Source organism: Phyllostomus discolor, chromosome 8, assembly GCF_004126475.2.
Source record: "Phyllostomus discolor isolate MPI-MPIP mPhyDis1 chromosome 8, mPhyDis1.pri.v3, whole genome shotgun sequence".
In the NCBI taxonomy this organism is placed as follows: Eukaryota; Metazoa; Chordata; class Mammalia; order Chiroptera; family Phyllostomidae; genus Phyllostomus; species Phyllostomus discolor.
The window spans coordinates 59639113-59783291 of record NC_040910.2 but is presented as its reverse complement, the minus strand read 5'-3'; the positions used below and the strand labels follow the sequence as shown (position 1 = coordinate 59783291).

Sequence of the window (144179 nt, the reverse complement as noted above, 5' to 3'; positions counted from 1 at the left end):
CAGGTGCAGAGAAGATCATGGCCATTAGAGAGAGAGCCACACAGCTTTAGCTGAGTGAAGACTCCCGCAGCCCTGAGAGAGGGAGAACCACGTGGCCTTGACAGAGTGGGGACTCCCATGGCCCTGGGAAAGAAGACCACGTGCCTGTGCCAGAGTGGGGACCCCCACAGCTTTAGAAGGGGGAACCACCACCTGGTTTTAGCAGAGATCCCGGCGACTCAGCTGAGGGTGCCAGAAACCCAAGGAGGTCTCCCAGTCGAGATGGAGTACTAACTGGGAAGAACCAGAGGACTGCCTAAGCCATGGACTTCTATTTCCTTTCCTGAGATACGGTACTCTGGACTGGGCAAAGGGGGAAGGAAGGAAGGACTGTGTGTTTGTGGGTGTTTTTAGGGACTTTAGGATTTTTTTGATAAAGACATTAGGTCACTACTTGAAGTTGGTATAGCATTAAATAAACATTTCCTTTCCTTTTCACGAATCTCTGGCATTGAGAGACATCTTTCCTAGGGCAGCGGACATAACGGACCCGGGGCCTTCTTTCAATAATAGTATATCATCCCAGGCCCCCCTTGTTGTGTTCTGTAACAATAGAATAGGAAACCCCAAGACACTGCAGCTCTCATCAATCAGCATCCTGATTTCCAAGAAATGCCTTGTGACACCTAATAATAATTAGCACTGTGGTTTCCTCCCTGAGTTAGCAATCATGGAGGATTGTGGGAAATCACATGTGTAGAAGCTTAAGTAAAAACTTTATAAAGCCTGTAACCCTTCAATAGAAGGGAGCCATTTCCTGGCCAGAGATGGCCTGCTTCCATGTCTTGGGAAGTATACTTTCCTTATTAAATTTCCCACTAGCTTTGCTTTCCAATATCTGTGTAGTCAGTTCAATTCTTTGTTCACAACCACCAAGAACCTGGACCCTGTCTCCATCTGCAACAATGGGGGTCTGGTATTCAGGGGTTCAGGCCCCTCCACCTCACATGCAGCTCTGTCACTAAGATGACTACAGTTGTGAAAGTTAAAGGTGGAGGAGGCACACCAGGTCTTAGCTGCTTCAGTCTGAAAGTGCCATGAATTGTGGACACTGGAAGGACTTCCTCCACACTCCCAGGTGGGGTGATCACAACAGGCCTACAGAAAGGTCTGAAGGGTTGGAAGCAGAGCAGGCCCTGTAATCGCTCAATGCATTATTTACTTATTTAGAGAGTAAACTCTCAGTGTCCTATTCAGGTCCTGATGAAAACCATTTTTGTTCATTTTGAAAGTTCTGGGACAATTTGCTGATATTAAGAAATTACTACTACATGTGAAGTATTAAATAATGATATTGTCATTGACTTCTAATATTTTATTAACACACTGAAATATGTTTGGATGAAATTACATGATGTCTAAGGTTAATGGGATGAATGTCCCAATTGTTTGGGAGGGAAAGGGGGTGAAGGAAGAGATGAGAGAGAACTGGCATGTGTTGATCACTGTTGAAACTGGGTGCTGGGTACCTAAAGGCTCATTACTAGCTTTAATTTTTTATATGTTTGAAACTTTAATAATAAAAGGCTTATCTATGGAAATGTTGCACAACAAAATATATATAGAGAAAAAAGGCTGAAAGGTCATAAATCAAAATGCTAGCTATACACTTAAACTTACATAATATTATATGTCAATTATATCTCAATAAAAATAATTTTTAGAAAATATTAGCCAAAAATAATTCTGGCAGATGAGATTATAGGTAAGTTTTCTTTTCAAATTGCTCAACATCTTCTAAAATTTCTACAAAGAACACATAGCATGTTACAAATTTAGGAAAGAAAAATTAAGCTAAAGTAACCCATCCTTCCTATGGGCAAAGGTTTCTCTCAGGCTCCTCATGTGCACAGGTAATTTGGCACACCCAGAGCAGGAAGCTATTTGGCTGCACAAATCGTGGCCCTTACAGGCAAATGTAATTCACTTGGCCACACTTCTCTTCTGGGAATCATGCCCAAGAAGTCATCTAACACCTGAAATGACAACGAAGCTTCCTGCTCAAGGATGTTCTAGTTACGAGAGTAAAAACTTGGAGTCAGGGGCTGTGTCCAACAGCAAGGGATTATCTTGGTGAAGAATGACACATTAGAACAATTGACTGGTAAGCAGCCATCAAAGCAGTGATTATTGCAGAGAACACCTAAGGCTTAATATGTGTGAACCAAGACTGCATGTCTGACATGATTTCAGTTGCAAACACGTAGGAAATGAATGGAACCCAATAACCAACCTCAAGGGGCACCCATTAATATATTATTTTGTTTTGTTTTTTGTTTATCTAGAATTTTTATTAAGCTTTTTATTGTTTATACTATTACAAAAGTCCTCCATTTTCAGCTCCTCTGCCCCCTCCACGCAGTCCCCACCCTCCCCCTGGCCTTCACCACATTGTTGTCTGTGTCCATGGGCTATGCATATATGCATATATGTTCTTTGCTAATCTCTTCCAGTCCTCCCACCCCCTCCTTTCTGAGATCTGTCAGTCTATTCCATGTATCCATGTTTCTGGTTTTCTTGTTTGTCATTTATTTTATTCATTAGACTTCTCATATGAGTGAGATCATATGGTATTTGTTTTTCTCTGACTTATTTCGCTTAGCATTAATACTCTCCAGATCCATCCATACTGTTGAAAAGGGTTAATGTTACTTCTTCTTTATGGCTTCATAATATTCCATTGTGCACATGCACCATATCATTTTTATCTGCTATCTGGGCTGTTTCTACATACTGGCTGTTGTAAATAATGCTGCAGTGAACATAAGGGTGCATATATTTTTTCTGATGGGTGTTTTGGGATTCTTAGAATATATTCCCAGAGTGGGTTTGTTGGTTCAAATAGAAATTCAATTTTTAGGTTTTTGAGCAAACTCCACAGTGCTTTACACAGTGGCTGCACCAAACTCTATTCCCACAAACAGTGCACTAGGGTTCCCTTTTCTCCACATCCTTGCCAGCACTTGTTTCTTGATTTATTAATGGTAGACATTCTGGCAGGTGTGAAGTGATATTTCATTGGGGTTTGCATCTTTCTGATGATTAGTGATATTGAGCACTTTTTCATTTGTCTACTGGACATTTGTATGTCACATTTGGAGAAGTGTCTATTCAAGTCCTTTGCCCATTTTTTAATTGGATTGCTTGTCTTCCTGGTGTTCAGTTGTATAAGTCCTTTATATATTTTGGATATTAACCCCTTATCAGATGTATCATTGGCGACTTACATTTAAATCTTTTATCCATTTTGAGTTTATTCTTGTATAGGTGTAACTTGGTGGTTGAGTTTCATTTTTTTTATGTACCAGTCCAATTTTCCCAACATCATTTACTGAAGAGGTGGTTTCTATTCTATTGCATACTATTGCCTCCTTTGTCAAATATTAATTGAACCTAAAGGTGTGGGTTGATTTCTGGACTCTGTTCTGTTCCATTGATCTATCCACTGCCTATTGTGCCAGTACCAGACTGTTTTAATTACAATGTCTTTGTAGTATTGTTTGCTATCAGTATTGTAATCCCTCCACCTTTCCTTTTCTTTCTCAAGATTGTTGGGGCTTTTCAGGTTATTTTCAGAATATTCAGGTTATATTCAGAATATTTTGTTCCATATTAATGCTTGGAATATTTGTTCTAGATCTCTGAAATATACGATTGTTATTTTAATAGGAATTGCATTGAATCTATAGATTGCTTTGGGTAATATGGACATTTTAAAATGCTAATTCTTCCAATCCATGAACATGGTATATGCTTCCACTTGTTTGTTTCCTCTTCGATTTCTTTCTTCAGTGTCCTGTAATTATCTGAGTCTATGTCTTTTACCTTCCTTATTTAAGTTTATTCCTGGGTACCTAATTTTTTTTTTTTTTTTGCAATTGTAAATGGGATTATTTTCTTAGTTTCTCTCTCTAAGAGTTCAATATCATGTATGAAAGTACCACCAATTTCTGGATATTAATTTTGTGTCCTGCTACATTTCTGAATTCATTTGTTAAAACTAGTAGGTTTTTGGTGTGCAATATCATGTCATCTGTGAATAATAGCAGTTTACTTCCTCCTTTTCTTTAGGATGCCTTTTATTTCTTCTTCTTGTCTGACTGCTGTAGCTAGGACTTCCAGTACTATATGGAATTAGAAAAGTGAAAGCACACATCCCTGTCTTGCTACAGATCTTAAGGGAAATGTGTAGTTTTTGCCCATTGAGGATGATGTTGGCTATGGGTTTTACATATGTGGCTTTTATTCTGTTGAGGTAAGATCCCTCTATTCCCACTTTGCTGAGAATTTTTATCATAAATGGGTACTGAATTTTATCAAATGCTTTTTCTTCATCTATTTATATGATCATGTGATTTTATCATTCAATTTGTTTATGTGATGCATCACATTTATTGATTTGCAAATTGTACCAGCCATGCATTCCCCAGACTAAATCCCACTTGGTCATGGTAAATGATTTGTTCAATGTATTGCTGTATTCAGTTTGCTAATATTTTGTTGAGGGCCTTAGCATCTATGTTCATGAGGGATATTGGCTTATAATTTTCTTTCTTTATAGTGTCTTTATCTGATTTTGGGATTACAATAATGCTGGCTTCATAAAAAGAGTTTGAGAAGGACAGATGTTTTTTTTTTTTTTTTCTTTCTTAGAATGTTTGGAAAAAAATCACCTGTGAAACCATCCCATCCAGGACTTTCTGTTGGGAGTTTTTTTATTACTGCTTTAATTTTATTAGTTATTATCAATCTATTCAGGTATTCTGATTCTTCCTGATTGAGTATGGAAAGACTGTACAATTGGAGGAATTTGTCCATTTCACCCAGGTTGTCCAATTTCTTGTCATATAGTTAGTTGTTCATGTTATTTTCCTAAAACCCTTTGTATTTCTTCAAAGTCAGTGGTTATTTCTCATCTGTCATTTCTTTTTAAAAATTTTCTTGCTTTTTTAGAGACTATTTATTTATTTTTAGACAAACAGGAAGGGACGGAGAAAGAGAGGGAGATTATAAACATCAGTGTGTGGTTGCCTCTCACATGCCCCCTACTGGGGGCCTGGCCCAGAACCCAGGACTATGTGCTGACTGGGAATCAAACCAGACACTTTGGTTCAGAGGCCAGCACTCAATCGACTGATACACACCACCAGGGCTTTTTGCCTTTTTACTTGTTGTGCAATTACAATTGTCCCTGTTTTCCCACCATTGTCTCCCCCAAACTACCCACCCCCACCTCCCACATTCATCCTCTCCCCCACCATTGTCTTTGTCCATGGGTCTTCATACATGTTCCTTGATGAACCTCCCCTTTATTGCCCCATTACATTTCTGATTCTATTTATTTGGGTCCTCTCTCTGTTTTTAAATTGCTTGCTGTTGTTGCAGTAAAGCTGTCTGCATTTATGCCCCACCACTCCCCACCCACCCTAGCCATCCTCACCTCCCTCCCCTGCTTCCACCCTGCCTTGGTTTTGTCCATGTGTCCTTTATAGTTGTTCCTGAAAACTCTTCCCCCTCCCCCCCCATTATCTCCTCCCACCTCCCTGCTTGTTACTGTCAGATTGTTCTTAATTTCAATGTCTCTAGTTATATTTTGCTTGCTTTTTTGTTTTGTTGATTACGTTCCACTTCAAGGTGAGATCAAATGGTATTTGTCCCTCACCGCCTGGCTTATTTCACTTAGCATAATGCTCTCCAGTTCCATCCATGCTGTCGCAAAGGGTAGGAGGTTCTTCTTTCTCTCCACTGCATAGTATTCCATTGTGTAAATGTACCACAGTTTTTTGATCCATTCATTTACTGATGGGCACTGAGGTTGCTTCCAGCACTTGGCTATTGTAAATCATGCTGCTATGAACATTGGGGTACATAGGTTCTTCTGGATTGGTGTTTCAGAGTTCTTAGGATATAATCCCAGCAGTGGAATTGCCAGGTCAAAAGGCAGTTCCATTTTTAGTTTTCTGAGGAAACTCCATACTGTTTTCCACAGTGGTTGTACCAGTCTGCAATCCCGCCAACAGTGCACTACAGTTCCCTTTTCTCTACATCCTCTCCAACACTTGTTGTTTGTTGATTTGTTTATGATGGCCATTCTCACCAGTGTGAAGTGGTATTTCATTGTGGTTTTAATTTGCATCTCTCTGATGGCTAGTGATGCTGAGTGATTACTGTTTCATATGTTTCTGGGCACTCTGTATGTCCTCCTTGGAGAAGTGTCTGTTTAGGTCTTTTGCCCATTTTTTAATTGGGTAATTTGTCTTCCTGGAGTGGACTCGTGTGAGTCCTTTATACATTTTGGAGATCAAACCCTTGTCTGAGGTATCATTGGCAAATATGTTTTCCCATACTGTTGGTTCTCTTTTCATTTTAATGCTGTTTTCTTTAGCTGTGCAGAAGCTTTTTAATTTGATGAGGTCCCATTTGTTCATTCTTTCCTTTATGTCCCTTGCTCTAGGAGACATGTCAGTGAAAATATTGCTGCATGGGATATCTGAGATTTTCCTGCCTATGTTTTCTTCTAGGACTTTTATGGTGTCACAACTTATATTTAAGTCTTTTATCCACCTTGAATTTATTTTTGTGTATGGTGTAAGTTGGTGATCGAGTTTCTTTTTTCTTTTTTTTTTTGCATGTAGCTGTCCAGGTCTCCAAACACCATTTGTTCAAGAGGCTATTTTTGCTCCATTTTATGCTTCTTCCCCATTTGTTAAATACTAATTGACCATAGAGACTTGGATTTATTTCTGGGCTCTCTGTTCTGTTCCAGTGGTCCATGTGCCTGTTTTTATGCCAGTACCAGGCTGTTTTGATCACAGTGGCCTTGTAATACAGTTTGACATCAGGTATTGTGATCCCTCCTATTTTGTTCTTCTTTCTCAAAATTGCTGCAGCTATTTGGGGTCATTTCTGGTTCCATATAAATTTTTGAAATGTCTGTCCTATATCTGTGAAAATTTCATGGGTACTTTAATAGGTATTGCATTGAATCTATAAATCGCTTTGGGTAGTATGGCCATTTTGATGATGTTATTTCTTCCAATCCATGAACATGGTACATGCTTCCATTTGTTTGTGTCTTTCTTAATTTCTTTCTTCAGTATTGTACAGTTTTCTGAGCACAGGTCTTTTACCTCCTTGGTTAGGTTTATTCCTAGGTACTTTATTTTTCTTGTTGCTATTGCAATTGGGATTTTTTTTTCCTGATTTCTGTTTCTGATAGTTCATTGTTGGCATACAAAAATGCCTTTGGCCTCTGAGTATTGACTTTGCATCCCACCATTTTGCCAAACTCATTTACTAGGTCAAGTAGTTTTTTGGTGGGATCTATAGGATTTTCTATGTACACTATCATGTCATCTGCAAGTAGTGACATTTTGTTTCCTCCTTTCCAATTTGGATGCCTTTTATTTATTTTTCTTGTCTTATTGCTGTGGCTAGGACTTCCAGTACTATGCTGAATAGGAGTGGTAAAAGTGGAGAATCTTGTCTTATTCCTGATCTTAGTGGGAAAGCTATAAGTTTTGTCCATTGAGTATGAGGTTGGCTGTAGGTCTCTCGTGTATAGCCTTTATTATGTTGAGGAATGCTCCCTTTATCCCCACTTTGCTGAGTGGTTGTTTTTTTTTTTATCATAAATGGGTGCTGTACCTTATTAAATGCTCTTTCTGCATCTATTGATATGATCATGTGAATTTTGTCCTTCATTTTGTTTATGTGATGTGTCATGCTTATTGATTTGTGAATATTGTACCATCCTTGCATCCCTAGGATGAATCCATTTGATCATTGTGTATGATCTTTCTAACATGTTGCTGGATGTGGTTTGCCAGTATTTTGTTGAGGATTTAGCATCTACGTTCATCAGCGATACTGGCCTGAAGTTTCCTTCCTTTGTTATGGCTTTATCTGGTTTGGGGATTAGGATGATGCTGGCTTCATAAAAAGAGTTTGGGAGTCTTCCATCTTCTTGAATTTCTTGATATAACCTGTGGAGGATGGGGGTCAGCTCATCCTTAAGTGCTTTGTAGAATTCTCCTGTGAAGCAGTCTGGTCCAGGGCTTTTGTGTGTTGGAAACTTTTTAATTACTGTTTCAATTTCATTAGGTGTTATTGGTCTGTTCAGGCTTTCTGCTTCTTCTTCATTGAGTTTTGGAAGATTATATTTTTGTAGAAATTTGTCCATTCCACCTAGGTTTTCAAATTTCTTGGCATATAGTTTTCATAGTAATTTCTTATAATCCCTTGTATTTCTGTGGTATCAGTTGTAATCTCTCCTCTTTCATTTCTCATTGTGTTTGTTTGGGTCCTCTTGCTTTTTTTTTTTTTTTTTTCTCGATGAGCCTGCTTAAAGGCTTCTTGATTTTGTTTATCTTCAAACAAAAAGAACCAGCTCCTGGATTTATTGATCCTTAGAATTGTGCTCTTAGCCTCTATGTCATTTAATTCTGCTCTGATCTTGGTTATTTCCTTCTTTCTTTTTGCTCTGGTCTGTCTTTGTTGTTGTTCCTCCAGTTCTTGTAGGTGTAGGGTTAGGTTGTTTATCTGAAATGTTTCTATCTCTTTTAGGTAGGCCTGTATCACTATGAACCTCCCTCTCAGGACTGCCTTCACTGTGTCCCATAAGTTTTGGATTGTTGTGAATTCATTTTTGTTTGTTTCCTGAAACTTTTTGATTTCTTCCCTCATCTCAGTCTTGACCCATTCATTGTTTGATAGCATGCTACTCCATCTCCATGATTTTGAGTATTTTGGGCTTTTTGTTATTTTCACTTTTTAAGAACATCATCAAAAATGTCATTGAAGAGGGATTGGACTGATACCATTCTCTCCTGGAATGATCTGAAAGGTGTCAACCATTTGTTCCTTAGTGTCCTCAGTTAGGGAAGATAAAACTTTGTGATTTATTAGCTTGCTGTAAATGGCTCAAATTATTTGGCCTTTTTAAATTATTTTGTCTCAGTTTCCTTTATTCTGCCTCTCAAGGAATCTCTGTAGCTTCTTACTATCCTGCCTCAAGATCTGCCTTTGGATGATATTGTAAAATTTAATTTAAGGGAAGTATTTATTAGAATTGAGTATGTTAAAAGTCTCAGAAATGTGGAAACTAATTCCAATGCTTTTCAAGCTCATATCATCTATGATTAATTGCTAGTCAATAAAAGCTGTGTTTTGTGAATGAGGCCGACTCCGAGCAGAAATGCTTCCAGCCCCTCAAAATGGGTACCCTCTTAATAAAAACCTATTTCCTTCCCCACAAGTTTTTGTGTTATGCTTGTACTGGGCAGCGACAAGCAGCTACCCCAGGCTGCCTGTTTATATGAAGATGGATGTAGACCTTGCCCTCCTTCTGCTAGTGACTGGTACCAAGGCCTGGAAGACAGGGACCAATTTAAGATTACAAGAGGGAGTCCAGCTTTTGTGGGAAATGTCAAGGGAAGGCTTCTAAAGGAAAGTTGCCCTTGATCTAAGCCCGGAAACATGTATAAAAATTGGAAAGATATAAGAAGAGAGACATTTTACTTAGAGGGAGAATCTTACTCAGAGATCTGAAAGTTAAATGCAAATATTACTTCATAGGAAGCATTCAGGTGAAGTTGACAGAAATCTCAAACTATAGTAGCTTGAATAATAAGGACAATGAAGTATGCAAAATGAAGAAAAGTTAAGAGGCAGCTAGTTCCACACATCAATGGAACCCCAGGCTTTTTACATCCTGTTTTTCCCCCTTCAGTGTGGCTTTTGTTCTTAGGCTTATTGCCTTCTTGTTGCAAGATGGCTGCCTCAGCTCCAGCCATCACGCCATTTTACTACCACCTTCAAAGGCTGGAGTCAATATAAGTGTATCAGAAGGATCATCTTTCCAAGTCTTCTCTTATGTCTCACTGCTCAGAAGAATGGCAGTGGAAAATGGAATTCTATGACTGGGTTAGACCAGTTGGGATTCATCCTCTGGAGCTGAGCTGTTTAAGAGAATTTCTGTGATGATGGACATGTCTAGATCTGTGCTGCCCCTTTGGTGCCCACTAGCCACATGTGGCTAATGGGCACTTGAACTGTATGTAGCTAATGGGACTGGGAAATTTAATTTTTATTAAATTTAATTTTAGTTAATTTACACTTAAATAGCTGCATGTGGCTAGAAACTACACTAATGGACAGCACAGCTCTAGAGGCTAGGCACTTTGCCTTTGTTGAATAAGGTCTTAGTTTGGTTATTTGGGGAGAAGGCAGATGGTTGCTGAGAGGGCAACCAACTGGCCTATTCAGTGTGTGTTAGAAATCATGTGTGTGTGGGAGTGAGTGGGTTGGGAAAGAGGCATTAGAGAAGGGTGTGTGACCTCAAACACTTTTGGCTCTTTCCCCAAGGTTGAAGAGAACTCACCCCAGGAGTGGAACTGTGTGCTGGATTCACTGCCTGCAGACTTTCAGCCCTCCCTGAGCTCTGTGAAAAGACCAGCTTCTTCTGCAGCATTTCTGAAGCTTTGATTTCCTGCCTCTGCTAAAAGTTTTCCAGCTGAGGGCCTTTTTCCAGAGAATGAAGGAATAGACACAAAGCACAATTCCAAATGTCATTTACCCTCTCCTAAATCACACTCTTAACCTACCTCTGGCCCCTCAGACCAGAGTGTGAGACTGGAGGAGTTAATCGTAGGTGCATTTTGTGGAAATATGCATGTGAACCTTCAGAGAGGTGCACCTCTAGCCTGTTTCACAGGTGAGAAAGGTGAGGGTGTCCCACTGGACTGGAAGGTGGGACATGCGTCTGTCCTGGCTCACCTAGAGCAGCAGGGTCTCTGCTATGAGGCCTCTGGAGCCAGAGCTGGCAGCAGCCACAGCTATAACTCAGGGAAAGTCAATGGAAATGTTGTTTGGGTATATTTTTAACCTTGCTGGCTGTGAGTTAAGTTTGGCTATTCATTCATTTATTCATCTACCCAATACATACCCACTGGCTACACTGTAAGCAGACTCTGTTGAACACGATCTGCTTCAGTGGAGTTGGTCTATTAGGGTTAAAAGACAACTGAGAAACAAATAATCATAATTAGAGTCATAGGCAGTGTTCCTGTAGAGGAATGAGGGCCGGGGAGGCTTTTCCAGCATTTGGCTACACTAACAGGAAGCCTCTCAGAGGAGATGACATAAAGGCGGGCTTGAATAACGAGAAGCAGCCAGCCATGCAGGGCACTGGGGCAGAGGTAGGTACAAGGGGACTGTGGTGAGGCACAAACAAAGTCTATTGGAGGAGTGGAGAGAGACCAGGGTGGCTAGAGAGAGTGGGCCACTAGACTGTCCAGGCAGACAGGGCCACCAGGCTTGGCTGGAGGTTGGGGGTTCAGCAGCAGGGCTGTGTGTCCCTGCCAGAGGAAGCCCTCGTGCTCCCTCTCCAATTGCTGACTTGACTGGCCCTGGCCCTGGCCCTCCAGTTTTTGTGGGGTCAGCAGGAGACTCAGGCCTTTATGGAAACCCAGCTAGTGTGTCACAGACTGCTCATTCTCAGTAGTCCTGAGGTTGGGGAAATTTTCTTCCCATCCTATCCTGTAGTTCAGGGTCACCATGTGCACCCAGAGTGGTGACAGGACTTGCCCAAGACCACAGGACTGGTGAGGGGCAAAGTTGAGATGAACCCAGATCTGAAAATCTCTGAGGTTGGTGGTGTCTCCTCCTTGACACCAGTGGTTGTTAAATGAATTCATTTTGTCAACCTTTTCTCCTAAGATTCATCTTATAAAGTACATAAACCTAAATACAGCTTGATTTATGTTTACATGTGTCCACGCATGTGGCTAACTACCCAGCTCGGGAAACAGTGCTGCCAGCCCAGCCCCTCCACAGGCAGCATCATCTGGACCAATGTCACCAAGAATCATTTGGCCTGTCTTTGAGCTCCATGTCTGTAGCACCATGCAGTGCATGCTCCCTCACACATGGCTTCCCTCATTGAGGGCCCTGTCTGTGCAGCTCATCTGGAGGAAGCCTGTGTTGGCCTCTTGCTCTTGCTCTTGCTTCAGCTGTGCTGTACTCCATAGCACAAACATACATGGTTTGTTTTTCCTTGCCCCTCTTGATGGCTTGCTTTGATTTATGGCTATTCTGAATAAAGCTGCAAGAACACTGTATCTTCTGATGGACATATGTCTTCATTTCCATTGCATTCACACCCAGGAGTGAACTTGCTTGGTCTTAGGCTTTATTTGTCTGCAGTAGATACTGCAAGACTGCTTTCCAAAATGGTTGTCCTAATTACACTCTTGCCTCCACTGTATGGAAGTTAACCGTATGAAATGGGGGTAAGAAAAACCAGGGCCCATGAGCCCTGATATATACAACAAGTGAGAAGCTAGATACCAGATTCAAGACAGAGAGGGAGCCTGCACCCTCCCCTCTCCCACCCTATGCCCCAGTAGATCCTAGGGTTCTCTGGAACCCAGTTTGAAAATCCTTGATCCAGCCCAGCCAATTCCAGCCCTGGATGTGTACAGTAGTAATGGGCATGGGCAAAGGGCAAGGCTTGTTAAAATATATATTCTGCAGCTCCATCCCTATAGAGTTTGATGAGAAGTCTAAAGTGGAGGCCCATTATCCACATTTTTTACACCCCCTACCCCGTGGGCCTCACCCAGTGACTCAGACCCACTACTGGGCTTGAGATGCCTCAGAAATGCATTTTCCTGGAGAAGTGTAGCCAGATGGTGCCTGGGTTTTATTTCCTTCTAACTTGCTTCAATTCAGGTCCAGGCAAATCCACACATCATCAAGTACTACTGGGACCCAGACCTTTGTGGGGCTGGAGGTTGGGGTTGGGGAGCATGGCCTCTGTACTCCAAAGGTTCCCATGCTGGCAGGAGGAGTGGTGCTGAATGGGTTATTTTAGGGCAGAGCTTGGGGAGATGGCTGGAATCAGGGGACAGTAAACAAGGCCCAGTCCCCCCAAATTAAATTGTCTGGGACGTGATGGTTGCACACAAGTTGGCTATGCTCTCTAGTAAGGAAAGAGAAAAGGGTGTACCCAGTAGAAAGATCAGCAAATTCCAAAGCCATGGCAGGTGCAGAATGCCGAATTTCCCCTGGGGCTGCAGGCACACAGGGGAAGCCCCACTGGCCAGCAGGAGGCCAAGCAAGCTGTGAGTCCCCCTCATTATCTCCCTTTTGTTACCATTCAGAGCAGAGTCAGATAAAGGAGACACCCCTTCCTCATGCCCCTCAAAATAGGTTGGCCCTTCTAATCTCTTTGGCAGGGGCCAGGCTTCCCACTTGACTAATGAGCAGCCAGTGCAAAACTGTCAGGAGCAATTTGAAGGCCCCCTTGGCCTAAGCTTTATCTGTAACAATACATTTTTATTAATGATGCTTTTAATAATGCAACCCTAACTCCCAGCAGAAACGGTCATGGCCACCTATCTGCTGTGTGCACACTTTCCATTCACTGCTGCTGCATCCCTTGATTTCCTCCTTGCAGATGGGGATGAGGCCCATCAATACCTCAGTCTCCTCACCTGTAAAATGGGGATATGGTGTGTATCAATTTGCTACTGAACTACTACAAACATCCCTGAAATTCAGGGATACAAAACAATAACAATGTTATTTACCTCACAATTCTGAGTTGGCAGTTTGGGTTGGGTTCAGCTCTTCTCGATTGGGTTTGCTCACTGTCTGCAACCTCACCTGGGATGGCTGGGCCTCATTCTCCCAGAGGCTGTCTCACTCCCCAGCAGGCCAGACAGGTCAGTCCATGCAGCAGCAGCCAGGTCTGCAGCATGATAGTGGAAGCTACAAGGCCTCTGAACATGGAGCTTCAAATCTGGCCCAGCACCACCTCTGCCTTATCCTATTAGCATTGTAAGTCTCAGTATTTGCACCCGTTCCAGGCCAACTGGCTTTGGCCTGACAATTCAGTAGATGAGACATTCCCAGGTTAGGCTGTGATGCTCAGGTCCCAACACAAAGGTGTTGTGCAGGTATGCTTCAGGAGGCAGGAGGATGCAGGCTCAGGCACAGAGGCTAGGACAGACCTGTGTGGAGCCTCCAGAATATAGTGAGAGGGTCTCTAGGAGGCATGGCGTGGGGCCCCCCTCCAGGCCCTACTCTGGGAGCAATCTGCTCCCCAGGCCCTGGTCTGCCTGCTTTGCCAGCTCTCTGGCTGTCTTACAGTCTTTCTTTCCTTTCTCATGTGTTTGTTTTGTGTCAGTCAGGCAAGGGGCGATACCCCCAGCAACTGCTCCTTGTCACCTGGGGAGGAAACTTCAGTGTGAGGAGAACCATAGAGCTTGGTGTTTCCCAAGCTGGGACTTACACCAGGGGTGCCTCGGCCTCTGGCTGGTGTCTCCTGGGTGGCAGGGCCACAATAGCAGCAGCTGCAGCAGCAGCACTGTTTGCTATGCACTCCCTTGGGCTCACCTCACCCCCTTTTGTTCTCATGATAGCACCCTGGGGTAGGTCTTATTAAGCCTGGTTTTTAGGTGAGGAAACTGAGACACAGAAAGGTGAGTGGCTTGCCCAAGGTCACACAGTGAGTCAAGGTGTGGCCCTGGGAAGTAATCACTGCTCAGCTGACAGGCCTCGGGAGCCCAGGGGTCAGGACCAGGAGGTTCTAGCCAGCTTCCTTGTCTGTGTCATGGTGCAAAACATTTCCAGCCACTTCTGATGTGGGGCTGCTGTCACCTGCCACCATGAAGATGGGGAAAGTGTGGCCCACAGAGGGCGTACAAACCCACCCCAGGTCATGTAGATGGCACAGGGCAGGGCCGAGAATCACTCCTAAGCAGTTGGGACTCTAAAGAATCCTGAATCTTGGCTGCCCTGTGGGAAGGTTTCAGGCTCCAAGGGATCAGTGAGGCTGTCTTTCCCTCTCAGGGATGTCTATTCCTCAAATCTTTGCTTTCTGGAATTTCCTCTGACCTGGGCATAGGGAAGAGAAACCCTATGACAGGGAGCTTTGGCTAATGGGCAGCTGTGGGCAAGAACAAGGAGCCTGGCCTGGCTCCAGATCCATCTGCTCTGAGGGCCTGGCTGTCTGACCCCTGTGACTCAGGCAGGTTCTCTAGGCAAGGAGGGTCTCAGAGACCCCTCAATTTATAGCAACAGCAGCAACAATAATAATATAGCTCTCATTTCTTGAGCACTTCCTGCGTGCCAGATGCTGTCCCAGAGCTTTGTGCACTTCACCTCACTTCCTCCTGGAGCAGAGCTGTGACTGCATTGCTGCCCCCCATCCCCAAAATGAAAAGCAGAAAGAAGTGCAGAGAGGGTGAAGAACTTACTTCCCTGGGTAGCTGAGGAAGGGGCTTAGGGTTGCCCTAAGATCTTGCTCTCTTCATCTCAGACCTATCACTGATGGGTAAACTGAGGCCTGGGGAGAGGAGAAGTCTCACCTTGGTCTCTAGTATTTGAAAGAAGAGCTAGGACCCAAAACTCCAGGTGCCAATGATAATGAAGGGATGAGGGGCAAGAGGCCCCTTCACCTGCCCTGGCCTCAGTGTCCCCATCTATAAAGTGAGATGTTAGCAGCACCTGCCTCAGAGGAGCCATTTGAGAGTAAAGTGAGCTAATACCCATAGAGCAGCCCCTGTGAACACTGGCTGTCACAGCCACATGAGTGGTTGGCATGGATGGGGTGCCAGGACTGAGTTCTCTCTGCAGCCTGACAAGGTGGCTGGCATGCCCTCCCATGTACAGACCAGCTCACAGAGGCACAGAGATAAGGAGATGGCCTGAAGGCCTGAGCAGGAACGTAGGTCATGGGTGCAAGTGGCGGTGCCCTGCAGAGCTCCACAAGGACACGGCCCACTCACCCCCAGCCCTGCCACAGGGGACAGCTGGGACTGAGCATCTGGTGGATCCCCTGCTGGGATCCACACTGAGCTCCCCAGCCTCAGCCAGGGCCAGCTGGCCTGGTGGGGACTGGATATTTGCCTCACACACCTCAGGGTGCCTGCTGGTGGCCAGGGGCGCTGCCCAGAAGTGACTTTCTTGATCAATGAGAGGCCTATTCATGTTCTGCTGACCAAAAATTAACAATAGTGATAAATGCTCAGGTGGCCCTCTCGTTGTGCCAGGCTTATTCTGAATACTGTGCACACTCACCTTAATCTCCTCACAATCACCTGGGGCAGGAAATAGTGTCAGCCCATCCTGCAGATGGGAACGCTGAGCTGGCAGGCAGTTTCACAGCTGGTGAGCAGCAGGGTTAGGCTTTAAACCTGGGCAGTGGGCCTAGAGGCCTCACCTTAACCCCACTTTGGGGGGCAGGTATTTTATTATTTTATTATGTGTTTCTTATTGGGGAAACCAAGGCACTGAGGGGTGTGTGTATGTGTGTTTCCCCCAAGTCCACCTAGCCATGAAGGAATGAAGCTCAGATCTGAACACAGGCTCTCCAGTTGCAGAGGCTGTGAAAGTCACCAGGCCACCATTGGTCCCACCATGGCCTCCACCTAGCCCCTCACTAATTAGTCCACTGAACCCCTTTTATCAGCTTTTCTAGCCATTTCACACCTTTACCTCAGGCCCAGGCCCGCATGTGTGAGCTCTGGTGGAGGGTGGCCTCCATACCTTCATGTGCCCTTCTGAGAAACAGCCTCACAGCCCCTCTCTAGAGGGCCACCCAGGGCTTGGGGAGGACGAGCATCGCCCAGGGGGCTCATATGACACTCCAGGCTCCTGGACCCCTCCCTATGCTCTAGGCTCAATTTTGGAAGTCTTCATGGGGTTGCCAGGGCTCTGTCGAGACCCCTGCACAGCCTCGCCCCCTGGACTCGGAAACTCACTTGGCCTGTATGGGATGTAGTGAGAGGCCCTTTCCATCTTCCAACATCCTTGACTCCAGAATCTGCTCCCCACATCAGGCCCTTCTCTTCCCTTTGAACCATCTGTCTTGCTGTGGAAGAAGCTATTCATAGCCATGTTGATGCAAAATTTATAAAGTGTGGCTGGTAGGGCCAAATCCATTCTGGCACAGGCTGCACCCCCCTACGGGCAGCTCTTCCTGTGTGTGTGCCTATGCCTGCGGGCATGCACACAAGCATGCATGTGGGAGAGGGCTGGATCCCTCCCCCACCCTTTCCCTCCGTGTCCTCTCCCCCTTGCCTGCCTGCCTGAGTTTCTAGTCCTAGGGTACCCAGACTTAGCAAACTCAGTCTGTTTAGGATGGAGGGGACATGGCTTGCGGCATCAACTCTCTCCCTTTTTCATGTTTCACCTGCACTCATGCCTCCATTTATTTACCTAAAGAAGGGCTTGTTGTTGCCATAGGAATGAGACACTCTGAGAGCCCACACCATGGACCCAGGCACTGCTCTAATGGACTCATTCAGTCCTTATAAGACCCTACAAAGAAGCTGCAGTTATATGCCTGTTATGTGTGGGTAGAGTGAGGCACAGATAGAGCAACCAGGGTCCGAAGGAGGGAGGACTGGGAAGTGGAGGAGCTGGGATTTGAACCCTCACCTGTCATTTACTCACCACTGCTGACCCAATGTGTGACCCTGTCTCCCTTGCCATCATGTTGATAGACTGATTGCCTACCCTTGAAGAACCCATAAGCAGGAAATTTCTGGGCTGGAAGCTTTGTAAAAGACTGATATCCATCTCTTTCCCAGATGGGTGGGTAGGGCCCAGGGAAGAGATATGAACTGACCAAAGACACAAAGAGATGGCTGCTCTGGATCAGCTCTCAGCCACTGGTGGGGGGACCTCTAGCCCTAGATGTGGTCTGGGACAGCTTGGGAGCCTCACCTACCCTGGGCTGCCAGCCTGACCACCTAGACCTCATGCAGATGCTGTGGCCCCTGCTGGCAGGGGCTCCCAGGCTCTCCAAGAGGAGACTGACACCACGAGGCATCTCGTGGTGCCTCAAGAGGCACTCTGCTCCTGGCACACTCACCCACTCCCTCTCTCAGTCCTGTAGTGGCCCTGCAGCAGGCCCTCTGCTTACCCGACTCCACAGATGAGGTGAAGAGGAGTGCCCAAGGTCACACAGCTGGCAGGTGGCAGAGGAGGTATGGCATGCAGGTGGTCTGGTTCATATGTCAGCTGTTGCTTCTGCTGTAGTTCTGTGGTGGATCTGTTCTGTCCCTGTGGGTCAGAAATGGAAAACCTGGTGGGTTTTTCCATTTTAATTGAGGTGACATTTACATAACATAAAATTACTCATTTTAAAGTGTAAAATTCAGTGGCATTGAATACATTTACCATTCCAGGACATTTTCATCACCTCAAAAAGATACGTTGCACCCATTAGCAGTCACCCCCCATTCCCCTCCACTAGCCCCTGGCAAACTCTAGCCTGCTTTCTGTCTCTGTAAATTTGCCCATTCTGGACGTTTCATACCAGTGAAATCATACAGCATCTGGCTTTTGTGTCTGGCTTATTTTACTTTGCATAATGTCCTCAAGGTTCATCCATCTTATAATGTGTGTCATAACTTCATTCTTTTTTATGGCTCAATACTATCCCATTTGTTTATCCATCATCTGTGACATTTACATGCAATGTGGACATTGCATTGTTTTGCCTTTGGACATTGTGAATAATGTAGTTATCAACATTCATGCACCAATTTTATGTGAACACTGGTTTCAGTTCTCTTGGTGGAGACCCTGAGGGATCAGATATGGCCCTTGATGTTTTAAGGTTCCTGTTCTTGCTGGTGAGGCCCTGATAATCATCCTTGTGATAAGCACCCCTGCTTTGCTCAGCTAGATGTATGCCTTTCTCCTCTGCTCCCCTCTGGCCTACGTGTGTCTTTCTTTCTGGGCATAAGCATCCTGTCTGTCCCCCAAGGCTGTATTTTGCTTCTTCCCTCCCTTGTTACTGGGGGCTCTGGCCAGGATCCTAGGGCTCCAAGGGAGCAGACCACCAGCAGGGAAATCAAGGTTTATAGGGGGAAAGGGTCTGGCCCAGTGCAAAGACCCGGGCTGGTATTTGACCTCAGGCCGATGGGACAAGTCCTGGATCCTTACAGTGTCTCTGTCTGTCTCACAAGGGACATTGCTCCTGGAGATAGCCAAGCAACAGGACGCTCACTTCTCATTTTTAGGGGGCATCAGCTTTCCTCCAAGATCTGGGCCAGAATGTCACACTTTTATGTAAAAACAATGCCGGCTGGATTCTGCATTGGAATGGTAACCTCATATGAGTTTTTCACCCTCAATCACAAGTGTTCAAGAAATATCCTGGCCTGGGTAGGCAGAGACATGCCAGGGACCTGTCCTTGCCACAGCCCCCAGCTGCTCAATGTGGGGGTGTGTCTGAAACTCAGATGACCTCCTTGGGGTGTGCTTTTGGGATGGGTCTTTGCTGTCCCTCTGCTTGCCCAAAAAGAAACAACAGCTCTCTGTCACTGTCTGGCTGCCTCTCTGAAGCCCTAAATTGTAGGGAAGGAGGCCCTTCTATGCAGGAACATGGTTTACCCACCAAGGGCCCTGACACTGATTGGGACTTTGGCGTTTATTTTCCTTCCTCCAGGGACTTTGGCTCTACTCAATTTGCAGCACCTCCACCCCCTACCCTTCTGAGCTTCAGTGGACACTTTGTAAATAGTGAACTGATCCTTGGATCTGTCTCCCTTAGGATCCTATGTATGCCCTAAAACCGTGGTGTTTGCCACTCTCTTCTCTGTGCAGGTGAGGAAACTGAGGCCTCCAATGAGGTCAAGCTTTTTCCAAAGTTACATATTGGCTATGGGAGTGGGGATGGGTCAGGAACCAGCTCCTCTGACTCCTGCCTGAGGCATAAGTTTGTCTCCCTTCATTAAGCCCTGAGTTTAATGCCAATATGTTCTCAGGTCCTGGATCCTTAGTGTCCCCTTGGCCATGAGCCCCTGCCCCTGCATCAGTCCCTGATGAGGGTATTGGGGTACTGAGAAGGAGATGAACCTTTCAAAAATGTTGACTAAGCATCTACCCTGAGCTAGGTAGCCCTAGTGCATCCAGGGACGCCTGGAACAGGGACCTTGGCCTCATGGAGCTGATATTCTCCTTGGAAAGCAGTCACTAGCAAGATCCAGGGGGAGGTGGACACCAGGAAGACAAAGAATGCAGGGAATGGTAAGACAAAGGTCAGGGAAGGCCTCCTGGAGCAAAATCCTGAACAGAGTGAGGGAATGAGCCATGAGATGTCTGCAGGTGGGGGAGCAGCAGGTGCGAAGGCCCTGAGGCCTGTCTGTGGTTGGCCATTGGAGGAAGTTGCTTAAGAAACAGCAGGGATCACAGTCGTGGTCCAGCCTGCAGACACGTTCAGTTTGGCCTACAGAGAATTGACTCTCCTGATGATTTTAAAATTTGGAACTAGTGACAAACATTTTAAAATCTAAGATTTTTTTATCATGAAAAATCTAGATTTCCAGCCTCTCTTAAGGAACCAAAACTCTGATAACACCAAGGCCTAATTTTGGAAATCTAGAATCAAACAGCATCCACCCCTATACCACAAATTTCCTCTCACTACACTCTCTTGCCTGAGTGCTGTAGGATTTGTGCTGGTGGCTTTGGCTAGGGTCATCTGTGTGTTCCCTCAGAGGATGGGACACAGGTCACTTAGGTGCCGCTGCAGACTTTGCTTCTCTGTATTCCTTCTAGAGCAAAAACTGGTAACTGAAGCATTGAAGCACCGTTGCACCAAATGAGGCAGGACTAAAAGGCTGCACAATATCGTTTTCCTAGTTCTCTCCAGTTCCTGGAGTTCACAGCAAGTTTTCTACCACTGGAAAATCAGGGACACACTTGCCCCTTACTGTATCTATATTGCCCCTAACTGTAAAATCTCAGGTATGTTGCCCTGGCTGGTGTGGCTCAGTTGATTGAGTACAGGCTTGTGAACCAAAGGGTTTCCGGTTTAATTTCCAGTCAGGACATATGTCTGAGTTGCAGGCCAGGTCCCCAGTAGGGGGCATGTCAGAGGCAACCACACATTATGTTTCTCTCTTTCTCCGTCCCTTCTCCTCTATCTAAAAATAAACAAATAAAATCTTTAAAAACACACACAAAAAACCCTCAGGTAGGTTTCCTTGTCCCTGGGTTAAGTTACTGCACTTCTCTGATACCTCTGTTTTCTTGTCTGAAAAATGAGAGGAAATAAGCATTGATTTGTGTAGCTCAGGACTGAAATGGGAGAAGTCAGGGTCTTTGATGTTTAGGGCTAAAACTCTTACATATGTTCAATTTAGGGTCAAAGAAAGATTTGGGGACATGCCATCTTTTAGTTTGAAGCCAAACACAACCTGGCATGCATGTTGAGATCTGGGGTCAAATCACCCTGTCTGTTATCTTTTCTTCTTCCTTTCCTATCTGGCCTTTGTCACCCATTCATTGTTCAACCCCTGCCTTTGAGCACCTGTTGTGTGTCAGGCCCTGGAGGCAGGGCCTCTAATGAAAGTCTCGCTGTTGTCCCTACCCCTTACCCAACTGGAGCTTGGCAGTGGGAAGGAAGAGAGTTTTCAACTGACTCCCTCCATTTTTGGCAGCAGCTACACTTTTTCATGGCTTCAGGAGGGATAGTTTTCTGATGGTGCTGTTCACTGGTGTCTACTCTGTGCTGGCATCATCCATGTAGCCAGTTCCCTAGGAGGAGCTCTCTCTGAGGGACCTGGAGGCGCGCTGCTTCCTGGCTGCACACACTACAGCACTCTGGCTCAGTCTCTTTCCTCACCAGACCTGGGAGTGTCCTGAGGATGAGGGACCAGCTGCTTCCTTCTCCAGTCTGCAAAGTCCAGGAGTGACATGGAGAGACGTGCAGGAACCATTCCCATCTCACCAGTATCCTATGAGCTGGGCACTCTGTAAGCCCTCACTACATTCTAATAGGTAGGTAAACTAAGGCATGTGTTCTTAACCCCAGGCTCACAATGGGGCCTGTGCAGCTGAGCAGGGGGGAGACACTGGTCCAGGCCTTCTCACATGCATTGATGTATGGATGAATGGGAGAAGCAGGGCTCTTGTGTGTTTGGGGGGGTGGGAACTAGGTCTGAGTCCCCGGCTTGCTGGGGATTTGCCCACCACTGTCTGGTCCCTGATCCCAGGCAGGCCAATGTTAAGCTCGAGGCTTTGGCTTGGCACAGAGACCCAGAGCAGCCAGGGAACAGAACCAGGTTAATGGGATTGTCCTCCCAGCTGCTACCCTGAGCAGCTGAGACCCAGAGATGGGCATGAACGGGCCCCATAGAGAGATGGTGATAGGGCTGGGACAAGAGCCTGTGTCTCTGCCTGCTTTCCACCTACCGTACTGAAAAAGGCTATGTCTGTCCCAAAAGTAAAGTCTATCCTCAGACTGCCAGCTTTTGCTGCAACCCCAACCCTAGCCCAGACTTCCTCTCCTCTTGCTCCACTATGGCCTCTACCCTCCTTAAATACCACAAGCTTCTTTCAGCAACAGGCATCTTCCCTTGCTCTTCTCTTGGCCTGGGATACCCCTCTCCCAAGTCCTATCACTCCATGAGGATGTCCTCCTTGACCCCCAGTGTGCTATGGTGCTCATATCTGGGTGCTTACCCCTCAACTTTCTCATCACTGAATGTGATCATGCATTGACACCCTCTCTGGTACCAAGGGGCAGGGGCCAGGCCTCCTTGCTGGCCACAGTGCCTGACCCAGGGGTCCTGGTATGTAGCAACTACTCGGTCAGTTGGAGGAATGAGTAAAGCCTACTGGGCACCCGGCACTGGCACGAACAGCTTCTGCATGTTCTAATTCATCCCACCTTGCAGATGAGGTGGCCAGAGTTCAGCGAGACTCACAGACCTGCTCAAGGATGCATAGCTGGGCAGTGGCAGAGGTCAAGGGTGGGAGCTGTGTCATTGTCAAGACAACACCATGGGTCATTGAATGGGGAGGGTGAGATGGAGAAGTCCGTGGTGGTGTGGGGCCCAACTTCCAGGCCTGGGGGCCTGGGTTTTCTTTCCTTCTGTCTTGTTGGCCTCTCCCATCTGCTGCTCTCACCTCTGCCCCAGAGCCCTGCCTGATGGAGCAAAGAGGGGCCCTCAACCATCCTGCCATCTGAGGGGTGGCTCCACCTTAGACAGGAGAGAATTCAGATTCTGGAGGACACCCAGCTTTCCCAAGGCTGACCAGTCAAGGGGTCAGGGCTGTGGTCACCAGCTGTGATGGCTAGGGCTTCGAGAAGGCCTCTGATGCAGTCACCTCTGATGCTGTCACTTCATGCCACTTCTGGAATGGGTAGAGTCAGGGCCAGTCTGGTGGCTCAAGGTTGTCTCAGAGAGCCAGCTGCCACACCCTGCCCTGAGCATGCCCCTGAGCATGCCCCTGAGCCTGGCCCTGGCCCCTGGAGGCCCCTCAGGGGCACCTCATGTACACAAGACACATCATGCCCCAGAAGGTGGGGTTACCTGTTCTGAGGCTCCAGTAGACATCTCCTCTGGTCCTGGTGTTCAGAACAGAAGCACATGCCCTTCTAGCAGCAAGGGAAACTAGGAGGCAGAGCCTGACCTCCAGTCTCTGGGGCAGTTAGCATTGGCCTGGCCACCAGGGCTTGCTTTGATGTCTTTCTCCTGCCCCCTTAGTAGCAGATGCGATGGACTCTGGGCCCCAGACATAGGATTCCTCTTCATTCTTTTTCCCAGAGCCTTCATATACTCAGGCCAGACCTATTCCCTATACAAGACTCTTCTTAGGACCAGGTGTTTTGCTGGTGTATGGGGTGGTGGGGGGTTGTGTGGCTCAGAGGGTCTGTTTTGTGGTCTCGATTTTGCATCTTGGGCCTGTGGTTGAGTCTGGCAGGGCCTTCTCACAATGCCAACTCCAGGAACCTTGAAAGGCCCCAGCCTGTGAGTTTATGGGGTCCTGTTACACACTCAGAGAAAGGCTACTCAGAGAGGCTGAGCTACCTGCCTGCTGTCACACAGCACCTGCCCTTGCTGTGCACTGTCTCTAGACCCCCCCCCCCCCAGGCCATTACTCCTTCCCTCTCCCCCTCTTTTCCCAGAAGCTTGGAACTTGGGGTCAAATGGGGTCTGAGGGCTCAAATCTAATCTTCCATTCTGCCCAAGGTCACACAGCATTCAGTGGCAGGTGGAACCCCTCCCAGGCCAACAAGTCCACTGCCTCTGCTGGGCTGAGTCCTCATAGGGCACCATGTGGGGGCCCTGAGGAAGGAGAGGATGTAGTGCAGTGTGGGAGTACTAACCTTTCCCTCACTGGTCTCTCCATGGGAGTGTAAGACAGAAAGGCATGATGGGCACTTGTTTCCATGGGTCAGGGAGCCAGTTTGGTTGTGTGAGGGTGGGGGCCCCTGTCTCTGAACCTTGAGAGGAGCCAGCTAATATGAGGGTGCTTCAGGGTTGGCAGCCTGAAGAGTGAGCTGTAGTGGGAACTTAGCTGGCTGCTTCCCTGGTGCCAAGCCCCATGGTGAGGAGGGGGGTGATTGATGTGGTCCTGTCCTGGAGCAGCCAGCAGGGAAGACACTTCCAGGACAGCACACAGGCACTGCTAATCATACCCCATGTAAGCTGGGCTGTGTCCAGGCTGGCTCAGGGCTCTCATGAAGGCCCTGCCACAGCTTTGGCAGCCTAACTAGGGTATGGGTCTCCACCCCACTAGCAACATACATAACTACAGAGGAAGCAAAAGGAAGAGACCAAAAATCCGGGGCCAGGGATACGCTTTGCTAACATCTGGGATGTTGCCTCTACACACTTCCTTAAACATTAAATACATCTTACTCTTCTTTTTTAGAATTCTATTTTATTGATTGTGTTATCATTGTTGTTCCAATTATATCTCACTATTCTTCAGCAATATTTGCTGTGTACCTTCCTGACCACTGGCAGTGTGGGGTGTCTTCTGCACCATCAGGTCCTCTGCGTGAAAGGCTGTCCCTCTGGCTGGATGGCAAGCCCTTTCCAACACTTAGCTATTCAAACAGCACTGCTGTGGCAGTCCCAAGGTCACAGCTTCCATATGTCCTAGCTATTTCCAAAGGATTTGCGTGCCATTGTCAAACTCCTGGGTCAATGGGTTAGCAGGTTTCATTTTTCTATTGAATTTTTAATGGATGCACTGTGTACAGAGCATTAGGGCACAACATGGATGGCTCCTGCCTTTCTCTGTCCTCCAGCCTCTCACGGCTCTCTAGAGGCAATAGCTGGATTTCCTGTGTGTCCTTCCAGGGGCCTGCATACATATATAGCATTGGTACAAAATCTTTTTTTGTGGTTCTTATTTTGAACAACAACAAATACAAAAAAAAACATAGCATGTGTAATGTTGTTCTATACCTTGCTATTTTAAAAAACTTGATATATCTTGAAAGTTTCTCATGTCAGGATTGAAGGAGCCATGTTGTTCTTTTTCTCTGCTTTGTGATATTCTAGGTAGGGTGTCACTGATATTCAGTGCTATTTAGTGCATCAGCGCCTCATGGTGGGCATCCTGGTGTCTGACCTTTTGCTCTTGCAAACAGGCTGCAGTGAGTATCTTTGCTCAGGTGTCACTTCACACATATGCAAAGATATCCATGAGCTAAAGTCTTCAGTGGGCCTGGTCAGGCAGTCGTTCTGACAAGCTTGCTTAAATGGTCCCTTCTGTGGCGGTCATCTGGGCAGTGATGAGTGTGGTGCCCAGTGCCCTGAACTATGCTGGGATCTTTGACAATCTGATGGTGTAAATGGTACATCCAGGTAGATTGAAGTTGGTTTGCATTTTTTAGAGCTGGAAAAGGTGGGGTAGGGGTTGAGGGAGGCACCCTTGGCCTGGCAGTCAGCTCTCACATGGGTAGGACAGCACTGACCATACTCAGGGTTGATAAGGGACCCAGGGGTCCCAGATACATGTCAAAGGCAGGCAAAACATCCTGAGAGATTAACTTTGGTGGAGCCTTTAAATGGGTGAAGGGTTTCTTCAGGTTAGAAGGAGAAGGAAGGGCACTCCAGGTAGGTGCAGTAGCACAGTCAAACACAGGGAGGTGTGGAAATCAGGATGGGCTCAGGGAATTGTGAGGTTGTTGGCTTTGCAGGAGGGGACAGGGACAGGGGGTCTTGCCAAGGGCCTCAGTGTGTCCTCTGGACACTGGGGAGCCAAGTCATGAGAGGTAGGAGGGAGGTCCTAGGGAGGAGTGCAGGGGCAACCCTAACGAATGACCTTTAGCCAATAATGAGCCCAGAATGGAGTCAAGGCCAATGTTTTATTCTTGGCCATGCAGAACCATCAGTCACCAGCTCCTGCTGCCCAGCTGGCACCACATGCTACCCCAGGCTATTTTGGACTTGGGCTCATCTCCCTGTCTTCCAGATCCCATTCCTTGCTGGGATGGGGGTGGGGTGCTTGTCCTGCTCAGAATGATAGGCCAGTAGCCAGAGGTCAATTCCTGCTAAGCATCTGGGTAAACAGAGGTTCAGAAAGGTACAATGGTGTGATCAGGATCCTGCCGCGAGGAGGACTGGGACTTTTGTGTCCCCCATGCAGCCCTGAGGCAGGTAGGGGGCTGTACTCCCATGTGACAGAAGGGGTATGGAGAACCATGGGTGCTGGATAGCAGACCAGATCCCATGGTGAGTCAAAACCAAGCCAAAGCTGGAGCTGGTCCCACTGTTGTCACTTTTCCCAGGTTCTTTGCTCACCATGTTGCCTCTAGGAAACAGGCATCCTGAGCCCCCAGCGGAGCTCAGTTCCAGTGCAGTGGCTCCCTCATGCCCTCCACAGATACCTTGGAGACCTCCTCAGGGACTGTCCCCTGCCAGCCACTGGGGCCTTGGGGACGGGTAGTTCCTGACCACTGCCTGAGCTTGAGTCTCTTTTCTCACCTCTTTGCAGCATGAACCTTCAAAAGGACAGACAAGCAGCCTGGAAATCCCAGAACCTTAGGGGTCCTGGCAGAGGTCCCTCAGAGAAGCACCAGGTTCAGAGAGGGAGGAAACCCACCCAGGATAACATAGTATGGCACTGACAGAGTGGGGATAGGGCAAAAAGAAGGAGCACATATTAATTTGTTTTTACTCTGTGCCTATAGTGTTCCTGCTGCTCGACTTGCTGCATCTCAGTTAATCCTCAAGAAAAACTCTGGGTGATCTTGGTGATAAGGCTGATCCATCCCCAGAGCAGTGACCACTTACTCAGGGCTCCTTTCCCAAGGTCAGGGCACCTAGCCTGGGGTTCAGGGGAGCCAGAGAAAGCAAGGAGACACATGCAATGACCCTTGGTGTTGAGTGTCCCCACCGGCTGCTTGGAGATTTAGAACTGGCACTGTAGCAGAGCCCACGGAGCCACTGTATCACTGGGCCTGCATGTTTCTCAAAGCGGGGTTCCTTGGGCTCCCAGGGTGGCTGAAGCACTTACTACATACTAGATGTGGTCCCATCATCTCTCCTTCTCTCTGCGATGGAGCTGGAGGCTTGAGCTTTGGGCTTCAGTGTGAGCCCTCCCTGCTGTGGTCTCATAGAGGTCGTGGCAGGTCCTGGGATGCCTCTTGGTCTTGGAACTGTGCCTTGCCTGGGCACTCCAGGAAACCAGTGTGGTTGGAGCCAAGTGGATGACAGACAGGGGGTGCACGATTGTCAGAGGGCTTGGGCTAGATCATGAGGGTCTTGTTGCCAGGTCTCCACTTGCTCACTAGCTCCTGTGTGATTTCAGGCAGAGGACAGGCAGGGTCCACTTCATGATCTAGCCTCCTTGTCACACTAGCCCTGAGATAGTGGGGGGGAGGGGGCGCTGGGGATTTGGGCTTGCCCCTTAGGACTCCATGCCCTCTGAACTTGGTCCATGAGGATGTGCCACTGTGTTATCTGGGTGAATACCACAAAGCTCCCTGCTAGGCCCTGCAGGGGTGTGCTGAGGACTTGAGGACCCAGTGGACTCCTACCTTTGGTCCCGGGAATCTTGGGGGAGACTCAGAATGTGTCGGAGAATGAGAGTGCTACTTCCTTTCTGCATCAGGCACGAAAGCCCTCCCTAAAGGACTTGGAGGGAGGATCCTCAAGGAATGCCTCTGTTTCTCTGCCAAAGAGTCCAAAGTGTTCTCTGCTTCTTGCACCCTCATTCACTCCATGTGACGGCCCAGGGGACATCCTTGTGCTACCCTACCTCTGCTTGGCCTTCAGGGGTTGGGGGAGCAGAAAGGGTCAGTTCTGTCCCCACTCCCATCTCTTGCTTTAGAGGGTGATGAGTCGGCCAGCCAGGGGTTAAAAGCTGGAGTCAGGTCTGACTCACTGTTTTGTCACCCACTAGCAGAAGGACAACCTCTCTAAGCTTCAGTTTCCTCATCTTTAAAGTGGAGCTGGAGTGTTGACTTGGGAAGAGGAGCTGTGTGTAATGTATGTGGTGGGCACAGGTGTCCTTACTGTGGTTCCATCTGCTGGGGCCCCACCTGGCTCAGGAAAGCTCACATCCCTGGTCCTCCAGTGGTGCATTCTCTGCCCTGGCCTGGCTGGAAGCCTCAACCTACACTCCTCTCCCCTTCTCTTATTCCTTCCTACCTGTTGGCTGGAACTGGCTTGGTCCCCATCAGGTCACTAGGATGGGTTGGGCACTGGCCATCCTCCGTGGAGACCCTCTTTGATTTCTAGGCATCTTCTGATCCCCTAGATGTGTATCTGAATCTAGATGTGGAAAGCCAGTCCTTGCCTATGGGATGTGTGGATTCCTGTGGAGCCCCTGGCGGGCTGTCATCATGCCTCTGCTTGCACACCTCTGAAGTTCAAGGAAGCAAGAAGCCAAGCTGGTGACTGACTGGTGTGCCTTCCTTGAAGTCCAAGGGCCTGGATTGTGCCTTCTGCCTGAACTATTCTGGCTGTGTGATGGTGGGTGGGCTCACCACCGCCGCCCTCTGGGCATCAGAGACTGCAGGAGGCCTTACAGGGGCGGTTGAGAAAGCCAGGCATTCTTAGGAGAGAGGAGCCCACAGGACTTGCACAAGTGTGAGTATATTGACCCTACTACGAGGAGCATTTGATGGATGAAGTCATGGTCTGCACTGTCATTTCCACTGACTGGGAAGGATGGGGAGATTACTGGGGCCAGGCCAGGAGGCAAAAGGTTAGTGCCAATGCCAGGCTCTGAGTGGAGACATCCCCCTCTGAGCCTCAGTCTTCTCTTCTCTGGGTAGTGAGCATGCCAGGCCTGGGTGGTCACCCCAGAGCCCTGTGTCCCGCTTCTGTCCTTCCTGGACCCAAACATTGCCTGAGCTGTCTTGTTGTCTATGGACACACTGGTACATTCATCCCTTTTCCTCCCTATTGCAGTGCTACCTCACAGAGGACAGGGATGCCATCTGGCTTGCTTACCTCCCTAGTGCCCGGAGCAGTGCCTGGCACATAGCAAGTGCTTGATAAAAACTGTTGAATGAACGAATCTGATGAATGCACGATTGTTGGTCTTCCTTATTCTATGACACTTATTGGGCACCCACTTTGTGCCAGGCCCTGTGCTAGGGACTAGGAACCCCATGGTGACAGATTAATAACCCCACCCTTGTGGAGCTGACATTCAAGTTGGGGGATTGATAAATATCAGGTGGAAATTAGGTACTTTGGAAAAATAAGGCAAGGGAGGGGGGCCCATACTGCCAGGGCAGGAGGGGTTGCACTTGTAAATCTGGTTGTCCAGGAAAGTCTTCCTAAGCAGGCAACATATGAATAAAGACTTGACATGGTTAAAGAATTAAACAAGAATCCATTTGAGAAAGAGCATTCCTAGCAGAAGGAACAGCAAATGCAAAGACCCTGAGGTGGGACCATTCCTGGCATTTTCAACTCAGGAAGTAGCAATTCCTCACTTTCCCTCACCCCACACCCAGCTCCTCAATGAATCCTGTAGTTGTACCTGCTGAATTCCAAACCGGACCACTTCCCTCACCGCTACTGTCATAGTCATCCTGCCACTGGACTAGAGTTGTGGCTGCCTCACAGCCTCCCTGGGTCACACTTGCACATTTAACCTCCTCTTTGCATGGCAAGTGGGAGTAGCTTAGAACACAGAAGACGCCATCCTTACAGCAACTGTGAAAAAGAGTTTGGTGATTACACCAAGAGTTACTATAGGACCCAGGAATTCTACTTGTATGTATAGTCTCAAGAGAAATGAAAAAAGGCATCTATACATGTACAGGTACACACATGTTCATACATCAATATTCACAGTTGTCACAAGTTGGAAACAACTCTAATGTCCATCAAAAGATGCATGAATAAACAAAATGTGATGAATCCATACAATAGAATATTGTTCAGCCATAAAAATGAATAAAGTACTGATATATGCTACCACATGGATGAATCTTAAAGACATTATGCTAAACAATAAAAAGCAGACACAAAAAACCTCATATTGTAACATTCCATTGATTTGGAATGTCCAGAATAGGCAAATTCACAGAGACAGAATATACATCATATTCTGGGGCCCTGGGTTTCCAGGGACTAAGGAAGAGGAGAGTGGGGAGTGACTGTTAAATGGGAGTCAGTTTTCTTTTGAGGTGATGAAAATATTTTAGTTCAGAGCCCTGGCTGGCATAGCTCAGTGGATTGAGTGCGGACTATGAACCAAAGTGTCCCAAGTTCGATTCTCAGTCAGGGTACATGCCTGGGTTGTAGGCCATGACCCCCAGCAACCGTACATTGATATTTCTCTCTCTCTCTCTTTCTCCCTCCCTTCTCTAAAAATTCCCTCTCTAAAAATAAATAAATAAAATCTTTAAAAAATATTTTAGTTCATCCATCCACCCATCCATGCACTCAACCACTCATCCCCTCACCTATCCATCCATAAATCATTTATCTGCCATCCATTTAGTCATCTCAGTTTGCCTGCTCACCCCATCTAACTGTCCATCCTTCCCATACATACACTCACCTGTTTGTTGACTCATCCATCTGTCCACATGTTCATCCATTTTCTTTCTTCATCATTTATTGCATCTGTCTCTGCATTCATCTCTCTTCAGCAGAGATTGTTCTTACATCTGACTCCAATCTGCTCACTAGAAATCTCCTCTTTACCTTCCACTGCTTATTGATCCAACTCAAACTTTAAACTTAGTGACACTTCAAGGCCCTGGAAAGCTATCATCTCTCCTCTCACTTCTCCTACTGTTGATTCCAGAAGTTAGTGTGCACTAGGCACTGTGCCTGTTGTGCCCAGTGGGTAAATTGTCCCCAGCTTTCCTCCTCTGGCCTGGATTGGAAGCTGCTCCTGAGGGTCTGGACTGGGGTCCTGAAGCCCAGAGAGGAAAGGTGAGCCATGATCACGGGAGCCGGAAGGGAGGGGATAAATAGGAACAGATTGAGGAACTGGGCCTCAGTTTCCCCATCTGTAATGAGGGGATGAACAATGATGACCTTGCCCCACATTCTAAGTGGGTCCTTGAGCTGCCTGAGTTCCAGAGTGGAGGAAGGGTTGTTTGCTCCTCCCTTTTCTCCCTGCCACTTACTCTCTTAACAGTCCTGATGACCCTGGACTTGGGAGGGAAGTGCTTGCTGTGGGAGGAGGCATCTCAGCTCCCATTAGCACTGTTAATAGCCCCTGGGGAATCAGGGGTCACCTGATGGCAGCTGTAAGGCCATTAGCAGTCCATTAACCTCATCTCCTTTCTCTCCTAACCCCTGCTTTACCTCAGGTCCTGCCCTATACTTCCTGGCAGAAGTTCTGGGCCCCCACAGCAACCCCATCAAACCTCAGAGGCCCCATCAATGGTCAAGGCCCAGTCCGCCTGTGCCTGGTCCAAGTGGTGGAGGACAAAGACAAGAAGTATGGCAGGTGTAAGCTGGTGGCTGGACCCACTGAGCTAGTGGTGAGGGCAGGTAGATGTGTCCTGTGGGGCAGCAACTTAGCACAAAGTCCCTTCTGTCCTTTGAGAATAGAAGTTGTGTGCTACTTTCTGCTTTCTCTCCCAACATATGTGAAGTGCATTTCATTCAGTTGGAGCTGTGCCAGGTCAGTCAGTCAATCAACAAATGTCCATTGAGCATCAGACTTTGGGCAACAGGGCATAGACTTAGACTCTCTTAATTACAGAAGATTCACCAATAGCTAACTACTTGTTGAGCACCCACTGTATGCCATGTCCTGGGACACAGCACTGAAAGAGACAAGCATTCCAGCAGGGAAGATGAAAAATGAACATGTGAAAGAATAAATAGGACAATTCTCAAAAGGATAGTACCATGCAAGAGACCAAATGTGGTGTCATGTAAGACAGGGATGGGTGGCAACCAGAGAGGGAAAGAGAGGTGGGAGAGGACACAAGGGGCCATAGGAGTTTGGATTCTTTTTGTTATACAAAGCAGAGAAAGGGCACGATCTGGCTCAAATTTCATAGGATCCCTCTGGCTGTTCTTGAGGCATGAAAGGGGCTAAGACTGTAAAAAGGCTACTACATGAGTCCTGGTGAGCCAGATGGTGGCTCTAACTGGGCTAGGAAAGTGGAGGGGGGATAGATTCAGATCTGCTTGAGTCTGAGTCACCAGGAATTAGAATCCTCATGAATCTTAGAATTAGACTCCCTTAATTAGAACAAGAATAAGAAGCCTCATAGAATCCTGGCATTAAAAGCTGGCAGGAAGCTCAGGGGGACCTGATTCATCTCCTCTGGCCTCAGCAACCCAGCACCACCTCAGCCTCTGCTGAAATAGCACCCCCTCCTCACACCCGCACTGTAGTGGCTACTTTAAAGGGCCAGCTGCTGAAAAACCACCTCCACTGGGTCCCTCATGGTGATGGTGGCCTTGCAACCCAGCCTGTCTCATGAAGGGGAAGGGTCGTCAAGGAACATGTATAAAGGACCCATGAACAAAGACAATAGGGAGGGGAGGATTGAATGTGGGAGGTGGGGGTGGTAGGGTGGGGGAGAGTCATGGTGGGGGGGGAATGGGGACAACTGTAATTGCACAAAAATAAAAAAATAAAAGCATAAGTCATACCATTTAAAAAAAGAGATTTATGTGATTCTCAAGAAGAACTGATGAGGCTTATGCCATCATTCTTTCCATTTTATAGATGAAGAAACTGAGGCTCAATGAGGGACTGGGCCCTGCCTGGTTCCAGGACCTGGTCTCAGGGTGTACAGGGCCAGAGAAGAGGGGCAGGTGTGGCAGGAAGAGAATATCTGGCACATTTTGTCAGCCAGCTGCCTGCTCGGCCTGCCAGGGGAGGGGACCAAAGAGAGGCTTCACTGGAGAATGAATGCTCAGTGGTGTCTTCATTGGGAACCTCGAGGACAAAACTGTTATAAGGGTTCAATTATTTTATAAGGAGCTTGCCAGTGCCAGGAGAGAGCTGCAATATTTGCAAAGCTGAAATATGTGTGTGGTGCTGCCGCAGGGGCATGGAGTTTCTTTTTCCCGGTTGGGAGGAGTCAGCCTGATATCTATGCCTGTAAGGTCCTCTGCCTCACAATTCTCTCCCCTGATGAGTCACTGATGGAGGGGCCTCAGGCATGTGAGGGACTCTTTGGTAATGATCCAGAAACTGACAGACCCTCTCTCCTTTCCCCACTAGGTGGGGAAGGGGCAGAGATGTAGGGAGCTGGGCTATTGCAGGGCTACCAGGTTGACACTTTTTGTGGCTCCCCAAAGCCCTCCTGTAAGGATCCAGCCTCCACGACCTGCCATGCTGAACCCCTCAGGCCCTTCCTATGTCCCCACAATGAGCCACTCTCATTTTAAACTAGTCCTGGGAGGTTCCTGCCTCCAGGCCTTTGCCATGCAGTTCTTGTTGCCTGGAACAGCATCTTTGTTCTGTTCAGGGAACTGTTCAACTGTTCTCTCCTCAGTAAACCATCTTGTGGACCTCACTTGCCACAGTTTGGTCGCAATATGTCCAAATCAGCCCCTCATGGGGCTTTGGTTAGCTCATCAATTCAATGAGAATCACATAGAAATTTCAGAATTTTGAGATGTCAGAGCTGGGAGGGACAGGGATCTCTAGGCACAGAGAGAAGTCACAGGCCTGGAGAAGGTTTCTAAAGAGGGTCTGACAGAGATGAGATGCCCCCAGGGACTCTGTCCCACAAAGCCTGGCCCTTAGCAGGTAGTCTGGGCTAGTGATCAAAGCAGACATTACTGTTATCATTTTATATAAAAAACCTTAAATTTTAAAATAATTTTTAGAAACATTTTGTTTTCATAGGCATATCTGGGAATGGAATAGTGGCTGGGAAATGGTAACCTCATTGCTGGGGCTTCTCAGGAGCTGGCCCCAGGGGCCCTAACCCTAACCCCGATCCTAACCCCTTGGAGAAATGGAGATACTAATTAACCCAGTGGTCCCAGGGCCTGTGGGAGGCCTGCAGAAAGGGCTGGGCTCTGATCACAGAGGCTCAGTGATCCTGACAGTGGTTGTAAACGTCTGGGGGTAGGACACGGGTAGGAGCAGCCCTCTTTGGAGCCCTTCCCAACACCCTACCCTGGCCCAGAATCAGGGGTCTGGATGCAGCTGGGGAGCAGCAGGAAAGGAGCAGGATCAGGAGCCTGATGGCAAAAGGAAGCTGTCCGGAGGCCCTAAGGGAAGCTAGGGGGTTCAGCGAGAGGCTGCCTGGGCCCCCACAGCCTGCAGCCCTGGTACAGTGGCCCATTTTACAGAGGTCAGGGCAGAGGAGAAGAGAGAGGAGGAAGAGCAGAGCCTCTATCCACATTCATTCATTCACTCATTCATTCCTTTGTTCATTTATTCTCCTGTTCACATCGCCCTCTTCCTCCCTCCCTTCTTTAGTTCAGTAAATAGTTCCTCAGCTCCTATTGTGTGCCTGAATGCATATTGAATATTGGGGGTAATGGGCCAGAGGGCTTGTTGATAGTCTGGGCTGGAGAGGATTATGGTCATCTGAGAATAGGCAGCTGTCCCCCTTCCTCCTCTGCCCTACACTTCTTCCACAGGAACCCCAAAGCCTCTGCAGGATCCTGTGTAGAGGGCAAAGACCTAGTTAAGTTTGAAGTTTCTGGGAAGGTTTGGGTCAGATGCTACAATGATCTCTGGATGTGAGAGATAAGTGAGAAAGCTAATGCCATAAATGATGAAGAAAGGAAATAGATGGGTAAACAGATAAATGAGTAAATGGATGGATGGATGGTTGGATGGTCCAGATGTTTGGGTGGAAGAAGTATGGACAGACAAATGGATAGATGAATGAGTGGGTGGATGAATGAATGAATAGATGGGTGGATCAATTGATGGGCAGTCAACTGGGTAGACAGATGGTTAAGAAGAAGATGATGATGATAATTATAATAAAAACACCTATTGTTTATTGAAGGCATCCTGTGTGCCCTGCCTGCACTCCACACACTCAACCTCACTTAATTTTCATAACAATGTAATGAGACAGGGATTTATGTTCCCATTTTATGGATAGAAAACTAAGTCTTAGAGATGTCAAATGACTTATTAAGGCTCACAGCTGAGAAGAGGCTGAGTTGGCTTAGCTTTCAGTGCTGCCCTGCTCTACAGGACGGGGTCCCCCCCACATGAGTGGTCACCCTTTAGGGGCAGGCATCCTGTCTGGGCACTTTCAAGGCTCCCACCAGCTGCCCTCTGGAGGAAGAGGTCTCTGTGATGATCTGTTGGCTCTAATCTGATGTTTATGGTTATATCTGGCCCCAGAGAAGTGAGGCAATGAGAGCAGCTCACCCATACCTTGGCCTCCACATTACACTGGCACCTGGCAGCCCTGCCTGTGGGGAAGAGGGTGTGGGTGGGAGGGCATCTGGCATGATTGATGCAGACAGAGGGACCCTGTTCCAACCAGTCCTGAGATTTCCAGGGCCTGTGCTCCATCTGGCCCCTCAGGCCCCAGCCTCATCTCTCTGAGTCTTGGTGCCCTAAGGAGACAATGGGCAGCTTCAGGAGCAGCTGGCTCAGTGGGATGTTAGAAATGTGCAGTGAAATGATGAATGTAAAGTGCCTGGCACATAGTGCCTACTTGGTTTGCACCAATGACAGTTCCAACCAGCTCTGCCATGTCCTTGTGGGAGACCCTGGGCATGTCACTTCTCTCTGAACCTCAGTCCTTTTCTCTTTAACACTGGGTGTTTACCTTGCAGTGTTGTTAAGATTCTATTCTTTAAACAAAACTTTATTTTTTCCTAGGCATATTCTAGGTGCTAGGGATACAGCAGTGAATAAAACAAACATTCCTGCCTTTGTATATACTTACATATGTAATTTATTTAACATGTAAGTGAAATTGTGTGAGGATGACTGATATAGAAAACCATAAAACTGGGGAAGGGATGATGGAATGGGGAGCAGTGCAATTTTTAAATAAGGTATTTAGAAAGAACACCTTCTCTGAGAAGAGACATTTGACGGATACCCAAGGTTGGAGAAGAAGTGAGCCCTGCAGAGATCAGGGGAGAGCACTGTGGCAGAGGGAGGGCAAGTGCAAAGACCCTGGAGTGGGCAGGGTTGGCTGTGCTGGGGAAACAGGGAGAAGAGTGAGAAACAGGGGACAGGAGATAAGATAGGAGAGGTAATGGGGGCTTGGAGGCTGTGGCTGAGTTGGGAGTCCTGGATGGGTGTGAAGCAGATGGTTTTCCAAGCAACAAAGGCTGGGTGATATGAGAGGAAGGGGCTGTTTCTCTCCAGTAGAACAGCCTCCCCCTTCTGCTGGGCCCTTTAGGGACTCAGCCTTGCTCCCCTCACCCTCTGCTCTATCCCAGCCCTGGTTGCCCCTGTGGAGGTTTCTGGGGGCTGGTGGCTGCCCTAGACGAGGCCCTAGGCAAGGACTGTCCTTAGGAGCTGAAGAGCTTGTGGGACCCATGCTCCACAGGCTGTGGGAGACAGCCTGTCATGTGACACCCCAAACCTGGGCTGCCTGCTCCAAGCACAAGACAGGAGACTGTGGATGGGAAGGCAGGCACGTGCCCAGAAGTGGCATGAAGCCCACATCACTGCTAGTGTTGCCTCTGGAAACTTTATCTTTTCCATTTGGAAAGTTTGTTTGTCCAAGTTTTCCTGTGGCAGAGACCCCTAAGGATGCCCACCACACAGCCAGGCATAAACTGAAATTGTTTCAAAAGCAAAATGGTAAAAATCCTTTCTGAAACTCCCACTGCCCTCCCCAAATAATGCTGGGAGTATGGGTGTGTCCAAACTTCAGAGGCCCAGAGACTGGTATGGCTGAAAGGGGCCCCTCCCCAGGATGGGGCCTGATGGCAGGGCCAGTGCTGGCCTTGCCCAGCATGAGCTATGTGCTGACACAGCCCTGCATTCCCCATCTTGCTTCCCTCACTGCACCCATTTTGTGCCTAAGCTGTGGCTCAGCCAAAGGCCCAGGACAATGGTGCCCTGGCTCTGGCCCTGACCTTGTGGCTATGCCTCACTGGCCTGATCTCTGCATATCCCTTCCACCCACACACATGGGACAAGCTGACCAGAGCCCTCGTCCAGCCACCCTAGGCCTTCTGCTCAGGGACAGCTGGGTCTTGGCTTACTTGCATACCTCTTGTGATGCAGTGCTCACTACCATGTTGGACTTTGAGCTCCTTGGATCTTTAGAAAGATTGTTTTTTCCTCTGACCTAACATAGAGAGGCTTTGGCTTCCATGAGACCTAGGTTCTACTAGCCATACACACCCAGCTCCCAGCACTATCTCTGTGTGCTTACTGCTCCCTCTCCACTCCTACTTTAGGTACCAGAAAACTGGGGGGAACTTGAACTCTGAAACCACTTTCCTCTGGGAAGGGAGCAGTGGTTAGAAGTTACTTCATGGCTACATGACCTTGGACTTCATGTCCCTGTGACTCAGTTTCCCTCATCTTTGAAATGGCAAAATGCTCTAACTGGGGGAATGAAGATCTAAGTGAAGAGGGCCACCTGGGGAATTCAGTGCATTGGTCACAGGGATGGACTGATGTACTCTGAGGTCTGTGGGGCTTCCTAAGAAGCAGGGGGTTCCAGGCCCCAGGGTTCAGCCAAATTACCAGCTTTCAGAATTCAAGGAGGGGCTACTTTCTCCATTCGACTCACCTTCCCCATTCAAGAGCCCCCACCTGCCACTGCTGTCCATGTCCTCCTAGCCCTCCCAGCTCTTCTTGTCACCTTCCCCTTCCTCATTCTTTGAGTGCTAATTTCAGGGGCTGGAGATGGTGGGCTTGCAGGGGCTTCTGGAATGCCCAGGATGCTGGGGAAGGATTGATAGCTTCAGCTGGTGATGAGAGGGTTCTCTGTGCAGACTTGGAAACTGGGGCTCCAGGGTAAATAGCGTGAGGCCTCTCCAGGGCATGAGGGAGCCAGAAACACCTCCCAACTACAATACCCTGCCTGTTCCTCCAGCCAGGGCTCAGACATCCCCACCTGATGGGTTTTAGACATACTGGAGATTTTTCAGACAGATATGCAAGGCCCAGAGTGAGGGAGGTCCCATGCATATAGGCCCAGGACTAGATGGTGGGGCCTTGGCAGGAGATTGTAGGTTAGTGGGTTCAGCTGTATCTCAGTGCCATTTCTCAGACCCTTTCCTGTGTCTCGAACCCCTCCTCAGAATCCTGTCTTACATGCATCAGATAGCACACAGGATCCCAAAGGTACCACAATAGTTAAAAAGTACATTGTGATAGGTGAAATATGTCCTTTTTTAATGGCTGCATTGATAATAAGGTTGAATAGCAGGTTTAATCTCAACAACAATTTCAGGTCAGCAATAAATGCAAATGACATTTGGGAAGAGGTGGGCGCTGTCAGTTTTCTGGGTGATAACATCCCAGGCACTGCTGAGGAAAGTAGGGTTTGCTGCCTCAACTCACTGTCCTATGAAACACTAAATTCCAGCATTTCCAGATAGAAGTTAGTAAATGTAGTGATAATTTGCTCCATTCAAATATGTGGACCCTGAATTCCATCCCAACATTTCCCCAATCCTGCACTCCCTGCCAAGGACAGACAGCACCAGAAGCAACAGCAACAATGCCACATTTGGTGACCAACGCTGACAAAGGATGATCTCTGGTCTTAGGGAGGCCTTGCATTGTGTCAGACAGTGGGTGAGTGCTTTTCCTTCCTGTGATCTTCATCACAGCTCCGCAAAGCAGGCACTAGAGTAGTGCCTATTGTGCAGAAGAATAAACTGAGGCATAGTGAGATTAAGTGTCTTGCCCAAGGCTGCACAGCTTGTGAGTGCTGGTGTCAAGATTTGAACCCAAGTCTTTCTGACTTCATATCCTGTGCTATTACTCACCCCTACTAGAATGCCTGGCACACAAGTGGGGCTTAATAGATGTTTGGCTCATTTAAAGGGTCATTGCTGAATCCTCTTTGTTCACAGAGGGACATTCCCTTGGGCTGGATTTACAACTGATTCTATATCTTTCCCTTCCCTAGGCATGTCAGTGGGTTTTGTTTAATTTTATCTATTAAAAGTTTCTTTTAATCCTCACTTACAGACAATGTTATTGATTTTTAGAGAGGGGACTGGGAGGGAGAGAGGCAGGGAAACATTGATGTCAGAGGGAAACATTGATTGTGCACGTGCCCCTACTGGGGACAGAATCTGCAACCCAGGCATGTGCCATGACTGAGAATTGAACCTATGATCTGTCAGTTTACTGTACAATGCTCCAACCCACTAAACCACACCAGCCAGGCCCAGGTCAGTGGAGTTGATACTAATTGCCCCTGTGCTGTTGCTGGGCCAGCCTGGGGGGAAGTTTACTCCAGCTCTAGGACCACATTCCTTACTCTAGACCAGCACCAAAGCTGTGGTGAGGGTTTAACCAGGCAGAGATACAGGCAGGAAGGGCACTCAGCCAATGGAATAGAGGGGGCAAAGGCATGGCAGTGGGCACTCTAGAGCCCTGCTGGGGGAGCCACGCAGGCCCCTCCTGCCAGCAAGTCTTCCTGAGCTGTGGTCCAGCCAGGTTGTCCCACAGGAGCTTCGGTGAGATTCAGGTCATCACAAAGTGTTTATTAATCACCACAAACAGGACAGGGTCAGACAACTCTGAGGGGAGTTGGGAGTAGAAAGGAACCAGGCTTGGAAAGGAGCAAAGGGGTGTGTTCAGGATGGGCAGTGGGGACTGAGGCTTTTTGGACCAGCCTCCCAGTCTCCTCTTCCTTTAGCTTTTGGTTATTTTAAAAATTAATTAATGTTGGGGACACATGTCCTTGGACATGGTATAAAGACACAAAAGACTTACAGAGCCCAGCTCTCCAGGTAGCCAGTTTCTGTTATCTTTTTCCAGAATATTCTACCAAACACACATGTGTATGTGCATGTCTCACTTAAAAAAGAAAACCTGATGGCTTCCAGTACCTTCTCTTCAGCCCTGTGTTTTTTTCACTATGTCTTAGAGAACTTTTCCCATTAGACTCATTCAACAAGTATTAATTGAGCACCTATTAAGTGTTCTCATGTGGCCAGACTGACCAGGTGCCTGTTTTCACGGAGCTGATGTCCTTATCTTCTTGCAGCTGCACTGATGAATACTGCTGGGCTCCCACTCCCGGGAGTGCCCCACAGGCCGTTGCTGCTCTTCAGTGAGAAACTTGGGCACACTCACACATCTTGCTGCCAGTGTGCAAGCAGCTTGTGGGACAAATTCCTAGACATGGAACTCTTGGGATAAAGAGGCATGCCTTTTTAAGTTGACCAGCTGTCACCAGATTGTTATTAAAAGGTTGGGGTTTGGGTTTCAGGTGGGGAGGTGATCCAGGTGGAGAGGGAGACATGGGATGGAGGCGGGATGTGCTTGGGGAGGGAGGCAGAGGTGCCGCCTTGGCCTTCGAGAAGCCTCCAGTGTGAGGAAAGGCAGGATCAGAGACGGACAATGACCCTGGAGAGATGTGATGGGGCAGCCCAGGAGGCTGTAAGTGCCTGAGGAAGTGCCCGAGGCTGTGCCCAGGACACAATGTGGGAGTGGGAGCATTCAGGGAGGCTGCCAGGAGGAGGCCTCTTCACTGAGCACCCACTGTGCATCTGTGGCTGTCCTGGGCTCTTCCCACATATTACGTTGAGAGACCTGACAGCCCTGTAACCTCCTGGATGCTGGGCCCCGTCATAGGGGAGCAGCATGCCTGTTCCACAGCTGATAAAATGGAAGCTTAGTGGCTGAGAGCAAGAGCTGAGGCCCCAGGAATCCAGTCACCTTCTCACTGCCCTGTCTCTGAAAATGGCCCAGGCTTTGGGGGCTCCTGTAAATGGGGGCTTCTGCCATGACTCCTAGGAATGGACCTCAGCACACCAGAAAGCCTGTCCACCCCATCTCTGGGCTGTCAGGCTTTATTACACTGACAAAACAACTTGATATAAAAACATTGCTTATTGTACAAACTGCAGAAGCCCTGAAGCTATAGGATATGCCCATGTTTGACATGCCCAAACTACTCTCATTCCTTACAACCCACACAAGCAGAAGAGGGAGGCTGAGCTGCAGCTTGCTGGGTGAGCACAGGGCCTGGATGCAGGCAGGTGGGACCGAGACCAAAGCACTGAGAGAGCAGGTGTGGGCATTTGCCTCCATGCCCAAGTGCAGGTAGGACAAGGTACCCTCTAAGCAGGACACACTACTAACAGTTTCATCTCCAAACTTCCCTTTGCTAATGCAAATATGTCTGTAGTTTTTCTTAACATAAACAGGATCAAGCATTAGGCCCCATTCTGCTTCTTGGTTCTTTTTTGGTGGGTAGGGAGGAGAGAGAGTGGGTCCTGGCCAATTAACTCTCCATTGGCAGTCCTGAGAAAACTACGTCTTTCTACTTTAGAGCCAGGTCCACCTTGGAGAAGACTGAGGTCCAGGACTTCAGCTGTGCCCCCTTGTGAGGAAGGAAGGCTGAGGGGTTAGTCACCAATTTTGGGGGCACAGGCCCCATTCCTAGTGTTGTGGGCCCACATGGGGACCCCCACATGGGGGTCACAGCATGGAGGCAGGCAGTACCCACCAGGGCGAAGAGGGCAGGGTAATTTGCTGGATTATTTTTGTGAGGAGGGAGGCCTTCTTGAGGGAAGCTATTTTTAACAGTGAGAGAGGAGGAAGTGACTTCTCTCCCTCCCTTTACTGCCCTTTATTCCTGTCATCCTGGGACCTGGGACCTGCAGGCCTTGCCTGCCTTCCTGGAAACTTTCTCTGTATAGAGGAAGGAAGGAAGAAAGGGAAGAGATGAGAGGATGCCCTTGGCCTGTGCCACCTCATTTATCTCCTCACAGCTCTGTCATCTGTTAGAGAGGAGGGTGAGGAGGTATGAGGGGCATTTTGAAGTCCTTGCTGGTCTTTTGTTTTAAATATAGATTTTATTTATTTAGAGAGAGGGGAAGGGAGGGAGGAAGAGAGGGAGAGAAAAATCAATGTGTGGTTGTCCCCCACCTGCCCCACGCTGGGGACCTGGCCTGCAACCCAAGTATGTGCCATAGATTGGGAATAGAACTGGTGACCCTGTGGTCCACAGGCCAGCACTCAATCCACTGAGCCACACCAGCCAGGGCCCTTGCTGGTCTTTTTAAACCCACCACTTCCACAAGCAGCCCCTGAGGACATGAAGAGAAGTATTAGAACCCATCTCAAAAATCCCTTAAATTAGAAAAGGGATTGTTTGGGTTGCAAAACTCTAAAGTGCAGGGGTATATCTAAGGGCTCCAGAGGAACATACCTGGAATCTTGTGTCTCTCAACAAACATTTCAGCCCTGCTCTCCTCTGGGTGGGTCTTGTTTTAGGGGGGTCACCATATGAGGGGCAAAGGGGGCCCCAGCAGCTCCTGAGAAATAAAGCTCCTTCTTTTCTGGCTGATTCAGCCAAAGTCTGGAGCCAGTCCTCATTGGCTGGCTTCAGTCACATGCTCATCCCTCAGCCAATCACAGTAAAGTTCATAGCCAGGCCTGGCTCACTTGCCTACCCCTGGGCCCTGGGAATAGTCCCAGTCCCCAAGGAACCGAGTGGTAGAGAATATTGGGTATAGGTGGTGAGTCCCTAGAGAGCAAGGTTCCCAAAAGAAGGGCCTAAACAATGGGAGGACATAGACCACTGATTCCTGCAAAGTTGTGGAGCCAGAACAAAAACCTCCTGATACCTAGGAGAGGCCAGATCATCCAGAGCCCAAAGCCCTGGCTGGCTGTCAGCCCCATTGCTGTCCCTCTGGGCTTCTAGCAGCCCATCCTCCTGATAGCTGAAGCTCCAGGGGTGGCAGGGAGGAGGGGCAAAGGCAGTGGGGTGAGTGTCAGAGCTCATGAGGAAAATAAGTCAGTTGGCCAGCTCTAGGCTGAGTGGATCAATGCCTACTTCCTGATGGGGTGGGTGGGGCTCCGTGTTCTGTTTCCAAGGCCACCAGCCATTCCTGAAGTTCTGTTCTCCTCAGATCAATGCCACAGGGTCAGCCTTGGGTCTGTGGGTACCTGGGGACAGGAAGGGGCATGTGGCCTCAAATGAGCAAGACAGTCACTTTTTTGACCTCTGCACCTTTACCCCTTCCATAGCACCCCTGACAAAGACTCACTGAGGCTGGGTAGCTCACATACTCTCAAACAATCCTTTCACCCCAACAGCTCAGCCCCATCTGGGTGTCATTTCTTCAGCTACCAATTGGGGTGGCATTTTTATACTTACTAGCGGGACCAGTCACAATATCATCCTCTATGATGTGTTCATGCAGTGGGTATTAACTTGGAGCCTGGCACAGACCAAATGTACACTTGGCATCATCCATTGTTACCATCACTGTTTTTATTCTTGGGGAAAATGGCACTGAGAGAAAGGACTGGGCTAAGGGTTGGACTCCTGGGCCTGGGTTTTTTCTGCTCTGCCATTCACTACCTGAGTTATCAGGGGAACCTCCTTTCCCCTTGGCCCTGGTGGAGTGTAACACTGCACCTTGTGATTTCTGGCCATGGGCTTTGTGCGTCCCACCAGAAATCTATGTCCGGACCAGCCAGGCACAGTTCTCTCTGACTGCCGATGGGGGTGGAGGTAAGAGGCAGGGCAAGTCCCAGGCCCTGGATACTTGCCTGGAGGAGGAGGCAAGGCTCTGCTGGGAGTAGGCCTGTGATCCCCTGGGTCTCCCCATCCTGTGTCTCTTTGTTCTCACTCTGCAGATATTCATGGCAGGCCCACTGTGTGTTGGGCCCTGGGCTGTGAGCATGCTGGACAGATTTGTCCCTGTCTTACAGACCTGACATGCCTTGGTGGAGACCAACAGGAAATGAAGTGCCTCAGTGTGGGAAAGAATAAAATGGGCCATTGGAGACCCTGGGTGGGCTTCCCCATGAGGTGCTGCTTGAGCTGTCCCTTAAGGAAGAGTAGTTTGGAGACAGTCCAGTGACAGAATTAAGCTAATGGCATCTGAGGGCCTGAATAACTGGCCAGTATGTCTGGAACAGGAAGGCCAAGGGGGCTGGGTGAAACAAGGGCAGATAGGTCCTAGGCCTCAGGGACTTTGGCTCTCACATCTGCCCTAGAAGAGTTTGAACTGGGCAGGGACTCATTAGCCTACTTACTTTACATTTCAAGGGTCTCCTGACACAGAGGCTGGGGATGGGCTGAGGTCTGGGGCAGGGGGTTGGGGGTAGGAGAAACCTGGTGGACTCCTGGGAGGAGGTAGCCCTCGAGGCACTTGGATACTGGAAGGGTTCTGGGGCCACTGTTGAAGCTGCCTGTGGTATCAGACAAAGAGTCACCAGTGAGGGACTGTCTGGTTTTCACATATCAATCAATGATTAATTTATGACTGAAACAAATGCATTGTCATTGTCATATTAAGACATAAATATTATAAGAACCAGCAGACTGAGCCTGCTGCCCACTCAGACCAGCAAGCTCCAGCCAGCAGGCTGCTCCTCCAGCCAACCCCTTTCATGCCCTGATGGCTCTGTGGCTTTGGAAGCAATCTTCCCCTCTTAGGCCTTGGTTTCCTCAAAAGAAGTGGCTCCAAATGGGATGAGGGGACCTTTGGACTCCAAGCCTGTGGCTCTGGGGATGCCAGATCAGCAGATGTGTTTTGAATGGCTGCTATGTGCCAGGCCCAGGGCTGGGAGGGAGACTGGACCCTACCCTGGAGGGGAAGAAAGATAATTTCATATTGAGGAAAGCCAGGCACTGGGCAGAATCAGAGAGGGTTGAAAAGGTATGCTTGTTGCTAGAACTCCTACTGTGTGTGGGACACCAAATTCCCTTTCATCTTATCAGCTGCATGGATGTCATGAGAGGGACATTATTACTCTTGTTGTTGCAAACCCATTTTATAGAGTGGGACCTCAGCAAGGGACATGTCTGGGGTCCCTCCACCTGGCCCTGGTTGCAGACACCCTGCTCGACACAAGAGGAAGCAGCGATGCTCTGCCTGGCTGTGGGCCATGCCCTGGGAGGGCTCTGAGCCCCTTCGCTCACAGGTAGGAAGCCATGGGGCAGGCATGTGAGCTGGTTAGCAAAACCCCTGTGCACATCCCTGCCCCTCTGTGCCTTCGTCTCTGCATCTGGAGCATGGGCACCCCACATGACTTGGCAAAGGACCATGCATCCAGCGTCTGTAACAGCTGCTTGTGTGGTGTGATTATGATTGAGGATTGAATTCTGACACAGGAGGTGGATCAGGGGGTGGGAGGTGGAGCCTAAAGGGCAGTAGCCTGGGGAGTCAGGCCTGCACCTCAGCAGGGACCTTCTTTGCTCAGTAACCTTGGGTGAGACACTTGCTGTCTCTGTGAAAGGCGTTGGATAATGGCTCTGGGGGTGTCTCTGGGCCCAGGAACAAGATGTGGCTTGCCTTCCATTGGCTCCTTAGTAAGCAGCAAGGTGAGCACTCTGTGTGTGTGTGAGCATTAGGGTTGAGAGTGCCCTAGGCTCATCCCCTTGTCCTAGGAGCTGTTAGAATCCTAGACACAGAGGTATTCCAGATGTTTCTGTCCTTTCCCCAGCTAAGACTCAGTCTCCCAGCAGAGGGGCATCTGCTAGTTCCTCTGGGGAAAGGAGGGAGGAAAAGGTGGGCATCTGAGTCGCTTCCTTCCTCGGTCACTTTGATGGAGTAGGAAGAAAAGTTTCCTGAGAGCTTTTGGTCCCCTGAGAGGTTGGTCTCCAAGGAAGAGGAAGAAAAAACCAGGACACTGTGTCCCAGTCACAGGCATTGTGGGGGTGTTTGGCTGGAATCTCCTGGGATGTCCCTCTCTCATTCCTGGCAAACGGCAAGGCTCTGGTTCTGGGATCAGACCTGGCTTTGAGGCCTGGCTTCACCTTCAACAGTTCTGTGACAGGCAAGTGACCATCTCTCCCTGTGCCTCAGCTCTTTTACCTGTAAAATAAAGCCAGTGACTCCAGAGGGTCACGGAGCCAATACAATAACCCTAGCAAGGTCCTGAGCACAGAGCCTTGCATGTGTGGAGTGCCCTGTTACCCAGTCAGAGCTGTGCTAGGTGCTCCAGGTAGACTACATCACAAATCCTCACTGCAGCTCCAGGCACTAGGAAATTTCACTACCTCTACTTGATGAGAGTCTAGCCTGGAGAGCTGAAGTGATCTGCTTCCACAGCTGGCCAGTGGAGGTTGTGGGATTTAAATCCCAGACAGCATGAGGTTGATGAACTCTCTGGGCGGCCTAGACCAGGTGGCACTTTCCACCTTCCCAGGGCCAGGAGACTGGGCAGGATCCTAGGCTGGAGCCTGGGGCAGGTAGGGCCTGTAGACTGCACTGTCTGAGCGGCCAGCAATCTGGGCGTTGGCCAGAGAGCCATCCTCCTCGGTTAGAATCCTGCAGCCAGTGTCCCTGCTGTGCAGACACATAATTATATTTCACATTAAAGGGGAAGCTGGAGGCTGAGGAGGCTTGGGAGTCATTTCAGACTTGTGCTCTGGGCACAGACCAGCATCCTTGACCCAGTCCTGTGGCTCCAAGACTGAGCTAGGGGTCAGACTAGTGATAAAGTGGGGTCTTCCTAGGCCAAGGCCCAGCTGGTTAGGTCTGTCTGCCAGGATAAAAAAGATCTGAGAGATCTAAGGCCCAGACAATCGGCCCCAGGAAGCTGGGAGGGCAGGACTCCTGGGGACAGGCTGGGAAAAAGCCTGAGCCTCCAGAAGCAGGGCTGTGGAGAGGAGGGGTAACATGGAGGTCAGGTCTGCAGAAAGGGAGGCCAGAGGGAGGAGCCTGGAGAGGATTAGAGAGAAGCTAAACAGAGTTCAAGATAGGAGGGGAGAAATGCTACTAAAGAGAGGGGGATGAAGTGTGTATAAGTGCGCATGCCTGGTGTGCAAGGGGAAAGGATTCTACAGGAATGCACAAGCCAGGATCTGGGTGCACACGTGCAGAACTACCCTGAATGTGCACACATGAGTGTGTATGCCACAGTGCATTTACAACTATCATGTGTGTCAGGGCATGAATTTTATATGTGTAGATGAACTTGTCTACTGGCAGTGTTGCAGGTGCATGTGCAAGGTCCCCTTGCCTGTGTGTGCACACTCCCTATGCACCTGCTTGTGCTTGTGTCCCTGGAGGACATGACTCTGTGTGTGCACGCGCGCCAGTGCCCGCGCGCGCGCGCGCCCCAGTGGGCAAGTGGCTGGTGGTGTGTGTGTGGGGCGCATTCCGGGGCTGCAGAGGCGCTTAGCTAGGCCAGGACCCGGGTGGGTGGGGGCAGCGGCTGCACGTGGCGGGCGAGCTCTTGTTTGAGAGTTAGAGGAGTTGCAGAGCTGGATTCTGGTAGCGGCAGGGCACCGAGCTGGGTGGGCGCAGAGCCTCAGCCTCCCACCGCTTCCTCATTCTCCATCCCTCTCTTGCCGCCTTCCATTGGCCTCGCCGCGGCCACAGCCTCCCTGGGAACTGCAGTGAGGGTCGAGGGGCTGGTGAGGCTGCAGCCCGCCGGGAGGCGCAGGGTGCGGGAGTGTGGGGAGCGCGCCCGGCCTGCCAGAGATCAGATAACAGTCAGCGGGGGAGGGGTGCATCGCCCGCGCTCACAGCCCACGGAGCGAAGGACTACAGAGCGCTGCCTGGAGCCAGCGCCGGGTGCCCTGGGGCATTGTCCAGGGGCGTGACCCCAACTCATGGCTAGACCGAAGCTATTGGAGGTTGGAACTGATGCGCCCCTCGGCATGGAGCGCCCCCGGGTGCTGCCCTAAGGCGGCGATGCAGCCTGTGCGGCGACGGCGGCGTCCGGGGCCAGGAACGGCAGCTCAGAGCTCGGAAGACGCGGAGTGTGCCGCGCCCCGGGCACTGACCGAGGTAAGTGCAGGGTCACCTGGTTCTCTCTGGGGCCCGGTTTCTCCTCCCCGCAGGCCTCCTCTGGGCTCCGAGTGAGCACGAGGTAGTGCAACAACTGGGAAAGTGGGATTGGGAGGATTTTTCCTCTCCTGGTTTTCTGTTTGTTTTTTTCTCTCCCCCCCTCCATTGGTGAGCCTTTGGAGGAAATGCTGACTGCAAGCTTGTCTTTCTCTGCCATGTCTTCGGCTACTACGCCACCAGGAACTTTGCTCCTTGCTAACCTTCGTTCTGGAGGTGCTTTGGGAAACTTTGAGGCGTTCTCGGTCCCCTTTGGCCGACTTGCACAAGGGGGTTCGGGAGGCACTTTCGTGCGCAGCATCAGCCCCTATGTATGACCTTCCCGGAGACCTGGGGATCAGGGTGGGGAGGGGGGCGATGTCCAGGAGTAGTCCGAAAAATGCCTCAGGCCAAGATCTGAGGGTCCTTGGAGTCCGCTTCGCTTTTTCTCTTTCTGTGCTCTAATGGAGTAAAAATGGTGTTCTCCGCCGGTGAACGAGCCCATGACTCCGACCCAAGCTTTTTGCTTTTAGAAATGGGCCTTGACCGTGGAGGGTATGGTCCCACAGCTGAGTAACCCCTGAGGCGTGAGGGCAGGGTCCCTGCGAGGTGTGCCTGTTGGCTCTGGATGTCTGGGGGGGGGGGGCAGGGGGGGGGGGGGGGGGGGGGGGGGGGGGAGGGTGGTGCACCTGGAAGGCAACTGGGTGGGGAGCTCCTGGGGAGACTTCAGAACGGAGCTGAGGCCCAAAGGGGTGTCTGGTGCTTGTTCAGATGGAATGTGCACACTTCATGGGAATACTTTAAAACCTGTGCTCAGAATGGGAGGTCACAGGAAAGTGTTTCTTTGGAGGTGGGCTTCAGTTCTAAGAGGTTCTTCTGCCTCTCCACAGCCTGGACTTGCTGGGACCTGGGGCTACCTGCTCCCCATTTTCTAGGGGACATGACCATCCTGGAGTGCTGTCTGTGACTATTTCTACTTTCTTATTTATTCCCTGTGCTCAGGCTGGAGCCCTGGAATAAAGTGCTGGGGAACCCCTTCCATCCAAATCCACATCCTGAAACCCTGGTTTATAGGTTCTGTCTCTCTGAAGCACAGAGGCACCCTTTGGTAGCTGAAATCAATAGCCTCCTCCTTGAAGGTGTGAGCCTAGGAGGCACTAGCCTTCTGGCCTACCCCCCACCCCACTACTGCCCTGCCCCAACTCCAGCTTCCCCTTGTGCTATGTTGCTCCAGACTCTAGACTGCTGCCATGTGGCCACAGAGGGTCAGGTAGGAGATCTCAACCATGGGTACTGTCGTGGGAGGCTTATGATAGAATAAACCCTGCCCTCAACCCCCTTCCTGGGTCCTAAGAGACTCCTCTGCATAGTCTTCCCACAGCTTTCTGGTGATCCCTTCCTTTCAACCAGGGGATCAGAGGTTGGCAGCTCCAAGAGAGGTACTTTGGAAAGGCTCCCATCAGGTAGGGTCAAGACCCCTGGGAGAGAGCAGGGTGCAGAAGGGTAAGGGCTCACTTAAGCACACCTAGGGACAAGAAAGGGGTTTCCATTTTGCTGGGTAATGGAAACTTTTCCACTGGTGCACTGTTGAGTATACACAGTGGATACCCTTCATGCTGGGTGTTAACCCAGACCTGGCAGAGACAGGCCCTAAGTCCCCAACCACCTCCTTTTCCTCCTCTCCAGGTGAGGGCACAGCAGAGCCCCTTCCCCAGCTTGAAGGGAATGACCCTTGTCTTGGGAAGGGGACAGAACCTGAGTTTGTCAGCCTGTCCCTGGACCCCAACCCATGCCCAACTGCCATGTTGGATTCCCATAGGGCTTCCAGGCTGCTCAGGAGGGCACCCTTTCAGATGAGTGTCTGGTGGAGGGATATTCAGGGAGCTGTGCTGTGCTGGGAGGAACAGGTGCCCAGAGAGGAGCAGGGCCTTGCTGAAAGCCACATAGCAAGCCAGGGGTTTGAGCAGAAGCTTCCACTTAGCTCTCTGCTGACAGGCCTCCTGTCCCAGGGTCATTGTGCCCCATCCTTCAAATCTGCCCAAAGCAGGACAAGGCACTTCAACTGCTTCTGTGTCAATGAAATAATGACAGCAACGACAATAGTTATGACAGTAACAGGGACAGCAGCACCCTGCAGCACTGGGACCCGGTCTGCCTGTGGGCAGTTTCCTCTGGCCTGGCTAGGCTTCCAGTGTCCTGGGCCATAGTTGGCAGTACTAATTGTGGCACCCGGAAGCCTTGGTGTACGTCTCAGGTGAAAGTGACTGCGTCATCACTCCTGGCAACCTCTGTGGCCCTTGCTCAGTCCCAAACTGAAGGTTGTGGTGCCTCCTCTCAGGCCACCTGATGTCTGCCCTCAGTCCTGCTGCTCCCAGGCCCAGTGCTGCTGGGCTGGGCCAAGCCTCTGAGAGGTGCAGCTGATGTCCACTGCTGTGTCCCTGACAGGGCTTTGCTGTGACACATGGGTACACCTGCCTCTCCACTGGGGCCACTCCTGGAGCCCTGCCATGGGCTTGCATGGAGGAAGGTCTGGGAGGGAGGCAGTTTGTGGGCAGCAGGAGGAGTGGGGCTGGGTCAGCCCCTGGGAGGCTGTAGTGGATGTGGGCTCAGTCCCATGGGACTGCTGCACTGGGGAATTGGCAGCATTATGGAGAGACAGCTAAGACTGAGGATGAAAGAAGGCTGGCTAGATACTGGGTGATGGGCCAGGCAGGGAGCCTAAAGATTTCAGAGGAGTCTTGGGGTGGGGTAGGGTAGGTGGGCCAAGGTAGCAGGTTTTCTAGGGGGTCTGGGGGTACAGTCAGGACTGGTACCTTGGCTGGTCACTGGCTGAGCGATCAGCTCTCTGTCAGCTGATTTAATTTCCTAATGGTCTGCTAGTATGGAATGTGGCATCAGCTTCATTATATAGACAGGAGGTTTGAGGCACTGGGAGGGACTGGAACCCATGCCCCTCAGTCCCAGGGTCCAGGCACTCTCCCAGGGACAGAGCTGTGTATTTTCTCATTCCATAGACACCCTGCCAGGTACATCTGTGTGCCAGGCTGCCCATGGGGCTGCCACGATGGCATGACATCTCCTCTTCCCACCCCTTCCCGTGGGGCTGGTCCCACATAGGCCTGGGGGTCTGCTTGCCTTCTCAGCTCCCAGGTTGCATATCCCTGGGACCTAGTGAAGGCCTGGCCTGCAGTTGGTGCTCACAAGTGTTGGTGGGTCAGTGCCTGGGTTGCTTTCTCTGGCCACAAAGACTTCAGTGGGCCCTGTTGTGTGGCATGGGTTGTGGCTGGTGGGTGGCTCAGGGGGTGGAGACCCTGGTCCCAGTGCAGTGTCTAACATACAGAAGGTGCTTAATGAACCAGTGTTAAATAAGTGGGGGCCTGGCCCTGCCCTTGAGGATCTCAGTGTTTAGAAGAAGACTTCAGGGCAGTCAGCGAGGGCTTGCAAGACCTGTGGTGTGACTGTGGCTGAGTTACTTCTCCTCTTGGGTCTCAATTTGTCGTCTGCAAGGTGGGACTGAAGCCCCAGCTGAGGAGGCTGCTGAAGGCACCAAGGATGAGAGAGTAGGAATGTGAGCCTCCGCGTGTGCCTCTGAGCAAGAGGTCTCAGCAGAAGCAGGCATATGGAAAGGGAGCTCTGTGAAGGAGGGGATGTCAGCGTTTGTGATGCCAGAGCCTTGGGAATTCGTCATTCCAGTGCAGCCTGCCCTTGGGCACTTGAGGCCGAGAGAGGGTAGGTGATCTGTTGTAGCAAAAGAGGGCCTGAGATGCAGGCCTCCTGCTCCTGCTCCCTCCCTATAACACAGACAGATGTTCCAGACCTCAGGTCTTTCTGCGTGGTTGCTGAAATGGAAGCCTCAGAGGCAGCGGGGACCTCAAAGACTCCAGGTCTGATTTCCTAATTGGCCTTCTGTCCTGGTACATGGGACACATATTGGTTACATGGCCAAGTAGGAGTGGAAACCCCTTTCTCAGTAGCCCCAGGGAGCAGGTCTATGCTGCCTGTCATCAGTGCTGCAAAGTCAGTGGGATTGGCCTCCTGGCTCCTGTGGGGGACCACCTCTGCCCAATGGCTGGACTGGCCTGAGCTCAAGGATGCAGGCTTGGAGAAGGCCAGGGAGCAAAAATTAAAGCCTTCAGAGTATAGGCTTTTGTCAGGACCACCCCAAGCTGCAGCTGCTTGAGCTCTAAATGTGCATTTGATACACTCTGGGTGCTTTAGTCTCAGCAGATCCTTGGGCTCAGGATGCTCTCATGGTTCTCCTCTCCTGCAGAACAGAAGCCACACTCCTCACCATGGTCCCCAAGGCCTGGCACAGTCTGGTCATCATTACTGGCTTCATTTCCACTACTCTTTTCTTTCACTCAGGCAACTTGCCTTCCTCCTTGCTGTGCCCCCAAAACACCAGGCCTGCTGCTGCCCCAGAGCCTTTGCACTTGCTGCTCCCTTTGCCTGGAACACTCTTCCCAAAATCTCCACATATCCCTCTGCTTTACCACTTTCAGATCTTGCCTGGATGCCATGTCCTCCATGAGGCTGCTCCTGGCTTTCCTGAATAACATCATGGCCTCCCTTTCCCTATACTCCTTCTCCTGCATTTTTCTCTTAAAACATTTTTAATTGAATTTATTGGGATGACATTGGTTAATAAAATTATATAAGTTTCAGGTATATAATTCCTCAGTACATCATCTGTATATTGTATTGTGTGTTCACCACTCTGAGTCGAGTCCCTTTCCAACACTATTTATCCACCCTTTACTCTCTGCTACCTCCCGCTCCTGCATTTTTCCTATGTAGAACTTAATGCCATCTACCACACGATGTTTTATTTGCTTATCTTGTTTATTGCCTGTCCCCTAAAATGTAGGCTTCTTGAGTGCAGGGTTTTGGGTCCAGTTCACTCCTAGCTGATGCCCAGTGCTACAGCAGTGCCAACTGTTTGTAGGGGCTCAGTAAATGTTTAGGGAATGAGGGGTTGGCTTGTTCATGCGTGGTGCCTGACGTGGAGTGAGTGCTCAGTAGCTGTGGGAACCAGAATTATTGTCCCATTCTGCAGATGAGAAAACTGAGCATCAGAGAGGTGACATCACTGTCCCAGAATGATGAAGCTTGTTGGGGGCAGAGCTCTGAGCCTTTGGCCTGCCATCTGTCAGTGTCAGAGAGCATGAGCTGGCATTTGTTTCAGGCCCCTACTCTGCATTGAGCTATATCTGTGATCTTACCGGTTTCGAGCTCTGAGCCTACTATGTCCCTGGTACTTGGCTTGTTTCCAGCTTAGGATGTCCCCACTGCACCCCTGTGAGAGATAGAAGCTGTTCTTATTGCAGATCTGAGCAAACTGAGGCACTGGGAGATCCACTGCTCAGCTGTCATTGGCCCCTGCTTCCCATCCATGAATGGCTAACCCTTCCTTCAGGAAAGTGAGTGTGGGCCAGCTGCAGGGCTGGCCTGGCCCATGGCTTGGTGTCTCCATTTCTTGCTCATTTAAGCTTTTTCAGGTGTCTATTGGCCATTTGTATTTTGTGTCAGTATGTTTTACTTCCCCTGCACAGTCTCTTTTTTGAACACGACATCCAGGTTTAAAATTCTTGTTTTTTATTTTTTGAGATTTGCTATTTTCAACTTGAGCAGCTTCCACTTTACAAAGACTCACATGCTTCCTGCTAGGTTCTGTCTCGGTCTCCCACTGCCTGGGGCAAGGCGAGGCATACTTGAGCAGACAGGTTCCAAGGGGCTGAGACCCTGCCAGAGCTGCTGGGCTCCACCAGATGCTGGCTGTGGCCTGTCTGGTGGATCTGACTTGGGCAGGGCACTGTCTTCTTGAGGCTCACCTCTGGGGCAGACAAAGGACTGGGACCTCACGAGGACCAGAGTTGTGACCAGCTTGCCTGTGGCTGTCACCAGCTTCTGACCTGTTGTTACCCTGTGAGGGGGTGTCTTGGGGTGGAGTGAGATATAACATCCCCATTGTGGGAATGGGCAGCCTAAGGCCCAGATGGGGACAACCACAGCCAGAGGTGGTACAACTCTTTAGAAGCAAGGGGTGGAACAGTAGATGAGACCCTCTGCCCCACGAAGCCTTCTGGCAGCTATTTGGAGACTTGCTTAGGGAGCTGGGGCGGGGAGGAGGGAGCATGTAGACATGGGGAAGTGCTGAGCTGTGTGTGTGGCTGTGCGTGTGTGTGGGTGTGCATGTGTGTGTCCATGTGTGTGCACGCTGGCATGTGCGCTGTATGTGTGTGTAATGGAGAGGCTAAAAGGCCAAGGACAAGAGAGGTCAGGGAGAGGTTGTGTATCCCCCATCCCCTACCCACCTCCCTCTCCTTCCAGCTGCAGCCTGAGTCTCTTGAGCTGGTGACTGCAGCCCTGCAATTCTCCAGCACTTAAAGCACAAATTAATCACCACTGGCAGCTGGTGTTCTGGGTGGTAGCAGCCATGCTACCTACCCAGGGGCTCCTGGCCCCTGATTCTGTGCCTCTGGGCTCTTGGTTTCAGGCCAAGTCCAGACCAGACTTCCATCAAGGCCTGTGGGGACCCAAGGAGGACTGGGAAGGGCTGAGGAAGGCTGTCCTGTCTCTTCATAGGGCCAGAACCTGGCACAGCACAAAGTGTGTGGGCCTGTATCACAGAGGGAGGGCATAGACAGGTGAACTCCTGGGGTTCCTGAGGGTGCTGGGATCTTGTAGCAGGTGGGGAGCCTAAAAGTGGGCCTTGTGGAAGTAGAGTGTGCACAGGACCGGGAACCCCCGCTTAAACACCATCTCAGAGATCAGCCCTCAGCCACTGTTATCTTGCTGGCCCCCCCTTCCCTTCTCAGAAAGGCCTCATTTGTCATTTGCTTTCAAGAAGTATCTCTGTACCAAGTGTGCTGTGCCCCATGCTAGGGCTGGGGCTGATGTCTGGAAAGGTGGAGAGGTAAAAAGAAACAAGTAAACAGATACATAAAGAAGTACACAGACTTTGTCATATTCTTTTGTTCATTATTAAAATTTTTAATTACAAGTGTTACATGCTCACAGTGAAATAGTAAACAGGTATAAGGGTAGAAAGTGAATTTCTCCTTTTTCAAACTGTCTCCAGCCCCACCCAAAGCTTTATATTCTTGAGGTGCTCATCATTAGAGAACCTTCTAGACTGTCTGGGTGCTTATGCAAACATGTGAATGTAGTTATATAAACATGCCAACATCTACAGCTCATTTTCCTCTCTTCCTTCCTTTCTTATTTCCCCATACGATCATTCCATACTTGCTGCTCTTGCTGGAGCCCAGCACCCTGGACCCAGGGACTTCATCCTCTCTTTTCATTGGGTTGAGGGCTGCATCAAGAGCCTCCAGATCATAGACTGTTAGCTGGGGAGTCTTTGAATGCACAGAACCATCAAAATGCATGGGTCATGGATTCTTTGATGCGTGAAGTTGTAGCCTGTTTGAACCAGAGACTGGGAATTGCAGAATTGGCTCATCTTAGCCCCAGGAGAGGTGCTAAATCATTGCCACCTTCCTCAGACACTCTGGAAGCATTTGGAAAATCCTGACCTCTTGGCTCCATCCCCAGAAATTCAGGTTTGGAAGGTCTGGGATAGAGCCTGGGAATCCACACTTTTCCATTTCCCCAGTAGCACAGTCCCCGGCCCAGCCCCTTGTAGGGAAATCACCCCCTTGCAGTCAAGAACCCTGACCCTGGGGCAGGTCCCACCCTCTCTGGGCCTCCGGGACCTCTGGGCCAACCCAGTTCCTACTTGGTGCCCTATAGGCAAGTAAAAGGCCACCACTCTGCTTGAACACAGCAGTGAAGGTGCTTGCCTCCATTATGTGCTCTTTTACCATTCTCATATGGGGAGAAGACCTCTGTTTGGGGGAACTGGTCAACCCTGATTCACCTCCGAGCTTCACCCTCTTAGGTGCCCACTACTCTGTCATTCCTGTAAGGTGTTTTGAACTCAATCTGAAGGACAGTCCCCACCTTGCTGTACCAAGGGCCCCTGTTGGAAAGAGCCTGAGAGACTGAGTCCATGAGAGGTGTCAATCACCTCTGGTGCTCTTCTTTCCTGAGCCTCAGTTTCCCCATTTGTGAAATCTAGGCACCTGTGTTCTCATCCCCTCTCAGCGTTGGCTCTTCAGGCAAGGCAGGGGAAGGCCTCATGCTTCCTCTCTCCCTGGTCTCCCTCCCTCTGCCTCGTGGGCTGGAGGCTCAGCTGTCTATCACTGTGGCCTGCTGGGCCTCAAGCTGTTGGCAGCACCTGCCAGGATAGGGCAGCCAAATATCCCTTCCCCAGGCCCTGGGAACCTTCAGACCATTGGAAGGGGTGGCTTAGAAGTCTTTGGGGCAGGCCAGCTCTCCTTGGGGGCTGCATAATGGAATAGACCCTGGTTGCCCTCTTCCTTTCCTTTGCTGGCCTCAGAGGTACCCATAGGGCCTGGCCCTGGTCCTACAGAAGATACCCTGGCCCTGAAGCTCTAGGGCCAGAGTCTGGGCCCCATCCTGACTCAACTACTCTCTTGGTGGCCTCAGCCCCAGCTGGGTGGTCCCAAGGGGCTCTCCACTCACTCTGTCCCAGATCAAGGGCAGGTAGACAGGGAATGAGTGGCTGGGGAGTAGCTCCCTGGGAAACTGACCTGATGAGCCTGTGGTCTGTCTCCTAATCTGTGAAATGGGAACCCCAGGGCAAATTGGTTGAATGAATCTATACCTTTAACATTGTGTCTGGGGTGTGGAAGGAGCACTAGGGCAGCATTCCAGGGGGACAGTCACTGAGGTCCAGAAAAGAAAACAGGGGCGAGGACAGTGGGGAGCAAAATCGGACCCTGTATTAGTTTTCTGTAGCTGCTGTAACAAATCACCACAAGCAGGGTGGCTTAAAACAATGCAGTTTTATCTCTCAGTTCTGGAGGCCAGAAGTCCGAAGTGAAGCTGTCAGCAGGGGTCCCACCTTTGGAAGACTCTGAGGGAGAAGGGTCACGTGTCTTTCTCCTGGCCCCTGTGGCTCTTGGCAATCCTCCATGTCCTTTGGCTTAATTTTTAATTGCTGCCTCTGTCTTCACCGAGCCTTCTTCTCCCTGTGTCTTCTTTTGTTTTATAAGGACACTCGTCATTGGATTTAAGGCCTATCCTTATCCAGGATAATCTCATTTCCAGATCTTTAACTTACTTATATCTACATAGACCCTTTACCTAAATAAAGTCCTGCTCATAGGTACTGGGTGACCATATCTTTTTCGAGAGCCCATATTCAACCCATTACACATGATCAACCTAAATACAGTGTCCTGTATCCTGACTTTGTCTTGTTTTAAAAGAATCTTGTATTTTAACAATGTATCTTGGAGACGTATAGTGTTGGGGTTATGTGCTTGATATCTGCTATTTACCAGCTGTGTGTACTTGGGCAAATTATGTAACTGTTCTGCGTCTCAGTTTGCTCTTCTGCAAAATGGAGGTATCAATGGTCCTTACCCTCATGAGGCTGATGGGAGCAATCAGAGGTAACATGGTGAAGCTCTAGGACAGGGAGGGTGTAGTAGATGGCACCTTTTGTTAGTGCATTGATTGGCAAAGTGGTTTTAAAATTTAACTGGTATTTCCTGCATGAGGCTGAATTTCCATTTAGTTCACTTGACTTATTTGGATGCACTTCTAGGTCTCTGTCCAGCCCTTAGCTGTTACTGCACATAACTCTGCTACAAAGATCCAGCAACTTATGTCCTCATGCCTGGACTATCTGAGCAGAAAGTTCTGGAAATGGCCCTACTGGGTTGGATGGCCTGTGCCTCTTGTGACTTTTGAGAGCAGTCACTACTGTGACCTCCATGGTGTCATTCCAGTTCTCCCGCCCCTTGACTGAGTGAAGCATGCCTGGTTTCCCCCATCCTGGACCCTCTACCCCCATGGACACCAGCACTTCCTGTCACCTAGACCCTGTCAGTCCTGGCCATGAAGAGCGGGGCCTCCATGTCAGTTACTTTCCCTACATTTTTCTTGTTTCAGGGCCAGGTGGAGCATCCTTTCATCTGAAAACACCTTCCTGTAGTCCCTTGTCTGGCAGCTGCCAACTCCTGTGAGAAGGTTATTTCCCCAGCCACCCTCCCCCAGGTTGAGGTCTGGGAGTTGGGTGGGATGCTTCTGCCCAATGTGTGGCCCTTTCGCATCCTAGTGGATCTTCATGGTGACCCCAGGGACAGGAAGTAACTGTCCCATTTTATAGATGCCAAAACCAAGGCTCAGAGAGGCCACACAGGAGCCTAGTGCAAGCCTGGAGCTCAAGAGAGGCTCCTCAGGCATCTGGGTTTCTCTGAAAGCTCACTGTTGCTGGAGGGGTAGGGCAGAGTTTCACCTCTGCCAGCCAGCCCCGCCCAGCCCCCTTCCTGGGCTGCCAGACAGTGTCCCTCTGGAGATGGCTGATGTACTGATGAATTGCTGTCATGCCCTGGCCTGATCCCATGTGGCCTGGGGAGCCTGGGTATCCTTGGTCCCCTCCCTTGGCTCCTGGATGCTGTCAGGATATTTTGGGGGTTTAGCAAAATGCATGCCCTGGTGATTAATTCGGCAGCCTGTGGTGTCACCAAGTGCCTTCATTTCTCAGGAAGTGGCATGATGTTGTGCTGAGAATTGGTACTCAGAAATAATAATGAATAATGACTGCTTGCCCGGTGCCTTCTGGTGCCAGGTGCTGTGCTCAGTGTTTTCTCGAACATCTCATTTAATTCTGGAAACATCCTGGCTGGGTGGGGAGCAGGGCTTGAGAGAGGAGGCCACTGAAGGAGGTGGGTGGCCAAACCGCATTTGAACTCAGACCAGAAGCCTTGCGAATGGGCCTCAGTTTTTCTCCAATAGCACAAAGTCCTTTAAGAATGCCATGGGCTCTGCTGGGCTTTCCTCGGAGGGGAGGAAGGGATGCCCTGTGCTGAGGACCTGGAGACGTCTTGTTTGTGAAACATCTCAGACTTGAAGTTGCAGAGCTGGCCATGAGCCAAGGTAGTCTGGATTTTAATGGGCATGCCCCTCTCTACCTGCTGTGTGACTAGTGGCAGGCAGCTTCACCTCTCTGAACCTCATCTCCCTACTTTGAGAAGTGTGGCTTTAAACTGTGGGGGCTTTAATCACAGTTTAAACCATGATTGTATGTGCCAGGTATGAGAACTACTTCAGAATTCTAGATGACAGGGGTCTCTCTCTGAGTACTGTAATTTTCTACGGGGAGACACTGAGGTCCCTGATGGGGAAGGAGGGACTGGCAGAGATGATACCCACACTGAGTAACCTGCAGCCCTTCATCCCCTGTGCTGGAACATGGGTCTGGTCTAATATTCCTTATTCTTATTTCCACAGGACTAGGATAGAAAGGCAGGTCTTTGCTTGAGTGCCTACTGTGTGCTGGGAGGCTCATTCAGGGGAAAGGTTTCGGTCAAGGTCTTGCTAAAACTCTCAGGGTGGGGATCCTGCCCCCTTTATCCACTTCTTAGACAGAGATGGGGCTCACATCAGCCCCATGTACTGAGAGCCCCCACCCTCCCTTGGCTGAGTGTGGTGCTTCTGTAAATGTTAAGGTAGGTGCATCAGGCTGTCCATGAGCATGTCCATAAATATTGTGAGATGCCCGAAAGTGTGATGAAGGCAGGTTTGCTGCTTTGGGAGAGAATGGAGCTGTTGCTCACTTATTTATTCATGCACTTATTCACTTAACTCTGGATCCAAAGTAAGTGAACTGTGTGGCCTGAGTAGAAGTCTTTGAAGAGAGCAGGGGTGTGGGGTAGGGATGAGGTGGGGTGGTGTGTGGCAGAGCACAGAAATTTTCCAAGGAAGTAGGCTCCAGCTTCTGGTCCCACAGGAGGCTGTGTCACTGATGCTTCCCAGAATGAGTGTCCAGCCAGTGGTTATTTGTCTTTGTTTACAGGTGACATGATTGTCTCTGTAAAAAATCTGAAAGAATTGACAAAAAGGAAAAAAAAAACCCTCCTGAAACAAATAAGCAATTATTAGGAGGGTTGCAGGATACAAGGTTAATATTAAAAAGTTGATTGATTGCTTTCCTATATATCAGCAAAGCACAAATGGAATTTGAGATGAAAAATATCATTTACATTAGCTCCTCCAAAATGAAATACTTAGGCATGAGTCTAGCAAAATATGTACAAGATCTACATGAGGACTGCTATAAAAATCTGATGAAGGAAATCAAAGAAGGACCAACTAGATGGAAAGGTATTTCATGTTCATGGATAGGAAGATAACATTGTCAAGATGTCAGTTCTTCCCAACTTGATTTATAGATTCAATTCAATCCCAACCAAAATCCCAGTGAGTTATATCATAGATATTGACAGATTCTAAATGAATTTTAAAGAAAATGGAGAGGCAAAAGACCTAGGACAGCCACAGTATTGAAGGGGATGAACAAAGTTGGAACACTGATAGTACACAACTTTAAGACTTACTGTAAAGCTACAGGAACCAGGATGGTGTGACTTTGGTGAAAGAATAAACAAATAGATCAGTGGACAGAATAGAGGGCCCAGAAACAGAACCACATGCATTCAATGGATCTTTGACAAAGAATCAAAGGCAATACAATGAAGCAAAGACAGTCTTTCCAACAAAGGGTGCTGAAACAACTGTATATCCACATGCAAAAAAATGGATCTAGATACAGTTCTTACCCTTCAGAAGAATTACCTCAAATGGATTGCAGACTTAAATGTAATATTCAAAATTGTAAAACTCCTAGAGTATGATGGAGAAAATCTAGATGACCTTGGGTATGGTGATTACTTTTAAGATAGAATACCAAAGGTGCAGTCCATGAAATAAATAACTGATAAGCTAGACTTTAAAATTAAAATTTCTGCTGTGCAAAAAGTATTGCCAAGTGATTGAGAAGCCACGGGGATAATATTTGAGAAAAAGACACATCTGATAAAGGGCTGTTATCCAAAATACAAGGAACCTTAAAGCTTAAAAATAGGAAACAAACAACCTGATTATAAAAAATGGGACAGAGCTCTGAACAGATATCTCAATAAAGGAGATACATGGATGGCAAGTAAACATCTGAAAAGATGTTTCACATCAAATATTGTCAGGGAAATACATGCAAATCAAAATGAGATACCAGTATCTGAATGGCCAAAATCCAGGACTCTGACATCACCAAATGTAGGTAAGAATGTGAAACAACAGGAACTTAAATTGTTGGTGGGAATGCAAATTGGTATAGCCACTTTGGAGGACACTTTACCATCTAGTAATCTAACTCCTTAGTATTTACCCAAGGAAATTGAAAACTTATGTTTACACAAAAACCTGCACATGGGTATGCATAGCAGTTTTATTCATAGTTCCCAAAACTTGGAGGCGACCAAGATGTCCCTCAGTAAGTGAATGGATAAGGGGACTGTGTCACATCCAGACAATGGAATATTATTCAGCAGTAAAAACACATGAACTATCAAGCCATGAAAAGACATGACAGAACCTTCAATGCATGTCACCAAGTGAAAGAAATAAGGTGAAATGGCTGCACACTGTCTGATTCCAACCACATGCCACTCTGGAAAAGGAAAAACTATGGAGACAGCAAAGATCAGTGATTGCCCAGGGTGGAGAAGGGGAGATGAATAGGCAGAGCACAGAGGATTTTTTAGAGCTGTGAAGCTGCTCTGTACGACACTATCATGGCAGTTACAAGTCATTCTACATTGTCCAAACCCATAGAAAATACACCACCAGGAGTGAACCCTAGGTAAACTATGAACTTTGGACACTTATAATGTGTCAGTGTGGGTTCATAGACTGTAACAAATGAAACTCTCTGGTGAGTGATGTTGATAATGGGGGTGCTGTGCATGTGTGGCATGGAGGGTATGTGGGAAATTGTTACGAAACTCAAGGGACTCACCACTTAGGTGCTCTATTCAAAAACAAGAGGTGCCCTGGCTGACGTAGCTCAGTGGATTGAGTGCGGGCTGGGAACTAAAGTGTCCCAGGTTCGATTCCCAGCCAGGGTACATTCATGGGTTGCAGGCCAGAACCCCCAGCAACCGCACATTGAATCTCTCTCTCTCTCTCTCTCTCTCCCCTCTTCCTCCCTTCCCTCTCTAAAAATAAATAAATAAATAAAATCTTTAAAAAAGGATTTAAAAAAAACCCATTTATTTAAAAAAAAAACAAAAAAAAAAACAAGAGGTGGTTGTTGCAAGGTAGTTTTATTTAGTTGCCCCAAGTAAAGGAGACAGGGGATTTATATCCAAAGCTCTGTGTCCGTAAAGTGCTTCTATACACTATTTGGTCAATTACACATTTATCTTAGTTTCCTACACTTACCTTTTGGGTTGGGTTTCTGTCAAGCACATCCTATTACAGCTGGTCTATAAAATACATTTTAACAGCAGGCAAGAATAGCATTTAGTAAGAATGGCCCAGACCTTGAGGTCCTTGCCCTGTCTAACAATTCTTCCCTGAGATTATTCACTCCACATTCTTAAGGGAATAGGAACGGGGGCCATCCCTCTGTAACTGGTTCCTGCTGAGCATGGATGGAGTGTGTTTGGACATGGAGCAGCGAAAGCCTTTGGCTGCCTGACTTATGGAAGCCTTGGGGCCCCCTAGGTTCTGGGGGTCCTGAGGACAGAAGGGCTTGAAGAGAGCCCTACTCTAACAGGAGACATGCATCATAAAGGGTGAGGCAGCAGCAGGAAGAGCCAAGGAGACGGGGGCCCTGCCACCCACGAACTCACACTCTGGTGGGGCTTCAATGAGCAAGATGGACCAGGGTGACAGCCTCCCTGAGGACAAAGGAGCCAGCAAGGGAGCGAAGGGGAGGTGCTATCATATTTGAATCTCTTCCCATAAAATTCAGGACACCGAGCCATGGTTTTTATTCAGGGGTCACCTACTGAGCTGCTAGGACAGGTAGGATCTGGGCAGGAAGTGACCCTGTGGAGAGGGTGAGCCCAGTGGATGAAGCCCAGTAACCCCAGAGGGGGAAGAGATACCAGATGGGACAGGTCTACACAACATGCAGTCGGCATCCCATGGTTTCTCAGCCATACTGACGCTTGTTGCCAGGTGGCCGAGTGAAGAAATGCACCTGGTAAGGCATCTGGGCCTGGGGAGGGAGGCTGGACACAGCCTTCTGCATCCGCTCCCCTGGGACAGTGCACCACAGAGGAGCCCCCTGTGAGGGCAGCAGACTCTCCCAGGGAACAAAAGCTCTGTGCGTGTACACACAATCACACACAGACGGGAGGAGAATAAGGCCACACACGTGAGGCCACCCTGTCCCGGCCCACACAGCACAGGGCCCTCTGTGATCAGACATCCTGTTAGACACCGTCCCCCAGTTAGCCGGCTACACTGCTGCAGCTCAGAGGCAATCACCCCTCTGAAAATCAGGATTCAGGGAGAGAGAACCACTCACTGGCAACCTCTTTGTCCCCCAAACCGACTGTGTAGCAGGCACTGGGACGAGCCTTGAGAAGAGCAGATCACCTGAGGTATGTACAGCCCACAGTTCCCACCTCTCACAGACTGCAGCTCCATCACCCCTTGTCCCCAGTTTGGAAACAATAGGAGCTCAGGACTGAGAGTGAAGACAGGAAAGAGGTGCAGGCACAGGTTGTCATGAGACAGAAAAGTAAGGACAGCTGGCCATGTGGCAGGGGCTGCTCATACGAGGAGCCGCCCTGTCTCACTTCGGTCCAGCTGCAGACGCTGGCACAGCACTCACCCCCTACTGCAGTCCCAGGTCCTGGCTCCTCTCCTCCTCTGGTGTCTGGACTCCTGGAGCTATTGGGCTGAGAAGGCCTCCCAAGGCTGGCCCCAGGTTCCAGACACGTGGGCCTGTGGGAGGCAGAGGACAGGCCAGGCTGGCTGGCTCACCTGCTGCAGGGCAGACCCAGTCTGCTGAAAGGACTGCTCTGGGTGGTGTGGCCTCCCTGTAGCTGTCTCTGTCCCAGCCCACACTTGGCAGAGCGGTGTTCTGTTCCTAGCCCCCATGGCTGCCTCTGCTGGGACAAAGCACGGGTTTGCCCCACCCTGGGCTTCCTGGCAGGGCCGGTGCCCTGTCAGCCCACAGCACTGCCAGTCAGCAGACTCCTATAGCCATAGGGGCCTGTGTCCAGGCTGAGTGGGGGCCACTTTCCAAGGAGGGATGCAGCTTAGAAGCAAAATAGTCCTGCCTGTGGGTACAGAGAGTAAGCTTTCTCACCTCCACTTGTCCAACTCCAGCCTCCCCACAGCTTTGGAGGGGAGAGAAGGAGCGAGCAGGCAGCTGATCAGACAGGAAACTGGTCTCAGGGGTCTTGGACTGGACTGGGCTCTGACACAACGGATGTTCCTGCCCAGAGTTAGTGACCTCAAAACCATCCTTCTGGATATATACTTCTTCATATAAATGGACAGGGAACCAGTAAATTACTTTTTTAAGATCTACCAGGGCAGCTAGAAATAGGTGTTCCAATATTAATGAATTTTGGGCCTTGCTCAACCCTACTCTTCACTGCAGGTACCAGGTTCCTTGACTGCATACATTCACAGGTACATGCAGACATAGGACACTCTGACCACTGTAAAATGTTTGACAGATTTTCCCACCAGAATAAAAGCAACTCATTTTCCTATATCATTTCCATCTTCCTCCCATACTACGTGGCTAGGAAGCCCAACTTTTTGGCTTCTGTTACTCAGAACACATACATGTGGCTGATTCTACCTGCTTCACTTCGCCAGTCCAGTAAAGCTGACTCAGACTACATTTTTAACCCTTAGCAGACTTTTCTCTCTTTTTCTTGCACCAATCCAATCAAGTGATCTTAGTTTTATTTGATTTTCAATACTCCCAGGATATCGGGCCTCTGTACCACATCTTTGGTAAAACTTCTGGAATCACACCTACTAATAGACCACCTCCTTATACCAATGAGACTCTTTGAAGAGATGGGGCATGTCATTTTTCCTTATCCTTCAGAGGAAGAGGAGCAGTGGGGGTCTTATTCAAACGCTCATAGATAAAACTAGTAATGCTTCCCATGTAACCCAAGCATATATCTTTATACCGGGAGCCACAGACTGGCCCTGGAGTCCCACAGCCAAACCTTTGCTGCTCCGTCCTGCTGTTTCCAGATCACCTCCCCTGGAAACCATGGGGCTCCTCCGGGAAGGTGTCTCACTATGTTCAGGGAACTGAGTGGGTACCATTCCCATTTCCCACTGTGAGTTCTGCCCTGGCGCGGTGGATCCAGACAGTGCCCTCCCTGGGTGGAAGCAGGGTGGGGAGGGGTGCAGGGGAGAGGCTTATGTGTGGGCTGTAAAGGCTGAAACCTGAGGAAGTCAAGAAGCTGCACTGAGAAAACAGTGCCTCCCAAATGCACACTCCCTGCCTGGAGCAGTTTCCTACCACTGACTCATTCGTTATATTTCTTAATTTATGTAAGAGCTTAATTTCTTTCTTTTTAAAGATTTTGTTTATTTATTTTTTAGAGAGAGGGGAAGGGAGGGAGAAAGAGGGAGAGAGACTGATGCATCAACCAGCTGCCTCTCACCCCAAACTGGGGACCTGGCTCGCAACCCAGGCATATGTCCTGACCAGGAATTGAACTGGTGACCCTTTGGTCTGTAGGCTGGCATTCAGTTCACTGAGTCACACCAGCCAGGACAAGAGCTTAATTCCTTTAAATCAAATAAACAGCGCTTTTTATCCAGTTCCAAAGAATGAGTGCACCCCAAGTGCTGTATTTGATTATCAAATTTAAACTGCCCTCCCCGCCACCTCCGCCTAGCTGGCACATTTACATATAAGACAAGGCAAATGCAAATGTCCTCACAAAGGACAAAATCCATCTCCTGCAGAACAGACAACCAGGCAACCAGACCAGAGATTTTGTTATTGAGAATGTCTTGGATTGCCCTGCAGGCGTTCCTCAGCCCTCCAGGTTAGATCTAGGTTGGGCCCTGAATCCAGCATCTGGAGACAGATCCTGCCTGACCAACCAGAGATTGTCACCCAAGAATGCCTTTTTAGTGTGGCTTCTCTCAGCGGATTGTTTCTACGACATCCGTGTTGTAGATCAGTGCTTCAGTCCTTTTTATGGCCAGGGGAGTCTTCACTATATGGATACACCACATTTTGTTTGTCGTTAAGCAATTGATGGACCTTTGGCTGCTGTGAATCATGGTGCTGCTGTGAATATTTGTGCACATGGTTTTGTTTGAGCACCTGTTTTCAATACTCTTGGGTGTATACCTCAGGGTGAAACTGCTGGTCCTGTGGTAGTTCTCTGTCTAAGCTCCTGAAAACATTCCAAAAACTGGAATTATCTTCTGGCAGGCCTCTTGTAGCACAGGCTTCCCTCACTAGGTAAGTGTTCTAGGAACCAGTCTGTATCAGTGCATGAGGGGCATTGTTGTGAGAAGCTGTGTTAGGCTTCAGTGAATATTTTTTGAAGACTTTTTGAACAGGTTTGCCCATTTCATAATGGATGCATTATCAGCACACCTGCCCACACCTTGCTGAATGTACAGCAGTTTTTGACCCAAACAGCATGATCCTCATGCCCCACCCTCCCTATTTACTGGATCTGGCACCCAGTGACCTTTTTTTGTTTCCTCAGATGAAAAAAATCCTCAAAGGGAAATGTTTTGCCAATGTGGAAGAGGTGAAACAAAAAACAGCAGAAACACTAAAAGGCATCAAAATCGATGAGTTCAAAAACTGTTTTGAGCAGTGGAAAAAAGGCTTGATAAGTGTGCTGCATCAAATGGACAGTACTTTGAAGGTGACTGAAGTTTAAACGTGAGAGAATAAATACACAATTTTTAAAAAGATTTTAGTTATTTGTTTTTAGAGAGGGGAAGGGATAGAGGGAAACATCAATGTGTGGTCACCTCTCACATGCCCCCTTCTGGGGACCTGGCCCATAACCCAGGCATGTGCCCTGACTGCAAATTAAGCCTGTGACCCTTTGGTTTGCAGGTTGGCACTCAATCCACTGAGCTACACTAGCCAGGGCTAAATACACAATTTTTTAAATAAATGAATTCGGGTTTTTTGGGTGCCCCCTCATATTACCCCTGAAAGGCATCTTCCAATATTAAAGCACCTCTCTGGAGCCCCCTAGCTCCTGCTTCATTTCTATCAGGAACTACACACCTCCCAGGTGGTATCCCCATTGCTTTCTTCAATTGCTCCTCTTGGCCTTTACCTTTGTGATGCAAGCAAAACTGTTGAGGTTCACGGTCACCTTCAGTCTTCATCCTGCGTGCCCTCGATCCCCTGGGAACACCTCAGTGGCTTGGCATTTACCCTGTCTTCTAACCCTGCGACTCAGCCTCCTCCCTGAGGTCTGCTCACCAGGGTGTCCCCTCCTTCCCTTGTGCACCTCAGCCCATCCCTTACCCAGCTCTCAGTTTTCATTCCTAGTCCATTCCTTTCTCCTACCTCCAGGCTCAGCCACCCGCCTGCTCATGTGGGTTTCCCTGAGGTGTCTTCAGGTGCCTCAGATTCTCCATGGCCAGAGCTGAGCTCCTACCTTCTCCAGAGCTTCTGTCCCCTCCCTACCTCTGTCCCACTCTTTGAGAGAAGATGAGGCTGCTACATAGGCACCAAGGATGACCACCCAGAAATTCACAGGACAACTCCATGGGCGAGGAGTGCTAAGCCGGGCTTCCTCCTTTTGGCAAGGCTACTTCCTGGCTCCACTGATTCACCATCTGGGGTTCCCATCTGGGCTTCCCATCTGCACAGTGAATGTGAGTACACAGTCTCTACATGCTGATGCTGTCCTTCCAGTGAACCCAGGTGCCTTTTGTAGATGGGCAGGTTTGTGGCCTGTGCAGGGGGCTTTCTGAAGGGGTTTCCCCTCCTCTAGCACTTCCTGAGAGGCAGTGACTTCTGCAGGAAGCAGTTTAGGCATGCCACAGAGCTCTTCTGAACCTTAGTTTCCTGGGTGTAAAATGGGAATAATCTGCCCACTAGAGTTCCCAGTGGGGCTACATGTCCAGGGGTGCCTGTGGGCCTGGCACACAGTAGACACTGCATGTTCTTACAGGGTTATGGACACAGACATGTGTGTGCTCAGCAGTGCTCAGTTCAGTGGGTGGGGCTCCCCAGGAAAGCATGTGTCTGCCTGGTTCGGTGGGGTAAGTAAAAAGCCAGGCAAGGGACAGCTTTCCCTCCACAGGTTCTCTCACTCTGTGCACCATCCCCTACCCCCCACAAGGCTACAGCTGTTTAAGGCAAGAGACACTGGCCCAGCTGATCCCCCTACCCCTAATTAGCCTGTCAGCACTGAAATGCTGGTGGGAGCCCCCCTCCCCACCAAGGCTGTGCCCAGTGGTTGGATTTGGAGGGGATCCAAGCCAGCTGGTTCCCCTTGGCCTGGGGGTGCTAGGCTAGTGCTATTGAGAGAGTGGGGATTTATGGACTCCCCTCTATTTTCCCCTTCTCACAATTGGTGGAACCTAGGCAAGTGGGTTCAGAGGGTGGGGCCTGGGGCCAGCCGTGTAGACAGGGTCAGGCTGTCTGGGTGGCAAACAGCATAGATAGGTTGTGGCCCACAGGGAGGGCTGTAGCTTGGGGGCAGTGTAGAGGGATGTGGACTGTGGAGAGAGATGGAAGGCCTAACGGCAGGCATGGGCAGGAGAGACTGGGGTTCCTTGGCTGTGTGTGCTGTCACCAGTGGAGTGCGTGTGACCTGAGGGCACAGGTGGGGGAGGGCAGTGAGGGCAGTACGGGTGACATGGCTTGGGCCCCCAGTGCCACATGTTCTGATCCTCAGTAACTTTCAGCCACTCTTGCCCCACCCACCACTCTGTGGAGGGGACCAGGTTGCTTCTAAGCTAGGGCCGGAGTTTTAGTCCACTTGTCTTTTGAGTCTTTTGTTGTCTGCCTGCATCTCCCCAACTCCCAGGTTCTCTAGCTCACCTGTCCTCCTGCCCCCAACACTCCCTCTTCACACACACATTTGGCTGGGTGGAGAGTGCAGGTTCCTGGATCTCAGGAAAGGACAGTTACTTTCACACATAAACCTGGAAGGTGCCTTTCTCCTGTTATCTCCATTTACAGATGAGGACTTGAGGCTCAGGTTTAAGGGATTTTGGGGGGCCCAGGTGCTCTACTGAGCCCTGGCCTAGGTGTTGTTAACTGGAGGTCATTGATACCAATTCAATACCAACAGGAATCCCCAGTTTGGGGTACAGTGAAAAAGGAAACTTTATTCAGTGCAAAACAGCTCTATTGTAATACAGCAGAGCTGTGGAAGCATCATGGCTATGGAATACCTCAGTTGTGATGCAGCATGACAGCATGGCTGTGACATAGCCTTGGGGCCAGGCCCCTCTCCAGGTAGACAGCTCTGCTCTCCTCTGCACTAGTCTGCACTAGGCTGCTCTTCCTGGTATGCAAGAGCCTGTGCAGCTCCATGCCTTTGTCCAGCGCTTCAGGTGCTTTGCTGTCTTGCTCATGGAGCCAATGTCTGCAGGCAATTGATCTGGCACCAGGCCCTTTAACATCCCTCTGGGGGCCTCAGACCCCTATATGGGCTGACGTACCACCAGGGGAGAGAGACATGAGTGGAGGGAGGCCAGTGGGCCCAGTAGGGTCTCTTTCTTCCAGGACTAATTGCTGACCACGCACTCTGCACTAGGTGCCTACTCATCCTAGTCCTTCCACTTTACAGATGAGGCCAAAGAGGCCTGGATGCATGATACAGTCCCACAGGTCTGAAGCCAGCCCCACAGCCCTACTTCTCCTCTGTCCTGCTCTAACACTTGCATATGGGCTGCTGAGTGGCAGAGCAGGGCTCCTCGGAGGTTAGGTTTAGTGGGTGCCACTGAGGGGCAAGGGGATCATCCCCACTGCAGGACACTGCTGGTCACCAGTGCTGGCCTCTCCCGCCTGCCCCATGAGCTGTAGCAGAGAGGGGAGTTGGAGTCCTGGCTCTGTTCCATGTGAAGAGTCCAGTGTTCTTAGGCCACCTCTCTATGTCTCAGTTTCCTTGCCTGCCAAATTATAATACCTATTTCTTAGGATTCATGTGAGGCTTAAATGAGAGACTCCAGGCAGAATCCTTGTGGACAAGGCCTGGTGTACAGTGCCTGCTCGGTAAACACAGGATTTCATTACAGGTTGTTCTTGTTCTGAATACAGCCTTGGAGACCTTGCTCCATGCCTGGCCCTGTGTTGGAGGCCTCCAGATTGAGTTAGGACTAGAAGCTTATATGGAGGCTGGGATCAGAGGGGATGCCTAGTGTGGTCAGAGCTGTGACAGCGAGAAACCCAGAGGCCACAGAGGGTTGGATGAGTTCTCACATCCAGCCTGGGGGACTGGAGGATGTGCCAGAGGCTAGCCTGGAGCTGGGCCCCCAGGTGTGGGGTGGGGTAGGGGGAACAGCCTGAGCAAAGGAATGGAGGTAGGAATGGCTGGGAGTTCAGTGTTGCTAGAGGTAAACCATTAGAAAATGTCAGTTCATTTTCTTTCTAAGAACACCTTTCAGGCCTTGCTGGAGCCATAGAAAAGGGGTGCGTAGGAATGCATGAGGACCTCTGGAGCTGGCAGGCCTGCATACAGACTGTGAATACACAGCATGCTGCCCAGAAGTGCTAATGATGCGAATGCTAATAATAGTGATAATGATGTTTCTCTATGCTGTGCACAGTTCTAAGCAGTTTATGAACTTAGTATTCCTCACAAGAATCACATCTTCATACCCCCATATTATAGGCAGAGAAACTAAGGCCCTGAGTGGTGAAGTGACCTGCCTAAGATCTTGCTATAGGAGTGGCAGAGCTGCTATTTGAACCTGGTTGGTGTTCAGGCAGGGGTTGTGGACTGACCTGGGGAGAGAGCAAATGTGTTCTGACTCAGGGTGAATGGGCAGAGCTGCTCATGGGCAGAGCCTACCCTGCCCTGCTCTGTCCTGCTGTATGGCCCAGGCATAGCTTGTCCTCTGGGTCCCTAGGCCCCTGGGCCACTGTAGCTGGGTGGGGACCCCCCCCACCCCCAAGCTGGGCTACATTCCTCCTGTTCCTGAGTCCCTGTCAGGCCTGGCACAGTGGTTACTCTGGGTCCCCAGCTGGTAGGCACTAGATCGGTGGTCACTCAGAAGTGTCAACTGCCCTGGCTTTAGAGTTGGAATAAGTATGAGGGGCTGGTTGGCTCTTAGTGCTTGTTGAGGATGGAGATAAGTGCTGTTCGCACCTGGACTTGCTTTGTCTCCACAACCCTGTGGGAAAGGAGTGACATCCTCCAGGCTAGGAAATTGAGGCTCAGGGAGGCTCAGCTGGGTGCCTGAGATATACAATCAGGGTGTCACAGAACTAGTATTTGAACTCAGAGTCAGCCACAGCAAAGCCTGTGCAATCTTTATTCAAGCAAGTGTGCTGTCTCAGGCTGTGCAAATGACATGAATGCCAGTCACAGCACCTACTAGCTGGGCAATTACTGCTTGCAGACCCTGTGCTGGCCACCAAGTCCTTGCATGTCCAGTACTGCCCTTGGAGGGACTTTTGGCACTCAACTTCCAGATTTGGGATTTGAGATTCTAGCTGGCTCTGTTCCCAGAAGTCTCAGGAGAGGCTAGGGATTATGGGATGCCCTGGGGTTGGGCAAGGGGTTCCCAGAATTCCCAGCCCAGTGTGGACGTGACTGGGCCTGTCAAGCTGGGTGAGGGGCCCCTTCTCTGTGAGTTGATGAGGAGAGGTCAGCGTTGTGATTCCTGATCCCTTCATACTTGTCTCTGTGCTGACAGCTGGGTCCTTGGAACTACCAGAGCCAGCCAACCTGGGCCTCCACTTGGCATTTGAGAAGTAGGTCTGGACATTGAAGCACTGAAGAAGTCAGGTGAGGAGACCCCACATGGCTGTGGTTTCAGGCAGCAGTGCTCACTGACTGCACTGAGCCATTCACATCCTTTTGGGGGCTGCTCCCTGGGCACGTCAACAGAATCACCCAGGGCAAGGATTGGAACACATTACTAGTCCAGGTCATCTGTCTAGCATTTATTCTTGGCTGTGCAGTCCTGGGAAAGTTAATTCACTTCTCTGAGCTTTGGTTTCCTTGTCTGTAAAACAGGGATCATGATGGGGCATATCTCAGAGGGCTGCTCTGGGATTCAGGGAGGCCAAATGCTGCATAGTAAAGGCACAGGCTCTGGTGCCTTTTGCCTAACTTTTGTCCCGACCTTTGCCTTGTATAGACTGTTGGCCTCGGGTAAGTCACTTCACCTCTTGGAACCTCACTTTCCTCATCTGGCAAATGAGGATAATAGCAGACTCATTCCTATAGGACTTCCTCAGGACACAATGAGCAGAGGGCCTGCCACAGGCTCTCAAGCAAGAGCTGCCCTCAAAGAGTGGGAGAAACCACAGGTATCTGCCTATAAAGCCGAGTCTGCTTCCCAGACACCCCTGTGGGGTTCAGTTCTGGCTGCCCATGGGCAGCGATCACAGTGCTCTTGTCCTCATGCACTCTGATGAAATATAAATAGCATGCGACATTTTTTAGTGAGATTAGGGAAGGAGTGTCAGTGGGTTGGGCCCTGCCAGCCAGAGGTAGTGAGGCTGATGAGCTGGCCGTGGGGATGAGAAGGAGATAGGAGCTTGTGAATAAATCACCACTCGATTAATGGACTAGCCATGGGGTGGCTTGTACAAGTAGTGCATTAATTGTCCAGAGAAGGTGACCTCTGTGTTGAGTGGCCCAGTGTCCCCTGGTGTACAAAGTGCCTGGTGTCTGGAGTGCCCTTCTCTGGGGCTCAGTGAATCTGGGAGCAGGCCTTCCCCAGATCCTACAGAGGCATGGTGGTGGGGTGCGGGAAGTATGGGAGGGCACCTCATCCTACTTGCTGTCCTCTGAGGTGGGCTCCCCTGTGCTCTGAAGGGTTTCTACACTGGGGACACATGGCCAGTCAAGCCTCATAGAGGGCCTCTCACCTGCATCCCAGCTCCCAGCAGCTTTCAGCTGGGACAGGATGGGGCAGGTCCTGGGGCAGGTCCCGGTGCAGGTGGGGCAGCTGTGAGCAGAGCTGACTCCATCCCATCCCTCCAGCCCTTTTTTTTTTTATTTCTCAGCCTCTTTGGGCTCGGTGGTTTGAATCCAAGCTGTCCCAATGTGGCCAGTTCCTGCCGTGCTGTCAAGGTGACCAGACTATCTGCTTTGCCAGGGTTGGGCGAGGGACTATGGTGCATGCACATGCACATAGCCTGGGCTTGTGTGCATGTGTGTTGCCATACCTGGTACACAGGTGTGCATGAAGCTCAAACACACGCATGCCTTTGTGCAAAAGCAGACACACAGAGGCCTGGCCCCGAGTGTCCAGCACCAGTGCTGGTGTTGGCGCAGGTTTGTCCTCATGAGGACATGTGCACTTAGTTTTCCCACAGAGGAGCAGAGGTACACAGCTGACATTTACATCACCTGCAGACACACACCACTGCGTGTGAGACTCGAGCTGTTGGATTGCTCACTTCATACCTTGCATTTTCATTCCCTGCATCCTCACCTCTGCTTGAGCACCTTCTCTGGCCGCCAGTCATCCCCCTTGCCCTGCCACCCTCAGTGGACAACACCAGGCCATGGTAGCACCTCTCACCCCAGCACCATGGGGTTTCTTTGCCACTGGGGGGATAATGAAGGTGCAAGTTTTAGGCACCAGTGGGCCGGAGCCCTGGTGCCTGCCATGGTGAGGTGTTCATCAACACACCTGGTACTGACTGCTATCCTTCCCTCTCTTTCTTTCCCTGGGGTCACTTCCTAAACTACCTGCTCCCAAGTCTTTGACTCGAGGTCTGTTTCTGGGTAAATGCAAAGTGGGAACAGGTGCACACATATCCCTGACAATCCTAGAATAACATGAACTATATTCCAGGTGACATGTTCATGAAAGGATGGTGCATACATGAGCACCTGTTGCGTACTGGACCATGACCTGGGTACCTTGCATCCACTAACTTCATTAATTCCCAACAGTTGTACCAGGGAGGCTCTACATTAGGCCTATTTAACCAGTGTGGAAATTGAGGCAAGGATTAATAGTACAAATGTTCACCTTAGAGGTGGAGGTAGGGCAAGTTAGAGCATGTAGAGGCCAGGACCAGGCATAGGTCGAATCCATACCTACCTCACCCTACCACATCCCCGCCCCCATTTGCTGGTAGATGCTGGTGTGCAGGTAGAAAGGGGGAACACCCTCATTCATCCTCTCAGCTCTGGCCCTGTGCCCCTGCCACCAGGTGCACATAACCTCTCCAGGGTGCTTTGTTTAAGAGGGTACAACCCCTGTGGCATTGGCTGGCCTGTCGCTGTGGGCCACTGGATTCTCTACTTTGTTTCTCCCTCTTGGAGAACATGGAGACCCAGGCAGCCTCTCCTAAGGTTGTTGGACACTAAATAAAAGCTTCAGGAAAGAGAAAACTTTTCCTGGGACTTTCAGTAGCTGCCTCACCTGCTCTTAGGGCAGAGTCCTGCTGGTAAGACCCTTTGTTCTAGGACAGATGCCCTTAATCTTACCTCATTCTTCTGGGAACAGGCTCAGAGAGGGTCAGTGGCTCAAGGTCACATAGCACAGCAGGGGCCAAACAAGGTCCAAATGCCAGGCCTTCAGCACACCAGCCCCAGGCTGTCTGCAGCCCCTGTGTCCCCACAGCATCAGTTAGCCATGAGGGACAGGCAGTGGGAGCCATTCAACTAGGAGGTGGTCCTGGGCCATCCAGAGAGACTTGTTTCACCTAGGGACATTAGGAGTAGGTGTATGTGGTCAAGTGCAGGGTCTCTGTTCCCATGGCCCTCAAAGTCCTAGATTCTCATGCCAGTTCTGCTGTGGACTGGCCATGTGGCCTTGGGCAAGGTACTCACCCTCTCTGAGCCCAGTCTCTTGTCTCTATTGAAAGACATAATTGCATGAACTGAAGTAGCATGTGTCAATGTTTGGCATGCCTCATGCATGATAGTGTACAGTTTCAGTTCCTTAGGGTTGGAAAGGCTTGCCTGGTTGGTGAGGTTGGTGTGAGACAGCTGTGGAGTCAGAATGTCAGTGAAGTCACCCTCTAGCAGTGAATGCCTTCCCACTCTGACCCTCATTGTACATGAGGCTGTGCCAAGAGCAGCCTGCACCTCACCCAGGAAAGGTGAGGTAATAATGCATGGAAGGGTGATGCTGTCAATACCTTTCCCTGTGTTCCAGAAAATTCCTCAGGTTCATGTTCCTGGCCCAGGCCCTGGGAAGACTTCCAGGGTACTTTGGGTTTGGCCTTGGACATTGTAGATGGGTCACGTGCAAGACTCCCTACCTGCCCACCCAACCCTTTCCCTCTCAGACCTCAGCTCCTCCTTGCCTGTTCCAAGCCCTGGCTCTCTCCCAACCAACAGGATGATAGCTCCCCTAGGGGGTTATCTAGCACCTCCTGCAGCCTGAATCTTTTCCATTTATTCATTTCTCCTGAAATGTCTGTCTCCTCTCCCATCTGTTCTGAGCACCAAGGCAGCAGGGGCTTTCTACCCTGTTCACACTGTGCCTCACCTGGGGCCTCAAATGACTGGTGCTCAGTGAATATGGGCTGTGGAATAAATGGACGAATAAGGAAGACACAGCCCAGGCAACTCCACCATTTCACAGGGGAGACCACAGTCTCCACCTGTTTGGCTGTGGATACTTTTGATGTCCACAACACATGGGAGAACCCACATAGGATCACAAAGGAAACCAGAAATGTGACCAGGACCCAGAGGAGCTTCTGATTTGACAGACAGGGAAACAGGTCCAGACAGGGCAAGGTCCTGTGACAAGTTGAGACCGAAGTGGTCTTGGAATGGACTAGAGCCTTGCCTGCCATGTAGCAGTGCAGGCCTCAGGGGCACGGTTGAATTAGACTCCTGAGGGGCTTTGAGACTTGGTTCCCGTTGCCCTCCTTAGCCTCCTCCTGGGAACTGGTCCCAGGCTCCGGACAATCAGACCTAGGCCCTGGCCTCAGGGACCTCCTGGCTGCTGGGATACTCAGAAGGATAGGTAATTGGTGCCCAGAATGGTCTGGCCCAGGACTGACAGAAGCACAAGGGGTTGGGGCTTGGGGGTGGGTATTGACGTTGCACAGGAGGTAGAGGGAGAATGAGGAAGAGAGGGCATTGTGCAGAGGGTCTGGCATGTAGGCAGAGCAGGGAGGTGGGAAGCATTTCCTCTGAGTGCCATTTCTGGGGCATGGTAAATGAGGAACAGGGCCCGGGCCCTCTCTGAGAGCTGTTCCTGCTCCCTCTCACCTATTCTGCCCACTCCCTGGCACTTAGCTCCAGCCCCATTGCTCTCCCTCCAGTTTCTTGAACACACAGAGCAACATGCCAGCCTTAGGGCCTTTATCCCTGATGTTCTAGAATCGCTGTTTCCACATTCTCTCAGAGAGGTCTTTCCTGTCTAGGACAGTGCCTACCCTGCCTCCAGCATAATCTGTGTTCTTTTCTCCTCAACATGGTTTCTGTTTGTCTTGCCCCACTCAGATGACAGCCACAGGCACATAGAGGTGCAGGAGATGAGTGAGTAAACATCGAGTGTGGTTCCAGTGAGCAGGTGGAGGCCTTGGCAGCTCTCTCAGAGCTGGGCTGTAAGGAGAACCCTGGGTGGAGTGATGGACCCATCCTATTTTCCTGGGCTCTGAGCTCAGAACTCAGCCTTTTGCCTATGACAGTTGAACCCTATGACCCTCAGAGGCCTGTGAGGCCCTCCCAGGGAATATTCTGGTCCCCAAACAAAGCCAAATTTGCAAAATGACGAGGAAAAGAAAAGGGAAACTGAGAAGGCAGCTGTCCCTGTGTTCCCCCAATAGAGCTTTTGGGTCATTGCAGGACAGAGGCTGGGGGCTCAGGACATGGTCCTGCCTGGCCTTTGCCTAGACAGGCCTCACATTGGGCCCAGCCCATGTTGAAGAAATATGACCTCCAAGATGGGGCTCCCTGCACCACCCCCATAGGGACAAGCAGGCCTGGAGGGCTCCTTAGGGAGGAGGTGGCTGGAGCACAGAGGGACCAGAGGTAGGATACCTCAGTGGCAGACTCAGCTCTGTGTCTTATGACTGGTGACCTTGGACAAGGCTGTGCACATCTCTGTGCCTTATTCCCTCCTTTGTCAAAGATGCTTAAACTATCCTACCTGGAATAATCTTTGATGCAATGCCAGGTACTCACTGAAGTCAGGCACTGGTTCCAGGGGCCCAAGAAACATGTTGTGGGGACTTGGCAAGGAGCACCAGTGGACCCAGGGACATCTTGGAAGGCTTCATAGAGGGGGAGTCATCCTTTGAGCTCAAAGGATGCATCGAGTTCCAGAAGGCAGGGCAAGGCATTTTGCAGTGAAGAACCAGCTTACACTGAGGTTCTAAGGTGTGGACATTCTTGAGACATTGCTTACTGAGGATTGCATGACCCTCAGTGGGGAGCCCAGCCCTAGCCCTCTGTTTATTCCTAGTGTGTGTCCTTTTCTCTTGTTGATTTATAAGAACACTTTGTACATTAGGTACATCAATCTTTATTTTTTAGTAACAAATGTCAAAGAAACAAAGCATTTATATTTTATTTTCCTTATGGTGGGTTTCAATAAATAGCATCATAAATATTTTTATGTTGGCAAAATTTCCAGCCTGACAAAATTTATTTGTGGTATTTTTTTTCTTTTTTGGTTTGGGATGTTCTTTTTTTTAATTGCATTTTTCCCACTACTACTTAACCCCCTATGCCCTCTTGCACCTCTACCCACTTACCTCCCCCTACTCCCCACAATCACTGCACTATTGTCCATGTCCATGAGTCCTTTTTCTTTTTTTGCTTGATCCCTCCACCCCCTTACTACATCTTTCCCAGAGCTGTCAGCTTGCCCTCTATCTATGAGTCTGTCTCCATTTTGCTTGTTAGTTCAGTTTGTTCATTAGATTCCATGTGTGAGTGAGATTATATGGTATTTGCCTTTCTCTGACTGGCTTATTTCACTTAGCATAATGTTCTCCAGGTCCCAGGATATTTCTTGTTACTTAATATCAAGTATTTGCTATCCCACACTTATACATGCTGGGCACTTAAAAAATGTCTGAGACTCCAGTTAGGTTGAAACTTGAAAACTTACTGCTGGAAGAAAAATACGAGTCTTTGCTCACTGGGTTTCTCCCTCTGGAGTTCTTTCTGTCCATCTGCTCATTCCTTCCTGCTTGGAGTGAGGTCCAACTGAGGCCCTCCAGTGTCCTGTGACCTCTCTCCAGCATGAATCAGACCCAGAGATGTGATGGTGGAAGTGTGTGTATGTGTTGCAGGGGGGCAGAGATTTCGAGCTGGTCAACTTCCATGTATTAACTTGCTGAAGCACCATCATCACCCCATGAGATATATACCATAATTAATGCCATTTTACAGGTGAGAAAACTGGAGTTCGGAGAGTTTATATGACTCGCCCAATGTCATATAGGAAGGGACAGAGACAAGATAGGAACCCAAGCCATATTGCCCCAGAACTCATACTTTCAAACTCTCCTCTGGGATCCAGTTCAAGCTAATTAATATGCATTCATGGCCTCTCATAGCCCCAGTCTCTTTCATGTGTTGGTATAGTGCTTTGGCTGCAGTGCCTGTGCACCTAGGCACTCGATACACCTTCTCCTTCCCTGTTATTAGGTTGTGCCGCTGCCTGTTTCTCTACACCGCCTGCATCCCCTAATCCCTTAGAATCCTGGAATCTCGGGCTTGGAAGGGCCAGCCCTTCATTGGCAAATAGGAACAGGAAGTTTCAGAGGCAGGGAGGCCTTGGCCTATGCCCAGTGTGTGAAGAACAGAGCCAGGTGTGCTCCTTGGTATATGGAACTTGGACCTCCACTCATTGTACTGTGGTTGGTTTCAGGCTGTGTTCTCTCTGCTTTTGCTGCTCCCTCCAGGAAACCCCTCCACACCCTAGCTGGGTGAGATGCCTTCACTGGGATTAGGTGCTGCCTGAAATAGCCACTCTAGCAGAGAGTGCTCAGGGATCTCTGTCCTCTGCTGTTCCCAGAGGCCTGGGGCCAAGGACACTCTGTCTCCTTTCTGCCCCTGCCTCCTGTAGAAGGATGTTCTCGAGATAAAAATACCCCTGGAAACATTCTCTGGTGCCTGGCCTGACCCGTCATCCACCCCTGGGGCCAGAATCTCCTGCCCTGGCTTCCCTCAGGTATCAGAGGATAGACGTCTGCCCCTTCTGGAGACTTGGTGCAGCTTTCCACTGGGGTCAGTGTCTCCAGCCTGTCTCCAGACCACAGAATGGGGTGGGCCTGAAGGGTCGTGGGCACTTGTGGTTTCTGCAGCCAACACATACCAAGCATTGCCTGCTGGTCAGTGCTCTCCCAACCATAGAGAAGCAAGGGAGCTAGGCTGCTCCCTGGCGGAGGGAGCTCATGGCTCACTTGTTTAGTTGACTGCCGTGGCACATTCGGAAAGCATCACTCGGGGCCAAGTAGGAGGGTTGGGGATGTGCCAGCTTGAATCCTGCTGGGGACCCCTATTTCTGCTCTGAGCTTCCTGTGCCAGCTGCCAGAGCTGGAAAACCCCTGCCAGAGAACACTGGGAGGACCTGGTGCTGACTCTGGGTCTACTGTGTGCCACCTACTTGGCAGGCTCCCGAGGTAGGTGGAGTCTACCCATTTTGCAGATGAGGAGGCTGAGGCCCAGGGAGAGGTCCACGGTAAGCTGGGAGAGTGGCCAGGCCTTCAATTTGGGAATAAGGACTCTCTTTCCCCTTGTGTGCCACCCCTCCTAGGAGAGTTGATGTCATGTTGGCAATGATGACAGCAGCCTCCTCCTGGAACCCTGCTGTGCCAGGCCCTGTGCCCAGAGCATACTTCCCTCATCACATTGAACTGCACATCCCCCGGGACTCTAGTCATTAGCCCATTTTGTGGAGAAGGAAGCTGGGCCTCAGGAAGGGGAAGTGCCTTGCCCTGTTCCCCAAGTGTCAGCCCTGGCCTTGGCTGACAGGTTGGCACTGGCAAGAAGGTGCAGGGGGTGCTCCAGTCTTTGTCCAGTTCCTGCCCTTGCTGGCTGGGAGGCTGAGGGCCAGTCTGGCCTGTTTGGGCTCTGGCTGCCCCTTTGTTGTGTGTAAATCCTGCCTCCCTCCCACCCAGACTACCCCATCCAGAACTGTGACCATACATGACCCAGGAGAACGTGTAGTAAACTTCAGATGGCTGAACTCTCATCACGGGCTGCTGCAGGGCGGCAGCAGGAGCACTGGACAGGGCATCTAGAGACCTGTGTTCTTGTCTTCAAGGTGCCACTCATTCAGTTGCTTTGTAATCTTGGGCAAGTCACTTCTCTGTGCCTCAGTTTCCCTATAGAATGGAACTAATTTTGCCTCCCTCATGGGTGAGAACCAATCTGACAGACTGGATTTGTGTGTCCAGAGAAAACACCTTTAAGGAGATAGAGAGTCAGGAATGAGGTTGAGAGAGCCTGGGGCAGGCCAGATGACCAGCAGGAAGCCAGGAGGGGCAGGCTGTCCACCCTCATCCCTTCTCCCTAACCTTTTATGGCTCCCATTGCCCTATGACAGATACCTCCTCTGCTCACAGTTCCAGCTCTTAGGTGACCTGAGGCAAGGGACTTAACCTCTCTCAGCCTCAATTTCTCCATTTGTCCAGTAGGAAGAACCATCTATCTTTCAGAGTGGGGCCTTGAAGGCTGGAATAACTGAAGCCAAGAGCTGACCACGCAGGGCCAGGCACAGTGTGGGCCCACTCAAGGGGACAGGCATAAGATTAGAGACCTAGGCACAAGTCCTTGCCATGGGAATTCCCAGCTGTGGGCAGTGGTCTGTGCTGGAGCCTCTCTGAGCCTCAATTTCCCCATCAGTTTTGAGAGTGAAAGACCCAAGAGAGGCACTGAAGGGCCTAGGGAAGCTGCTCAGGGAATGATGAGGGATGGGGAAGCAGTGGGTGAGGACTGGGAGTTTTGAGTTGACAGACTGGAGGGACCATACAGGCCATTTCCATACAGAGTAAGCAGAGGCCCAGAGAGGGGAAGTGACTCTTCCAAGGTCACATAGCTTGTGGGAGGCAGAGCTGGAACTTGAACCCATCTCTGTTTGCCCATTGCTATTATCTGCCCCAGGAGGCTTATCATGTGTGGTGACCCATCAACAGTTGCCTTAGTCCCAGCTAGAAAAACCAGTGTGACAGTGGATTACAGCCAGCCTTGGATGTAAAAGGGTAGGGCTTCATGGGCTCAGTGGCTGGCAAATGGGGGAAGGTGAGAAGGGCATCCCAAGTCAGCTTGCCTCTGGAAATTCACAGAGTATCTTCCCAACACATTCTTCTGTGATCCTTACAGCAGGATCCTTATGCAGGAGATGAAAGCAGGGGGCCCCTTTGACAGATGGGAAAACTGAGGCTTGGGGATTGCAGGGACCACATAGGATGTGTGTATGTTCAAGGCAAGTCTCTGACAGGTTACTGTATAGTCATATACACATTCACCCACCCATCTATTTATCTGTCTCCCCAACCACCACATTCTTCCATCCACTTGTTCACCTATGAATATACCCACCTACCTACCCAATCATATACCCACCCATCCATTTATAGTCTGCCTACCCATCTATCTATTATTGACTTATCCATCTATCCACCTACCCACCCACCCATTCATTTATCCATTCACACGCCCACATACCTGTGCATAGTCCATCCATCATCCATTCATCCATCCACTCTACTAATTTATCCATCCTCATACCCATGTACCCATCTGTAATCCATCTATCTATAATCTACTCATCCATCCATAATTATCCATCTATCATGCATGCATCCACCTATTTATCCACACATCCACATATCCATCCATAATTCATCCATCTATAGTCCTCCCATCCATCCATTTACACACCCACCTACCCATTTATAATGTGTGGTGACTCATCGACAGTTGGATTTATTTTCTTTTTTAAAAAAAGATTTTGTTTATTTATTTTAGAGAGAGGGGAAAAGAGGGAGAGAGAAATAGTGATCGGTTGTCTCATGCCTCCACCTGGGGACCTGGCCTGCAACCCAGGAATGTGCCCTAACTGGGAATTGAACCGGCAACCTTTTGGCCTGCAGGCTGGCACTCAATCCACTGAGCCATACCAGCCAGAGCAAAAGTTGGATTTATAATACACCCATCCATTCATCCATAATCCATTTATTCAGCCATAATCCATCTATCCATCTATTCATAATCCATCCATCCATCCATCCATCTATGCATCCACCCATTCATTCATTTATCCATCCACACACCTATCCATTCATAATTTACCCACCCACTCATCCATTATCTATCCATCTATAATCTGCCCGTCTATCCACCCATAATTCAATCATCTACCCATTCATCTGACTATCTGTCCATCTACCCTTTCATTTATCCTTTCATATAGCCACCCATCCATCATCCATCCATTTATCCATCAATCCACAGGTGGGCCCTATGATTGGAATTGGGAAGGCTCTTCAGGTGGTGGCTAGGGGCATAGGCTATGGACCTGAGTTCCTCTGTGACTTTAGGAGAATTACCATATTACCTGCCTCTTTAGAATGGGAACAGCAGTAGTTCTAACCTTGTGGGTTTGTTGTGAGGATTACATGAGTTTGATATTTGTAAACCACCTACCACAATGTCTGGATGCAGTAGACACTTGCTAATTATCAGCTGTTATTTTCTCTGAGGACCCATTTTGTCTTGCTCTTCTCTGGTTCTGAAAGTTTGTCATGGACAGGCTGACATGTTGTGAAGGTATGGGGTATCAGAGGTGTGGGAGGCACCCTCCTCCTCCCACCAGGGCCCTGGGTGTAGCAAGCAGAAATGTGGGTTCATGTGGAAATTTCTGACTTCTGAGCCCCTCTGAGGAGAGCAGACCATCTACAGTGATTTGGCTTTGCTTTATTAACTTTAGGGTCTTCTAGAGACTGATTCATCTCCAGCTCATGCTGGAAAAATGGCAGCTGCTGCTAATGCAGCCTTGAAGACAGCCATGTGCCCACTCAACACCGTTACTTAGAAAATAGGATTCAAGAGGTAAGATTAAGGTCACTGATGTGCACCTGTCCATTTAGTCATTCATTCAGTCAAACATGCATCTATGCACCCATCCACTTATCTATTCCCTTATTCAGCCTCTCATTCACTCATTATCCATCCACTAGTTCCACATATCCTCCCATCCATTTGCCATCTACCCACCTACCTAACCCATCCAGCCATCTTTCCATCTGTGTATTTATCCATCTTCCAGTTATTCATCCACCATCACTCCCAGCCATTCATCAATTCGCCCAACCACCCATGCATCCTCTTATCCATTGATTCATTCATCTATTCCTCCACTCACTAATCTATCCACCTAACCCATCCAATAATTTTTCATCCATCTAACCCATCCATCTTTCTAGTTACTACTTATCCATCCATATACTTATCTGCCAGTCCCATTTATCTATCCATATGCTTGACCACCTATCTGCACATATAGCTGTCTCCTCATTCATTGGTCCATCCATCTTCTCATCCATTTCTCCATTCAGGTGCTTATTCCCTCGTCCCTTTGTCCGGTCAGTGAGCATTTCCTGGATACCCTTTCTGTGCCAGGCCTGCATCAACCTCTCTGCACTTGGGCAAGGTCAACTCTCACATGAGGTAGAGAGTAGTTTCACCCTAACAGTAGAATCCAGGGCCAGAGAATCCAAAGGGCTTTATTGAAGTAGTGGCCTTCAGCTGATCCCTGAAGGGTGAGAAGATTTTAAACATTTCCTTAAGCCATAAGTTGGGGGTTGGCCACATGGGGCAGAGGGATGCCACAATGAAATGCATCAGGAGCCTGTTGCTGTGGCAGACAGGAGTGGCCTGGACAGGAGGGTGGCTTTAAGGATTTGGGAGGTAAAATACCTAGGACCTGTTGGGGGAATAGATATGGGTACTGATGGAGAGGGAGGAGGCCAAGCTTGTAGCTGGGGTGATTGGGGAAGTGCTGATTGGCTGCCAGCTAACCCTATGAGGAGTGGGAGGAGGAGGAGAAAGGTGAGGGTGAGGAGAAGGTGAGGAGGGGCAAGAGAAGAGGAGGGAGAGGAGGAGGTGGGGGAGAAAAAGAGAGAGAAGGAGGTTTGGAAGAAGAGAAGAAACCATGTTGACCACGTGGTGCTGTGGGACATCCAGGAGGGGAAGCTTGAGTTCAGGAACCTTTGCCACAGGGGGGCCACCTGAGGCCTGTGAGAAACAGCCCAGGAGACCACGTTCTGTGAAGGTAGTTTAGTGGTTGGTGATCCCAAGGAGTCTTGTACATGAGGTGAGTGGGGAGTGAGCCAGGAAGGGAAGGAGCTATTGTGGGATGGATTTTTGACAAAGCCACTGCTGGGGGCAATGGGCTGAGGAACTTGGGGAGGTAGATAAACCCAGCACTCCTGTCAATCATCGATTGCAGGTTGCTCCTGGAACATTCATTCCCTAGCTTGCCCTAGAGCTATTGAACAGAAAGACTGTGTTGGTGGTTGGATAGTGGGTAGTGGGCCCTGGAGTGGTGAAGATCCAGGGAATAGGTGGAACACTGACCACTCCCATCCCTATCAAATAACATATTGTCGCTGTTCCTCTCCTTGGGCCTAGCAAGGCCTCAGCACAGAAAGCTTGTACTGTGTCAACCTGGAGTGTTTTCAGGCTATGAATGTACACTGTGGGGAGAGGTTGGTCTGTGCATTGGTAGAAGGGAAGGGAACTTGGCCTGCAAAGGTGACCCTGCACTAAAGTTTGTCCTTTTCTCCTAGACTCTGAGAATGCAAATGGTCCCCCTTCCAACCCTCCATCTCCCCTCCAGATCAACTCTTGGCTATCCCCAAGCTAGCCTCAGCTTCCTCACTGGCCCCCCACACTCCTGAATGTGCCAGCATGCCCTACCCTGCTCCTTGCTCCATGGCACCCCTACCAGGAATGCTGTCCCCTCCCCCCACTCCATCCAGGCCTGTGCACTTCCAGCCCCTGGTGCCTGTCACTGCTGAGCTCCCTGCCTTGCTGCAGTACATCTGCCCTTAGGCCTGCCCATCTGCAAAATGAAAGATTGGATTTTCAAAAGTCTCCTGCTAAGTCTGATGAAGAGCAAATGGAGTAGGAGATTCTGAAGCTTTCCCAGGACACAGTGAGAAAGTTCCAAGATGGATTAGTGATATCTGCCACAGGCATGGGCTAGAGAAAGTAGTGTGTAAGCCACATTCTGGTTTTCCTGGAATGAAGTGATCTTTAAGGATTCTTCCAAAGGTAGGACTTGATGAGGTTGGAGTGCCCCATCCCTGGACATTCTAAGCAAGAGCCGAATGCCTTGGGTCAGCGGTGCTGGGATGGGTTTTATCTTTGTTGTTGAGTGCTGAGATTTGGGATGTTTGTATGTCTAATCACTACATGGGATGACAAAGGCCTGGAGGACTGAGACTGAAATACAGTATCATGCTTACATTCTGCCTTGGGGCCTGGGGACATGGTTTGTTTTTCTTTTCCCTACCCTCAGTCTGGGAGCTCATCCCTTGAAGGCTGTGTGACCCTTGGCAAGTGACTCAATTTTTCTTGAGCTTCAGTTTCCTCATCTGGAAAATGGGGTAATAGTTATAATGTTGTTGTAGGAATTAAGCGAGTTAATTAGAGCTCTTAGAATAGTGCCTGATGGATAATAAGCACTGGATGTACATTGATTACTATACTTATACCTCAGAAGTGATCCCGGCCAGAGGAGAGGCTCCTGAAGATGGGGTATCTTGAGTCCTTGCCCCTCAGGGCCCCTCCATTGGCCATTATAGTCACTGTTTTCTTGGCAACTGAGAATGTGAGCCCAGGTCTTGTCCTGGTCTTCTCCAGATATCATTGAAACCTGAGGTGTCCAGAGCCTCAGGGGACTGGGCATGGAGTGTTGTGCTCTATCTAGAGGCCCCTCTCAGTGACTTTCGGACCCCTCCCATGGGTCATGTGGTAGCCGCTTCTCTAAAATCCCAGCCCCTGCCTGACTAGTGTTATCAGCAGGCTGGATGCCAGAGGCTGTGTCCACTACTGGTAGGCTGGCAGGGGCAGTTCCAGCACTTCTCTGGTGCTCTGGGTCCATGTGCTCCACTACCCACTCTGCCTGCTAGGCTTGCTTCATTGCTATCTTCAGTGTGGAAGTCACCCTGTCTCTTTTGGTTCAGGTATTGCACCCCAGTATCTCTCTCTCATTCCCTCCCAGCAATGCCCAGGGCCCTCCCTGGCCAACGTGGGCACCTGCTGACAGTGGTCCTATTATCTCTACCATCTCATCCCAGCCCACAAATTGCTATGTGACTTTGGAAGAGTCTCAGCCTCAGTTCTTCCATCTATAAAATTGGGAGCTGGCCTGCTTGCTTGCTAAAGCCTCTTTCATCAAAACAAATCTAATTTCATTTCTTATCTGATTTAACCATGTGTAGTCTCTGAGCAAGAGCTAAACACCTGTATATCCCTGGTTGAGGATATTGTCCCACATTTCTTTCTTTTTAAAAATTTTTTATGTATTGGTTTGAGAGAGAGAGAGAGGGAGGGAGGGAGGGGGAGAGAGAGAGAGAGAGAGATCGATTTGCTGTTCCACCCATCCATGCATTCACTGGTTGATTCCTGTGTGTGTCCTGACTGACCTGAGATTGAATCTGCATTGGGATGATGCTCCAACCAGTTGAGCTGCTTGGCCAGAGCTCATCTTACATTTCTTAAACCGGGTCCTCAGAGACTCAATTTAAGAGCTGTGCAACCTTCTTGCCAAGCCAGTGTTTATATGTGAGGAGTGTCCTTGGGACATTTGGTAAGTTGGTGGTGCTGGGGTTGTTGCTCATGGGTTTTCTTCTGGGGTTTTCTTTGTGGTGCTGTGTTCACCAAGCCTATGAGGGACTCTCCATACCCTGAGTGTGTCATACACACATGCATCCACATATGCACATGCATGTACACAGACAGTGAAGGCAAGAGAAACTGAGACTGGACTATACTTGGCTCCCACTCTGTCTCTGTTCTTTATTTTCTGAGTGACTTGGACAACTGACTTTGCTGTGAGTCTCAGTTTCCAGCTCTGAGAAAAATGGGAGAAGGTATAAACATGACCTTGTTGATTTTTTTCTATGTGGTTCTAGGAGGAATGTCAACAGGTGAGAGGGTTGCCGAGCCTGTGTGACATAGTCTGGGTGAGTCCTAAGTGCTCAACCTTATAGAGACACCAGGGGTCACTGCAGCAGCCCCACCTACCTGGGAGCTGGCCAGGTGTGGGGCTGCTCAACTGCCAGGAGCTGTGCACCAGGATGAGCTCTCTGGACTTTGATTCTTGCAATTCTGTCCCAAGTAGGCTTTGAGCTGCCTTGGAGTCCCAGCTGGAGTAACCATGACCTGTTAGATGTCTCTCCAGGCCTCCAGGCCACACAAACCCACCCCCAGCAATCTGACAGCCACCTGCTGGCATCTGTGTACCCCAACCTTGGCACCTCCCTTTGGAGGGTCCAGGAATCTGGGGATGAGCTGTCTTCCTGGCACAGGGAGTCCTTGGGGAGCCCGCCACCACTGGCTCCCTGCCCCCTGGCCCAGACTGAAGCAGCATTCATCATTCTAGCCTCCAATCGTAGCTCCTCCAATCCATGGTGAGGTGGCCAGGTGGAACACCTATTGGGGGAGGATAGTAGCATGAGGAGAGGCCCCATGGAATCTGGGGCCCCATGACGGGAGACCTTGCATTAGACAAAAATGGTTTGAATATCAGCTCTCCTGCTTATTGGCTGTGTGGTTTTGGGTAAGGCACTTTACTTTTCTGAATCTCCATTCAGAGAGAAGTACAGATAGTAGCCACCTCCTTGAGCTGTGGACTGGCTGACCTAAGAGCCTTTGCTGATGTGTCTGGCCTGCTCTCCCTGTGGTTGGAGGAGCTGGTTCTCTCAGGTAGTAAGCACTGCATGAGCATCTAGGGGTCCAGCAGCATCTAGGAACCTAGACAGACTTTGGGAGGGGTCTGTAGCCTCATGGCTCTACCCAACCCTGTCTCCCAGATGTTTGGAGCAGAGGTCAGAGGTTGTGCCTCTCTGAGGCTCTGGTTGCAACTGGCCATACAGACCAGGGATGAATCCTGGTGTTGCTACCTCCTGGCTATGTCATTTCCAGTGTCTAAGCCTCTCATGGGTATCCAGCTGCCTGTCTCCCTGCTGCTGTCCTGGGACCTTCTCTGGGGCCTCAGTGTCTTCTGGGCACTTCAAGCCTTCAAGCCTTGTCTAACTCTGACCTCATAGTGCAACCAGGTGGAGTCTGGGGGTGCATGGGGTCCCCATTGGTAGGGAGGAGCATGTCTAACCTCCTTGTGCTCATGTCTGGGCCAGCTGGCCAGGGGTCTCCCTCTCCTTCCACCTCAGCCCTGCTGAGACAGGGTGAGGTCCTAAGTACCCTCAACCCCAGTGCTAGCTAACAGCCAGATGGCCCCAGTGCCCACAGGGTCAGGTGGTGCCATGGCACCCAGACTGCAGATGCCTCAGCCTGGTACCAACAGGCTGTCCCAGAGCCAGCAGGGCATTGGGGGAGGGGCAGCCACTGGCTTGTGTGTCCAGGGACTGGACAAGTACTGCCAGCCATGGGAGCAGTGTTTGTCTGGCATGGGTGTGGTACTGTGGGATGTGCCCTGAGACTACCCAGTGTGTGTGAGTGTGTGTGCATGGCAGGCTGACCAAGTGACACTTTGAGTGCTTCCCATGTGCTTTAGTTTAGAGCCAAGGAAGGTGGGTGTCAGGGAGGCCCCTGGAATGAGGTCAGCCAGTCAGTGATTCCTCTGGGCACTGACTTAGGGACCCCCTCCTAGCTACTGCTCATGGCAAGGCCTTCAATAGACCCGGGAGGTGAGTCAGCAGTGAGGGAAACAGCAAACTCCTGTGCTCAGGTGGCTGATGGTCTTGTGGGAGGGACTGCAACCCTGTGCACATCATCGTTGTTGTTATTACTACCTTTATTAGGCCAGAGGTCAGGGTTGTGGGGTTACATTGGGACCTGCATAGGGTGTAAAATCCTCCGAGAACACAAGGAAAACCTCTGGAGATATTCTAGTGGCATTAAAGTCAAGGTCTGAATGAGGGAGGTGGTGGGGAAATGCCTGGGACGAGAGGGTCCAGGGTGGGTTTAAAGAACAGGAAGGAGCCTGTGAGAAGCAACATGGTAAGTGAGGTGGAGGCTGGGAGGTGAGATCTGAGGGGTCCTGAGTTCTGCTCATGCAGGTGCCACAGATGCCAGTGGGGACTCTGGCTTTGAGCAGACGATGGATAGGCTCCCTCTGGCTGCCACTGGACTGGGGTTGGGCAGTAGCATGGAGGTGGGCAAGGTGGTTGCCTGACTGGTCCAGGTAGGTAACAATGGGGCTGTGTGAATGGAAGAAGGGGTAGATACTAAATATATTTTGAAAGCAGAGCCCTTGGTGTGGGAGTAAGAAGAGCTGAGGATGAATTCAAGGTTTTTGGCTTAAAGTACTGGGAGGGTGAAGTGGCAGATTTCCAAGCTGGGAAGGATGAGGAGCTGGCTTACAGTGGGAGGGAGGATTAGGATCCTGGTTGTGAATAAATTAGGGTCAAAATGTCTGCCAGTCACATCTGAGGGCCCTGGGTGGAGGACTTTGTGGGCTGGTGCAGGACATCTGCTGTCCTATCTGTTGCAGGAGCCTTCCCACCTGGAGCCGGCCTGGGGGCGAGGAGCCAGGGCTGCCCTATCCCCGGGATGACTGCAGCCAGCCGAGCCAACCCCTACAGCATTGTGTCATCAGAGGAGGACGGGCTGCACCTGGTCACCATGTCGGGTGCCAATGGCTTTGGTAACGGCAAGGTTCACACGCGGCGCAGGGGTAGAAACCGCTTTGTTAAGAAGAATGGCCAGTGCAACATTGAGTTTGCCAACATGGATGAGAAGTCACAGCGCTACCTGGCTGACATGTTTACCACCTGTGTGGACATCCGCTGGCGCTACATGCTGCTCATCTTCTCATTGGCCTTTCTTGCCTCCTGGCTGTTGTTTGGCATCATCTTCTGGGTCATTGCTGTGGCTCATGGTGACCTGGAGCCAGCTGAAGACCGTGGCCGTACGCCCTGCGTGTTGCAGGTACATGGCTTCATGGCAGCCTTCCTCTTCTCCATTGAAACTCAGACCACCATTGGCTATGGGCTGCGCTGTGTGACAGAGGAGTGCCCAGTGGCTGTTTTCATGGTGGTGGCACAGTCCATCGTGGGCTGCATCATCGACTCCTTCATGATTGGTGCCATCATGGCCAAGATGGCCCGGCCCAAGAAGCGGGCGCAGACACTGCTGTTCAGCCACAATGCTGTTGTGGCGCTGCGCGACGGCAAGCTTTGCCTCATGTGGCGTGTGGGCAATCTGCGTAAGAGCCACATCGTGGAGGCCCATGTGAGGGCTCAGCTCATCAAGCCGAGGGTCACAGAGGAGGGTGAGTACATCCCGCTGGACCAGATTGACATCGATGTGGGCTTTGACAAGGGCCTTGACCGCATCTTCCTGGTGTCGCCCATCACCATCCTGCATGAGATTGACGAGGCCAGCCCACTGTTTGGCATCAGCCGGCAGGATCTGGAGAGAGACGACTTCGAGATCGTGGTCATTCTGGAGGGGATGGTAGAGGCCACGGCCATGACTACACAAGCTCGAAGCTCTTACCTGGCCAATGAGATCTTATGGGGTCACCGCTTTGAGCCTGTCCTCTTCGAGGAGAAGAACCAGTACAAGATTGACTATGCACATTTCCACAAGACCTATGAAGTACCCTCCACTCCCCACTGTAGCGCCAAGGACCTGGTGGAGAACAAGTTCCTGCTGCCCAGTGCCAATTCCTTTTGCTATGAGAATGAGCTGGCCTTCATGAGCCGTGATGAGGAGGATGAAGCTGATAAAGACCTAGACAGCAGCAGTCCTCAAGCTAGGCACAACTTTGACAGACCCCAGGCTGGTGGCAGTGCCCTTGAGCAGCGGCCCTACAGGAGGGAGTCAGAGATCTGAACTCCTGTTGGCCAAGGTGCAGCATCCGCCCAAGCCAGGGAGAGGCCTGCATCCCCTGAGGGCCCAGAGTTTTGGCTGAACGGGCCAGACACTCTGGTTGCAGACTCAGTAGTGTTTCAGATGTTTTATGTTTCTCCACAATGGCCTTGGAAGGTTGGCGGGAGAGTGGGTGGTTGGAGCGGGCAGTCCCCAGCCTCAGATGCCCAAGCAGGCTCAGGGGCAAGGGGTGACCTCCTGGGGGCTAGACCTTCTGCCTGAGGAAGGGGCTGCAGTCTGCCCAGAAATAGCTCTGCAGCTGGCCACCCAGCCTTTGGGTGAGGCTGGCAGGCTGTAGGGCAACCTGCTGGTTTTTAACTTGGGGAGAAGCGATGGGTTTTGGCTTTCTCAGTCTTAGCTTGGGAAAGACTGTTTACAAAAAAAATTAACATGTGATTAATTTTGTTTTAATTCACGAGGGTACAAAAAAGGGACAATTAGAATTCCATTTGTTTGCCAGGATATAAGCAGCTAGGTGGAGGCTCTTGACACTTCCCCAAGGCTGGATGGACCTCTGTCTCCTCTGTGAAGGCCAGGCCCTGGCGGGTGGTGGGCCTATGGAAAGCACAGCAACACCATGGTTTTTTATGCATGTGGGTAGATTAGATTCCATTTGTGATAGAAAAACCAAGACCATGCTCATTATCATAATACAAGCTTTCCAGTGTCATAGAGGAGGAGGAAAGGGGCAAGGAAAAACTAGTTTGAGCTTCTTAAGTTTGACTTTGCCCATTAGAGGTGCTTCTCAGGGTTGGATAGGAGACCTGTCTGCCATGGAGGGTTTCCTCTCCCTCAGTTCACTGTATTCTCCTGGTTTACTTTTCTCTTTTTCTGGCCAGTGGCCTCCACCCCTTCCATGGATAGGGCCATTGGGAAATACAGGAATGGATGGCTCCATGGGATGGAAGCCTGGTTCCTGGACTGATAGGAACTGGATCAGCCCCATTTTGTAAGGGGCCCTAGCATGACTTGTGCCTTAGAGATACCGAGTGGTCTGGCTTCAGTTTTTGTTTTCATAGGACTGTCCCCACTACCCTGACTCTACTGTGAAGTCCCTGCCAGCCTCTCTGTCTGAAGAGGCTGGGCTGACCAGTGCTCCCTCTGAACCTGGGGCAGCATGGGTGAGCCCAGGTGAGTGGCAGCCAGCCTGTACCTGGCCTGAATGGCAGAGGAACAGTCTTAGGGAAGATGCAGAATTGTTGGCTGAGGTGACTAGGAGTAGTACACACATCCAGGAACTCTAGTCAAGAAGAGGTTTGGGGCTGATGACTCTGCTGGCCCAGAAGCAGGCCCCTGGATGAGAACTTGCCCAGTGGGGACTTGTTTCTGTCAAATAAGACAGCTGGTGAGGCCTGGACCCTGGGATAGAGCTGGGACCCTTTCCAGGACAGCTAAGAGTGCTGTCCTTCTAAATGACCAGGCCCATGAGGAAGTTAGTACTGGTTTGCCTGTCCAGGCTGTTTCAACCATGCCCTCAGGATAGCTCACAACCTGAGGCACCAGAGACACTGGCCCAAGTTGGGGAAACTGAGGCAGAGTGCAAGGTCATGCAAACAAGGAGAAGGTCTCCAGTGACAGGGAGAGGTTAGGGTCTGGGTGGCGTCTCCTGAATCTTCCCTCCTCCTCTGACCCTTACTACAGCTGGAGACCTGACCTGAGGTCAGGGGCTGTGGAAGGCCTGGGCATGGACTATCAGCTCCCCACCAGAGATACCCCGACAGCCCCTACACTGAGGTAGGCCTGACTCCCAACACCCTGTCCTAGCCTCAGACCTCACCCTGACTTCTGGCCAAGAAGATTCACTCTGAGGCACTGGAGGCAGCTCTTTCAGGATCTGCTGGAGGAGCCTTTGTTCTGAGCCCAGCTGACTTACTCAGCCTTAGCCCTGGGGTGAGGTTGGAGCTGATGTTGGAGCACTTACCTACTGATCCTGTCCCAGATTGTCAGGCTGAGCCAGGGTGGAATAAGGTGACTCATTAGTTGGGCAGCATTAGGGGCTGGTGCTCTGATCTGCCCAGCGGCCAGAGATCCTTCCAGGGCCGGGTGGACCAGCCTTCCACTCCAGAGTATACTCACTCCAGAAATCACTCACTTCCACTCATCGGGAGTATCACTCACTGGAACTTCTAGGCTCTGGTGATTTCAGGTGGCCTGATGTACCTTTTCTCAGGTCTGTCCCTTCCCAGGCCATGCCAGACAGTCTAGTCCCCAGATCCTGTAGGAGAGAAGCTCCAAGCTGCCTTTATCTCTCGCCAAAGGCAGATGCTGTGTTTTCACTTTTCTGCCTTTTCCCCCCTCTTCTGTATGTATGTATGTATGTATGTATTTATTTATTGCTTGTGCTAAAGATCAAAATAGTCTCCCTTTTTAATGCACTTGAAACTGGAGGGTGGTTGGGAGGAGGGGCTGTTGTGTGTGCAGAGTGAGGATCACATGGCTCCTGGGGAGTGTGCGTGGGGGTGTGTGTCCATGTGTGGTGTGTGGAGAATGGGAATGCTCATACACATGTGCATGCATGTGGTATGTGGTGTGTGTGCATGCGTATGTATGTCGGGTATAGTCTGTGAGGAGCAGGTATGTATTCCAAAGTGCCCCAGCCCTCACCTTCCCAGGCAGCAAGATTTCCAAGAATTTTCTCAATAGTCTGAACCAGGAGGTCTGAGGTTGGAACAGGCTATGGATGTGGCCTCTGGCACGCTCTGCCCTGGGGCACTGAGCTGCTTATGCCAGAAAGGGCAGAGGTGTGTGTGTGACTGTGAGAGTGCAAGCATAAAGTGTGTGTGTTCAAGTGAAACATACAGCTGTTGCTTTGCCTGTAAGTACATGAACATGTGGATTCATTGTACATGGGACTGTTGTACAGATGTGTGACAGTGACAGTCTCTGTGTGAATCTGGGATGATGACACAGATCTGTGATATGTATGTTTGTCTGCACACACATAGCTTGTGCATATTTACCTGTAGGTGTGTGTGTGTGTGTTTTCTTTCTCTTTTTTTTTTATTGTTCAAGTACAGTGGTCTCCATTCCCGCCCCCTCCCCATGTGTGTGTGTGTTTTATATGTGGACATTGGTTTAAATGTTCACCAGGAAGTCAGGCTGGGCACACACAACTTGGGATGGACGCTGGCCATGGGTATCAGTGTGGTGGACCTCGGCAGTCCCACTGGCACTCTGCACTGGTTGTGTCCATGGGGAGTGTGAGGGGTGTGTATGCCTGGACATGAGGTGACATTGGCACATGTATGTGAGTCCTTGACACCTATCAGTGAGCAGTTATGTGTAAGAGGCATGTGTGTGTCTGTCCATATGAATGTGTATGTGCATGTGGCACATCTGTGTGGCATTTGCGCCAGGCTGTGAACAGGACAGTGTGTATGTATGTGAGTGTATGCAGGTTCTGGGAGCTGTGTGTGTGAGTGTCAGGGTCATGTGTCCATGCGTGTGCCCTTGCATTGCTGTGACTCCCAGTCCCTGCCTACTCGAGGGTCCCAGTGGGGGTTGGGAGACTTGGTGGAAAGGAGTCCCCTACACAGGGGTGTCTGCCCTGTGTGAGAGCACAGAATATCAAATATATTTTAAATGGTGAATTTTCATGTTATTTTCAGTACAGAGCAGTATCTGAAGACATAGGCCACGAGATTAGACCACATTAAATGCATTTTGATCTTCTTGAGTGCTACCATGTGGAGATGTGTGTTTCAAAGGCCTTGCCTGGCTCCAACACACACTGGCAGTTCTTGGGCTTCTTCAGCCCCTGTGTTCAGCAGTGATGGGGCTCCCCAGGGGCCTTCAAGGGTTGGGGTCAGGGGGAATATGGAAGCAGCTTGGAGACAGAGGACAGAACACAGCCTACACACAGACCTTGGCATGTTCTTCCAGCCAGCATGCACACCCTTACTCCCCGGTGACCAAACACCTCTTTCCCATGGGCTTAGGCTGCACATGTCACACCTCCCAGCTATGTGACCTTGCCCACTGCCCTGTCTTTTCTGGGTCTGTGTCTCCCACCTGTCCTTCCTTCTGCAAAGATGTGATGAGCACCTCTATGTGCAGGAGACCAGAGGCTCACTCTGGGACCTACAGGACTGGGGAAGGTCCCCTCAAGACTGCAGCCCTGGTGCTCACTGCTGTGACAGGAGAGGTTGGGCCAGGCAGGGGGCTGGAGGACCCCTACATCAGCCTGGCAGAAGATGCAGAGCAAACAGGCACTGCTGGCAGTCGGACCAGCACAGGCAGGGAAAAGACATCTGTGTAAGGCCTATTTTGGGGGGTAAAGAAAATTTCTTCTGCACCAAGGGCTCAGTCTCTAGCATTCCAGTGGCCTTCTGGCAGAGGCCAACAGGGAGAGAATTCTTTCCTTTACCGAAACTATTTTCACTACTAGAGAGATGTGCATCAGTGAAGGACCTGGGGATTGTTCCCTTGCATTGTACCTGGGGTCCCTACCTCAGAACCCACATGGGTCCATTGAGGCACAGCATTGAGGCTGTTTTGGCAGGTAGAGAGCTTAGACAAAAAGAGCAAATAATGACCTGGCACCCAGTTCCCTCCTTCCTGACTCTGTCAGCTGCAGCCCCTCCCTGAGCCTCAGTTTCTCCACATGTAATCTGACACAAGGATGACATTCTCTGAGGACTCAGAGTGCTGTACCAGGCTGTCCAGGCCCAGGTGTTTAGAGAGCCCTTCCTTCCCTGGGTCAATGCCAAGGTCAGTGCTGAGGCCCAGGACTGCACTTCCTCCTTGATAAGGCTTCGTGCAGCGGCTGAGCTAGAGCTCAGAGACTACAGCCTTAGGCCAGGGAAGGGCTCCAGACCAGGTCCTGGAGCAATGCAGTGGTACAGGTTGTACACTGTACAACCCCAGGGATGCCATTTACAACCTATACAATCAGGCACAGCAGTGGTAACCTCTGAGACTTCTTGCCTTTTTTCCCTCACTTCCTCAGGGCTCCAGAGAGGAGTTGCCCATGGGCTTTCTGGGAAGGGATCCACAGCGTGCCTGGAATATGCAGCATGAGATTACAGGAATAGGAGGCACAGATAGGGGCCACTTCTGCAGATGCTTTTTCGTGAAACCACTGACTGGCTAAAAAAATGAAAGGGTGACTCAGCCTCATACCAACATACACACAATCATGCACATAAGCACACGTACACACACCAGAAATGCACACAGACACATACAACTGTGTGGAATATTATGTAGCCAGAAAAAGAATAGTTCCCTGATGCATGCAACAATGTGGATGAATCTTATAGACATTATGTTGAATGAAGGGATCCAGACATAAGAGGATTCAAGTCTATTCATATGAAGTCCTAGATCAGACAGTCTGTGGTGACAGAAATCAGGACAGTGGTTGCCTGTGGGGAGCAGGTGAGCCAGTTACTGGATGTCAAGCAATAGAACTCTCCTGTTAGAGCAGGTGGCTGAATTTGGGCTCAGAGGACAGGCAGTGCCTGGATTGGGAGGGAGGGCCTGATGAGGGGAGGTCCTTATCCACGTGTCCTGTCCAGTAGAGAGTGGGTTTTACAGCTGAAGTTTGGAGGTGAGTGACTTTCTGGAGGTTGCAATGTCCTGCCCTTTTAGCTGGCCACCACTGAGATTCATCGCCGAGGAAGAACCAACTAGGGGCAGGTATAGAGAGGCAAGGATGCTGGGCTGCCTGGAAAGCAGGGGTGAGTTGGGGGGCAACTGTAGTATGGTGGGACCTGACTGAGGTGGTTGACAGACATGGGGCATGTGACAGACATCAAGACCCTTGCTGTTCAAAGACACCGATGAAGTTGCTGGCCACAGGTTCTGGCCCTCCCAAGAATCCCTTAGCACAACAGTTACTGACACCCCCATATTAGCCCCTTGGAATTAGGCCCCATGTGCGCTGCCCCCTGGGAAGAATAGCAGGGCCCAGCCTCTTGGGCTAGATGGGCAGGTGGTAAAGGTGGACTAATGAGCTCTGTTAACCAGCCTTGTGTGTGGTGGGGAGAGTAACTGGGGGGTGTCAATGAGCCCAGATCTTCCAAGGGATGAGCCCCTGGGTCCCAGCCCAGAGACTAGTGACCTGAGTGACCATGAGGCCCCAGTCCACACAGTTCTGACCATAAAGGGTGGGCTATGCTGGGCTCATTTCTTGAACATTCTGCTGAATATCAGAGGTGGAGTGTTTTTCTGTCCACCCAGCCAGGTGGCCCCTATGGAGTACTGGTAAAGTCCAGGTGGCTGTGACTTCTACCCAGCAACCACTCAGAGTCAGGGACAGTGAAGCATGGCTTTTATTAATTTAGTGGCTGGGCTCTTCCTCTGCGCCTGACTCAGAAGTGATAAATGCTACAGACACTACAAACGAAGTGAGTAAGAGAGAACAAGGGTAGTTAGAGGGAAGTGACCTTCACACTGTCCCTGAAAGGGCGCAGGGAGTGAGAGTGGGCTCTGTAGAACAACTCTTTGGGTGTGAACCTGGCTTCACCTTTGCCTAATTCTGTGTTCTGGCCCAGAGAGCTAATTTCTTTGTGCCTGTTTTCTTTCCTGTAAAATGGGGCTGGTGATCATAAAGCAGTGTGTGGGGGATGAATGAGTAAGACACAGGACAACAGATGGAAGGTATATAAGTATGAGCTCTTTTCTCTCATCACCGTTATTTGGGGATAAGCACCCAAACTTGGGGCAGCCTTGGGCTGGTGCTCTTGGGCTTGGGCTTGGGGGCAGGGCAGGGTGGCTGGACCACTTAGAGCCAGGGACAGAGTCCAAATGGGAGAGAGATAGTCTGGGGCTGGGGTCTGCCTCCTCCGGGTGTGGTGGGAGCAAGAGGGAACTGTGAAAATGGTCAACATTTTCACATTGGCATCTTAAGAAGATCACTCTGGCTGCCATGTAGGAAGTAGCACAGTGAAGCCAGTGTGGTAACTGGGAAGAGAGGAGAAGACTTGCTCCAGACAGGCAAGTGAACCAGTTAGGAGGTTGAATGCACAGCTGGGCATAGGGGGCACTCTGACTGAGCTTGTTGATTTTGGTGTGAGCTGCTGAGTGGATGAGAAGCACCAGGGTGATGGTACTTTTGGACATTTTAAGATGCCAACAAATGACACTCCACTTTGGAAGACAGTTTGGCGGTTTTTTATTATGCTAAATGTACACTTAGCATAAGATGAGGCCATTCCACTCCTACATGCTGCTCAAGAGAAAGGAAAACTCATTTTTACATGCAAACCTGGAAGTGATATTTACAACAGCTTTATGTGTAATTGCTCAAAACAGAAAGAGACCCAAATGTCCCTCACCTATAAGCGGGCAACCAGATTGGGACCTGTCCCCATGATGAAATGCTCCTGAGGAATGAGGAGGAATGGGTGTCGATTCTTGGGCCAATATGATTGATCCCAAAGGCATGCCACTGAGTGAAAGAAGTCAGACTGAGAAGGATCTCTTTTACATATATAGTATTCTGGAAAAGCCAAAACCATGGAGATGGAGAGCACATCAGTGGTCATCAGGGCCCAGGGCAGAGGAAGGGGTGACTACAAAGGATGGAAGGGGATTTTTGAGGGGTGATAAAATGCTTATGTGTTGATCATAATGATGGTCACACAGATAGGTGCACTTTGTCATGACTCCTGGGACTCTGGATGAATATAGGTCAATTATACCTTTTTTTAAGGGGAAGAAAAAGCCAATGAAACATATATAGAGAGGTCCATGTGTCTGGATTTTGGAAGAGAGATCATGTCTGAAGTTTGAGGCTGGGAAGACATGGGTGTGGATGGAACTGAATGATCGTGAGAAGTTAATTATAGATGACGTGACAAGACATGAGAGAGACTGAGGTGTTCAGAATGACTGGGGCTCCTGCTGGACAGACAAGGCACTGGGTGACACAATCTTGTGACACCTCAAATTCAGGAGAGGTGGTGCTTCCAGGGCTTACCCCCCGCCCCCATCCCAGGTGACAGTTCAGGGGCAAAATGGGTTCCAGCAACCTCAGTCAGGACTGAGACCCTCCAGGGGGTCTGAGCTTCTAGGAAGAGAGGCTGAGGAGCAGGGGCTCCATTACAGCCCCCTCCAGGTCTCTGAGACACTTTGAAAATTACCAAAAGACAAGGGCAGCTTATAGTTTATTGTTTGGTTTCCTTTTGCAAATAGAAGGGGGCATGATTAATAATAATTAATCATGTAGGGAACATGGGAATAAAATGAGACTGTCTGGGAATACCAGCCGGATCCCATGCAGTGGAAGCCCAGGCTGGGGTGAGGCTTCCTCAGCCTCTCCCCTCCTTCTGCCACACCTATCCCTGCCAGGTGCATTGAGCACCCCTTCCTGCCCCCCAGGGACTTGAATATTAGTATGAAGGGAGAGAAACTTCATATCACCTCACCTTGCAGCTCTGCTCCACTCTTTGTGGTCCATCTGTAGAATGGGGTTGTTGGTATCAAAGAGCTCAGAAGCCAACATGGCCTTGCAGTTTCACAGGGAAGACCTGTGAAGACATGAAGTCTGTCGTCACGCCCAGGGCAGCCACCCAGGTGAGGTACTCACACATGTACCTCAACATACAGTATCTCTCACACTCCTCTAAACACAGTGTCCCTCACACGCATCTCCAAATACCATGCCACACACATGTCAGTGAACACAGTTCACCACATACACTGGTGATACAGCTGTCACACACACATATGCACACACAGTGAATAGTGATACCAGTAAACATGAGTCACCAACAAACACATCACTAAACACAATTCCTCACAAACACAATATTAAACAAAGTGTTAAATAAAAGGCAGAAAAAAGACACACACACATATACACACACATACATATGATAGACAGGCAGAATAGATATTCAGATTGAAACAAAAAACCTGACAGATTTATGTATATACATACACACAGATATACAGAAAGATAACATAAACAGAAAGATACAAAGACAGATAAATCTAAAGACATAGCCCAATAGATGAACAAATAGAGATAATCAGAAATACAGACACATGAACAGATAGAAAGACAGATGAACAATACATAGAAAGACATGCAGAAACATGAATAGAGATACATATAAACAGCTATATAGATAGGCACACAGACAGATAGTAAAATAGGTGGACATATAAGCACACATATGTACATAGAGTTATATAGACAGACAGAAATAGAAACTAAAGAGACAGATGCATAGCCAGAAATTTGCCATGAAGGAGATCGGAATGCCAGATGTGCTTATTGACACAAGGTTCAACACATCTACCTGGGCCAAAGGAAAAAAGAATGTCCCAAACTGTATCCAGTTGTTCAGAAAATATAATGAGGATGAAGATTCACCAAACAAGCTCTACACATTTGTTACCTATGTACCTATTACCACTAAAAAAATCTACAGTTAGTGTGGAAGAGAATTAATTTCTGATGGTCAAATAAAGCTGTAAAACTGCCTTTGGAAAAAAGTAAAAGTATGTAGACAAAGAGATAAATAGTTACACAGGCAGACAGATAGATGCCCCCATGTCTATCTGTCTATCTGTCTATCTATCTGTCTACCTACTATTATCAATCTTTCTAGCAAAAGGGAGATAGCCAGACATATATTTGGATGGGTAGAAAAGCAGACTGACAGATGGAAAGACAAGTAGACACAAAAAAAAGAGACAGATGAACAGATGGAAAAAGAGACTAAGAGGCAGAGGTAGAGATATATGGGCGGTGGGGGGAGAGAGAGAGATTGGTAGGTAGATAAAAAATGTAGATGGAAAGACAGAGAGACAGAGGGATGAAAAATAGGTGGGTGGACAGATGAATGGATGGATGGATGGACAGAAAACAGAGAAAGACAGGTAGACAGTCAAACAGACATTAATGGACAGGTAAAAAGGTAGACAGGATAAGAGAAAGACAGATGGACAATATATAGACAGACAAGTACACAGAAAGAGATAGATGGAAAGACAGATTGACAGACATACAGAAAGAAGTATATATATAGAAAGATAGGCAGATAAATAGAGAGCGAGATATATAAAAAGACACATCTACAGATGTGGGTAGACAGAGAAACAGATGTACAGACAGAAAGAAAGACTGATGGAAAATAGACACTGATAGATACACAAATAAGTGTACAAATATATATACAGAGAGATTAATTATACATATAGACAGGTAGAAGGAGAGACGAAAAGACATACACATGGAGAGATAAAAATTCAGAAAGAAAGACAAACTGTTGGACAGACTGTTAGAGAGATAAATAGATACAATAGGTGGAAACATTGACAGAGACAGATAAATAGATATTATATATATAGACATGCAGAAATAGACAAATTGACAGAATAATTGGCAGACAGTTAAAGAGACAGTGAGATAAACAGAAAGATAGGCAGAGAAATAATTAGGCAAACAGATATAGGCAAAAATATCAGAGAGAGATTGACAGAATGACATACTGTAAATAGACATAGGTATGCAGACAGAAAGTCATGCAGATAAAGAGACAAACGGAAAGAAACTAACTGAGTGACAGGTAAACAGACAGATACAACGATAGAAAGGTAGAGAGATAGAGAGCAAAACAGATGAGCAAACACCTCCTCAGAAAGACTCAGAGACAGAGAGGTAGAGAAGAACAGACAAGCAGGCAGACAAACGTGTCTTCTTTGTTAAAAGCATTACAATTTTTCTTCAGCACTCTTCCATGCTCTGAATACCTTTCCTTTACAGTTAGAGTGGACACCATAGTGGATGCCTTTATTTCAATACCATGCTCCACATTTACTTTTAGCTGCTCTGGCAATCACTGATTGTTTCAGTGGAACTCTCTCATGGAATGGGGTCCCAGAAAGGTGATGCCCTGGACAGGAGACTCAGCCCCCAAAGGCAGCAACACTTAGCCCCCTTCCCTGAGGTAGGGCCCTCCAGGTGAGGTGGGTACATCTAAAATAAATGAAAAGGATATTTTGAAGTCTCATTTGCAATTATTTTCTGTAGTGGGGTGTGTATATATGGGGCAATGAAGTGGAGAATGACAGAAAAAGTAAATGTCTGGTAGAAGGAAGAAAAATGTGCATGCATCAAGAATTAAGGGCTCATATTGACTACATTTTCATTAAAATACACAGTGAATTATTTTTAAAAAATTTAAATTGATGATCACTTCTTACTTAAGGAACAGGTTGATATCTGAATGTTAAACTTTACCTTAGTCAAATAAATTGGACTTGTCAGTAGTCATTACTCCTCTTTTAGCTCCTTCACCATTTCCTGGACTTTGGCTGAAACAACTCAAAGAATGCCAACCCCCTATACTTATGCTAATGGGCTTTGGAGAGAAGGCCCAGTAAAGAGGTGGGGCCACTTTTATGCATAAGAAATAGGAATATACATTTAAACAAAAAAATTAGAGCTTGCATCAGGGGTCTGGGTGGCTCTCATCAGATTTATATTCACCTTGCCCTGAGAACACCTATTATCCAAACTCACCACTTTGGTTTTGCCTGGAAAATGAAGACAGACACATCATGTGCAAGTGAGGTGTGCATTCAGAGGCACCATGACTAGCACCTATGCTTACAGCTACCTTCGTCACAGGGAGAAACACTATGTGTAGAATAATGCCATGATAAGAGAAAAAGGGGCTGGGAAGAGAGGAAGTCAGAGCCAATGCAATTTTCATTGTTCAGGGAAACTAGGCCATACCTGAGTCTTGGGAGAGTTTGGGATACCTGGTCCAGAAGCCTCTATCATCGTGTGTGTGTGTGTGTGTGTGTGTGTGTGTGTGTGTGTTCCTGTTAGTGTTGTCAACTGAAGGTTGTTGTGGCCAATTCAATGAAGAAGTCTCCAGTTTGGGGTATGGTGGAGGGGGACAGACTTTATTCAGTGTAAGTGGTTCAATTGTAAAACAGGGAAGCAAACTGGGTGAGGTGGTTCCAGTGTTACAGCTCTGCTCCAGCAAGACAACTCTGCTCTAGTTTCACCTCCAGCTGAGGAAACAGTCTTAGATGGACACTGAAAGTGAGCTATAATAAGGGTGAGATGAAGCTGGCTTATATAAAGAATAGTGCCTACCCTTATCCCTGATTGATCTGTTCTCATGCAAATGACCCCAAATCCTCACAATTTGATTGGTTCAAAAAGCAATTATTGGGTGAAATGGAGCTGATTAGTCAATAAAGATACAAATAAGGATATAGCTGTACAGTTCTAATTAGCCAGGGCAGGCGTTCAGCCTATTGGTTGATTTCACCCTAAGAGTTCCTTTTCAAGGGTTAGTTCAGCTAGTAGGAATACAGTACAGGAGGCAAGCTGCTCAGTGCAGCTTTTCCCTGGAGTGCAGAGAGCAGAGAGACCCTGTTTAGCAATGACTACTAGATTCTGTTCATAAATTTGAGCCCATAACACAATGGGTCCTTTTTTGGTATGTTCTTCACAGGATCAATAGTATGTTCTTGTGGGGTCCAGCTCGTGGGGTCCACATCACATTGTGGATGCGACATTGTGGATGAGATGACAAATTCGCATGGACTACTGAGTCCTATGGAGGAAAAGGGATGGCATGGCTTCTCTCTCAAGAGGAGAAAAAACCTCGGCCCTTGCCTTGGCAAGCCTTTATTGCTTTTCTGGGCACACTAAACGATGGTCCTCATTTACTATGCACAGGTTCACTTTAGGTGGTTACTTTCACAGAAGACAAAGGAGAGGATGCCACTAATCTCAGAAGACAGATATTTTGCAAATGCAAAGGAAAAAGTGGTTGAACCGGTTACACTCGTCCTTGGAAGGTTTAGCATGGATTTTAGGAAGTTAATTTAAAGATATGCAATAAATGTTTACTGCCTCAACTCAGGGTGAGGGAGTTTTAGCAAAAGCAAGTCTCATAGCAGTCTAGGTACAATGCAGGCCTGATTCCCCATGGGAGAACCTATCTGTGGGCGTGGGTCCTGTCTGGGCCCATGCCACACAGAACAGTCTCCTATATTCCTTGGTGTGTGTGTGTGTGTGTGTGTGTGTGTGTGTGTGTTTGCCTCAAACAGGTAAAAGCCCTCTGGTTCTAGCAATGAAAAATCCCAGGGCCTATGTAGACAAAAATCATAGAAAAATCATTTGGAATAAGACTTTGTCAGCTTTGATTTATGTTTGGATGTGTTATGTCTTGCAGGTTTTCTGACTTTGAAAATAACCACTCAGCTAGGGCTTGCAGCTGAGGCTGTCTGTTCAGCAAATGGCATGTGGAAGCCACTCCCACAAAAGGAGTTATCACTAAACTCTGCTGTTAACTGGGAATTTTGTGTTATGGGTGACATATTGCAACTTGTTTTGTGGTGTTCAAATGTCATAAAGGACAAAACAATGCAGATCTAAAATTTTATATGGAATCAGAATACTTTCTGCTTTTTGAATGTCTGACTAAGTATATACCTCAAGTGTTTAATATTTTTATTTATTTTATTTTTGCTTATTTTGTATCTAATGGAAACATTCACAAAAAGTTTATGCCAAAGTGTTTTTCTTGGAATATATCTAAACAGAGGATTCCAGCTGGAACCAGCAGAGGGAAGAAAGTAGTAGTCACTCAGTCTGTGGACAGTAAAGAAATAAACTCCATGTCCTGGCACACTTAACAATTTTATTATGAAGATGTTTTATGCAAACAAACCAGAAAAAATTGTTTATATTGTTTATAGTTTAATGTGAAAGTCTCTATTAGTGCAGTTATTGCCTCTACCTTTTATCAAAAGTAAATACACCTTCTTGTGAGTTTTCTGTACTCCCACTGGTTGGTGATTTCCATCTTCCATTTTTTTTCTTTTCTAGCACTCAGTCATTTAAAATTTTATATAACTACAATGGAATCTCCTCAACAAATGGTGCTAGAAAAACTGGACATCCACATGGCAAGGAAAAAATCTAGACACAGACCATACACCCTTCACAAAAATTAACTCAAAATGGATCACAGACCTACATATGCAATGCAAAACTATAAAACTCCTAGAAGAGAACATGGGAGAAAACCTAGATGACCTTGGATAAGGTGGTGACTTTTTTAGATACAACACCAAAGACACAGTCCATGAAAGAAATAATTAATAAACTAGATTTTATTAAAATTAAAAATGTCTACTCTGTGGACAATTTCAAGAGAATGAGGTGTCATCATATACTGAGAGAAAATATTTGGTAAAAACACATCTAATAAAGGCCTGTCAGCAAAAATATAGAAAAGAACCCTTAAAACTCAACAATAACAAAATGATCTTATTTAAAAATGGGCCAAGGACCTTAATAGACCCCTCATTAAAGAAGATATACAGATGTCAATTTAGCATGTGAATAGGTGTTCCACATATGTCATCAAGAAAATGCAAATTAAAACAATGAGATACTACTTATTACCAAGCCACAGTCTGGAACACTGACAACAGCAAATGCTGGCAAGGTTATGGAGCAACAGGAACACTCACTCATTGCTGGTGGGATGCAAATTGGTACAGACAATTTTGAAGACAGTTTTTTAGTTTCTTAAAAAACTAAATATTCTCTTATCATATGATCCAAACTGTATCAATCGTGCTCCTTGATATTTGCCCAAAGGAGCTAAAAATATATGTCTACACTAAAACCTGCACGTGGATGTTTATAGTAGCTTTATTCATAGTCGGCAAAACTTGGAGGCAACCAAAATTTCCTTCAGTAGGTGAATGGATAAGTGAATTGTAGCACATCCAGACAATAAAGTTTTATTCAACACTAAAAACAAATGAGCTATGAAATAATGAAAAGACATGGAGGAACTTCAAATGTGTATTACTAAGTAAGAGAAGTCACTTTGAAAAAGTATGTTTCAAACTATGTGACATTCTGGAAAGGGCAAAAACTATGGAGAGAAAGTAAAAATATCAGTGATTGGCAGGGGTTGGATGGTGGGAGGTAAGAGGGGTAAAAAGGGGAAGCACAGACAATATTTAGGGTAATGAAAATATTCTAGTTTACCTTGTAATGATGGATACATGTCATTATACAGTTGTCCTAACCCACAGAATGTACACACCATGAGTGAACTATGGACTTAAGGTGATTATGATGTGTCAGTGTAGGTTTATTAACTGTAACAAATGTACCATTCTGACGGGGGATGTTGATAATGGTGGAGGCTATGCATATGTAGGGGCAGAAATTGTTTGAGAAATCTCTACATTTTGCTCAATTTTTCTGTGAGCCTTAAGCTGCTCTAAAATGAAAGCCTTATTGAAAAGAAAAAGAAGAAATAAACTCCAGAAACTCTCATGTCTTTGCTTCTTGTGCATGTGGTTTATTAATGTGACTCCAAATCTGAAGCAGGTCCACACTTCCTTAATAAACACGCCAAGTCTCTCCCTCTCTCTCTCTCTTTTTTACCAGCATTCAGTCTCCGCCACCATTTTAAATTTTTTTTTATTGTCGGCACTAATATGATTGTCTTCATTTTTTCCTTTATGCACTTCTACCCAGTCTTCACCTTCCTTTCCTCAGGCCAACACCACACTGTTGTCTTTGTCTATGGCTTATGCATAAATGTTCTTTGGCTCATCCCTTCACCTTTCATCCAGCCCCTCCCCACTGACAGCTGTCAGTCTATTACATTTATCTATGCCATTGTTACTTTTTTTTATCAACTTATTTTGTTCTTTAGATTACACATGTAAGTGATATTATATGATATTTGTCTTTCACTGACTAGATGATTTCATTTAGCATAATAATGCCCATATCCATCCATGCTGTCCCAAAAGGTAATGGTTTCTTCCTTTTTTTACTTCCATTAGTATTCCATTGTGTAAATGTAGCACAACTTTTTAATCCATTCATCTTGGCCTATTTCTAGACCTTGCCTATTGTAAATAACATTGCTGTGAGCATAGGGGCACATGTATACTTTTGAGTGGGTGTTTCTGGGTTCTTAGGATAAATTGCAGAAGTGAGTTCTCTGGGTCCTAAGGCAGTTTCATTTTTAATTTTCTTTGAGAAAACTCCATACTGTTTTCCTTAGTGGCTGCACAAGTCTGCATTTCCACTAACAATGCACTAGAGTTCCCCTTTTTCCATGTCCTTGCCAGCACTTGTATTTTTGTTGATTTATTGGTGATAGCCATTGATAGCCAGAATGGCAGGTGCAAAGTGGTATTTCATTGAAGTTTTTTTTTCCTTAAAGAGTTTATTTATTTATTTTTAGAGAGAGGGGAAGTGAGAGAGTGTGGGACAGAAACATCAATGTGTGGTTGCCTCTTGCGTGCCCCCCACCAGGGACCCTACCCACAACCCAGGCATGTGCCCTGACTGGGAATGGAAGTGGCGACCCTTTGCTTTGGAGTCCGACGCTCAATCCATTGAGCCACACTAGGCAGGGCTCATTGAAGTTTTAATTTACATCTCTCTATTGATCAGTGGTGCTGAACATTTTTTATGGCTACTGGCTATCTGTATATCCTCTTTAGAGAAGTGTCTATTCAGTCAGATTCTTTGCCCAGTTTTTAAATTTGATTTGTTTGCCTTCCTGGTATTTAGTTGTACAAAATCTCTTTATATATTTAGGAACTTAACCCCTAATCAGATACATCAGATGTATCAATATGTTCTCCCATAAAGTAGATTCCCTTTTCATTTTTGATGGTTTCTTTAGCTGTGTGGAAGCTTTTTAGTTTTATGTAGCCCCACTTGTTTGTTTTTTCATTTCCTTTGCCCTTGGAGATATATCAGCAAAAATATTGCTATGCAAGACATCTGAGATTTTACTGCCTATGTTTTCCTCTAGGATTTTTATGGTTTTGTGATATACATTTAAGCCTTTTACTCTTTTTTAGTTTATTCTTGTGAGTAGTGTAAGTTGGTAGTCTAGTTTCATTTTTTTGCGTGTACCTGTCCAGTTTTCCCAACATCATTTATTGAAGAGACTGTCTTTGCTCCATTGAATGCTCTTTTCTCCTTTGTCAAATATTAATGGACAATGAAGGTGTGGGTTTATTTTTGGACTATCTGTTCTTTTCCATTGATCTATATGCCTGTTCTTATGCCAGTACCTGGTTGTTTTGATGACAGTGGCCTTATAGTATAGTTTGATATCAGGTATTGTGATACCTCCAACTTTGTTCTTCTTTTACAAGATCTCAGAGGCTATTTGGGGGTCTTTTTTGGTCCCATATAAATTTTTGGAATATTTGTTCTAGATCTGTGAAATATGCTATTGGTATTTTAGTGTGAATTCCATTGCATCTATAGATTGATTTGGGTAGTATAAATATTTTAATGATATTAATTCTTCCAATCCATGAACAATGTGTATGCTTCCACTTATTTGTATCTTCATCAATTTCTCTGTTCAGTGTTCTATAGTTTTTTGAGTATAGGTCTTTACCTCATTGGTTATATTTATTTATTTTTGTTGCAATAGTTAGTAAGATTGTTTTCTTAGTTTCTTTTTCTGATAGTTCATTATTGGTGTATAAAAATCACACCAATTTCTGAGTATTGATTTTGTATTCTGCTACTTTGCCAAATTCATTTATTAAGTCTAGTAGTTTTTTTTGTGGATTCATTAGGATTTTCTATGTACAATATTTCATCATCTGTGAGTAATGAGTTTTACTTTCTCCTTTCCAATTTGGATGCCTTTTATTATCTTCTTGTCTGATCACTGTGGCTAAGACTTCCAGTACTATGCTGAATAAAAGTGGTGAAAGCAGACATCTCTGTCTTGTTTATGACAGGGATGCAAGACAATCATCTCTGATGCTTTTTTTTTAGGACAGTCCAAGGGGTGTCCATTTTATTTTATTGTTTTTAAATATACTTTTTTGATTATGCTATTACAGTTGTCCCATTCCCCCCCCTTTATTCCCCTCTGCCTTGCACCCCCCTCTCCCAACAGCATTCCACCCCCTTAGTTCATGTCCAACAGTTGTACATAGAAGTTCTTTGGCTTTTCCATTTCCTATACTATTCTTAACCCCTCCCTGTCTATTTTCTACCTACCATTTATGCTACTTATTCCCTGTACCTTTTCCCCCTCTCTTCCCCTCCTACTCCTCTGCTGATAACCCTCCATGTGATCTCCATTTCTGTGAATCTGTTCATGTTCTAGTTGTTTGCTTAGTTTGCTTTTTTTTTAGGTTTGGTTGTTAATAGTTGTGAGTTTGCTATCATTTTACTGTTCATATTTTTTATTTTCTTTTTGTTTCCGATCTTAAGGAAAATGCTTTTAGTTTTTGCACATTGAATATGATGTTGGCTATAGGTTTTTTATATATGTGCTTCACTATGTTGATGTATGATCCTTCTATTCCTACTTTGCTGGAAGTTTTTTTTTTATCATAAATTGGTGGTGGATTTCATTGAATGCCTTTTCTGCGCCTGTTTATATGATCATCTAATTTTATCTTTATTTTGTGTATATAATGTATCATTTTTTGACTTGTGAATATTGTACCAACCTTGGATCCTTGGAATAAATTGCACTTGGTCATGATGTATAATATTTACAATATATTGATGGATCCAGTTTGCTAATTTGTTGAGGATCCTATCATCTATGTTCACCAGGGTTATTGACCTATAATTTCGGTCTTTGTAATATCTTTATCTGGTTTTAGAATTAGGATAATGCTGGCCTCATAAAAAGAGCTTGGAAGCCTTCCTTCTTCTTGAATTCTTTGGAATAGCTTCAGGAGGATACGTGTTAGTTCTTTGAATGTTTGGTAAAATTTCCCCGTGAAGCCATTGGTCCAGGATTTCATGTAGCTTGGAGTTCTTTGATTACTGCTTCAATTTCATTAGTTGTTATCAATCCATTCAGGTTATCTGATTCTTCCTTATTGAGTTTTGAAAGGAATTTGTCCATTTTGCCCAAGTTGTCAAATTTGTTGTCATACAGTTGTTCATAGTATTTTCTTAAAATCCTTTGTATTTTTGCGATGTCAGTTGTTACTTCTTTTCTTTCATTTCTAATTTTATTTATTTGGGTGGTCTCATTTTTCTTGATGAATATGGTTAGAGGTTTGTCAATCTTGTTTATCTTTGCAAAGAATAAGCTCTTGATTTTACTGATACTTTGTATTCTTTTTTAGTCTCTATGTCATATATTTCTGCTGTGATCTTTATTATTTCCTCCTTTCTCCTTACTCTGAACTTTGTTTGTTGTTGTTTTTCTAGTTCATTGAAGTGTAGGGTTAGACTGTTTATTTGAGATTTTTCTTGCTTTTTGAAGTAGGCCTGTAATCCATGAAAAAAGTCCTTTCAGGACTGCTTTTTTGGTGTCCCATAGATTTTAGGTTGTAGTGTGTTCCTTTTCATTTGTTCCAAGGCAATATATGATTTTTTTCCTTGATCTCATCATTAACCCATTAACTGTTTAATAATATGGTATTTAGCCTCTATTGTTTGAATGTTTTAAAGTTTTTTTATTGTAGTTGATTTCTAGTTTCATGTCACTGAGATTTGCAGAATGCTTGATAAGATTTAAATCTTCTTGAATTTGTTAAGACTTAATATTTTGTCCTAACATGTGGTCTGTCCTTGAGACTGTTCTATGTGCACTTGAGAAGAATGTGTAATCTGCTTTGGGATGGAATATTATGTAAATATCAATTAAATCCATCTGATCTTGTGTGTCATTTAAGGTTACTGTTCCTTGTTGATTTTTTGTCGGATGATCTATCCATTGATGACAATGGGGTATTGAAATCCCCTACTATGATTGTATTGCTGTTTATCTCTCCCTTAAAGTCCACCAAGATCTTCTTTATATACTTAGGTGCTCCTATACTGGGTGTATATATTGTAACAGGGTGCAGCCAAGAGGGGAGCCTCAAATAGGGATCTGTAATAAGATCCAGAAGAGCCTGGAGATAATTGGCTCCACACCACAGGGCCACACCTGCCCAGAATCTGGCAGCTGTAGCCAATTGTGAGAGGAGCCGGAAATGGGGCTGCAGAGGAAGATTGGTGCTGGGATTTAAACCGGGACGTGGCAGCCATTTGAGGCGGGAGAACCACACAGCTTTAGCAGAGTGAAGACTCTCGCGGCCCTGAGAGGGAAAACCACCCGGCTCTGGCAGAGTGGGGACTCCTGTGGTCCGGGGAGAGAGGACCGTGGGTCTTTGCCAGAGTAGGGACCCCCGCAGCTTTAGGAGATACGGCACTCTGGACTGGGCAAAGGAGGAAGGAAGGAAGGACTGTGTCTGTTTGTGGGTGCTTTAAGGGACTTTGGGATTTTGGTAAAGACATTAGGTCCCTACTTTAAGTTAGTATAGTATTAAATAAACGTTTCCTTTCCTTTTCACGAATCTCTGGCATTGAGAGACGTCTTTCCTCTAGCGGCGGACATAACGGACCTGGGGGCTTCTTTCAGTAATAGTATATCACCCCAGCCCCCGCTTGTTTGTTCTGTAACAGTTTTTGGTGACCCAGACAGGACGATAATTGTCCGTGGCAGACCGACTCCCTCAAGTGCGAGAGAGTGAGACTTAATTTCTCCACACTCCTCCTGAGGGCATCGGTCACCTATCACATCTGGAAAGGCAAAAAGGAAATGAAACGGAGAGAGAGCAGAGACGTGAAAGTGTTTTGGTTGAAAACTTGGTTTCTGAGTGCTTTTTTTGGAATAATGGAGTGGGAATTTTGGATAATGGATCTGGAAATATCTGGTCTTTATGCCATCTGTAACCTTTGCTTGCTTTGTTTGAACTTTTGCTTGCTTTGTGGGAACTGTAAGAGTAGTCCTGAGCCAGTCCCTAAGTGGAGCCCATTGGGTAGAATCCTAAGGGATTGGGAGAACTACCATGCTAAGTCGACATACAAGATTCCCTTGACTAAGCAGTCAATGGTTTATGATTGTAACACGGTGTGGCCTACTTATGGTGATGAGCTGAGATGGCCAGTGAATGGTTCTTTGAGTTACTGCATCATTGCTAGATTGAAACAGTATTGCAGGTGGTATGAACTATTGGAAGAGTTACACTATCTTAATGCATTTATAATATTGCACAACAGCTTTGTGCCAGGGACAGAGAAGCATGTGATGGTCCAGAAGGGAAAAGTGGTCTCAGAACCTCTCACTGATAGTCGAACACAGGAAGAGAGAGAGAATGAGGAGAAAAGCCTCATTAATGCTCTGAACCCAGGGAATGGGAGCTCGCAGACAGGGGGAACTCCAGTGGTGCTGCAACCTCCCCAAGAGGAGGGGGCCGCCATGACTCCCCAGCCCTTGCAGGTGGGAGAAGTCTCCACCACAGATTCATGAGTTGGCTCCTTTAGCTATCCTCACCAGCATATGGGAGGGGACCCCTTGGCTCTCGAAACCAGAGCTGGCTGGCTGGCGCCATCTTTACTGCCTGCCTGTGGGGCACCCCAGCCCCAATGGGTGGGGGTCGGCTCTGGAGTCCCGGTGCCCCAGCAGGTGGGAGGTGACTGTGCTTTGCCTCCAGCCCCCTGTGGGTGGGGGGCGTCTCTGTGGGGGACCACCCTCTGCAGGTGGGAGGAGCCTGGCCCCCTCTGCAGGGTAAGGCCTTGGGGTACCACCCTCTGCAGGTAGGAGGGACCTCCGAGAGGGCACCACCTTCACAGCTGGTGGAGGTTTCTACACCTCCAGCCTCACACGGGATGAGAACTACCACTGCTGGGGTACCTCCCCCTGCACAGGCAGTGGGAGCCACCTCAGTACTGTCTCCTCCCATAAAGCCAACTGCTCCACCTCCACCTGCTAAGCAATGTGTCTCACCCTCCAGAACTCACCAGGGTACCTTCTATAACCGGGGAGCCTCCAAAGGTGTAGCCAGCCAGTACCCTTTGAGGCAATATCCGATAGACGGAATAAATGAAGAAGGCCAGCCCGCTGGTTACTGTTGGGCTCATACTCTGGGCTCATACTCACACTTCTGACTTGCTGAACCGGAGGCATGCCAATCCCTCATATAGGAGTGACTATCAGAAGATGGCAGATCTTATTGCCTCTATTTTTGCCACTCACCACCCAAACTGGGCAGACATACAGGCCCTCCTGAACATTTTGCTAACAGCAGATGAAAGACATTTGGTTCTATGTAGGGCTGATCAGGAGGCCCAGCGTCTCTGTGATGAGGACACCGAGGGAATTCTTAACCCAGTGGAGGCACTTCCTCGGGTAGACCTTAAGTGGGACCGAAATAGCAGAGATGGCTTAACCTCTTTAAGACACTATAGAAAGTGCATATTGGAAGGACTTAGGAAAGGAGTGCCCAAGCAGAGGAGTCTGAATATGATACAGACTCTCCAGCAGAAGCTGGATGAGGATCCCTCTGAATTTCTAGAGAGGATCTATCAGGCATATAGGAAATACACTGACGTTGATCCAGAGGCACCAGAGAATGTGAGAATGGTAAACATAACTTTTATTGGGTAGAGTGCTCCAGTTATCAGGAACAAACTTCAGTGTGTAGACGGAGTACTGGAAATGAGCTCCTCCCAGCTAGTGGACATAGCCTTTAAAGTCTACAGTGCCCGGGAAGCAGGGAAGGCAAAATGGGCCACAGTGTTTTTGGAGTTAGCCCAGGGAAACCAAAAGAAGTGGGGCCCTAGGGCAGAAAAGGGAAACTCATCGGGTGCCTGCCACTGGGCCAGAGGCAAAAGGGGCCCTACGGAGAAGAAAGGCGCACTAGGCCATAATCAATGTGCCTATTGCAAGGAGGAGGGGCACTGGAGGAATGAGTGCCCCCATCGCAAAAGGGGGAAGAATCCAAGTAGAATGATGGTCCAGGGTTAAAAGAGAATGATGGTTAAATCTGGATGCGAAAATTATGTGTAAAGATTGTGAAAGTTTTAAACCTGGAGTAGAGGAAACCTGAACTACTTGTTTTATAGAAAAAGAGCAAATCTCTCACATTGGTTTTGTTTCTGATCAGAAACCTGTACATGAAGACCTAGGAAAGGTCACCTGTAATCGGTTGGGGAGCATGCCTTTGCCACTCGGGACCCAGGAAGGGTCATTTGGGGCTGATGAGTGCTTTAGCCAGAGGCAAAGGGGGCATGTCTCTGCCAAGAGACCAGATCTGAAGGAGCATGTCTCTGCGAGGCACCAACGGACACATTGGTGCAAGAGAATGCTTCTACCTGTGTATTATTCTGGAACTCTATGTTTTGGATTTCGCTCTGTATCTGCTCTGAAAAGGAAATTGAGGATTCCAGGGAAGGTTGAAACTTCACACTCTGTAAGAAAGTTTTGAGAAGCCTGGTGGATATCAGAAGGAAAAGTATTTTCCTTTATGCTTTGTATTTTTCTCCCTACCTGATCCCTCCAGAATTTGGCATTCTGAAGGAGTGAGAAGGTTTCTTTTCATAAAACCAATAAGACCAGTCATTAATAGTGGTTTTGTTAACCAAGACTTTGACTGGAATGTCACGCCTGAAGGAGGCATGTATGGGTTCTGGTCATCACCAGAAAGCCCTGAGGAACTGGGATTGACTTGTGAAGCTAGCGTAAGCCCACGAAAAAGCCTGGTATTTTGGTTGGTTGTGTGGTTCATGGCAGTCTTTCCAGGGAAGGAATGAAGGTTGCTTTCCTGAAAGATGGCCAAAAGGAACCTGTAAGCAGAATGGAAGCCTCAAGGATTTGAGTGAAACAACTGGTACAGGGGAAGCCAGATTGGGGATGTGTGTCTCTGCTTCTGTGGCCCAAGAGGGGGAGGACTGAGAAGTCAATCTAAAGAAGTCTGCCTGCGTGAGTTCCAGCAAAGTAGACTCAAGGATCATAAATGATCCAGGCTGCTCTTGGTGTGTTTATGCAAACGAACAATCAAAATTAAAAAACAGGACTCAAAGTAGTCCCTTTAATAACAGTGAGGGTGAAAAATTATGGTTTGAGGAAAATACAATACTCAGTATTGAACATCAGAAATGGTGCAACTGTCTTGAAAATTTGCTTTTCAATTTACAGACACAAAGGATCTGTCAAATTGCTACTGTTAGATATTTTAGCAAGGACCTTGTAACAAGATGTCTTCCCAAAAGACAACCTCACAGGCACAGAGACTGGCTTGGGAATTTTTGTGTAAATTAGCCTGTGTGTTCTTCTGTTTTTGTAGGGCATATGCCTAGAACCTCATTACCTGAGTGATTGATGGTAATACAGACCTCACTTAAGGAGCCCATTTTCATCACCGCCCGCTGAGACTCAATGGTTTGGCTGAACCTAGAGGGTTGGGTTGGTGCAGGGATCAGGTGGTCTGTGGGCTTCACTTTAGAACTGATTTCCCGTTTTCTGTCTTGATGGCTTGGACAGAAATGGCTCAGATATCTGAAAAAAGGGAACTTATAATATATTCCCCTCAGCCTAAGTGAAGTATAGTGGGCCACAAGGGTTTTGGATAGGTGTAGCATGCCTTGCACACCTTCCTCCAGATAAGTCATTCTTTACTTAAGTCCTTGCCTTTGTCATTTAGTGGTTTTGATTTAATTGTGCCTTCCAACTTTTTCCAAAATCTGTCACCTCCAGAATATGATCAGGATGCCAATGATCCAGTAATGCCAGCCTTTGGACACTGAGCCTGAGACTTCCTGGTGACAGCCAACTGACCAGGATTCTGTAAGGTCCTTCCCCTTACAGGAAGGACTCCCTCCATGCTGCATCCCAACCCCCTTTCAGGGCACCCCTGACCCATGGGTGGGTAGAACAATGTCCATTTCCAGCTGGAAGCAGTTACAAGAAGATGAGACCTTCGTCCATTGTTCTTTATAAGATTATAAAGGGGGTGTAACTCTGAAAGGAGGGATTGTAACAGGGTGCAGCCAAGAGGGGAGCCTCAAATAGGGACCTGTAATAAGATCCAGAAGAGCCTGGAGATAATTGGCTCCACACCACAGGGCCACACCTGCCCAGAATCTGGCAGCTGTAGCCAATTGTGAGAGGAGCTGGAAATGGGGCTTCAGAGGAAGATTGGTGCTGGGATTTAAACCAAGACGTGGCAGCCATTTGAGGGGGAGAATCATGCGCAGCCCTGTAAGAAAGAACCACACAGCTTTAGCAGAGTGAAGATTCTCACGGCCCTGAGAGGGAGAACCACCCGGCTCTGGCAGAGTAGGGACTCCTGTGGTCCGGGGAGAAAGGACCATGGGCCTTTGCCAGAGTAGGGACTCCCACAGCTTTAGGGGATACAGTACTCTGGACTGGGCAAAGGGGGAAGGAAGGAAGGACTATGTCTGTTTGTGGGTGCTTTAAGGGACTTTAGGATTTTTGGTGTAGACATTAGGTCCCTACTTTAATTTTGTATAGCATTAAATAAACGTTTCCTTTCCTTTTCACGAATCTCTGGTATTGAGAGACGTCTTTCCTCTGGCGGCGGACATAACAGACTTGGGGGCTTCTTTATATCATCTCAGGCCCTGCCTTGTTTGTTCTGTAACAATATGTTTACAAGGGTTATATCCCCCTGTTTTATTGATCACTTAATACCATGTAGTGACTTTTCTCTTGTTATGAACTTTTTTTTGAAGTCTATTTTATCAGTTATACATATTGCTATCCCAACTTTTGCTTTCTTTTGTTTTCATTTTCATGGAATATTTTTCACATCCCTTCACTTTCAGCCTGGGTAACCTTTTGTTCTAAGGTGGGTCTTTTGATAACAGCATGTATGTGGGTAATGTATTTTTATGCATTCAGCTACTCTATGTCTTTTGATTGTTGCATTTCATCTATTTACATGTAAGGTTATTATTGACAGGTACTTATTGGCTGGCATTTTTTTCTTTATACTTATCTCTCTCTCTCTCTCTCTCTCCTCCTTTCTTCTCCTCCTCATCCTCCTTCTTCAATATTACCTTTAATTTTTCTTGCAATACTAGTTTAGTGGTAATGAACTCCTTTAGCCACCCCCTCCCATTTTTTTTGTTGTTGTTGTTGAGGAAGCTCTTTATTTTGCTTTCAATTGTAAATGATAGCTTTGTTGAATAGTCTTGGTCACAGATCCTTGCTTTTCATTACTTTGAATATTTCATGCCAATCCCTTCTGGCCTGAAGTGTTTCTGTTGAGAAAACACCTGACAGCCTTAGAGGAACTCCCTCGTAGGTAAATACTAGTCTCTCTTACTGTCTTTAAGATTCTCTCTTTGTCATTACACTCTGCCATTTAATTATAATGTTTCTTGGTGTGGGTTTCTTTGGGTTCATGTTGGATGGGGCTCTCTGTGCTTCCTGAACATCTGTGACTTTCCCTTTAACCAGAACAATGAAGTTTCTACCATTATTTCTTCAAACGAATTCTCATTACCTTGGTTACTTTTTTTCTCCTTTGGGACCCCTATAGTGTGGATGTTGTTAAGCTTCATGTTATCTTGAAGTTCCCATAATTAATCTTCATTCTTTTTAAGTCTTTTTTTTTTTACTGCTTTTATTGGGTGTTTTTTTCTACCTTGTCAATCCTATCTGCTTCATCCTGCTTTTTATTTCTTTCAATATATTCTTGATGTCAGGCTTGCTATTCTTAATTTCTGACTGGACTTTTTCATGGTTTCTATGATATTTTTTCATACTGTTGTAGTTCTTATTATTTTTTTGAGCATCCTTATAACCATTACTTTAAACTCTATATCTGATAAATTTCTTGCTTCCATTTCATTTAGTGCTTTTTCTGGAGATTCCTCTTGTTCTTTCTTTTGGGGCTTACTTCTTTGTCTCCCTATTTTGTCTCTCTCTTTGTATTCATTTATTTTTAAATGTTTTATTTATTTATTTTTAGAGAAAGAGAAAGGGAAGGAGAAAAAGAGGAAGAGAAACAATTGACATGTGAGAGACACATTGCTCGGTTGCCTCTCACATGCTCCCAACTGGGCACCTGGCCTGTAACTCAGGCATGCACCCTGACAAGTAATCAAACCAATGACCTTTTGGTTTGTGGGATGATGCCCAGCCTACTGAGCTACATCAGTCATAGTTGTCTTTGTTTCTTTGTATTAGATCTGCTATGACTCCCAGTCTTTGTGGTGTGGCATTATGTAGTAGATGTCCTATGGAACCCAGTGGTTTGGTCTCCTTGATATTCTGAGTTGGGGGCTCTAGGGATATCCCTGTTTTGATTTTGTGGGCCCTCTTATTTTAATTGAGCCTTGATTGCCATTGGCTCATTCATATGTGAAATCATCTCTCAGGCTGGCTGTCTGTGAGATCACTGCATATAAGCTGCTGTGTGGGTGCAGTCTCAGCGTGGAATCTTTTACATAATTTTCGTTATAAATCTTCTCTTCAGCCAATCTTCAGTTGGTTATTCAGGGTAATTTTTCCCCAATTTACTTGATTTTCCAGCTTGGTTCTGGGAGAAGGTGAATACAAGATCCATGTACTCTGCTACCATCTTGAAGATATTGCCTTCAATTTTATAAGACAGCCTTGTTGGGTAGAGTAGTCTTGGATGAATATTCATATGTTTTCTTATTTTTAAAATTTTAATTGTTGTTCAAGTACAGTTTTCTGCCTTTTACCACCATCCCAGCCCACCCCCCAGCTCTCCCCACCTCTCTCATGTTCCACCCCCACCTTGTTATTGTCCATGTGTCCTTCATACTTGTTTCAGCAAACCCTTCCCTTTTTCCCCTGAAATTCCCTCCTCTGTCCTCTCTGGTAATTGTCAGCTGTTCTCTATTTCAGTGTCTTTGGTTATATTTTGCTTATTTGTTTGTTTTGTTTTGTTGATTAGGTTCCTGTTAAAGGTGAGGTCACATGGTATTTGTCTTTCACCCCCTGGCTTACTTCGCTTAGTGTAATGCTTTCCAGTTACATCCACACTGTTGCAAAGGGTAGGAGCTCCTTCTTTCTTTATGCTGCATAGAATTCCATTGTGTAAATGTACCATAGTTTTTTGATCCATTCATTTACTGATGGGCACCTAGGTTGCTTCCAGCACTGGGCTGTTGTAAATTGTGCTGCTATGAACATTGGGGTGCATAGGTTCTTTTGGCTTGGTGTTTCAGGGTTCTTAAAATATAATCCTAGCAGTGGAGTTGCTGGGTCAAAAGGCAGATCCATTTTTAGTTTTCTTAGAACATTCCATACTGTTTTCCATAGTGGTTGTACCAGTCTGCAATCCCACCAACAGTGCACTATAGTTCCCTATTCTCCACATCTTGTCCGACACTTGTTACTTTGTTTTTGATGACCATTCTGACCAGTGTGAAGTGGTATCTCACTGTGGTTTTAATTTGCATCTCTCTGATAGCTGGGGACTGAGCATCTTCTCATATGTCTCTAGACCCTCTGTATGTCCTCCTTGGGGAAGTATCTGTTCAGGTCCTTTGCCCATTTTTTAATTGGTTATTTGTCTTCTTAGAGTGGAGTTGTGTGAGTTCTTTATGTATTTTGGAGATCAAACCCTTGTCTGAGGTGTCATTGGCAAATATATTTTCCTATAAGGTGGGTTCTCTTTTCATTTTAATGCTATTTTCTTTAGCTTTACAGAAGCTTTTCATTTGGGTGAGATCCCATTTGTTTATTCTTTCCTTTATGTCCCTTGCTTTAGGGGACACAGCAGTGAAAATATTGCTGAGTGTAATATCAGAGATTTTCCTGCCTATATTCTCCTCTAGGACTTTTATGGTGTCATGACTTATAGTTAAATTTTATTCACCTTGAATTTATTTTTGTGTATGGTATAACTTGGTGCTTGAGTTTTATTATTATTTTTTTTTTTTTTTGCACGTAACTGTCCAGATCTTCCAACACCATTTTCTGAAGAGGCTATTTTTACTCCATTTTGTGCTGCTGCCTTCTTTGTTAAATATTAAATGACTGTAGAGACTTGGGTTTACTTCTGGGCTCTCTATTCTGTTCATTTGGTCCCTGTGTCTGTTCTTATGCTAGTACCAGATGTTTTTATTGCAGTGGCCTTGTAATACATTTTGTTATTAGGTACTGTGATCCCTCCTACTTTGTTCTTCTTCCTCAAAATTGCTGTAGCTCTTCAGAGTCATTTATGGTCCCATATAAATTTTTGAAGTGTTTGTTCTATATCTGTGAAATATGGCACTGGTACATTAATAGGTATTGCATTGAATCTATAAATTGCTTTGGGTAGTATGGACATTTTGGTGATGTTAGTTCTTCTGATCCATGAACATGGTATATGTTTTCATTTGTTTGTGTCTTCCTTAATTTCTTTCTTCAGTGCAGTGTAGTTTCTGTGTACAGGTCTTTTACCTCCTTAGTTAGGTTTATTCCTAGGTATTTTATTTTTGTTGTTGCTATATCAAATGAGATTTATTTCCTGATTTGTGTTTCTAATATTTCATTGCTGGTATACAAAAATGCGTTTGATTTCTAGATATTGACTTTGTATCCTGCTGTTTTTCCAAATTAATTTATTAGGTTGAGCAGTATTTTTGGCAGAGTCTATAGGATTTTCTATGTACACTATGATGTCATCTGCAAACAATGACAGTTTTGTTTTCTCTTTTCCAATTTGGATGCTTTTTATTTCTTTTTCTTGTCTGATTGTTGTGGCTAGGACTTCAAATACTATGTTGAATAGAAGTGGTGAAAGTGGACAACCTTGTCTTGTTCCTGATCTTAGTGGGAAAGATTTTAGTTTTTGCCCATTGAGCATGATGTTGGCTGTAGGTCTCTCATACATGACCTTGATTATGTTGAGAAATGCTCCCTCTACTCCCACTTTGCTGACTGTTTCATCATAAATGGGTGCTGTACCTTATCAAATGCCTTTTCTGCATCTATTGACATGATCATGTGCTCTTTGTCTTTGCTTTTGTTTATGTGATGTATTATATTTATTGATTTGCGAATATTGAACCATCCTTGCATCCCTGGGATGAATCCCACTTGGTCATGATGTATGATCTTTTTAATGTATTGCTGAATGTGGTTTGCCAATATTTTCTTGAGGATTTATCATCTATGTTCCTCAGAGATATTGGCTTGAAGTTTTCTTTTCTTTGTTGTGTCTTTATCTGGTTTTGGGATTAGGATGATGTTGGCTTCATAAAGAGTTTGAGAGTCTTCTGTGTTCTTGGATTTTTTGGAGTACTCTGTGAAGGATAGGGGTTAGCTCTTCCTTGAATGCTTTGTAAAAGTCTCCTGTGAAACCTCCAAGTTCGGGGCTTTAGTGTGTTGGAAGTTTTTTGATTACTGCTTCAATTTCATCAGCTGTTGTTGGTCTGTTCAGGCTTTCTGCTTCTTCATTTGAGTTTTGGAAGATTATGTTTTTTCTAGAATTTGTCCATTTTCCCTTGGTTTTCAAATTTCTTGGCATATAGTTCTTTGTAGTAATTTCTTACAATCCTTTGTATTTCTGTGGTGTCAGTTGTAACCTCTCCTCTTTAATTTCTCATTGTGTTTACTTGGGTCCTTTCTTTTTTTCTTGAGTTTGCTTAAAGGCTTTTCAATTTTGTTTATCTTTTCTTTTTTTAAAATATATTTTATTGATTATGCTATTACAGTTGTCCCATTTCCCCCTTCACTCCCCTCACCCTGGACACCCTCTCCTGCCCACATCTCCCCCTTTAGTCATGTCCATGTGTCATACTTATAAGTTCTTTAGCTTCTGCATTTCCCATACTATTCTTACCTTCCCCCTATCTATTTTCAACCTATAATCTATGCTACTTATTCTCTGTACCTTTTCACCCTCTCTCCTCCTCCTCCTCCCCTCTTGTTAACCCTCCATGTGATCTCCATTTCTGTGGTTCTGTTCCTGTTCTAGTTGTTTGCTTAGTTTCTTCTGGTTTTGCTTTAGGTGTGGTTGTTAATAATTGTAAGTTTGCTGTCCTTTTACTATACATGTTTTTTTTATCTTCTTTTTTTAGATAAGTCCCTTTAACATTTCATAAAATAAGGGCTTGGTGATGATGAACTCCTTTAACTTGACCTTATCTGGGAAGCACTTTATCTGCCCTTCCATTCTAAATGAAAACTTGGCTGGATAGAGTAATCTGGGATATAGATCCTTGTCTCTCATGACTTGGAATATTTCTTTCCAGCCCCTTCTTGCCTGTAAGGTCTTTTTTTGAGAAATCAGCTGACAGTCTGATGGGAACTCCTTTGTAGGTTACTGTCCCCTTATCTCTTGCTGCTTCTAGGATTCTCTCCTTCATTTTTACCTTGGCTAATGTAATTATGATGTGCCTTGGTGTGTTTCTTTTTGGGTCCAACTTCTTTGGGGCTCTCTGAGCTTCCTGGATTTCCTGGAAGTCTATTTCCTTTGCCAGGATGGGGAAGTTCTCCTTTATTATTTGTTCAAATATGTGTTCAATCTGTTGCTTTTCCTATTCCCCTTATGGTACCCCTATAATTCGGATGTTGGAACGTTTAAAGATGTCCTGGAGGTTCCTAAGCTTCTTCTCGTTTTTTTTTTTTTGTTTGTTTTTTTTTGAATTCTTATTCCTCCATTCTTGCTGTTTGGTTGTTTTTTTCTTCTTCTGGTACCATATATTGTTTTGAGTCCCAGTTTCCTCCCCATCCCTCTGGTTCCCCCGTGCATTTTCTTATTTCTTTTTATGGTAACCTGCATTTGTTCATCTAATTTGCGCCCCCAAATCAACCAATTCTGTGAGCTTCCCCATCACCAGTGTTTTGAACTGTGCATCTGGTAGATTGGTTATCTCTTGGTCACTTAAAATGATGAGTCCTGGGGCATTGATCTGTTCTTCTATTTGAGACAAGTCTCTCTCTCTCTCTCTTTTTTTTTTTGGTCTGGTCTCTCTTGTTAGGATGAGGGGCGGAGCCTTAGGTGTTCACTAGGGCTGGGCACCCCAGTCGCTAGATTGTGACGTTGTATGTGGGGGCAGGGACGGGAGGGAACAATGGCGGTAGCTCTGTTCTCCTGGGACCTCAGTCCCTTCTCTGGGATCCTGGGTTGCACGCTCTGCCCTGGTCCACAATCGCCATCTCACTGGGTCTGCCAGCTGCTGCTTGCATACTCAGGGTCCACCTGCTGTGATCTTGTGAACCTCAGATGCCTTATGAGCTCCGAGTTGCCTTGTGCTCCCAGTTCTCCCTGTTCTCCTTGCGCTGCAACCCATCATGGCTGCTCATCTCCGCCCCTTCTACTGGTCTGGGTGAACGGGTCTACGTCAACTTCTTGGCTGTCCGACTTCCATTCAGATAAATTCTCTATCAGTTCTGGGTGTTATTCTGCCTCTAAATTGTTGTTGTTCTAATCTTGGTTGTGTGTGGAGGTATGGTGCATCCACCTATGCCTCCATCTTGGCTGGAAGTGAACCTCATGCAGCCAGTCCCAGCAGGTCCCAGAGGTGGGGGCGACCGGTGGCCTGATTTTGTTTACCTTTTCAAAGAACCAGCTCCTGGATTCATTGATCCTTAGAATCGTGCTTTTAGTCTCTATGTCATTTAAATCTGCTCTGATCTTTGTTATTTTCTTCCTACTACTTGCTCTGGGCTGTCTTTGTTGTTGTTCTTTAGTCTTGTAGGCATAGGGTTAGGTTGTTTAGTTAAGTTGTTTATCCAGATTTTTAAAATATTTATTTATTTATTTATTCATTTATTTATTTATTTTATGTAGGCCTATATCTCTATGAACTTGGTTCTCAGGACTGCCTTTACTGTGTCCCATAAGTTTTGGGTTGTTTGAGTTCATCTTCATTTGTTTCCATAAACTTTTTGATTTCCTCCTTGATCTCATTCTTGACCCATTCATTGTTTAATAGCATGCTATTCAGTCTCCATGATTGTGTGTGTTTTTGAGTTTTTTCCTTGAAGTTGGTTTCTAGTTTCATTCCCTTGTGGTAGGACAAAATACTTGATATGATTTCAATTTTCTTGAATTTGTTGAGGGTTGTTTTGTGTCCTATGATGTGGTCTATATTTGAAAATGTTCCACGTGCATTTGAAAATAATGTGTATTTTCCTTCTTTGGGATGAAAGGCTCTATGTATATCAATTAAGTTCTTTTGATCTAGATGCCACAATATCTTGTTGACATTTTTGGAAGATCTATCCACTTTTGATTGTGGGGTATTGAAATCCCCTACTATAATTGTGTTGCTGTCAATATCTTTCTTGAAGTCCTCCAAGATTTTCTTGATGTATATGGGTGCTCCTATGTTGGGTACATATATACTTACAATGTGTATGTCTTCTTGATGGATTCTTTCCTTGAGTATTTTGAAGAGACCTTCTGGGTTTCTTTTTATGGCCCCTTTTTTGAAGTCTATTTTGTCTGATATGAGTATTGCTACCTTGGCTTTTCTCCCCCCTGTCCATTTGCTTGGAATATTTGTTTCCAGCCCTTCACTTTCTGTCTGTATAGGTTCTTTGTTCTGAGGTGGGTCTCTTTTAGGCAGCACATGTGTGGGTCATGCTTCCTTATCCATTCAGTTATTCCATGTCTTTTGATTGGAACATTTAATCCACTTATGTTTAAGGTTATTATTGATAGGCACTTATTCATTGCCATTTTTTAGTACCTGTGTTCTTCTCTCCCTCACTCTTTTTCTTCCTGTTCTTAAAGCATTCCCTTTAGCATCTCTTGCAGAGTTTGTTTGGTGGAGGTGTAATGCTTTAGATTGCTATTGTCTGGGAAGCTCCTTATTTGGCCTTCCATTTTAATCGAGAGCCTTGCTGGGTAGAGTAATCGTGGTTGCAGGCCCCTAGTTTTCATTACCTGGAATATGTCTTGCCATTCTTTTCTGGCTTGGAATGTTTCCATTGAGAAGTCATCTGCTAGCTTTATCAGGGTCCCTTGTATGTTACTTCCTGTTTCTCCTTTCCTCTCTTTAAGATCGTCTCTTTGTGTTGGAATTTTGCCATTTTAATTATGATGTTTCTTGAAGTGGACCTCTTTGGGTTCCTCTTGATTGGGACTCTCTGTGTTTCCTGGATTTGTGTGACTTTTTTCTCTCATCAAATTAGGGAATTTTTCCATCAACTTTTTCAAACAGGTTTTCTAACCCTCTCTCTTCTTCTTTTACTGGTATCCCTATTATACAGATATTGTTATGTTTCATGTTGTCTTGAAGCTCCCTGACCACCCGTTCATTCTTTCTGAGTCTCTTTTCCTTTTCTTGCTCTATCTGGGTGTTTTTTTCTACCTTGTCCTCCAACTCGCTGATTAGATCCTCTGCTTCATCCTGCCTGCTTGTAATTCCTTCTCATGTGTTTTTTATTTCTAAGATTTAATTGTTCATTTCTTCCTGGTTTTTGCCTATAGTTTCTATTTCCTTTTTCATGCTGATGTAGTTCTCATTTAGTTCCTTGTAGTTGTCTGTGCATTCCTTGACCATCTTTATAACCATTATTTTGAATTTTATATCTGATAGTTTGGTTACCTCCATTTCATTTAGCTCTTTTAGTGGGGAGTCTTCCATTCCTTTTGATTGCATGTTCTTTTTTATCTCCCCATTTTAGGTGAGTCTTTTTGTTTGTTTCTGCATTTCCTGACATTTCACTTTGCTAGCTGTCTTTGTGGGGTGAACTCCTATGGTAAGAATTCTATGGGGTTCAGTGGTATGGTCTCTTTGATCTCATTTCCTTGACACTCTAGGTTTCCCCTTTCTTCTGCTTGTGTGGGCTCTCTTGTACTTAAGTTTTTACCTTTTGATGGTTCCTTTGTTGGTGGTTTTTCTCCTCCATCAGGTCTAGTGATGTTTGCAGCTCCCACCTATTCTTGTATGTGATCAGTGGCAAGGGTTAGGCAAAATGGATGAATACAGCAGGAGAGTATTTTATGTGATTTAAAGTACCAGCAGGTAGAGAAGTGATAGGAGATTCTTTGGATAAGTTTAGCATTATCTGTGATGTTTCACCCAACTACCCACTTTTTGTGAAAGGTGAAAGGGAGATAAGACTCTTGTTAGAGGGGAGGATTATTATGAGCTGAATGCAGAAAACAGAGTGCTTGTTGAAGGTTAGATGATGAGATATAGTGAGACTAAAGGGTAGAAAGCAGGCATAGTGGGAAAAAGAATAGAGTTAACCACAACAATAATAATGGTCAGGATTAAAGTAAAGTAGATTAAGATCATGGAGGGTTGCTGTATAGTATGGAACAATAATTATTTACAACAGTACTGGAAGAACAATAATATGATAAGAAGTATAGGATTTGGATAAACAGAATTGAAAGTACCAGATCAAGAGTCATGTGTTATTGGAACATGGGTGAATTGAAAGAAGGAAAATTAAAATACAATAAAGAGAGAATAAGGAAAACCAGTCAAACAATGCAATTAAACAGAGAAATAAAACAAGGAAAACTAAACATAAGGGAATAAAAATACTAATAAAAAGTGGTAAAAATAATGACAAGATTATAATAATATACATAAACAATAAAATACCAGCTCTATGAGATAACAAAGTGACATTTGTCTCAGTTTCTCAGTTTTTGGAGTTAGCCTTGTGCTTCTCCTTTCAATCAGTCTCTGGAGCCTTTTAACTCCATATCTTATTGTCTCACTTGAGGGAAGGAAAAAAATGGAAAAAAGAGAGAGGATCCCTCCCCCCCCCCGAAAAAGATAACAATAAGCCTTCTGCTTATTTTAAATTTGTTCAGCGAGTTCTACTGGTTTTACTAGATGCCACAGGAGGAGGGGGGCTGGGCTTCACTTTTCTCCCTTCCTATGGTTTTGAGAGGATGGGGACCAGGTCGGGGTTGCAGTACTCACAGTTTCCCAGCCTCTGGCCTGGGGTCCTCTGTGATCTGCCAGGCTCATATCAGTCACTCAGCTGCTCACAGCATGAGTTAATCTCCAGCGCGGAGCTTGAGACAAGTGGGGTGCATGGTTCTGCTCAACCACTTACTCTGGGCATGCAGTGTGATACAAGCAGGGGTCACAGTTCTGCTCAGCTGCTGACTCTGGGCATGCAGTGCAAGACAAGTGGGTGCTTGGTTCTGCTCAGCCACTCACTCTGGACACATACAGCTGAAATCACCCTCGGGGTGAGCCAGTTGCTGCTGGAGAGTTCAAAGCAGCTGCCCGCAGTTCTTAACAAGTACACGGCTTTTCACACAGCCCAACTTTCCAACCAGTCTGGAGACTATCTGAATCAGGATCTCCCACGGCCCAACTCCTCCCTTCTCCAGATGTCTCCCAGCACCCCAATTTCTCTGGTGCTGGCATCCACAGTCCCAGTGAATGTGTACCACTTCTGTGTGTCTTCTACTTTGTCTCTATTTCCCCAGTGACTTTCAGCATCCAGGCCCCTCCTGGTGCTGGGCTGCCCTCCCTGCTCTGGTAAGGGAGGGAGCTTGTGCTCTAACCCTCCTCCCCATATCCTTCAGCAGGCGTTGGGCCAGGGGCCATCACAACCTTGGTCCCTTCTCAGATCCCAGGGACCTTACTGTCCTAGCACACTCTCCTCACCATCTGTTTTTCAATGTCCTCTGCAATTTTTTGCCTCCAAACTTCATATAAGTTGGGATTCTGTTGGCCATTCACTCTGTTCCTCAGAGTATTGGCTAGGTGTTCCATCTGAGCACAGGGAGAACTGGGCTCTGCTCCCACCCACCTTGCTGCCAACTTCTGATCTTCTTTTTCTTAAATAAGTCTCTTTAACATTTTGTAACAATGCTTTGTGATGATGAACTTCTTTAGTATTTTCTTGCCTGGGAAGCTCTTTATCTGCCCTTAGATTCTAAATGATTACTTTGCTGGGTAGAGCCATCTTGGGTATAGGTCCCTGCTTTTCATGACTTTGAATATTTCTTGCCAATACCTTCTAGCCTGCCAAGTTCCTTCCGAGAAATCAGCTGACAGTTTTACGGGAACTTGCCTGTACCTAACTAACTTTTCTCTTGCTGCTTTTAAGATTCTCTCTTTATCTTTAACCTTTGGCATTTTAATTATGATATGTCTTGCAGTGTACCTCTTTGTATCCATTAGGTTTGGGTCTCTCTGTACTTCCTGGACTTGCATGTATATATATTTTTTTTTTACCAAATTAGGAAGGTTTTCTTTCATATAGATTTCTAATTTTTGCTCTTTCTCTTCTCCTTCTGGTACCCTTATGAGACAAATGTTGGAGTGCTTAAAGTTGTCCTGGAGTCTGCTTACACTATCCTCATTTTTGGATTTTTTTTCTTCTTGTTCTGATTGTTTGTTTTTTGCTTCCTCATCTTCTAAAGCACTGGTTTGATTCTCAGCTTTATCCACTCTACTGTTGTTTTCCTGTAAATTGTTCTTTATTTGTACTCCTTGTTTCTGACTGGACCTTTTTTATGCTGCTGAGGTACTCACTAAGTTCCTTGAGCATCCTTATAACCAGTGTTTTTAACTCTGCATCTGATAGATTGCTTATCTCCATTTCATTTAGCTCTTTTTCTGAAATTTTTATCTATTCTTTCATTTGGGTCATGTTTCTTTGTCTCCTTGTTTTGGCAGCCTGCCTGTGTTTGTTTCTATATATTAGGTAGAACTTCTTTGACTCCATATCTTGGTAGTGTGGCCTAATGTAGTAGGTGTCCTGTCAGGTCCAGTGGCATGGCCTCTACTATCCCCCAAGCTAGGTACTCAAGGTGTGTTCCTCCTGTGGGATGAATATTCCCTCCTCTTGTAGTTGAGACTTGGTTGCTTTGGCAGATCAATGGGAGGGATTTACCCAGGCCAGTCAGTTGCAAGTGTTGGTTGTGATCACTTACCACCAACCTTCACCCTCTGAGGAGGATCAGCTGTGCAGGGGCAGGGTGGTGCTGCTGCACTGTGGTCTGTAGCTGTCCACTGGGTGTGCTGGCCCTGGGGTTTCCTGGGTGGTGCAGGCCAAGGTCAGCCCACACCTGTGTTTTGTCAGGTGCCAACCCTTCCTCAACTGTAAAGCAATCTGAGTGAGACAAAATCCTGGATCGGTGAAAAGACCAAAGTTGAACCCAAAGAAGGGGTATCACAACAGCTGGGACAGTGAGATAAATGTCACTCTGCTATTACAGAGAACCTGCAAGTTATTGCATATTTGTATTATTATTATTTTTCCAGTGTTCCTACATCTTTTTTTTTTAACAGTATTTTTATATCCCTCTTATTTTTGTATAGCCTGTTTTGCTAGGCTGGTTTTATTGTATGACCTGACAGCTTTCCCCTGATATCTCTTTCTATACTGTATTACTAATCTACTGTCCATTAACTCACCTGTGTCCCATCAGCATACTACTCGATGTTCTGTACTCCCTATCCTTGTTACCTAGATTTCATAGACTCTGCCATATGAATGTTTCCATAATATTATTGTAAATAACTGCTGTTCCACGCAAGTGTAATTACTTCACAACACACCCCCACCCCAGATCTTAGCCCATTTCAAAGTTTCCTGAACTTACTGTAGTGGTTAACTCTATTCTCTCACACACTACACCTATTTACTATCCTTTACTCTCACCTTAACTCAGAATCTGACTGCCCACAACCTCTCTGCTTTATAGATCCAACTCACAATCCTTCCTCCCCCAACAAGAGTCTTATCTTCTACCATCCTTTCTAAAAATCAGCTAGCTGGGTGGAAGACCACGGTTAACACTATACATAGTGAAAGGATCTCCTATATCTTCCCTACTTGCTACTACTGTAAATAGCATAGAATTCTCTGTTGCTGTCTTAAACCCTTTTGCCTTCCCCTCCATCTGATGACAAAAAAGAATAGGTGGAGGAGGTGAACACCAGGATACCCACTGGAAGAGGAAACCCAACAACAAAGGAACCACTAACAGATAACAGCAGAAGAAGGTGAAGGAGGGAGTAGTAACCACACAAACCTCAATCCAGGACTTATCTGGACATACGACTAAACAGTAGAGACAGTACCCAATACAAACAACTGAGCAAGATTTCTTTAAACCTTGTACACACAGAAGAACCAGCTTCAACACAACCTACCCTCACCAGCACAACAAAATACAGAAGGTGGTGGACAGAGTGACCCACATTTAACCAGCTGGCGGGAAGGAACCACCAAAGAAAGACTCAACAACAATCAAAACCCAAAGGCAAACACAAAGCCAACTTAAACGACAGCCCAAGACCAGCGAGCTTGGGGGGTCAAGGAAACAGCACCACTGAAACTCACTGCTACTCTACTAAAGAAGTTCACATCATAAACCGAGGGAGCCAGAACAGATCAATATAAGAAGCTGAGGTGAACAAGAAGAGTCTCACAAACAATGGGAAGACAAAGAAACAATCCCCAAATGAAAGGAAAGGAGGAAGCCTCAAAAAGAATGCTAAATGAAACAGAGGCAATTCAACTATCTGATATTGAATTCAAAGCAGTGATTGTCAGGAAGCTCAATGAGCTCACAATGAGCTACGAGAAACTACAGGGGAGCTACAATGAACTCAATGAAAACTACATCAGCATAAAAAAGGAAATAGAAACTCTTAACAAGGGTCAAGAGGAAATGAAGAATACATCTCTGAACTGAAGAACACAGTAGAAGGAATGAAAAGCAGGACCGATGAAGCAGAAGATCGGATCAGCGAGCTAGAGGACAAAATAGAAGAAAACACCCAGAAAGAGCAAGAAAAGGAAAAGAGGCTCAGAAAAAATGAAGAGGGATTAAGAGAAATACAAGACAATATGAAACGTAATAATATCCGTATAATAGGGATACCAGAAAGAGAAGAAGAACAAGGGATAGAAAACCTAGTTGAACAAGTGATGATGGAAAACTTCCCTAATCTGATGAGACAAAAAGTCACACAAATACAGGAAACACAGAGAGTCCCAATCAAGAGGAACCCAAGGAGGCCCGCCTCAAGACACATCATAATTAAAATGGCAAAATTTCAAGACAAAGAGAGAATCTTAAAGGCAGCAAGGGAGAAGAAGGAAGTAACATACAACGGGGCCCCAATCAGGCTAACAGCTGACTTCTCAATGGAAACACTCCAAGCCAGAAGAGAATGGCAAGAAATAATCCAAGTAATGAGAACCAGAGGCCTGCAACCATGACTACTTTACCCAGCAAGGCTCTCAATTAAGAAAGAAGGCCAAATAAGAAGCTTCTCAGACAAAAGAAGTCTAAAAGAATACACCTCCACTAAACCAGCTCTGCAAGAGATGCTGAAGGGACTGCTTTAAGGAAAGAAAGGAAAAGAGAGAGTGAGAGAGGATCACACGTACACAAAAGGCAATGAATAAGTACCTATCAAAAATAACCTTAAACGTAAATGGATTAAACGCTCCAATCAAAAGACATAGAATAGCTGATTGGATAAGAAAACATGACCCACACATATGCTGTCTACAAGAGACCCACCTCAGGATAAAAGATCTGCACAGGTTGAAAGTGAAGGGCTGGAAACAAATTTTCCAAGCAAATAGACAGGAAAAAAAAGCCGGGGTAGCAATACTCATATCTGACAAAATAGACTTCCAAAGAAGGTCCATAAAGAGAGACCCAGAAGGTCATTTCATAATACTCAAGGGAAGAATTCACCAAGAAGACATAATATTGTAAATATATATGCACCCAACATAGGAGCACCCAAATACATAAAGAAAATCTTAGAGGACTTCAAGAAAGATATGGACAGCAACACAATTATTGTGGGGGATTTTAACACCCCTCTATCAAAAATGGACAGATCTTCCAAACAAAATATCAACAAAGATATTGTGGCATTGAACAATACCCTAGATGAACTGGGCTTTACTGATATTTACAGAACCCTCCATCCCAAAGAAGCTAAATACACATTTTTTTCAAATGTACATGGAACATTTTCAAAGATTGACCACATGATAGGACACAAAACAAGCCTCAACAATTTCAAAAAAATTGAAATCATACCAAGCAATTTCTCGGATCGCAAGGGACTGAAACTAGAAACCAACCACAAGGAAAAAAACCGAAAACATTCAAATTCATGGAGATTAAACAGCATGCTGTTAAACAATGAATGGGTCAAGAATGATATTAGGGAAGAAATCAAACGGTTTTTGGAAACAAATGAAAACGAACTCACAACAACCCAAAACTTATGGGACACAGCCAAGGCAGTCCTGAGAGGGAAGATCATAGCGATACAGGCCCACTTAAAAAAGTTAGAAACATTTCAAACAAACAACCTAACCCTACGTCTACAAGAACTCAAGGAACAACAACAAAGACAGCCCAGAGCAAGCAGAAGGAAGGAAATAACCAAGATCAGAGCAGAATTAAATGACATAGAGACTAAAAGCACAATTCTAAAGATCAATGAATCCAAGAGTTGGTTCTTTGAATAGATAAACAAAATCGACAAGCCTTTAAGCAGACTCATCAAGAAAAAAAGAGAGAAAACCCAAATAAACACAATCAGAAATGAAAGAGGAGAGATTACAACAGATACCACAGAAATACAAAGGATTGTAAGAAATTACTACAAAGAGCTGTATGCCAAGAAATTTGAAAACCTAGATGAAATGGACAAATTTCTAGAAAAATATAACCTTCCAAAACTCAATAAAATGGAAGCAGAAAGCCTGAACAAACCAATAACAGCAAAAGAAATTGAAGCAGTAATCAAAAAACTCCCAACACACAAAAGCCCTGGACCAGATGGTTTCACAGGAGAATTCTACAAAGCATTTAAGGAAGAACTAACACCTATCCTTCACAGACTATTTCAAAAAATCCAAACAGATGGAAGACTCCCAAACTCTTTTTATGAGGCCAACATCATCTTAATTCCAAAACCAGATAAAGACACAACAAAGAAAGAAAACTACAGGCCAATATGGCTGATGAACATTGACGCTAAAATCCTCAACAAGATACTGGCAAACCGCATCCAACAGTACATTAAGAAGATCATACACCATGACCAAGTGGGATTCATTCCAGGTATGCAAGGATGGTACAATATTCGCAAATCAGTAAATGTAATACATCACATAACAAAAGCAAAGACAAAAACCACGTGATCATATCAATAGATGCAGAAAAAGCATTTGATAAGGTACAGCACCCATTTATGATAAAAACACTCAGTAAAGTGGGAATAGAGGGAGCATTCCTCAACATAATAAAGGCCATATATGAGAAACCTACAGCCAACATTATACTCAATGGGCAAAAATTAAAATCTTTTCCACTAAGAACAGGAACAAGACAAGGATGCCCACTTTCACCACTTCTATTCAATATAGTACTGGAAGTTCTAGCCACACCAATCAGACAAGAAAAAGAAATAAAAGGAATCCAAATCGGAAAGGAGGAAACAAAACTGTCACTGTTTGCAGATGACATAATAGTGTACATAGAAAATCCTATAGACTCCACCAAAAAACTGCTTGACCTAATAAATGAATGTGGTAAAACAGCGGGATACAAAGTCAATATCCAGAAATCAAAGGCATTTCTGTACACCAACAATGAAACAGCAGAAGCAGAAATCAAGAAAAAAATCCCATTTGAAATAGCAAAAAGAAAAATAAAATACCTAGGAACAAACCTAACCAAAGAGGTAAAAGACCTGTATTCAGAAAATTACATAACACTGAGGAGAGAAATCAAGGAAGACACAAACAAATGGAAACATATACCGTGTTCATGGATTGGAAGAATTAATATCATTAAAATGTCCATACTACCCAAAGCAATTTACACATTCAATGCAATACCTATTAAAGTACCAATGGCATATTTCACAGACATAGAACAAACACTTCAAAAATTTATATGGAACCATAAACGACCCCGAATAGCTGCTGCAATTTTGAGAAAGAAGAGTAAAGTAGGAGGAATCACAATACCTGACACTAAACTATACTACAAGGCCACTGTAATGAAAACAGCCTGGTACTGGCATAAAAACAGGCACATAGACCAATGGAACAGAACAGAGAGCCCAGAAATAAACCCAAGCCTCTACAGTCAATTAATATTTGACAAAGGAAGCAGCAACATAAAATGGAATAAAAATAGCCTCTTCAACAAATGGTGTTTGGAGAACTGGACAGCTACGTGCAAATAATGAAATTAGAGCACCAACTTAAACCTTATACAAAAATAGATTCAAGGTGGATAAAAGACTTAAATATAAAGCGTGACACCATTAAAGTCCTAGAAGAGAACGTAGGTAGGAAAATCTCAGATATTTCATGCAGAAACTTTTTTACTGACTTATCTCCTAGAGCAAGGGACATAAAGGAAAGAATAAACAAATGGGACCTCATCAAAATTAAAAGCTTTTGCACAGCTAAGGAAAACAGTATCAAAATAAAAAGAGAACCAACTGTATGGGAAAACATATTTGCCAATGATACCTCAGACAAGGGTTTAATCTCCAAAATATATAAAGAAGTTACACGACTCCACTCTAAGAAGACAAGTAACCCAATTAAAAAATGGGCAAAGGACTTGAACAGACACTTCTCCAAGGAGGACATACAGAAAATCCAAAGACACATGAAGCGATGCTCAATATCGCTAGCCATCAGAGAGATGCAGATTAAAACCACAATGAGATACCACTTCACACCAGTCAGAATGACCATCATAAACAAAGTAACAAACAACAAGTGTTGGAGAGGCTGTGGAGAAAGGGGGTCCCTAGTGCACTGTTGGTGGGACTGCAGACTGGTACAACCACTATGGAAAGCAGTTTGGAACTTCCTCAGAAAACTAAAAATGGATCTGCCTTTTGACCCAGCAATTCCATTGCTGGGACTCTATCCTAAGAACAATAAAACACCAATACAAAAGAACCTTTGCACCCCGATGTTCATAGCAGCACAATTTACAATAGCTAGGTGCTGGAAGCAACCTAGATGCCCATCAGTAAATGAATGGATCAAAAAACTATGGTACATTTACACAATGGAATTCTATGCAGCAGAAAGAAAGAAGGAGCTCATACCCTTTGCAACAGCATGGATGGAGCTGGAAAGCATTATGCTAAGTGAAACAAGCCAGGCAGTGAAAGACAAATACCACATGATATCACCTTTAACAGGAATCTAAACAAAACAAAACAAAAAAAACTAGCAAAATATAACCAAGGACACTGAAATAGGGGATAGTCTGACAGTGGCCAGAGGGGAGAGAAGAGGGAATTTCAGGGGGGAATGGGTAGGGATTACAGGAACAAATTTGGAGGACACATGAACAAAAACTAGGGGTGGGGGGTAATGGGGGGAAGGGGGGAGGGTTGGGTGGGTTGGCTGGAATGGGAGTAGGGGGGAGAAAACTGTACTTGAACAATGATTAAAAAAAAAAAAAAAAAAAAAAGCAATCTGAGATGGCTGCTACCTGTTCTGGGCTTAGAGATTCCCAGGCAAAGCCAAGTTGTGAATCTAGGTTGGCTGCTGCTAGTGTGGGATCTGGAGCTCAGTGAGGCCAGCTGATGCTTGTTTGAGAGGATTTAGAAAGTTGTAAAACATGAGCCAAGACCAGTCATTCATATGGAAAAGCAGGTTGGGTGGGCCTATAAGTTGGGTTCTGTGGAGTCTCTGGGGATCTCCAAGGCCAGTCAAACAGTGTTAGCCAGGTTGATGGAGTCTCAGATATGGCACCAGCTTGCTGGCTCTGTTTGAGGGTTTAGAAAAAGGACAATGGCATCTGTTCATCCTGATGCCAGACTTTTCAGTTTCCCCCTGTACACCACTGGTGACTTTCGAGCTGCTACCTTGGTGCTGGAGCTCAGAGGGAGCAATTCTGAGTAGGTGAGTCCATGTGTGGGTTCATTAAGAGGAAATGCTCAGGTCTCCAGAAGCTTCTTTCACTGACTCAATCCTCACTGGTTTTTGCATCCAGCAGTTTTGGGGATTTATCTTCTTGACACTGGAACCCTGGCCTGGGGGGCCTGGTGTGGGGCTGGGACTCCTCACTTCTGAGATATCCCCCTCAAATTTTTACCCATTTATGCATGGATGTGAGACCAGCCCATTCCATGTCTGTGACTTACCAGTCTGGATGGATGTGGTTCCTTTAATTCTGTAGTTGTCAGACTTCCATTCAACTCTATTTCTGAGGGCCCTGAGTGATGGTTTTTCTCTATTTTAGTTGTAATTTTGATGTGGTTGTGCAGAGAGATTAGTCATGTCAGTCTATGCTGCCATCTTGACTGGAAGAGTCCTCATTTCTGTTAAATCTCTTTTCTTTTTCATGTTCTCTTTGGGTGGATACTGTTATTTTGTCCTCTAATTCACTGATTTAGTCCTCTGCTCCATCTAACCTGCTATTGATGCCTTTTAGTGATTTATGCATTTCAGATATTGTATTCTTCATTTCAGACTGGTTCTACTTTATGGTTGTTAGGTCCTTTTTAATGTTTACTATCTCTTTGTTTAATTTTACTGAGATAATCCATACTTTTTCTAAGCTCCTTAAGCATTTTTATAACCATTTATTTTAAACTCTGCATCTGGTATTTGGGGTGCTTCCATTTCATTTCTTTCTTTTAATTATTTTTCTAAGGATATCTGTTGCTTTTAGGTTTGGGGCATTTTTCCTTGTCTCCCCATTTGTTCTCTGTATTTTAGGTAGATATTCTATACCTTCAAAACTTGCTTTTATAGTTTTATGATGAAAGTGTCTTTTTGAGCTCCGTGGCACAATCTTCTGATCACCTGACCTTCATGCTCCAGGAGTGTTTCTTGTGGGTTGTGTAAACCCCATGTTATAGCTGAGTCTTGAAAGCTGTTGGCCTTTTTGTGGGTGGAGTTAACCCTTCAGGCTGGAAGACCATAAGGGTAAAACTCAACCATCATGTGTGGGACACGGTGCAGAGGCTGCCCCTTGAGGCAATGTTATTTCTAGCAGGTTCTGGTGCCAGCTGGAATCCCCCTTTGTGTGTGCCAGTTGTGTGGCTAGTTGGGTCAAGCTCTGGTGTGGTCTGAAGCCCACCACTGGTTTTGTTGATTCGGGACCCACTTGGGTGGGGTTCAGATACAGGCCACTGTCAGATGTTGCATGTAAGTGGCCTTGGCCTGCCTGCCTGTAGCTACTATGCTGTTCACTGTTTGTGTCTGTGTCTGCTAGACCTGAGTATGATTGTGAGGGTCCAATGTGTGTAAAAGAGTGGGATTCTTCCTGCTTAGAGCTGGGGGTAGATTTGTAAAAGGACCGAGGCTCCCTGAGGTCCACTTACACCTTCAGCAACTCTGTCTTCCCCTGAGGTCCTCTTCCTGAGCCTTTGGATGTGGGACTGTAGATGAGCTCAGACATGTTGAGAAGGGACTATCAGGTCCCCTGTTTGAGGGTTACATAGTCAGTCAGGCACTCAATGAAGGGAAAAGTAGCCCTTGCTTCAAAGCCAAACCTCTGTCTCTGCTGGTGTCTCTAGCTCTAGTTTCCTTAGGGGAGGCTTACTGCCTATTCAGGATGGGTACAACCAGTCATTTATATTACAGAGTGAGCTCAGCAGCCTCAACTCAAGGGAATAGACCAAAAGAGTCTCAAGTTGGGCTCATGCTGGCCCCGCTTTCAGAAGGAGGCTAAGCTCTCTGTCTATTCCCAGACATCATAAGGAGTCTAAGCTCTCTTGCCCTGTTCCCAAGCAATATCCTCTGAGGGTCACACACTTTGTTGAAAGTCCTTGTTTTGAGGTACTCTTTCTCCCATCATGGAAATACACCAGTGGGGGTATTTTGGACTTGCAGGGCTGATCTACAACAGTTTCCTACTGAGGTGATGGCTGCCAACCTGTAGGAGCAGGGCAGGTACTTCATTCTGTTCTTGGGGTAGTATGGCTGAGGCAGGGTTTTGCCTCCCTGCTAAGTATTAAGCAGCTCAGCACTTGCCTGTCAGACTTCCAGACAGAAGCCTCCCAGGAGATGCTGCAAAACTGTCAGCTCTGTGTGGCATCCAGCTTCCCAGGTTGCCACCAAACAAAGTAGAGTGGAGCCCAAATTTCCAGCCTACACTGTACCCAATATTTGGTGCAGCTCACCTCAGCAGGACAGGACCTAAAGTCCCAGCTTGGTATGGTACAACTTTTAAGACTGCAGGACAGGCCATAGTCCCCAGTCCTGTGCTGCTCCTCTGCATCTTTGAACTCAGCAGCAGGAATATCCCCAAAGGTGGGAGACAGGGTACTGCCTGTGCATTCAAGATGGGGGAGACTGGCCCTCTTTTTTCTAGACACCCAGTTAGGTCACTGTCTGGGTTTTTACCCAAAACTTTCCCAGAAAGTAGAAGGCCCCTTAAAGTCACTGCTGTCTGTAGCCAGCAGACCCTCTACAGGATCCAAATGGGGCAGCATGGCCTTTTGAGAAGTTGGAGCCTGTATTATGAACCCTCCTGGCTGTTGCTACAACAGTAGGTGTGCTCTATGTTGGGAGGGTGCACGCTGAGTCTCACAGGTGAGATGGATCCACATTGATATCCACTGCCAGATGCTACACAGTCTCCTCTTTATGTCTCTGTTGCTATGGGTTGGGGATCTCTGCATGGCATCAAGATATCTTATTCCCAGGAAGAGGGACCTCCACAGCCATGATCTCTGATCTCTCAGCTGCCACCACAGCTGTGTGCAGGGGCTTTCCCACTCTAAGTCTGAACCCCTGTTACTGGTCTCTATGTTGCATATTCTGTACCCTTTGGTTATAATATTTCATATCAGCTAGGTTTCAGTTGATTTTTCAGGTTGATTGCTTGGCAGCTCAGCTGTAAATCTAGTTTGGGGACAGGAGCAAGTGGATGCAGCTTCTGTCTACTCTGTAACTATCTTCAGAGTCTGGCTATTTTCATTTTTTTTTACTTGACAATAAGGAAAAAGGTCAGTACCCTTGACTAAACAATCAGGTATTGCATGTTTTAAACATTCTTGTGACACATGGTTGAAAATTGCTGCCTTATATTAGACAGTGGGGCTTTACAGATGCAATTAATTTAAGGGTCTTGAGCTAGGTAGCTGTGTTATCAGGTGGACCTAAATGCAATCACAAGGGTCTTTGTAAGGGGGAGGCAGAGGGGGATTTTTTGACAGCAGAGAGGACAAGGCTATTCAACACAAAGGCAGAGAATAAAGTGAGGTGGCCATATGAAAAGGAATGCTGGTAACCTCCAGAAGCTGTAATAGACAAGGAATAGTTTCTTCTATTGAACATCTGAAGGGGGAGAGACCTGGATTTCAGCCCAATGAAACTGATTTTGGACTTCCAGTCTCCAGAAGAGAATGAATATGTGTTGTTTTAAGCCACCAAGTTTGTGGTAATTTGTTACAGCAATCACAAGAAACTAATAACACACAGAAAAATTAATACACAGATCCAGTTTACATTCTTTTCCATTTAAGTAGAACTAATGAGTGCTTCCAGATTTAATTTATAAGCTTTTCTTTGTGCATTCACTTGATGCAAATGTTAAAATGGGTAATACATTTGTAAAGTCTGATACTACATTGTACAAAATTGACCAGACCAAAGGGGAGATATCTACTATTTATAAAATGTAAAGACCAAGAGCATTGATTTATATCATATCATGCTTTGTAGTTCCAAATGACCTTGGCAATTTTACCTTAGAAAAACAACATGCATCAAATAGAAAAACTGGTATTCTAAATACAGTTTCTTCAAATGACATTTTTTTGGTGATTGGAATGAGAATTTTAAAAAAAGATGTGCTTCAGCCCTGGCCAGTGTGGCTCAATTGGTTGAATGTCATCCCCAAACCAAAAGTTCACCATTTGAATTCTCATCAGGGCATATCCCTGGGTTGCAGGTTTGGTCCCTGGTTGGGGTGCATATGGAAGGCAGCTGATCAATGTTTCTCTTGCACATCAATGTTTTTCTCCTTCTCTCCATCTCTTCCCCTCTATCTAAAATAAAAAATAAAAATAAAAAATTTTTAAAAAGATGTACTTTTATTCCTTTCTTTACTGCTGAAATGTAGTCACAAAATACAAGAACAAAAGAGAATAAGTTAAAATAGATTTGGAGGAGGACAGAAGTATGGCAGGCACCATTCCAAAATAAAAACCATGAGCCTCTTAAATCTCCTTCCCCCAGCTGTGGGTGGAACCACAAAATATAATGAACTATCAATCCCACATCGCAAAAGTGATTTTTGCAGATGTGCTTAGTGTTACCAATCAGTGCACTTTGGTTTCATCAAATAGGTGATTTAACTGAGTGGAACTGAACTAATTCAATGAGCTCTCAAACATGGGCCTAGAAGTCAAAGGTGGGAGAAATTACATATCTGAAGCAGCAGAGACGTTCTAATGGCCTAAAGCCAACACCATCCTGTGCAGAAGACCATGTGGTAGGAAATGGACAGGCATTTATCCATTGAATGCTTGCTGAAAGTCAGGAGAACCGGTGTGCTTTTTTTGTGGGAAGTTTTTTGATTAATAACCCAATTTCTTTAATTGTTGTAGGTCTACTAGATTTTATGTCTTTTTTAGTCAGTTTCTACAATATACATCTTTCCAGGAATTAAAAAAATTAATTTATCTAACAGTTACCATGCAGTTGATATTATTACCTAATAATAATTTTTCTATAAGTTTGATAGTGATTTCCACTGTGTCATTCTAAATTTAATTAGCTGAGTTTTTTACTTTTTTTGGTCAGTCTTTTTTTAAAATCATTTTTATTATTTTATTACAATTGTCTCGATTTTTACCCCTTTGCCCTCCTCCACCCACCCCACTCCACCCTCCCACAGTCAATTCCCACACTGTTGTCCATGTCCATGGGCCATTCATACAAGCTCTTTGTCTAGTGCCTTCCCCTTCTTTCCACCATTATCCCTTCCCTCTCCCCTATGGTCACTGTCAATCTGACTCATGTTTCCCTGCCTGCGGTTCTATTTTGTTTGTTAGTTTTTATTGTTTATTAGGTTCCTATTGTAGGTGAGATCATATAGTATTCGTCTTTTCACTGCCTGGCTTATTTCACTTGGCATAATGCTCTCCAGTTCCATTCATGCTGTTGAAATTGTAAAAGTACCCTCTTTCTTTAAGCTGTGTAGTATTTCATTGTGTGAATGCACCATAGTTTTTGATCCACTCATTTACTGATAGGCACTTAGGCTGTTTCCAGCACTTGGTTATTATAAATTATGCTGCTATGAACATAGGGGTGCATAAGTTGTTTTGAATTAGTGTTTCAGGATTCTTAGGGTATAATCACAACAGTGGACTTGTGGGATCAAAAGACAGTTCCATTTTTAGTTTTTTGAGGAAATGCCATACTCTTCTCCACAGTGGCTATACCAGTCTGTATTCCCACCAACAGTGTATAGCATTCCCTTTCCTCCACAACCTCACCAGCACTTGTTTGTTGATTTCACTGTGAAGTGGTATCTCATTGTGGTTTTAATTTGCATCTCTCCATTGGGTAGTGATGCTGATCATACTTTCATATGTCTCTGGGCCTCCGTATGTCCTCTGTGGAGAAGTGTCTCTTCAGGTCCTTTGTCCATTTTTTCAATTGGACTGCTTGTCTTCCTAGTGTGGAGTCTTGTGAGTTCTTCATATGTTTTGGGGATCAAACCCTTGTCTAAGGCATCATTGGAAAATATATTTTCCCATATTGTTGGATTCCTTTTTATTTCAATGGTGGTTCCTTTAGCCGTGCAGAAGCTTTTCAGTTTGATGAAGTCCCATTTGTTTAATCTTTCCTTTATGCCTCTTGCTCTAGGGGATATATTGGTGAATATTGCTGCATAGAATATCTGAAATTTTCATGCCCATAATCTGCTCTAGGACTTTAATTGATGACATAACTTATATTTAAGTCCTTATCTGTCTTGAGTTTATTTTTGTGAAAGTTGGTGGTCAACTTTCAGGTTTTTGCATGTAGCTGTCCAGATCTCCCAACACCATTTGTTGAAGAGGCTATTTTTGCTCCATTTCATGCTTCTTCCCCCTTTGTTAAATATTAATTGACCATAGAGACAAGGGTTTATTTCTGGGCTCTCTATTCTGTTCCACTGATCTATGTGTCTGTTCTTATGCCAGTATCAAACTGTTTTGATTACAGTGGCCCTGTAATATATTTTGATATCAGGTATTGTGATCCTTCATATTTTGTTCTTCTTTCTCAAAATTTCTGCAGCTATTTATGGTCATTTATGGTTTCACATAAAGTTTTGAAATATTTGTTCTGTATCTGTGAATTATGCCATTGATATTTTAATAGATATTGCATTGAATCTATAGATTGTTTTCAGTATATGGACATTTTCATGATGCTAATTCTTCTAATTCATGAACATAGTATATGCTTCCATATATTTGTGTCTTCCTTAATTTCTTTCTTCAGTGTTGTGTAGTTTTCTGAGTATAGGTTTTTTACTTTTTTTGTTAGGTTTATTCCTAGGTACTTTATTTTTCTTGTTGCTGTAGCAAACAGGACTTTTTTCCTTTTCTGTCTGATATTTCATTGTTGGTGTACACAAATGCCTTCAATTTCTGAATATTGACTTCGTATCCTGCTGTTTTGTCAAATTCACTTATGAGGTTGAGTAGTTTTTTGGTGGAGTCTATAGGAGTTTCTATGTACACTATCAGGTCATCTGCAAACAGTGACAGTTTTACTTCCCCCTTTCCAATTTGGATGCCATTTATTTATTTATTTATTTAGTCTGATAACTATGGCTAGGACTTCCAATACTATGTTGAATAGAAGTGGTGAAAGAGGACATCCTTGTCTTGTTCCTGATCTTAATGGGAAAGCTTTTAGTTTTTGCCCATTGAGTGTGATGTTGGCTGTAGGTTTCTTGTATATAGCCTTTATTATGTTGAGGAATGCTCCCTCTACTCCCATTTTGCTGAGTGTTTTTATCACAAATGGGTGCTGTACCTTATCAAATGCTTTTTCCACATCTATTAATATGATCATGTGATTTTTGTCTTAGCTTTTGTTTATGTGATGTATTACATTTACTGATTTGTGAATATTGAACCATCTTTGCATCCTTGGGATGAATCCCACTTGGTCATGGTGTATGATATTTTTCATGTATTGTTGGATGCGGTTTGCCAGTATTTTGCTGAGGAATTTAGTGTCTGTGTTTATCAGTGATATTGGCCTGTAGTTTTCATTATTTGTTGTATCTTTATCTGGCTTTGGGATAAAACCAGATATGGGATATAGGATAAAACCAGGATGATGCTGGCTTCATTAAAAGAGTTTGGACATCTTCCCCCTTCTTGGTTATTTTTGAAATGTCTGAGAAGGATAGGGGTTAGCTCTTTCTTAACTGTTTTGTAAAATTTTCCTGTGAAACCATGTGGTCCAGGGCTTTTGTGCGCTGGGAGTTTTTTGATTACTACTTTGATTTCACCAGCTGTTATTGGTCTGTTCAGGCTTTCCACTTCTTCTTCATTCAATTTTAGAAGATTGTATTTTTCTAGAAATTTGTCCATTTCCCCTAGGTTTTCAAATTTCTTGGCATATAGTTCTTTGTAGTAATTTCTAATAATACTTTGTATTTCTGTGGTATGAGTTGTAATATCTCCTCTTTTATTTCTGATTTTATTTATTTGGGTCCTCTCTTTTTTTTTTTCTAGATGAGTATGGTTAAAGGCTTGCCAATTTTGTTTATCTTTTCAAAGAGCCAGTTCCTGGATTTACCAATCCTTTGAATTATTCTTTTAGCCTCTATGTCATTTAATTCTGCTCTGATCTTGGTTATTTTCTTCTTTCTACTGGCTCTGGGCTTTGTTTGTTGTTGTTTCTCCAGTTCTTATAGATGTAGAGTTAGGATGTTTTTTTAAATGTTTCTTTTTTTTTTTTTTTTTAAGGTAGGCTTCTATTGCTATGATCTTCCCACTTAGGAGTGTCTTCACTGTGTCCTGTGGGTTTTGGATTGTTCATGTGTTCATTGATTACCAGATGCCAAAGGTCTTTACCAGCCTCTCCTTTCACTGACTGGCTGTGGGCTAGGGCTATGAGGCTTTCTTTCACATGCCAGTTCCTGGAGGAAACACCAGAAAAGTGAGTTGACCTTCTGCCACTCAATGACTCAGGCCAACCAGGTGAGCCAGCCAAAGATGACACCATGTAACGGGGATAGGGCATCTCCCAGGAGCATGTGTGAGAGTGGAAGCCTCCAGGGACACTTTCTGAACTCAGAACCCCAAGAGCAAGGAGAT

The 144179-nt window shown here is 46.8% G+C and overlaps 1 protein-coding gene and 1 long non-coding RNA gene across 3 annotated transcripts; one reads left to right on the top strand and one right to left on the bottom strand.

The window, feature by feature from the left end:
• The first annotated feature begins 47207 nt into the window (after positions 1-47207).
• Positions 47208-100061, top strand: KCNJ12 (potassium inwardly rectifying channel subfamily J member 12). 2 transcript variants are annotated; one of them, XM_028534466.2, is made up of 2 exons: positions 47208-48101; positions 89814-100061. In XM_028534466.2, the coding sequence occupies exon 2, from the start codon at positions 89873-89875 to the stop codon at positions 91157-91159; it is 1287 nt and encodes a 428-aa protein (XP_028390267.1). In that variant the 5' UTR covers positions 47208-48101; positions 89814-89872; the 3' UTR covers positions 91160-100061. The 2 variants fall into 2 exon arrangements, with proteins under 2 accessions (XP_028390267.1, XP_035888716.1); XM_036032823.1 differs by lacking the exon at positions 47208-48101 and adding an exon at positions 82503-83182.
• LOC118502059 lies at positions 48834-73899 on the bottom strand. Its single transcript, XR_004904734.1, has 4 exons — positions 73889-73899; positions 65377-65386; positions 64228-64229; positions 48834-51928 (listed from the first exon to the last, which is right to left on the bottom strand). It is a non-coding gene; the product is annotated as an uncharacterized LOC118502059 (long non-coding RNA).
• Positions 100062-144179: the final 44118 nt, after the last annotated feature.

What these genes read in the sequence shown, in the direction of transcription:
- KCNJ12 (XM_028534466.2), top strand. Translation starts at nt 89,873, where the DNA reads ATGACTGCAGCCAGCCGAGCCAACCCCTACAGCATTGTGTCATCAGAG.